Raw genomic sequence first — 144,179 nt, 5'->3', positions numbered from 1 at the left:
TGGGGTGTCTGGCCCATTGCTATGGGCCATTCGATCCCTATACAGGGAGTGCAGAATTATTAGGCAAATGAGTATTTTGTCCACATCATCCTCTTCATGCATGTTGTCTTACTCTAAGCTGTATAGGCTCGAAAGCCTACTACCAATTAAACATATTAGATGATGTTCATCTCTGTAATGAGAAGGGGTGTGGTCTAATGACATCAACACCCTATATCAGGTGTGCATAATGGTAAAATGGTAAATGGCCTGTATTTATATAGCGCTTTACTAGTCCCTAAGGACCCCAAAGCGCTTTACACATCCAGTCATCCACCCATTCACGCACACATTCACACACTGGTGATGGCAAGCTACATAGAATTATTAGGCAACTTCCTTTCCTTTGGCAAAATGGGTCAAAAGAAGGACTTGACAGGCTCAGAAAAGTCAAAAATAGTGAGATATCTTGCAGAGGGATGCAGCAGTCTCAAAATTGCAAAGCTTCTGAAGCGTGATCATCGAACAATCAAGCGTTTCATTCAAAATAGTCAACAGGGTCGCAAGAAGCGTGTGGAAAAACCAAGGCGCCAAATAACTGCCCATGAACTGAGAAAAGTCAAGCGTGCAGCTGCCAAAATGCCACTTGCCACCAGTTTGGCCATATTTCAGAGCTGCAACGTTACTGGAGTGCCCAAAAGCACAAGGTGTGCAATACTCAGAGACATGGCCAAGGTAAGAAAGGCTGAAAGACGACCACCACTGAACAAGACACACAAGCTGAAACGTCAAGACCGGGCCAAGAAATAGCTCAAGACTAGTTTTTCTAAGGTTTTATGGACTGATGAAATGAGAGTGAGTCTTGATGGGCCAGATGGATGGGCCCGTGGCTGGATTGGTAAAGGGCAGAGAGCTCCAGTCCGACTCAGACGCCAGCAAGGTGGAGATGGAGTACTGGTTTGGGCTGGTATCATCAAAGATGAGCTTGTGGGGCCTTTTCGGGTTGAGGATGGAGTCAAGCTCAACTCCCAGTCCTACTGCCAGTTTCTGGAAGACACCTTCTTCAAGCAGTGGTACAGGAAGAAGTCTGCATCCTTCAAGAAAAACATGATTTTCATGCAGGACAATGCTCCATCACACGCGTCCAAATACTCCACAGCGTGGCTGGCAAGAAAGGGTATAAAAGAAGAAAAACTAATGACATGGCCTCCTTGTTCACCTGATCTGGACCCCATTGAGAACCTGTGGTCCATCATCAAATATGAGATTTACAAGGAGGGAAAACAGTACACCTCTCTGAACAGTGTCTGGGAGGCTGTGGTTGCTGCTGCACGCAATGTTGATGGTGAACAGATCAAAACACTGACAGGATCCATGGATGGCAGGCTTTTGAGTGTCCTTGCAAAGAAAGGTGGCTATATTGGTCACTGATTTGTTTTTGTTTTGTTTTTGAATGTTAGAAATGTATATTTGTGAATGTGGAGATGTTATATTGGTTTCACTGGTAAAAATAAATGATTGAAATGGGTATATATTTGTTTTTTGTTAAGTTGCCTAATAATTATGCACAGTAATAGTCACCTGCACACACAGATATCCCCCTAAAATAGCTAAAACTAAAAACAAACTAAAAACTACTTCCAAAAACATTCAGCTTTGATATTAATGAGTTTTTTGGGTTCATTGAGAACATGGTTGTTGTTCAATAATAAAATTATTCCTCAAAAATACAACTTGCCTAATAATTCTGCACTCCCTGTACAACCGTTGCAAGAGCTTGGTTTGCATTGCCGGCAATAAGTCGGACTCGTTCCCGGTGGGTGATGGGCTCCGCCAGGGCTGCCCTTTGTCACCGATTCTGTTCATAATTTTTATGGACAGGATTTCTAGGCGCAGCCAAGTGGTGAAGGGCTTTCACTTCGGTGGCCTCAGAATCTTATCTCTGCTTTTCGCGGATGATGTGGTTTTGTTGGCTTCATCGGGTGATGGCCTCCGGCTCGCACTGGAATGGTTCGGAGCCGAGTGGGAATGAGGATCAACACCTCCAAATCTGAGGCCATGGTTCTCAGCCGGAAAAAGGGTGGAGTGCCCACTTCGGGTCGGGGATGAGTTCCTGCCCCAAGTGGAGGAGTTCAAGTATCTTGGGATGTTGTTCGCGAGTGATGGGAGAAGGGAGCCGAAGATCGACAGGCGGATGGGTGCTTGCCTCTCCCTTAAAGATAGGGTGAGAAGTTCAGCCATCCGGGAGGGGCTCAGAGTAGAGCCGCTGCTCCTCCACATCGAAAGGAGCCAGCTGAGGTGGTTCGGGCATCTGACAAGGATGCCTCCTGGGCGCCTCCTGGGTGAGAGGTTCCGGGCATGTCCTACCGGGAGGAGGCCCTGGGGCAGACCCAGGACACACTGGAGAGATTATATCTCTCGGCTGGTCTGGGAACGCCTTGGTGTTCCCCCGGATAAGCTAGAGGAGGTCTGGGCTTCTCTGCTTAGGCTGCTGCCCCCGTGACCCGGCCCCGGATAAATCAGAATCAGAATCAGAATCAGAATACTTTATTGATCCCTGGGGGAAATTATTTTTTGTTACAGTGCTCCATTTTAAACCAACATTAAGACAAGACAGACAATACACTAACTAAGAATAGTACAATATATACATATATATACATACATACATACATAAGTCACTTATAAATAAATATTTGGAAAAGAAACATGTGTAGTTGTAGCAGCAAACAGTGTGTTAAGTGGATGCGTTGTACAGGGAGATGGCCACAGGCAGGAATGATTTCCTGTGTCGTTCAGTGGTGCTGTAGTAAAGCAGAAGAAGATGGATGGATGGATGGATTTGAGAAATAATGTGGCTCACTGTCCATCTGGATCCAACCAATCAGAAGTTTTACCAGTTTGGTGTCTATCTCGCAGCCGATAACTTACCTTTCTACCTTCTCGACTAACCATCATTGCTGGGGTGCTTTAGAAACATTACATATCCATTTAAGAGTTGACAGGTGCATTGTAATTGCAATCAAGCCTGTTTGTTTGTTGTTATTTACAAATGTAGAAATTATATTGGTTGCTGGCAAGTCCATGTGGCTTGCTGCTTTGTCACAATCACCTACACTATTAGATCAGTCTCATCTTTTTCCCTTAAATTGCTATGTGTTTCTGACTGAGAGCAGAGCTGTGTACTTCAGAAGATGAAGTAGCATGATCAAAAACTGCTGTTTGAAACTGCAGTCCAGCGATAATGAATCTTTCTACATGTAAGGGAAACAACAGAAAAGCAAGAAGGCTAGGAAAAATGCACTGGAAATGGAAACATGGGTTTGCTTGGAAGCGGGCTGTATGTACATATTTGTGTTTATGTACATGTGTGTATTTGAGTAAGTGATTGCATGCCCTAATGCTGTGCTGGCATCATGCTCCTCTCCAGTGTATACACCCTGTTCTTTCCATCTTCTCCGTGGTGTGTTGGCTGCTTTCTCAACTGGTGCCTTTCCAAAACGAACAGTTTCCAGTGTTAGTGTGCACACAAATCTATCTGTCTGTCCATATGATTCTTAGACAAAATAACAAAATAACAACAAAGTAGCTGTCTGGTAAAACTAACATTGGCGTGTGTGCAGACAGTTTCAGTTTTAGCAACTTTTTTCCCAACTTTTTGGAGTAAAGGGAAATAAATACAGCACTGTCCTGATATCGAAGGTAGTGCCAAATTTATTGCAAGATCTTTCAGTGCAAGGACAAACCTGTCACCGTCTGTGTAACATCTGTACTTGTGTTATTCCCGGTCCTGCCCTGCATATAGAGCCAGGGTTACAGTTTGCAATCCTCATGCAATGTTCCTAAATATCTGAATATGAAGCTGAATAATATGGATGGCAATTGGGTGTCATGAAATTTGGATGCTTTTGTCCGGTGAAGGTTGTAATGTATGCTGTGGCTGAGTTTTCGTCCAGAAAATGAGCATCCAAATCATTTGTGCAAGCCTGTGATACTATTACTTAAAAATGAAACAATCTTAGATGAGGGCCTGCAAAAATTGTTCTGGTGTCAGATGTTGCCATTGCTCATTTGATTGAGCAGGTGACCAATGTACTGGGTCTTTGCTTCAGTGTTTCCTCCCCAGACATATCTCTGCATGTCTCCCCTATCCTCTCTTCACCTTTCTATTCAAGAGAAAAGTTTATTTTAGAAACAGTGCTCAATGCTAGAAACCTAGCAAATGGTGTTATCTAACATTCAGTCAGTTCAGTTTTATTTCCGTAGCACACAACAACAGTCACTTCATGGCATTTTATGTCATTGATTGATCACACACACTCAGCAGGCTAAGCCTAAAGTTTTAAGCCTAATCGTGAAAGTAGAGAGGGTCTCTGTCTCCCAAATTCAAACTGGGAGTTGGTTCCACAGAGGAGGGGCCTGGAAGCTGAAGGCTCTGCCTCCCATCCTGCTTTTAAATACTAGCAGAAGAAAGCCAGCAGTATGGAAGCGAAGACAATAATGCGACCTGATTATTCAAGACCTTGTGAGGAGAAGGACTTTAAATTCAATTCAGAATTTAACAAGGAAACAATGAAGAGAAGCTAATATGGGAGAAATATGGTTTCCAGGTTTTAGTCGCAGTTATTACTCTCGCTGTAGTGCTCTGGATCAACTAGAGGCCTTTCAGGGAGCTTTTAGAGCAATCTGCTAATTAGGGCTGGGCGATATGACCCAAAATTCATATCTCGATATTTTTTAGCTGGATGGCGATATAAGATATATATCTCGATTTTTTTTTTTTTTAAGCCATAAGTTAAGAACAAAAAGAGAGTTCTTAGTCACACTGTGTCCCAGATGTCACACGGGCACTTTTATTTACATACAGCGTAGATATTACTCAAAAATAAATTATCAGCATATATTAAATAATCATGGTCCATAAATAAAAGAAAACAATGTTGTTTTTGTGCATAACAAAAAGCTCACAATTGTGCAGTCAAAATGTAAACTAATAGACGCTGAGCATAATAACAAAGAGACAGATTTCACAGCTGCACCACGTCTCTGAACAGGTGCCATTTGTGGTCCTTATACACACACACAGTACGTATCACTCCGCGAGGCTCCTCCTCTGTAGCCGTAATTCTCCGACAATCCATCAAGCGGTGCAGCTCCGTAGCTTAGCAAAGTCATATTAAAACATTTTTTGACAGATTGCTGAGCGCTGTGTACCACATAAAATCGGTTCGCGGTCAGTAAGCACAACCAGAATTCATACATAAGGCGCACTGTCGATTTTTGAGAAAAGGAAAGGATTTTAGGCCGTGCAGCCCCTCTGGGCTGCATGTCGTTAGCGCGGTTAGCTCGCTAACACGTTGACGCCATCCAGCCCCACGCACGGTAACTCGCTAACGGAGATTTTCCGCTTTCATCTTGTCATTGCCTGCAGGTGAAGCTATGGGGGAGTTGTGTTCAGTGCAGGAGAGGCGAGGCCGAGTAACGTTGCGTAGAGACAAAAGTGGACGAAAGAGAGGCAAACCTGCGGCTCCACAAGTATAATTATAACGTAACATAGACTATATCGATATAAACGATATTGTCACATCTTATATCTCGTATGAAAATATATCGATATTTTTTAAAAACTCGATATATCGCCCAGCCCTACTGCTAATTATGAATTACATTAGTCCAGCCTAGAAGTAATAAATGCATGAACTAGCTTGTGTTTAACATTGTAAAAGGATTTGTTTTTAACCCAAACCAAAGAGAATAACTGCGTTCACTGATAAGATTCTGTTGTCCAACAATCAATAACTTAATGAGTACTCATGAGAGCGCGCTGGTATTCTGTTTGTTTTCATATTGCTTAATACAGAGCATATTGTTTAAGATTTGCAACTGAGTGGAGTGCTACTTTTCATTTTGGCTATTTCAGGCCAAGTCGTGATATACTCTTAAACTTGTCTTCTGCCATTTCATCCAGGCAGAAGACTGATTCATAAGATTTGCTGCTCCACGACTCAGACTTTAATCAAACTTACACAAAAATGATCACCTAATGGGTTTTCACCCAAATTGTGCTTAAGGTCAAGATCACCTTTGTTGTTTTATGGACAATATCCATAAGAACTGTGATGGACTGTGAGCTGAATGAGCTACTACGTCGTTGACAGAATTAAATATTGCTATTGGCTTCTCTCAGCCAATAGTTTCTCTAAGCACTGTATTCCTGTGAGTTTCAAATTGACGATCACAGTTATGTTCATTTTTTTTCCTTTTATACATTGTGTTGTTTCATGTGTGTGATTCTTTATTCACTTTTCTCTTGTTTCAGGTCCATCTATCTCTACCTTCCTGTTCCTTCACAAGCTCATGTGCATCTAATTGTCTGTGCTTTGTAGTTAAGTGTTTAGCCTTAGTTCTCAGCTATATTACTATATTGTCAGTAGTTGTTGTAGCATTCTCGTCTTACTTTCCAAGTGGTTTTGAGTTCCTTCGTTTTTCCTCAAGTTAGCGTTTTTCACTGATTACCGAGCTAAATCTTTCTCAGTTATAGCCTTTGAATTGCTCTTTGTCCTTGGAGTTGTGCTTTTGAGTCTTTAGTTGAGTATGCCTTCACTTACCATCTAAATACCAATCAGGTGGTTATTTAAAGTGGCATTTTTGACAACTATACTAGGATGGTGTATATCACAGGTATTAACCATGGATGGCAGTGTTTATCTATCCCAAATGCAATGCCACAATAAATGTGCTAAGGGCTGAAGCTGCTTTGCAACTTCATGACACAATACAGCCTGTGTTGTAATGGCACATCTGACAGAACATTTGCATGGATAGTGCCATCCAAGATATTAACAACAAGCAGAGCAATAACTGACACACCTGTGTGGGACGCCTGTATGAATGAGGCCATTTTACGGTTCTGAATGAGGTTCTGCGCTAATTACTGTACTTTTACATTTGTGTTATAACTGTCTTATTTGTCTAGTTTTGTGTTTCCAGGGTTTTCCTGTATTACGTGGGGTGAGAGTTTGCTAATCAGACTGTGCTGGGATTGGTGTGTCAAGGCTACAGCTACAAATTATTGCTGGAGCCAAGATGGCTGCCATGCTTCCTTTTCACTCAACCAGTCATACCAGTGTTTCTGTAACCTGAAGTGTGATGTGATGTGTGTTTAGCACGAGTGAGGTATGAGCTGCCATTTCTTTTTCTAACCTTTTTCTCGTGTCATTTTTGTCTAGTGAGGAAGAGTATCTTGTGTTTTGGTTCGTTACTTCCAGGCAGAATATCTGAGCTCTTGTATTGTTAGATAGTTCTGTTTGTTTCTTATTCTGGCCTTAGCTCACCCTGATGTAATTTTTATTTTATACTTTTTTTGTGAATGGGCTGAACAGTTAATACAATATAAATTTTATACTTGGAAGGTTATTTCCTTGACTGCTTGGGACTTGGGGAAGTGTATCGGCTCCTTAGATTGGATGTAACAATTCGAATAAACCTTAATTTTTCAGTTGTAAAGATTTTTTTTGACATGTGGCGTAATCAAATATGGCAATCAAATACAGTGGGGCAAAAAAGTATTTAGTCAGCCACCGATTGTGCAAGTTCCCCCACTTAAAATGATGACAGAGGTCAGTAATTTGCACCAGAGGTACACTTCAACTGTGAGAGACAGAATGTGAAAAAAAAATCCATGAATTCACATGGTAGGATTTGTAAAGAATTTATTCGTAAATTAGGGTGGAAAATAAGTATTTGGTCACCTCAAACAAGGAAAATCTCTGGCTCTCACAGACCTGTAACGTCTTCTGTAAGAAGCTTTTCTGTCCCCCACTCGTTACCTGTATGAATGGCACCTGTTTGAACTCATCATCTGTATAAAAGACACCTGTCCACAGCCTCAAACAGTCAGACTTCAAACTCCGCCATGGCCAAGACCAAAGAGCTTTCGAAGGACACCAGGAAAAGTATTGTAGACCTGCACCAGACTGGGAAGAGTGAATCTACAACAGGCAAGCAGCTTGGTGTGAAAAAATCAACTGTGGGAGCAATCATCAGAAAATGGAAGACATACAAGACCACTGATAATCTCCCTCGATCTGGGGCTCCACGCAAGATCTCATCCCGTGGGGTCAAAATGATCATGAGAACGGTGAGCAAAGATCCCAGAACCACACGGGGGGACCTGGTGAATGACCTGCAGAGAGCTGGGACCAAAGTAACAAAGGTCACCATCAGTAACACACTACAATGGCAGGGAATCAAATCCCGCAGTGCCAGACGTGTTCCGCTGCTGAAGCCAGTGCACGTCCAGGCCCGTCTGAAGTTTGCCAGAGAGCACATGGATGATACAGCAGAGGATTGGGAGAATGTCATGTGGTCAGATGAAACCAAAGTAGAACTTTTTGGTATAAACTCAACTCGTCGTGTTTGGAGGAAGAAGAATACTGAGTTGCATCCCAAGAACACCATACCTACTGTGAAGCATGGGGGTGGAAACATCATGCTATGGGGCTGTTTTTCTGCCAAGGGGACAGGACGACTGATCCGTGTTAAGGACAGAATGAATGGGGCCATGTATCGTGAGATTTTGAGCCAAAACCTCCTTCCATCAGTGAGAACTTTGAAGATGAAACGAGGCTGGGTCTTCCAACATGACAATGATCCAAAACACACCGCCCGGGCAACAAAGGAGTGGCTCCGTAAGAAGCATTTGAAAGTCCTGGAGTGGCCTAGCCAGTCTCCAGACCTCAACCCCATAGAAAATCTGTGGCGGGAGTTGAAAGTCCGTGTTGCTCGTGTAACCCGTTCATGTGTTACGCCTGTTGTTCTGCGTTGTGTTCTGGCGTGAAAGTAAGAGGCAGGAGACAGTGCTGGGTCTTTGGCTCTTTACTGCACATCTGCAACACAGAAATATGCGTTCGATCTGTGTGTGTCATGCGACTGCCAGTACACCTCTCCTCCGGCCATGCTGAAAGGAGCTGTGTCTGCAGCTTCATTAATGTACATTAATGTAATGAATCAAATACAACAAATTGTTTTAAAACATTAACTTAAGCTCTCAAAAACAAAAAGCACAAAATAAATAATATGTCACTGAAAAAACATCAAAACAACTTATAAGAACAATAAATGAAAGACTGCATCTCCAAAACATAAGAACATCTCCATACCTGCAACACAGAAATATGCGTTCGATCTGTGTGTGTCATGCGACTGCCAGTACACCTCTCCTGACGAAGGAAAAAAGAGTGCATGCTGTTAAAAAAAGAGAGACTGCCGCGAGTACGCTCTCAAGCCGCTAGCGATCAGGCTAACTTAGCATGCTAGCATTTTAGCTGCGTTCTCGACTAAAACTCATTATAAGTGTATATTAGTGAACTCCGCCCTCCACAAAACTTATCCCGAATGAGTCTCTTAATGACAAACAAAAACGCGGCGGTTCGGCTGTATTCACACTGCAGCTTGGGATCCGAACAAACTTTAATTAGCTGAGAGCAACGTGGCAGTGACTTACCTCCGGCCATGCTGAAAGGAGCTGTGACCGGGGCACACATGCACGCGCCTACGTCACCACGCAGCGCACACATGCACATGAACGCACACAGACTCAGATCACACAGGTAGGAGAGTGAGATGCAAAAATGACATATTTAATCCAAAAAAAGAAAGTGTTTTGGGTGAAATTCACAAGTATTTAACACATATGTTACACTCGGCGACAGCCCCAAAACATCACTGCTCTCGAGAAGATCTGCATGGAGGAATGGGCCAAAATACCAGCTACTGTGTGTGCAAACCTGGTAAAGACCTATAGTAAACGTTTGACCTCTGTTATTGCCAACAAAGGTTATGTTACAAAGTATTGAGTTGTATTTTTGTTATTGACCAAATACTTATTTTCCACCCTGATTTACGAATAAATTCTTTACAAATCCTACCATGTGGATTCATGGATTTTTTTTTCACATTCTGTCTCTCACAGTTGAAGTGTACCTCTGGTGCAAATTACTGACCTCTGTCATCATTTTAGGTGGGGGAACTTGCACAATCGGTGGCTGACTAAATACTTTTTTGCCCCACTGTATGTGGAGCCATCCACTCTGGTGACCCTTCTTAACCCTCTCAAGGCAGGCGTTTCCGATTTGCAACAGTTAAAAACTAACAACCTGATTACCCCACATACATATTTTACTTTTTTTTTTTAGTACCACTGCAGGACTTGGTTGTGCATTAGCAAATAAAACTTAATTTGAGCCTGAGAGGGTTAATGCATGCTGATGAAACTAAGATTAGCACTGTGGCTGAATGGGTGATTGTTCTTCTTCTTCTTCAAAAAAAAAACAAAAACCCTGATGTTTAAGCTCGTCAAAACTTATGACATCAGGGTCCTGTTTGACCTCAGGCAGGTGAATTAACTCAATAAACACCACCTAGTATTACAGCCGTTCCCTGTAATACCAGATTCTTATAACACTAGCACACTTTAGTTTCACTGGAAATAGTGAAAATCATGTATTAAACTGATTTGATTTTGAGTATTAATATAGCTCTTTTGTTTTTTTTTATTTCATGTTTAATATTGTTGCAGTTTTATGCCTTGTCAGCAAGTTCAGTCCTTGGTAAACCAAGAGAACCTGTTAGAGAATATCAGATCCTGGAAACTGAGGAAGTTGCCCCCTGAATGGAGATGGGAAAACAATCATCTGACCAAATGTAGATTCCCATGCTGTACATGTGAAGTCTAATAATAGGGGACTGACCAACATGATAGCAAACACAAAACTGGTGTTGTAGTTTCCATACAACAATGCTCACTGTGAAAGATGCTTTTTTCCCCTCCAGTTAGGAAGATTCACACAGATTGCTGAAAACATCTTAACACTGACACTCGACAGCCCTATTGCATTGGAAGATAAATACACACCCTTGCTGTGTAATTGCACCAACAGACAGGCAGCTCCAGATGGCTAAGAGGGAGGCTCATGAGTACAATCAGCAGCACATTTGTCAGTGTTGAATAATTGTGTTAATATATAATTCATTGTGTTGCAAATTCATAGACAGTAATCTTCTGTAATTTTCTATGATTTCATGGATTTTTTTTTCCAGGGGTTGGTATAACTGGGGATCCAAACTTTTTTGTTTTTTACTGACAGGATCAATAAGTTGTGCATTTAGCAATACTCTGCTGCATACCCTGACGACTGCCGCTCACTGGATATTTTCTCTCTCCCCCCTCCCTCTTTTCCCTCTCTAAACCCTAGAGATGGTTGTGTGGGAAAACCCCAGTAGATCAGCAGTTTCTGAGATACTCAAACCAGCCCATCTGGCACAAACAACCTTGCAGTGTTCAAAGGCATTTAAATCGCCTTTCTGTTTCCATTCTGATACTCAACTTAACCTTTAGTAATTCCTCTTGACCATGACTACATGTGTAGTCAGCCATATGATTGGCTGATTAGATGTTTGCATTAACTTAATTAAAAAGGGTATACCTAATGAAGTGACTGTGAGTAAGTGTTATAACCTGTGACATTTTAATATCTATAGGCATGTACTTGAAATGTTTCTTCTTTTCCTCTTTTCCACTTTTCTTGTGTTTGATAGAAAAACCAGCTGGCAGACACTCTAAGAACCAGCAATGTGCTATTGTCAGAAGCAAAGAAATCTTCACGATAATCACTGCCGCTTTTATCTCTTTTTAAACTTTTTTTTTCTGCACAACAAATAAACAAGTTAAAAAATATCCATGTTAAGTAAATTGCCTTCAGATACTGTAACCTTTTTCTGTTATACACTTTAACTTTCTTTTACCTTGTCTTATTATCCTGCTTAATGTAATTGAATTTTATAGTTTACATTACATATATGTCCATATCACATCCCTTGCTGGAATAATAAGACAAGCCATCGCTGATATCAGACATAGCAAAGCCTACTTTAATGCAGAACATCCCCCTGTTAAACTATGCCAAAACCTCCCTTAGTCCCTGTCCAATAGTCTCAATACTGTACTCTTGGGGGGGAAATGTGGTTTGCAGAGCTGTCATTGTTAAATCACTACTGATAGAATGAACTGTAAGACCGGTAAAAAGGTCTCTTATAGCAAAATGTTCAGCTTTCTTCAAATCCATTGGAATTCTACCTCCTAAATTGGTATACCGAACAGACAGCACAGCTTTTCAGAAACAATTCCAAGAGGGGATTATATAACATTTGTTAAGGGTATTAATCATTTTCTTTAAACCCCTGTTGTGCGTGGCAATGATGGGAACCCTATCTTTTGGCAAGTAATAAGTGATGGCCTCTGTGCTCTGTGTGTGTCTTGGAGTTTCACAGCCCCAGAGGTACATTACAGTTTCTCTTCTACTGCCTTTGTAAAAATACGAAGATGACCTTTAAAGGAAGAGGGTTTTTTTCAGTTTCGTTTATGAACCTAAATTCTAAAGGGTGTATGTATATTGTTTAGTGTGAATGTTAATTCTAGCAACATGCAGGCAACATGATTGGATGTAAGAAGAAGAGTGTTTCAGAGATCAGCGTGGAGGCTTTCACAACTTTGTGACAGTTCACACAGGCACACAGCTTAATAATTCAACAATATTTTTAAAAAAATGCAATGAAAACACAGGATTTCATCATGTACATACATGGCATCATAAGAAGAATCAAGGAAATCTCTGTAAGCAAGGGACAAGGCTCAAAAGCAACACTGGCTTTAACTGATCTCAAGGCCCTCAGGCAGCACAACCTTAAAAACTGACAAGAATCTACTGTAAGGAAACACTTTTAAACACCACTGTCAGTGAACATGTTTTGTTGCTGTAGAGAGATAATTTTTTCTGGTTGGATCTCAGTAAAACAAAGTATGCTGTAATTTTCAGTGAGCTTGTATTGTTTGAAAAACATTTTCTCTGGGAAAACATCTACATTTTCTTTGTGTTGTTTTCATTTAAATGTAGGGTTTAAATGAGCCGCAAATCAGAAAAATATCTTTTTTATCTACATTATACACAGAATCACTGCTAGGAAAAGAAAGAGCTCCTGCAAAGACTCTGTATGGGTTCACACCAAACTGGGGATGACGATGAAAAAATAGATGCACTCAACACAGCCTGGCAGATTATTAGTGTTAGACAAGTTACTTGAACACTGTAATCAATTACTCAAGGAACTTGAAACAACACCCACACAACACATCTTTATTTAGGAATAGATACTGCACATTACATTTTAACGGACAGAAAATCCTGCAATTTCATATAAATTACTAATATTCCTAAACTAGATTATTCTGTGATAACATGCAAGCACTGAGTTCATCAGACACACACTCCACAACTCACATGAATATGAATGCATTCATTTATTTAATTAATATTTGCCAGATCATCTATACAGTAGACTGCTCTATCCACTCAACAAAGAATGACCAAACTGATGTCAGCACTACATCAAATTCCCAACAGGACAGAGATCAAGGCAACCCCCAAATGTCAAACAGAGAGTTAGTGGGATGTAATTGTAATTGTAACAAAGCCACAGCAGACCTGGGTGCACGTTCATGCTTCGCAGCATACATTAATACTTTGACGGTTGCTGTACATCTACACACAGAGCTGCAGCTCTCCCGCTGTCAGCTCAACATAACAACAACCACTATCACAGGACCCGGTGCAATACTTAAGTCGGCGGGCTGTGCAGGTGCGTCCGCCTTCTCTGCATGCCACCGCAGGCCACGCCCCACCACAGTAATACTATTACAACACAGTATTATTAAATGTCTTACTGCCCAACAGTTGCGCCAATACCATTTAGTCACACTTTGTTGTCTCCGTGTGAGGATGGAGCAGAGGTTGCATTCAACACACAGCACAAGGGAGCAACGCGTGGATTAACATGACCACCAAGCCTTTAACTTTCAAGGTGAAGTGAGGAAGAGGTAAGATAACCATTTTGTGCAATAGATGTGCCACTATATACCCAATTGTATCTACCAGGAGCATATGTAGAAACTAACAGAGCTCTAACAAACACACAATAGAGATGTGCATGACACCAGAGAACCATTCAAGAAAAGCAAAGGAAAACTTCAAAGCTGAAATAGACCTAATCAGGTAAGGGTTCAGTCCTATGTCTGTGATACTATACTTATACTTAAATCTTTAATGGAATCAATGGGAATAACAGCAGACTAGAGCAAAAAGACATCATGCAGTAGCTGACCTGAGCATCGTCGCCTGAAAAAAGCCAGGGTGTTGACCTGATCTTAAAAAAAATCAGCTGATGTTCCAAGCTATGAATAAGAGGTTCAGGCAGGTTAAAGGCACCTTTTGTAATGCCTAAACCGCTTATGTGGACTAGTAGAGTGCACAGATCACTTACTCACTTTCTTGCTTTGTCAAAGTCAAAGTTGGCAATAGGCTGTCTTTGAGGAGAACAACTTAAGGGAAAACTTTAATGAGATCATATGGCTCACAACAGTGAGACCTGAGCACCTCATGGAACTCCCACTGGAGGCCAGAAGGTTGAACAGTTCTTTCACATGCAGAAATCATTTATAGAAGGGGATGACTGAACAATGGCCTCTGACCAAAACCGCAATGGCTGAAAGAAAACGCTGATAGGTATGCCTTATAGATAGAAAGTGACAGGCCTCTATCGGTAAAAGCTGGATGAAAGACAATGTTTTTTTTCGAGAATGCATAAATAACCTTAAAGGTAGACATGAGTGCTGTATATTTCTATAGCACACTTTTTTGCACTCTTTAGCTTTCATTATTTAATTTACATTTATGCTCAACTAAACAGACAGTATATCTGAAATAAATCTTTTTCCATTAGGACAATGTCCATCCATCCATCCAGTTTACTGCTTATCCAATACTGGGTTGCAGTGCAGCCTATGACAGTCTGTCACAGGGCACAAGAGAAATCCAATCATTCCACTCACATTCATATCTATGGTCAATTTAGAATTACCCAGCATGCATATCTCCGGGAGGAACCCACAGTAGCAAGAGAGAACCCACACAGACATGGGGAGAGCACAGTGATTCCACACAGAAAAGTAGCAGGAAGTCAGCGGACTCAAATCCTGTGAGGTGACAGTGATTCACTGTGCCACACTTGGACATAGCTTTTAAATTCTTAAAATATGAAGAAAGATCATTTCTTGTGTGAAAATGGTTCTTAAAATTGAATAATAATACTGTCTTAGATATATTTGCATATGAAGGGACAGTCCTCTTGGAAAATATACACAAAATCTAAGCTGAGCACGTATAGCCACTGTTTTCTTGGTGTTCGCATTTACAAAATAGCAGTATATTTGTTTTTTTTTGTTTTTTTTAATTACTATTATCTATGATTAAGTTCTACTTTATGTGGGTACTCATGCTTTAACATGTCAGAAATGTATTGAAAAAATACTATATTTGTACATTTTTATTAATTTATTGGGATTCTTGCTGCAAAAGAGGAATATTCTATAAAACGACAGTATGGTCAACTGTATTAAAGGATAAATTGCAGTGTTAATAACCAGAAAATCGATACATAGAGTATGTATTGATCCTAATAAGGAGCAAAAGAAGTCATTACATATAATTGAAGTGCAATGATGATATGATAAACTTATACTAAACTCTTTTTCAGTGTTTAAGAGTCTCTTAAAATGTATCAATTTATTAAGTTTATAATGTCATTATTAACAAATATATAATCTGCCAACAGAGTGTATTGCTTTGGCTCTCACAGGGGCTTTATTACATGTTAAAAAATATGCAAAAAGATTAACATAAATTACTATCCAATATGAGTAGTAAAAAGTAAATACAGATTAATATATGGGGGTTTCTTTATGTTTAAGTTCAAAATGAGGATGTGCAATAAATCTTTTGTTGCAATTATGTGTCTGTGAAATACTGACAGCCTAGGATGTAGGTGGTATGCTGGAAGTTTATCACCAGTGCACCTTAAGCTGAAATGAATGAAATCCCTCAGTTGTGGCCTGAAGGCCTGAAAAACAATCTGGACCTCAGAGGTGACAGCCCATGGATAAATAATGTAAATACTGGGAGACAACCTGTTATTGAAGTTTTTCGTGTGAGGTGACTAAGAATGACTACAGTGAGCATCCCACTGCCATGGGATGCAGTGCTGTCACGGCACAGTGCGAAGGGCCTCGAGTGACATTTGTCACTGAGACTGACTAGCATTCCAAATGAAGCATATAACCTTTGTGAAATGATAATCAATCATGCTTCATCAACTTTTCCCAACACCAAACCACAAAGTAACACTGCGTAAACAGATGATTTATTCTAGTAAAGTCATAGCCGTCATCTTGGTTAACTTTGGGTTGTGTTCCATTACTTCGCCTTGAAGCTGCTGTGAGCTAATCTGCTGAATCTAGAATCAATATTGGATGCATTCTTATTATTTATGTGACATACACGTGCACGTCTGTGAACGGTACTTAGGAGAGACATCTAAAAATTCAAATTTTGCTCAAGCTAAAGATTGCTGAAGATTTGCAAAAGATTAATAGAGCAAAAACTTTTTTTTCCAAACATTTACAAATGTTGACGCACAAGTACGAGCTAGAAAAGAACAACACTTTAAAACAACTGTGACTGTCATCGGTGCTTGATTTCACAGTAAGTAACCTCTGCTAGTGCATTCACTTTGTGGGCGTCCACTGACTGCTTGTGGCACACTTTTTAAAAGATTTATGAGAGAATAGCTGCGCCTGTAGCACAAATACTGCAGCGACTAAGGACAAAAGCCACCTAGTTGGAAGTTTCTCTTTTGATGAAGTCTAAAGAAAATATTATTTCGCAACCACTGACTATGAAAACAAAACAGAATTATGTGTGATTCAAACGTTGCAGTGTTCCAAGTACATCGTTTCAGTATATAATTTGATATATGATTGGATATGTATATTGTTTTTAATGGTGGCTGTTAGTCTTCAGACAGTGCACGAGTACAAATTACAATGAATATCTGACTGACATTCTAAAATCAGGTTAAGTTTTAAGATAAAGTGAGTTTTAAAAATGCCACAGAGCTAAATCTGTTATTGGAAGTGAAATTATTGTTTCAGTCAAGATAAATCTAGTCAGATCTATTCCAGATCCGCATATTTAACCATATTTAAACAATGATCCACTATGAAAGAAGAGCCACTTATAATTCCTTGCATGGCAGCTTGGCATGTTGCTTTGTACAGCTACTCTGACGTATTATTTTTCATTCAGAATTTATCAACACGTCAGTCTTTTATCTTCTTTCAGAAGGGCCGATAAACACACCAACACAACATATAACAATTTTGCATCAAATGCATCTATAGACACATGTCATAAAAACATGACCAGTTTGATTAAGGAGCTTTGCCAGCCTCTGTGATTAACTATAAAATAACCAACTTAACTTACTACTACCACAAATAAGAAGCCTGGTGTACTGATTGTTACTTTTTAGTCTCATCATTAGGACACAGCTAAACCATATCATTTCCCGTGAGTCTAATCAGAGTCCATTCTCTCATTTTCTCTAGATGTTGCTGAACAAAAGCTTCAGAAGACACAGGTTCAAACAAGAAAGAACGTACCATTCTACCGCAGTTTATTATTGCCTATTCACACATCAATCCTGGAAGTCACCTTCAATACTTCAAAAAGGCCTCTAGTGAAAATGACGCTGTGCACAATTGAAAAAAAGAGATATATGCATATGTGTATCATAAAAAAATACTAAAGAATAATGAATGAAGCATCTGACTTGATAAATTGGCTTTGGCGAATTCCTCCCCAAGTAATTATTCTGGAACGCTTATTGTTATACAGACTTGTTGAATAGGGATCTGGGCTCGCCTCTGGAGAGATCCCTGATTTAATTGAACTGCATTCAGTGGCTCTTTTTCATTTTTACTTTTTAGTCTGAGGTTATTCTGATGCTAGTTCATATGTGGTCATTTTGCCTTTTTTGTAATGTAATACAATGAGAAGTAATCACGATTCAAGTGTATTCAGGTGTACGCAGAACTTCAATGTGACTGATTTTATAGCTCAAGGCTAGCATGCAGGTTAAATAATTCATGAACTTAATTTGCAGGCTGGAAATGCTCACACACACTAATAACATCAGCCTTGTTTACAGAGTTATGAATCACTTTCTGGTTTTTTTGTTTGTTTGTTTTTTACAGTCAGACACAGTGTTTTTTTCCCAGCAATTTTTCACTGCTTAAATGCAGCATGCTAACATGCATAATTTGAAAACACTAAAATTTAATCTCTCGCCACAATTTTAAAGTGGCACAAAAAAACAGAAAGTGTAAAATAGTTATTTTATTTTATTTTTTGTATTTCAGTTCCAAATGCAGAATCAATCTATCTATCTATCTATCTATCTATCTATCTATCTATCTATCTATCTATCTATCTATCTATCTATCTATCTATCTATCTATCTATCTATCTATCTATCTACCTACCTACCTACCTACCTACCTAAAGTATTTAGTCAGCCACCGATTGTGCAAGTTCCCCCACCTAAAATGATGATAGAGGTCAGTAATTTGCACCAGAGGTACACTTCAACTGTGAGAGACAGAATGTGAAAAAAAAAATCCATGAAATCACATGGTAGGATTTGTAAAGAATTTATTCGTAAATCAGGGTGGAAAATAAGTATTTATATATATATATAAGTATCTTGTGCAATGCCAATTGCCAAAAAAACCCCCCAAAAAAGATATAACAAATATGCTACAAGCATAAAATAATGATTGGAAAGAGAATACATTTTTACTTACTGCCTAGCCAGCAGATGCATTTAAAGCAGCATAAACAATCAACATCTATTCTTTCCAAATCAGGAGCATCAGTAAGCCAGCGTGCATCGATCTTACTTGATTGAATTTCATTTAATTGCTGTAAATTAGTAGAAGTGATTCTTGGAGTATCGGTTGTCCACATCTGCTGTACTGTTCCTTCAGATTATTAGATTCCTGCAGCCCCTGAGTGCCATGCCTAAGTGCCGTGCCATTATGCATGGGTATCCATCGTGTTTACATTTTTGTAAATCACATGGAAATAACTTTAAGCTGCAACAAAGTAACCCCATTGAACTTGTACGTTATGACTCAGTACTTTCTGATGTAGGAAAATGATGGATTACAAAGGATCACCTATCCAGAATCTCACTGGTGTTCTGTCACATTTTACTGCCTGATATTACTATTTGTGAAGAAAGCTGCAGTGGAAATAAAACTGACACAGCTCGCCTTGGTGCAATCATGCACCAAGCTTAATCAGATCTGTTCTTATATATTTCAGTCACAATGGTACAAATAGGAACACATGGCATCTGCCGAATCTGCAGATCAGAGGTGTTTTATAAACAGGCGATTCAACATTTAAGCGATGACAGGGTACTTTACATGCTACATTTTGTAATGTACAGCTGTAATCATGGTTTCATGATTGAGATAGATGTTTTAACTAGCTAATGTCAGTGCCGCAACTAGCTAATAGGGAATTTACCCATCACCATATCCTAAAATTACTCCAAAGACTAAAATTGACACATTCTGCAAAAATTCTAAACACTTTTTTGTGAATCTATTTTAATGTATGGTAAAATATTCAATAAATGTACCAACAAAAAAAAAACATGAAAATGACTTAGTAGGTCAGTTGTTAAGATTGTTGCTCAATTTAGCTCATGCTAGATTGTATTAGCCTATTCCTTATTTGAAAGTTTTTGTTTTACAGCTTTTCACCTGTTGTAAAACACATACATTTTACTGTTAATCCATAATGCAGTAAAAGTTTTCATAAAGTATACAGTAATTAGCTAAAGTATTTTTGAGGGATAAACGATGTACATAGCTACCATGAGATCATAGATTGGGTTTTGAACTCTGATGTGAAGCCTCGAGATTAGCATTTATCATCTAACAACCAACAACTTTTCAAGCACAAGTTATTATCCAGTCAGCATACATGCTATGATTTTATCTTTCATTAAATATAACCTAAAATGAGTAAACTCATAAACTTAGGTGATAAAGGTGAGCTATACTTTTGTTAGTATAAACACTATTCTTTTTCCCATCTGAAGCGTCCATCTAAACATCACTAAAATCGTATCTTTCTCCTAACCATCTCCTCTAATCTAGCACAAATAATCCTTTGCAGTTTAAGAATAACATTAGAAGGAAACGCGGAGCTAAAATAGGGCTAAGGCTGTGATCACTGTGATCAAATCTATTTCAGGCCTGTTTATAAGCTAATCTAGTTTTTAGTGGGATTTTACTGTTATCACGAACTGAATAGGAGATAAAAATGAGCATTATAAAACACTGAATTGGGGTCATTAAAAAACTATAAGACTATTTATCACCAGAGATGGGCAGTAATGCGTTACTTGTAATGCGTTACTGTAATCTGATTACTTTTTTCAAGTATGGCAAAGTGAGTATGGCAAAATGGTCAAAATCTCAACCTGATGTTGCATTTAGATTAGTGTAGGGGATGTGTCTGAACTGGCATGTTCTCATCAGCTCAGTTTTGTTACTGTGGTAAATCAATAGGTATTTAACCTCTGCAGTGGTTGATTGTATTTATGCCATTTGCTTTTGTGTACTGCTCAGAGATACTTTGCTTCAAAGCCTTCAGATGTTCAAACACTGACTGCATCATGAGAGCCAAAGGACACGATCACATGCAGCATGAATTTGACCCCAGGTAATTTTAGAATCTTTTATGATTTTTATAGAAAGGAGTGAGAAGAAACAAGAGAACAACTGTAAGTCATTCAGGTGACAGAGTAGTCACAGAATGATTGAAGATCTTTACTACTGATAGGTTTCTTGAAGATAATGAAAATAGGAGGAACATAAGTTCTGATTACTTGAACAGTCAAAAAAGACTATGAAAATCAACCCGGATTACATTGTCCAAATATTCCCAAATTTAACTGTATAGGCATTTTATTTCATAAATGCAGTTTTCCTGCATTTATGAATACCACCTCTGAATACCACCAGCCAGCCCACACCTGTCCAAAAGCTTTTGAGTAAACTCTTCTGAAAATATGCGTACATGTAATAAGCTTCATGCTTTCTACTCTCTGTGGTGTCTGGTTACATTTTGCAAATGTGTTTTTTTCTTTCTGACAGTAGCTATCCTAGCTACATTGTTAAATTAGGTTGTCAAATACTGTGTTGTCTCCTAATGAAACACACATAACACTAGTTTCACTTTTGTTCTCTGTGTTCCTACGACACTTACAGCTGTGCTTAGCTTATGATAAAGAAGAGTCACATCTAATCTAGTGTTTACTTGCTTATGGTTGTGGTAAATTGCCGGAATAATCACATTGGTACTACACAGATAGAGCTGCAGTACACGTTAACTGTTCTTGGTCTGACATTACAGAATAACATTATAGGCATCAGTGCCAATTTTCAAACCTGGACTCAGTTATAACTGGTCACATACTGCTGCTTAGTCAGGACCTGCATGCATCACATTGCAAACACTGTGTACCCCTTTAGCACCATTTTACAATGCATAGGTCAGAGAGACTTAAATACAGTGCAATCAGCATTTAAAATCATTACAACGATAGTAGAGGCAAATGTGGTACGCTAGCACTATCACGGTCATGTAGAAAGTGTAGTTGCCTTGGATTAGGCGCTTAACTTTGAGGTTTGGATGAAAATACAAACCTTCACAATCTATTTGTAAATCTAACTGAGTGGTTTTGGTTAAAACCAAACAGCAGCAGAACAAGGAAAGTAATAAAAAAAAAATTAAACTCTAAAATTACTCTGTGTGTCTCTGTAACACTCCTGTCTCTTGGCTGGAAGCACTATGACTGTGACACTGGAAATGCACTAATACAGTACTCCCTATATTTAGACAGAGACTGAGTATTTGAATTCAATAAACGTCACATTTATTGACAATGTCATTCATACAAGTGCTTGAAAAAAGGCTTTATGGAGCTTGGGTGGCAGCAGGTGACAGGTTTCTAGAAAACAGAAATAAAGAGGTAAATAATATTGTCATGTCAAAAAGTTAAACCAGACAGACGGCAGGGTATGCAATAAGCCTTATCTGTCATTTTTGTCCTTTATTTTTCACATAAAGATTTTAAACTTCCAAAAAGTAGAGCTCTTTCATGGATGTCTACTTGGGTCTGTATGACTATATTAGAGTTTGATTTATTAAACATCAAATTTGTTATTGAAAAACAGTACATTTAACATAATTCTTGAAAAACTAGTAACTTTTATAATTCACGTGTGTTTTTCTGAAGCTTTTGTTGCTTTCTCCTTCTGGTGATTGAAAGATTGCATTGAAAACAGGAACATTAAAAATAAAATGGAGTCAGCTAAATGTAAGTCTTTTTTATTAAACCAATTATAATTTAATTATTTTAGGAATTATGCATGATTAAAAATTTTTTAAATTAAGATTAAAACCTGAAGTAACCACTGCCGTATCCCCAGGGGCTATTTCTACACGCGTTTCAGAAACACTGCACTCTGTGCAAGACTTGCTGATAAACTTTAGGCAACAAACAATTATGACAGCAGAGGAACTTCAGAATGATGGATAGGCAGCATAGAAACAATGTGCCTTCTTCAATACAATATAAATGATTTGTACTGTACCATAATGAGAGAGAGCTCTGGCACACCAGAGGCCAAATAGTTTGGATTAAATGGAATCTAAAATAGGTCAGCTTTTGCCTCCGTGGTCAGATTTAATCAGAGTTAAACTTTTCATAAGATAGAGTGTAATGCCACCTTCAAAATCTATCTAATTTAAAGGAATTACTCATCAGGCCCTGGTCAATTATTTGCTTTTATCAATATCCGCTATCTAAGTTATACTGCATCAGCTTATTTGAATTTCATAACCAAACACTAATATTCTCCCTCATAAGATCATATGAATATTATGTAAAAGGCTTCAGGGAGATCGCACTGCAATGTGAGTTGCTTTCTCTGAAATGGCAGAACGCTCTGAAGGTGCTAATTTTCTTTCCCCAGAGGTGTAGAGGCCAGCAATCCTTTACCTTCATTATAGAGCCGATGCAATGATGAACTCTTTGTCTTGGAGGCAAGTCATTTAACCTCGTCTTACCCCAACCATTCAGTTTGTCACTGCACACTCATGCCATGGAAATGCCAGAGGAGTGGTGGCGCAATGAATGTCATATGAAAGTCAGGGGACTGAGAGAAATTAAGTTGTCAGTTCAAGATACATTTTCCATAATGGAGTTTGTGATTAGAAGGTATTACACAAAGCGCACGACCACTGGGGACTTAATCATATGGAAATACAGTAGAAGATAATGAAGACAAAGTAGCAGAGGACAGAACAAAAAAAGAACAAGAAGATTCCTGGCTAATAATGACATAATGTTGAACACTGGCAAATGCTGAAAGGCTTTTTTTTATTCCATTGTATCTTTAGCAATCTTTGTTATTCACAAAGTAGTAACTGAAAAATATGGGCGGACACAAATAATACCCCGAGTAATGTTACAGCTACAGCTCTGATCTTACCTCTGAACAGGAAAAAGGTACGTCAAAAATAGATCAATAAAATTATTAATGTGACATGAAATATAAAATCGCACTGAAGTGTTTTTGTGTGAATTACTACTTAAAAGTTTATCTGTAATAATAGCCGCAGTTCCCACTCGTGCAAAATTCAACAGATTTTCCAGAAAATCTAGCCGCAAGATTAACTGGCGAGGTCAAGAGACCGAAGGGTTAAGCAGTCACCATGGTAACTTGGTCCGCTGAGTCAAGAGAATGGTTGCAGCAACTGATAAAAAAAAAAAGGTGTTACTTCCTGCAGTGCCCCACAGTGGCCAAATAATACCTTCCTTGATGATGTGACTTCTGGGACGATCTCAGGAAGGAGTACGTGCTAAGTCTATACACAAAAAGGTTGCTAATATATTCTGTGACTACACGTCTTGCTTGTCTGATGATACTTTTGAAATTCTGTGGCGCCAGATTTGGAGATGATTGAAAAATATTCATGTTTTAACAGCATTTTTCCAAATATCAGCTGGAACCCTGGAGCTCATAACTTGGCTAACACATTTTTGAGAGCTCAACCATCCCCTAGTTGTCAAAAACTTTTTGAACTTCTTCAAAATGGGCACCTGAACTCAGGTGCGAAGATATGACTTACTTATGACTCACTACTTGGCAACCTCCCTGCTGAACACTTTCAGAAATCAAAAACCGGCTAGAAAGTGAATCTTAGTCATCTGTTAATTCTGGTAAAGACTGGAAAAAAAAATCACGTCCACTGAAAAATGTTCTGTGTTGTGTTTAAAACATCCCAGTGGAAAATAATGATGAGTTGCACTGAACTCAGGCGTGTGGTTCAAAAGTTATGCACATAAAAGCACCTATATATAACCTTCACCCACTGGTGGCCCTTATACACGTAAACGAAACTTAGTTGAGAAAGAATTAGACTTTCATAGCATATGGTTGTCTCAGGGCTGCCAACGAAGAAGATAAAGAAAGAAATTAGGAAGAAAAAATGGAAATATGGCCGCTTAAGCTGTTTCACGCTTGACCTCCAATGGATGCATGTTTCCATCCACTTGTATAATGTGAATATAACGAGTTGGCTGCACTGACATAATGAACTGTAAGCAATAAATCTCTATTTTTCTATTGCTGAAACCTTAGCAGAAGATGAAGGCACTGTGAAATTTATTTGTGTTATTTCAGCTATTGTTTGAATATTTTGAGTTTTTTTTGTGTGAATTGATGATTTCACAAGGGTATGGCTCCAGGTTATAAATATTTACATTTTTTGTCCGTGTAAGCACTTATTTTTCTATTAGCATTGCAAACAAAGAGGTCCTCACCTGCTGTCCTCTTTGTTGTATCAAATGAACTGCATCAACATTAAGAAAAAAATATGTTCCATTAATTTTACTATTTTTTCATTTTGAGTTGCATTCTGCAGACAAATCTCAGTTGATGATTATCGCTTCCTTTTTGTTATAAATTTAAAGGGTTTTATACAAAGGTAAAATAGGGCAAAGGCAAAAACACAGGAGCCTTTTTATTCCAAATAGAAGACACATTTTAAAATCTTGAGCACATTTAACACGTTTCTTTCCTTTTCTTCTTTTTTTTTAATACACCAAAGTCCTTTTGTCATTTAGATTGGCCATCTTAACATTTTCAGATTTTAGAAGGGTGGTATCAGCAACAAGCATTTATCAGTCTACTCAGAGTAGATGTGAGAGAATGAACACATTAATCATTGTTATCATGACTGCTACTAGTATCAGTCCACTACAGTATGTGGGCTGCATAAATGTGAGGAGGTGTAAAAAGAGATGCGCAGTGTAGCCTATTAAATAACCAGGTTCACAAGAGAAAAGCTGCAGCTTTGTAGGTGTGTATTACCAGGTTATTCCATTATCACGAAATAATGTGTGCGAGAACAAAAGAGGGAAAAAAAGAGAGTTCATGGAGGTTATTATAAAAAATATAAATTGTCACGTTATTTGCCTTGATGATAGAGATGCGAGAGGGTTAGTCTGAAAACACTGCAAAGGAAAAAACAGCCTTGCTGAGCATCTCAGTCTTTTCAACTCGCATGCTGAAATATACTTGCAAGGCAACTGGAATGAGATCAGCACTTACCCGAAAGAGTTAAAGCGGCGCCTGAGGCTATCCTTCTAAGAGAAGCTGAAGTGTTGTTTGAAGTCATTCCAAATAAGAATTGTCTCTAATTTAATGTCTTCAAATCTTTTTATTTTGTCATCGTCCACTTTGCATCAGTATTCTGTTTTTTACACAAAATGTAAAATCTTACACAAAAAGATGTGTGCTATTTTCACTTGTTTTTGTTTTTGTTTTTGTTTTTTTAATCTCTGGAACATGGCCCTGTCAAACTTGCCAAGGTGAATCCTTAATCCAGCATTTTTAATGAAATATCAACAACTTCACCCAAAAAAAAAACGACAACAAATTGCTGGTTTTCTCATCTAAAATGTAGCAAAGAAAACAAACTTGCTTTTGCTTGTTAGACGTTCTGCTTCGCATCAATTACTTGCACCACAGCCAAGATAACCTTTGTAAATCTTAATTTGAAGATCATGCTTGAGCACTGCTACACATTGTGTTAGGATGCACCTCACAGAGGTTGATTCTGTACCTCTGTATCTGTTTGAATGTTGGTCTGTATGTTTTATTGTCAGCTTGATGGTCAGCTTGATGTCTTGCAGGTACAGTGGTGAACTCTTTTAATCAATTCAGATGTGACTAGAAAACTGGAGAATGAGGGCATTCTGGTGAAGACTAGATGCTGGAATTGGTCCTTAAAATAAAGTAGGTACAGAGTGTGACTGCTGAAGAGGCAAGTTCAAACCCTCCTTGAAGAAGAGCAATGTTAGTAAGCTAATAAAGGCTAATAACACTGACAAAAGCACCAGTGCTTTTTAAAATTAATTTATTATTGAAAAACAACAAAATCATAATACACAATATGATGACATTATTTTTCAGAAAAACATGTAAACCTGTTTCAACTCATGACTACGTCATGATAATGAACAACGTGCAATGTTCTTCTTCTTTTAGCTGCTCCCCCCACATCTGATTATGCACCCACTGTCTCCATCTCACTCTATCCCTATTGAGGATGCTGGGGATAGAGTCAGGATAGGATAGAGTTTCTGTCACACCAACACTCTGCATGTCCTCCTTCACTTCATCCATGAATCCACTCTGCAGTCTTCCTCTTTTCCTTCTGCATGGCAGCTCCATCCAAATTCCTCCTTTTCACTGATTCCTAACACACCTTTTCCCTTTCTTCTTCCTTTCCAGCCAAACACAGAACAATCTCTACCAGCCCCCTGTTGGCCAACAGAACCAAAGGGCATTGTTATTAACCCAGGTAACAACAGGTTTGCAGTATGGAAATCCCATTCTTTATAATCAACATGTTTGTTTTGGCTAATATTTTATGCTGTTCCTCTCCATTTATACTAGGAGTACACTGGCTCGTGGCCCGCCGTAGCTGTGATGAACAATGTGGAACATGCACTCTGTTTATTCATTCACAAAAGAGACTAGAGGAACAAAATCGGCCTGAGACTTCACACCTTGATCAAGGCTACAAATTCCCACCATGCCATGCATGAACCAGGTTTCCTGCATCCTGTAGGTTCTTGTAGATTAGTTTGTGACATATTTTTTTGTTTAGGTATGATGTTGACTGTCCAATTATGACTTGCAGTCATACAGAATCATTCAAGGTAAGCCCTAATGTGTGGGAAAATGTTCATGTACATCTGATTTTTTGAGTAATCCTGCTAACAAACATTCAAAAAAAAAAAAAAAAAACCAAAAGGAATACTGAATATATTTCAAGGGCAATTATTAAGGGAAGCTCAAAAAACTATAACAAATTCCAAGTTACACTATGAACACAAAAGTAGATCTTATATTCAAAGTAGTACATGGATAAAAGCACATGGATGAAAAATTAAAATACTCGTGGGTGAATTTAATTTATCTGCTTCAGTGTGTTTATGTGCATGTTAACATGTCACACACATTTCAAGTTTTCTTAGAAACATGTCAAAACAGGAGCAGTTGTGTTATTAGTGATGCAGTCTCTGATTTTATTGATGTGACAAGCCAAAATGTGTGGTATGAAAAAAAAAATCTACACAGGTCTTATATTAGAGAGACGACTCAATAAAAGTTACATTTTAGATTAAAATCCAAAGTGCAGTTGATGGATTTTCAAAAAAACAGGAAACATTCAATCACTTTAATTATACAAATGCTTTACGTGTAGATCAATATTATACAAACCTCCAGGCTGTAGCTGTCATGCCAAATCCATCATCTGGTAGATGTCACTAAGCCGAAACAAATGCTATAAAAAAGCATATGAGCATGGTGAAAAGTAAAAATGTAAAAATGCTCCGTGCACAGCATTTCTCATTTCTTATGAATGAGCAGAAACCTGATTTGTAATGGTAACCAGAGTAAAACAGGTTGCATGTTAAAATTCCCTCATTTTGTCTTTGAAAAGCCAAGTTTCCCAAGATGCACAAAAAGCGCTTTGAATATTAAGTGATTCATGTGTAATAAACACAAGCAATATCAATATAAATCTTATCAAGTCTGCTGAATAAGAAATGTGTTGTTTGCAAAATGTATTCATTAGGACTTGTGCTGCCTAAAGTGCTTAATGTAGCAGGCATGATGGCAAAAGCCTAGCATGGCTTAGGACACAATTTCAGCATTTATTGCGTCATTAAAATTTACTTGCTCGGGGCAAGGTCAGTCCTTTTTAAAAATATTCTGGAGAGGTCATGAAAAAATAGTTAGGGTCATTAAAATTTAATCAGGTCTCCATTCCCACAGGTATTGCAAAAGTTTTATGAACAACCCCGTGCTATCAGATGTGCTATATATCACAAATAGCCTGAGGAAATATGACGCTGTGATGTGCCTCATTCAAAACATACACCAACCAGCCACATTTTAAAAACCACTGAGAGGTCTAGTATGTGGGAATAACATTGATTAGCTTACTAGAGTGGAAGCTACCAATTTTGGGGTTGCATTAGGCAACAAGTGAACAGTTGAAGTTAATTTTTTAGAAGGTAGAAAAATGGGCAAATGTGTTAAGTGTAATCATGGCTAGAGAACTCTGTCAGAGCAAATTCAAAACTGATTGATACTGTGATGTGGGTTGTATTCAGTAGTTGAGAGGAGGTGGCAGAAACACTCAAAACCACACTGGTACTGGGACACACTCTTCGCCAACCTTACAAAGAACGGTTGAACAGCTGCTGCCTTAGCATGCGAGTAGTGTTCATACAACCTGTAACGTTACTTTGAGTTAGGGAGGTAAAGATATCTCAGTCCATGCGTCATTGTGCAATCACATTTCTCCCACACTCTACAGAGGGCAGTGGGGCCTACTTGTGACATCACTAAACATTAACTTAGGTTGTCTTAAAGAGACAGTACACAATACCGACTATTACAGTACCTTACAAAAGTGGTCCAAAGAACCACAAAGCATGAACTGGTGAAATAATAATGGGCACCAAAGTCCTGTGTTATGCAGCTGAAGAGCAAAACCTGGCTGCTGTGGTCGATTTCCTGAAATCCTTAATGTTGGCAATGGTATAAAGATGGCCGAACAAACATACCAGTGCAGGATGTTGCACAGAGGGCTACATAGCCACTGCTGAAAATACCTACACATGAATGTCAGAACTGAAGCATGGAGCAATGCAAGAAGGTGTCTGTGTAATAAATCATGTTTTCTTCATGTGCATCATTTACCTCAGAAAGACAAAGAAGCAGATTCCACATAGAGAAAGTATGAGATCTGCAATGTTCTGCTAGAAAACCTGTCCATTGATCTTGATACTACATAAACACAGATTATACACAGCCCTTTATGGGAACAGTATTCCCTGATGACTGTGGCCACGGTAATGCGCTGTACTACACTGCAAAACAGTTTGAGGAACAAAGAAATCAAAGTGTTGATGTCCTTCAAATTTCTCAGAATTCAGACTGAGCTCCTGCATGAAGCAGGGACAAAAAAGAAACCAACTAAAATGATCTGCTTATAATGTCTTAGAGCGTTATAACACAGAACACCAAGGGCACCAATAGCTCATTCTAATAGTTTTAATTAATACTTGACATATTAACTATTTCAACATTTGTACAGGAATAATGTAAATGTAAATATAAAAATGTAACTGATAGAGAAGAGTACATGCCGCATGGATATATAGCCATAATCTGCTACAGTATGTTATGTTAGTATGTTTTGTGCTGTTCTGTAGAATAGGACGAACATGTTCAGTATCGTATGCTAATCACTGTTTAAAAACGATGTGCAAGTGATGCTTAACTTTACTTTTGTATGCTTGTTGCTCAAGTCTAATTGGGTGAAATAATCTCACTGCAGATCCAGGGCATAATAAGATTAAACATTACCATCAGAAGTGGACTTTTCCAGACTATCAAATTTACACTCCAGTCCCATGCGACCTGTTTATTTTCAATTAGGTTTTGAAAATGAAAAATGTTCTGGCAGAGTGTGGGGGTGGAACAACACCTCTCTGAAAGTCTGCCATGGCCTGCTGCTCATGTTCACACTCATCCTCTGTAGGAACTCCCACTTCCCGAATACAAGCACACACACCAACTACATATTCTGGATTTGCATTTAATTTTATGAAAGACAGCAGTGAGATATGTACAGTCTACATACAGAAATAAACAGCATATACTTCAGCTAAGCTTGAGGTGGTATAGCTGATGTGGATGAGAGGTTAAAGGTGAGTGAATGAATATTTAACACTCTAAACACTAAATAAAAAAAACTCTGAATCTGCCAAAGAACAAGGATGCCTGCAATCAAGTTAAATGTCTTAACATTTGCTGTCTGAACCGAAACATTAGCAGCAAAGTAAAGTACTTCACCAGAGTCGGATAAATGAGTATTATCAACTTGGCAATGTTTGCCACGTCACACAAAGATAAACTGATGTGACGTCTGTGGTGTCTGAACAAGAAAAAAAAAGAAAATCGTTTATCATTTCACAGTGTTGCTCCTCTTGCTGTGGGCATGATCAGTTGAATTACTTGACTGACTCGATATAATTTAGAACTTGAAATACACTATACTACCAAAAAATATTTGCTCATCTGCCTTCACACGTATGTGAATTTCAGTGACATCCCATTCTTCATCCATGCAACAGCTTCAACTCTTCTGAGAAGGTTTTCCACAAAGTTTAGGAGTGTTTATGGGAATTTTTGAGCATTCTTCCATAGGCACATTTGTGAGGTCAGACACTGATGTTGGACAAAAAGGTCTGCCTCACAGTGTCCGCTCTAACTCATCCCAAAGGTGTTCTGTCAGGTTGAGGTCAGGACTCTGTGCAGGGCAGTCAATTTCTTCTGCACCAAACTCACTCATCCATGTCTTTATGGGCCTTGCTTTGTGCTCAGGTGTGTAGTCATGTTGGAACAGGAAGGGACCATCCCCAAACTGTTTCCTATGTTGAAGCATTAAGAGTTGCTTTCATTGGAGCTAAGGCTACGTTCACACTGCAGGTCTTAATGCTCAATTCAGATTTTTTGATCAAATCCGATTTTTTATCTGCTTGTTCACACTACAAATAAAATGTGACAGCAAACGCGCTCTAGTGTGAACCCTCAAAGCGGCCCGCATGCGCAAAAGAAGACGTCACACACAACGCGTTCTGTTTAGACCAAGACCAAACAGTATCGTTTGACTGATGGCCCTTAATATAAAGACTTGTTTCGGACTTTATAACTTAAAGCAAAATTGGGAAACGTAAAGTTCTTTTGTTATTTACAGATGGCCTAATAATTATCGTTATTGCTGTTTTAGAGGAGTGGTGCTTCAAAGGATAGTTGCAGATTTCTGTAAGAATCTGCAGATTATACAGTAAAAATAAAATGTTCACGTTTCTCCAACGTTGTCTTCCCAACAGTTTCCCTGGATGGCCAAGAAGGTTCGCGATGTCTTCTCCGGCGCTGATAATTGGTGTCTGTTTTGTGTCAGTGACGTAGAAGACAGATTTAATGTGACATGACCATTCAAACAGCAGTCGCTTTCTGAAACATCAGATATGTATCGGATTCAGTACTACATACAAAAGTGACCCAGATTGGATTTGAAAATATTGGATTTGTGCCGTTCACACTGTCATACCAAAAAAATCGGATTTGATGCACTTTCGCCTGCAGTGTGAACATAGCCTAAGGGTTCAAGCCTAACTCTTGAAGAATAGCCCCATACCATAATCCATTCCTCCACCAAACTTCACACCTGGCTAGAGATGGGCAGTAATGCGTTACTTGTAACGCGTTACTGTAATCTGATTACTTTTTTCAAGTAACGAGTAAAGTAAGGGATTACTATTGCAAAAACGGTAATTAGATTACCGTTACTTTCCCGTAGGAACGCTGCGTTACTGCGTTACTAAAACCGTGATTTTTTGCGAGAATGTCTCACGACAGTGACGGAAGCGAGTGCGCTGTTAGTGACAACAGCTGTGTGCAGATCAACAATGGATCACATATCGATTGTGGGAGAGAGTATGAGCGTGCAGCGTTTAAAGCGTGGAAGTACTGACCTTACTTTGAGTTTGATTCCATAAAAAGTGACAAAAACATTAGCGTCCATCGTGCGTGGGAAGAAAACTTCTTTTTTACAGCGAAAAAAATCCCTAAACTTCCAAGCAAGCACCGAGTGCGCAACGACGTAATGGGAAACTCACAGAGAAACTCGCGGATTCTTCCACTGACCGCGGCACACCTGCACCAGGGTAAACCTCTGCCTGCCCTACTCCTGCTTTACAGGTGAAAATAGAGCAACAGGACTGCTGAGTCTTTGACTTTATTTATTTTCTGCTGTGTTTTACTTGCATCTATTTGAAAGAGTGAGTGTAAACACAAAAAATATTTTATTTTATGTGCTGGAATGTGCAGAAAATAGGTTTAAATGTTAAACTAATTTATTCAAGTCAGAAAATGTTGCATATAATTAAATTTTTGCTTGATGCATAAAGTTAAAAGATTAAAACTGATAAAACAAGTTAAAAAAAAGAGACTTTTCCATTTGATTACATTTTGTATGATGGATTATGTAGAAAAAGTAGAATTGGGCTGAAAGATCTATCGCTTTATCACCTCTTCAGGTTGTAAATCGTGTTTTTTTAAAAGTAACTAAGTAACTAAGTAATTAATTACTTTTGAAAATAAGTAATCAGTAAAGTAACGGGATAACTTTTGGGGGGAAGTAATCAGTAATTAGTTACTGATTACTTTTTTCAAGTAACTTGACCAACACTGCACCTGGCACATTAGAGCCAGAGAAGTGCTCTTGGCAACCACCAAACCCAGACTCATCTATTGGATTGCCAGATGGGGAAGCATGATTCACCACTCCATGATTCACCACTTTGTGTCTGAGTTGCTGTCCATCCCAGTCACTTCCACTTTGTTAAAAATACCATAAACAGTTGACTGTGGAATATCTAATAGTGTGGAAAATTCACAACTAGACTTGAACAGGTAGGATTTTATCACAGTACCACGATGGAATTCACTGATTCCTGAGAGCAACCAAACCTTTCACAGATGTTTGTAAGAAACAGACTGCGTGCCTAGGTACTTGATTTTATATATCTGTGGCTGTGGATGTGACTGTAACACCTGACTTCAATGATTTGGATGGTTGACTGAATACATTTGGCAATATATTAGCAATATGAGCTAAACTGAAGAACTCTAGCTATGCGGTTGCTGAAATGTTCTATCTATGGTCTGTTTGGTATCCTAGTAAAATCAAGATTGTTGTATGTAACTGTATGTATGTCACTGACTGGGCTTGATCAGTTGCCAGTGAAGGATCTCCATTTCTGTCGGAAAAGCTAGACCACAGGAGGTTACTGCAGCAAACAAAAAATGGCCTCTAGGCATGTAAGAAAAGCTTAGTGGCCATTTGCTGCAGTTTAGTTTTGTATAGCTCATTCAGTTCTCATCGCTAAATGACTCGCATCAGAAATATCCAACATGACTGCAATAATTGTGTTTACTCAGGAAGAATTGTATCAGGGGAGCTAGGTAGGACTACTTAGAGCTGATTAGTGAACAGCTTCTGGTAGTATTCATTACATATTCTGAAATACCTTGACTGACTTCATGTTAGCAACATGCCCAACTGGTCAGGAAGGTATGATACACATTTCCTCTCCTTGTTTTTTGAGAGCGAGCTTAAATCATTTCAATTGACGTAATTATTGAAACAAACTATTATAGCGGACTGAATTAATGTGAACCACTGGAGGGTGTTTCAGATACCCTTTGGCAGCAGAGCAATGAAGTAGTTTCAGTTCAGTTTCAATTAAAAGTTTGTGTTGTGTTGAAGCAAAGGATGAAAATAGTTCATAGGCAGATGGAAAATAACCAAAAAAATCAAAAGAAAACTAGAGAAATTAATGTATTTGGCGATTAGACTCCTATGACCAAGACTGAAACCACGCAGTGAGGAAGCTGATTGGCCTAAAGAAGTTGGGTAAGAAGATGATTGAACTACAATAATGATGACAGTATTGAGATTGACAGCGTGGGAAAGTGGTAGTGATGTAAAGAAGAGAAAAGCAGCCTAACACCCAGGAAAGCAGGCAGATGAGTGATTACAGATCGTCCTTATTGAACTTGTCCATAAGCTTCATATAGTTCAAGTGTATAGTGTAAGTCTATATAGGTCTGACGTAAATAAGAACTAGCAAGTGTTATGCCTTATTCCCACTTTAGCTATTCATTTGATATCTATCCACTAGGGGTGGAGCAGAACCCGAATACGGTATTCGGGAAGGCACAAATAACGTGTTTATTTTTTAAAAAATACTTATTTTGAACAAATACTTTAAAAAATATTTGTATTCGTGAACAAGAAAAACTTAATATCAAAAAGTTGAGTTTCCTTATGAGACTGCAATACATGACCGGATGAGTGAGTGACGTGTGAAAGAGGTGAGTGACACAGGCTGCTCCACACAGCAACAGAGACGGCTCAGCTGAGCACAAAAGACTGAACTCCATCACTATTTTTGTTGAATAGGTTTTTTTTGTACGTTAACAATGATGAAGCAGTTTATAACTTTAGCGAAGATCAGGATATTATTCCATTACGCTGCATTATTGACGTCTGCCGTTGGGTGCTCTAATGTTCGTTCTGTTTACATAGGTCTGTTAGCTCGGTCATTTAGACAATAGGCTGTTGACAGAGTAACGTTAATGTTCAGTTTAAAAGGTTAAAACAATGCTTTTGTAGTTGTGGTGAGTTATAACTTGTGGGAGTTATATGGTACGTTTAAGTTACTCTGTCTTTTGCAGATAGGAAGATGTAGACTATTTCCTAGTTAACCTTAGCAGAGCTTCCCATCACTCATTAACTTAGCTGACACTCCCCACATGGATTTGGGCAACCAAACAGAAAAGAGCGTTGCTGCTGCTGAGCCACCTCTTGGTCCTCCACCAGCCAAAAAACTTCTCAAGTTCTGTGTGGAAGCATTTCACAGTCAGTGCTGCAGATGAAACCAAAGTGATATGTAATGTCTTCAAAAGTCAAATCAGCAGAGGCAGAGATATCAAACATCTGTCAACATCTGCTATGCATAATCACATGCACTTAAAGCATCCTCTCCTGGTACTGTCTGCCAACTCCCCCCACAAACACCAACCTCCCCACCAGCACCAATTCATAATCACAACCATGTTCTGCCCCTGCAAGTCAGTTTCGCTGTCTGTTCAGCGTTCTCCAACAAGGACGAGTGGTGGTGGGGTTCATAATGTTCACAATGGTTGGTTTCAACCATGGATGAGGCAATGGCTGTTATGTTATTTTCTTTTCAATGACCTTCCTTGTTACATGTTAATTGCTGGATTTATGGAAAAACATCAACTAATACTGCATATCCATAATTATTATAATGGATATAATTAAAGAATACTTACACTATAACGTTAATTAGAAGTGTAAAGTAAAAAAAAAAGGATTTTTAAGCCTATTTTGAATTTTACTCGAATACAAATACAAATACAAATACTTTTCCCCCCTCAAGAAATACAAACACAGATACAAATACCAGCTGCTTTGCACATCTCTACTATCCACTTATGTTAGCTAATTACAGACAGTCGTTGCATGTCAGCGTGTAAATGTTTGTTCATGCTGGAAGCGAAAAATAAATTCCTGATGTGCATGTGTCTCTCTCTCCCTCATGCACTATTTTTCTGTGTTTGGGCCACACATTATAGAATAGAATAGCCCTTTATTGTCATTTTACATTGACAATGGAATTTATGTGTACAACAAAATTTATGGAATAAAATAAATTAAATTATGGAGGGTGGATAACCTCCTCTGCCGCCAGATGGCGATGCTATTGTTCATCAGGGGGATGATAGGATAGTTGGCCTATAGAACAAATTGCTCAACCCTAATGTAGTCAATCATCTGTTCATTGGGCAGACAGATAAAAAAAAATCACCAACATGCCCTTTTCCTAGGGTGTAGGCATGTAACCTAAGGCTCATATTATATGCTGATAAATACAGTATGGAACAATTCTTCTGAGGTCATGCTGCAGAGTAAAGCAAAAGTAATGTAACTAGTAGTGTAACAAATGACCTCACTTAATGAGCAGTACTTTTAAAACACTAAATTTAAAAAAAAAGAAATTTAGATATTAATCAAAACTACACATGAATATTGAATAGGATACACATTATTATATAGTATCAATATAGTATTGATGTCCTTGCTTCCTCTAGTCGACACACAGCTTCACACAGCGCCTGCAGACAACACTTTAGCAGGAAATTCAGAGGTCAGTAAAGCTACCGTTTCAACAACACTTAAGTCTTGAACACTTTTCATAAACGTTAATCTAGCTAATCTTAACATTAGCTGTTAGCAATTACCTAGTAGCCACATTGGTAATCTGTTAGCATTAACACAGTGGCTAGAAGACTGTAGCTAGATAACAAATGAATAATTACGAAATACTGAGCTGTGACAGAGCGAATTACAGATACACCGAGGACTGGTTGGGTTGCTGTACTAAGCAGCAGGGGAATCAAAGTTGAACTGAGCAGAGTATCCAGAGTGTGGAGAACTAATCTGAGCAAATAAAGAGTGAAACGCGGAGCAGAGCAGCTGAAAAGGGTGGATTTCATGCCTGAGGGGCAGAGTTGAGGAGATAAAGAGCTGCAGACTGAGGCTGAGCAGTGGGAATGATGGATGAGAGAGAGGCTGCAGACAGACGCGGACAAGATGATCAACTTTAACTATTCTGCTCTTACAATAATTTATTCAAATGTGTTTCTTATTTTGTTGTAGCCAGCTGTGTGGTCAGTTTAAAATGCAGGCGGTGTTCAGTTTAGTCTTACAGTATTTTTTTATACCACACTTAATCCAAAATTAATGTTTAACTTGTTCATAATGCTGTTCTTCTTCACTAATTCAATTATTTAGATGTATTAGATATTAGATTGGGTATTTAGATGTATTGTGTTGTCTTTTTTACCCTTTGTTTAGGTTCCAATAGAAACACTTCTCCAAAAATATAAAGTAATGTCAGTGGTCGAGGTGTTCCTGCAGGTGATCAGGTTCCAAGGTGCCGGGCAGAGCGCACAAAAGGATGCCGAGCCATCCTTAACTTCATTAACACCAAAGCACCCAAAACTGATTAACAACCCTGTTCTACCAAACTAATGACATCAGTACCCTAAAAGATTAATTGACTTCCTTGGTATCAGTATCATGTTTGAAATTTAGTATCGTGACAACTCTACTCACATGTCCAGTTTCAAAACACCACAATGGCAAAAACAGCCATATTTTAGATATAGATTCTGTTTTATTCTGGACTGAAAATTCTGGCAAGTTTAGTTTACTTCACTAACAAAATGACTGTATGTTGTAAAATGAGCATGTTTTTAAGTGCTTTTTTTAAAAAAAGGGAAAAAAAGATGTGAACACTTTAATTTGTTCATCTAAGAGGTCTGAGACATCGCTAGACAAACGTATCAGTGTGCCTCAATTCCTGCATGCTCATGCAACCAAATCCACGTGAAAGTGAAAATCTCACTGAAAGAGCAATGCTTGGCCTCTCTCAGCCTCTATTGATCTGTTCCCTAGATGAGGGCAAGGTGAAGGACACAGCCCTCAATTGGATACAAGGAAGAAGGCAGAAAGAGGAAGAGGACGATGACAGATAGAGGTAAAGTGCTGCAGGAGAAAGAGAAGCAAGCAGAATGGGGAAGAGCTGTGGAGGTGGAGGAGAGAGAGAGAGAAAGGATCTGCAGGGGGCTGACTAACAATGGATGTGCAGCAAGGAATTTAGCGTAAAACAGACAGTGTGATGTACTTAAACTGGATTCAGTTTGCAGATTTAAGTAATGTTTCGTCTCTGCACCGCTTTATTCAATTCTGTACACGTCTTGTCTCACACACTGATCTACTAGTACGTCTACACCAACAAAAGTGTGTTTTATTGATGGCAAAAGCTCATCTCTACACTCTAGAGTGTCAGGGCATCAATGAAAATACATCACAGAGAGGAAGCAGTCAACTTCAGCCTCCACACTGACAATAAATCTGAGGGTGAGAGGGCCTTGTAGGATATGTGGGAAAAAAAACCTCATTCTCGCTGATGAGAAAGGTATGTGACGCAAAAGGACACTCCATCTAAAATGGGCTTCTGTCAGCACAGAAATGAAGGAGTTGGAGCGACAGTAGAAAGGAGAGAGGGAGATTAGCAGTGGATATGAGAAGGACAACAGATGAGCGGTTGTCTCCGCAGCTGAATCACATTCTCCGAGCCTATCAACAAGACACTTGGAGAATACAGTCGAGTCCAGTCTGGGGATTAAAAAAAGAAGGGGGTTGAACAACTGAGAAATAGACCGAGGTGTAAAAAGGAGAAATGTTGAAGAGGAAAATAACAGCTTCCATTGCAGACGGAGGGAGAAGGAGAGCACTGAAAATCAGCTGGAAGATGAATTTCTGTTGGCCTTGAGTTCCGCAGGCAATCCAACCCTGAGCCGACCTCTGCGTGTCTTACCATTTTACTTACCTGTTTTATTTGTGGTAACAATTTATGCATTTTCTGTTGTGGCCCATTTTCTGTTTCTCTGCTTCAAAGCAGTTAAACTGTCTCCAATGTAAACTGAAGAGTCAAACACCATTATTTTAGCACGTCCGACAGACAGATTTGATTTAGCTTCCTTAAATGAATATATCAAAAAAAATGATTAAAAGTAGAGGTAATATTGTGCACCCTGCAATTTCTGGACGAAGGAAGAAAAAAAGATGCTTTTAGCTGTTGTGCTGTTTAAATGTGTTGACTGCTGTATGCTTGCTGGGAATGAAGCATATTTTCACAAGTTTTGGTCTAATGTGGTGACACTATTTAATTTTATTCAGGTGCTACATGGACCTGGAACTGTCCAAGCCTGGAATTGCAAATGACTTCAAGCCTTTTTATCCAGTGCATGGCTGACTGAAAGGAACAGGATTACAGGTTTATAAAAGTGTAGAGAATGTGTTCCTTCTTTTCAGTCTAAAGAGTTTCGGATGTATGCACGTGTCACCAGAAATTGTTGGTGTACAAGGTCTCTTTTCAAACATTTACACTTTTAAACTGAAAAGCAAATAATGGATCATTCAGTTTGTGGAATTTATAAACATAACTTTGGGTGCTGTCTGCTCTTGGGTTTTTCAACAATACAAACATACGAACATATAAAACCAACAATTTCACATTATTTGGTCTGGTTCTTAACTATCCAACATTTTGTTTAGTTTTCTTAAATTATATTATTATGATTATATTGGACAGCACCTTGTAGAGTCTGCAGGTTCTCCCCGTGTCTACGTGGGTTCTATGGGTACTCCACCTTCCTCCCACAGTCCAAAGACATGCAATTAGTGGGGTTAGGCCAATTAATGATTCTAAATTGCCCACAGGTGTGAACCATCTGTCCAGGGTGTCTCGCCCTATGGCATCCTGGATTGGCTCCAGCCCTCCCACAACTCTTGAATTGGGTCAGCAGAAGAGGATGGATGAATAGTATTCCAGGAACTCGTCTTTATCAAAGCGTTGAGAGTAGGGACACACTGCTGGCGCCAGTAGCAGTTTTTGATACGGGCGACACGAGCGGTTGCCCAGGGCATGAGTACAAGCAATAAAAAACACTGCTCGTACTCATGCTGCCCCGACGTCAGCCAGCGCATATTGGGAATGGCATAGGCACCGATCGGTTTTCTATCGCCCATTTGCTGGGAGTAAGGGTGCCCTCCGTTTGCGAGGTGCGCCTGCTGCTTGCAGCACAGGGAGGAGAGGGCGGGGCAGCGGGGGATTCTCTGGCAGGCTGGAGCGGCATCTAATAACCAACTCGCAAAATAAAAAAAAAATAAAAACAAATAAAAACAAACCAACAAACACGAAAACACCAGACATTATGATACAAACTTATAATCTGCACCAATGTTTTTTCGAAATTCTATACGCAAAAAGTGAGCGCCTGCTCGCTGCTTAAGTCAAAGTAAACTTTATTGTCATCTCCGCTACATACAGTCCAGTATATAGAGAGACGAGACAACGAAGCTCAAGTTACAGCAGTGCAAGTAAACAAACAATAAATATAAGAAGAGTAAGAAAATATACACTTTAGGACTAGGGGTAAAGGGATCAATAACAATTTAAAATTTATAATTTACAGTTTGATGATTTAAAGTCTCACACACAACCCGTCGACAGGGGAGGATGGCCGGCTGCTTCCAAGTAGAGCACATTTCATTTATAATGTTGTAAATCCAAGCCCATTATGTATTCATGATCAGAATCCTGGGTTGTTCGAAATCCCAGAAATAAGATAAGATAAGATAAGATAAGATAACCTTTATTAGTCCCACACGTGGGAAATTTGTTTTGTCACAGCAGGAAGTGGACAGTGCAAAAGTTATGACGCAAAAATTAGAATACAATAAGAATAAATACAGTACACAGCTGTACAGAATAGAATAAAATAATATACTATATACAGTAGAATAAAATAGAATAAAAATATACAATAAGATAAAAATAGAATACGAATGCTATATACATCTGAGTAAAAATACAACGATGCCAGAAAAGATTATTGTACTTAGTGTTATTGCACATGTGTGGATGTGTGTGTTTGTTCAGTTAAAGTCTTTGTTGTGGAGTCTGACAGCAGTGGGGAGGAAAGACCTGCGAAATCTCTCCGTCCCACACCGTGGGTGCCGCAGTCTCCCACTGAAGGAGCTGCTCAGTGCTGTCACAGTCTGCTGCATGGGGTGGGAGACGTTGTCCAACAGGGATGACAGCTTAGCCGCCATTCTCCTGTCACTCACCACCTCCACTGGGTCCAGAGGGCATCCTAGAACAGAGCTGGCCCTTCGGATCACCCTGTTCAGTCTCTTCCTGTCCCCAGCAGAGATGCTGCCGTCCCAGCAGACCACACCATAAAAGATAGCAGAAGCCACCACAGAGTCATAGAAGGTCTTCAGGAGTGGGCCCTCCACCCCAAACGACCTGAGTCTCCGCAGCAGGTACAGCCTGCTCTGCCCTTTCCTGTAGAGGGCGTCTGAGTTATGAGTCCAGTCCAGTCTGTTGTTCAGATGAACACCAAGGTACCTGTAGCTGTCCACAGCCTCAATGTCCATACCCTGGATGTTCAGTGGTTGCAGTGGAGAATGCTTGTGCCTGCGGAAGTCTACCACCAGCTCCTTGGTTTTACTGGCGTTGATCTGGAGGTAGTTCAGCTGGCACCAGTCCACAAAGTCTTGAGTCAGTCCTCTGTACTCCTTGTCGTCCCCATCAGTGATGAGGCCGACTATTACAGAGTCATCAGAGAACTTCTGCAGGAAGCACTGGGTGGAATTGTGGGAGAAGTCTGCAGTGTAGATGGTGAAGAGGAACGGAGCCAGAACCGTTCCCTGTGGGGCCCCCGTACTGCAGACGACCCTGTCCGACACGCAGCCCTGAGTCCTCACATACTGTGGTCGGTCGGTGAGGTAGTCCAAAATCCAGGTAGTGAGGTGATGGTCCACTCCAGAGTTCTCCAGCTTGTCCTTCAGAACCGAGGGAAGAATAGTGTTGAAGGCACTGGAGAAATCAAAGAACATGATTCTCACAGTGCTTCCAGCGGTCTCCAGGTGAGCGAGGGAACGATGTAGGAGGTGAATGACGGCATCATCCGCTCCAATGCCAGGCTGGTAGGCAAACTGACGTGGGTCCAGTGATGAGCTTGTTAGGCGCCGAAGCTGAGCCAGGACCAACCGCTCCAGGGTCTTCATCAGGTGGGATGTCAGAGCCACCGGCCTGTAGCTGTTGAGGTCCTTGGGGCGTGAAGTCTTTGGCACTGGTACAACACAGGAGGTTTTCCAGAGCTGTGGGACTCTTCCCAACCTCAGGCTCAGGTTGAAGAGGTGCTCCATCACCCCACACAGTTGGTCCGCGCAGGACCTGACGACCCTCGAGCTGATGCCATCTGGGCCCGCTGCCTTCTTGCCATTAATCCTCCTCAGTTCCCTCCTAACCTGGGTGGTTGAGAGAGACAGGCTGGAGCCTTGTGTTGAGTGTGTATTGGATGCTGTTGTTGGGGGTGGGGGGGAGTGAGCAGGGTGAATAGAGGAGGTGTGAAGTGTCTGAGGTGGAACAGCAGCAGTGGGGGTGGGTGAGTCTGCAGCCGATGTTGTAGACTGTCTCATGGTTGAATCAAATCTGTTGAAGAAATGATTCAGTTCATTTGCCCATCTCACATCCCTCCCAGGCAGAGAGTTCTGCTGTTTGTGGCCTGAGATGGTTCTGAGGCCTCTCCAGACTTCACCAACGTTGTTTTGCTGAAGCTGGTTCTCCATCTTCTGCCTGTAGCTGTCCTTCCCATTCCTTATCAGTCCCCTCAACTCTCTCTGCACCCTTTTCAACTCCTCTTTGTCTTTGGATTTGAAGGCCCTCCTCTTCTGCTTGAGGACAGCTTTAATTTCTGGGGTAATCCAAGGTTTGTTGTTGGAGAAACACCGTACAGTCCTGGTAGGTACGGTGTTATCCACACAGAAATTAATATAGTCAGTAATGCATGTAGTAAGGCTGTCGATGTCCTCTCCATGGTCGTCACAGATCACCTCCCACACAGTCGACTCAAAACAGTCCTTAAGAGCCTCCCCGCTCTCCTCTGACCATCTCTGCACTGTGCGGGTGGCTGGTGGCACCCTGCGCACTAAGGGCTCATACACAGGGACAAGGTGCACCAGGTTGTGGTCAGATTTGCCCAGTGGAGGGAGAGGTGATGAACTGTATGCCTCTTCAGCATTGGCATACAGTAAGTCCAGTGTTTTATTGTCTCTGGTTGAGCAGGTCACATACTGGGTGAAGGTGGGCAGTGTGGAGTCCAAAGAGGCATGATTGAAGTCCCCTGATATTATGAGAAGGGCTCTCGGAGATTGTGTTTGCAGTCTGCTGACCACTGAGTGGAGAGTGTCACAGGCTGCATCCGCGTTGGCCGAGGGGGGGACATACGCTGTTATTGCGATAACATGCGAGAATTCCCGGGGCAGATAGTACGGACGCATGCTAACGGCTAACAGCTCAATGTCTCTGCTGCAGAGTTGTTCTTTCACAGTGATGTGCCCAGGGTTACACCATCTGTCATTCACAAAAACTGCCAGTCCCCCTCCTTTCCTCTTACCGCTCTCTCTCGTCCTGTCCGCTCGCAGCATCTGAAATCCCGGTAGTGTCACGCTTGTGTCCGGAGTTAGCGGTGTTAGCCACGACTCCGTTAGCATCATGATGCTACATTGCCGGTACTCCCTCTGTGACCAGGTTAGCGACGTGAGCTCATCCATCTTATTGGGCAAAGATCTTACGTTTCCAATGATTACAGAAGGAAGAGATGGTCGATAACGTCTCCTTCTCGGGCGACGGCGCTCCTTCCCAGCACGACACCCCCGTCTTTTCCTCCTCAGCTCACTGGGAATGTCGGGTCTGTCCGCCGGCAGTACCGCTGCGGGACGCAGCGCTAACAGCTGATCCTTACTGTAAACAAAGGATCCCTGCTCTGGGTCCCCAGACACGCGTGAAAAAAGTAGAAATAAACTAAGAAAAACGACCAGAACTAGCACAAAACGGTAGAACATGGTTGCAGAGTCTAATTACTGATACGTTAGTTATAAAAAATTACGAGAAGAAAAGATAAGAAAGAAAGAAACTCAGAATGAGCAGAGCTGCTGTAACAGGCTGCCGCACACGGGGGGCGCCAGAAGTCACATTAGGTTATGTTGTGGTGATCCTCGGGGTGGGGGATGGGTGTTCATACTGAAGTGCAAAATCAAAACCAATGGAAGATGGACAAGAAAAGTTCAAAGCCATCAGGTGCTCAGTTTAGAAAAAAATAGAAAAGAAGAGGAGGAGAAACGAGCAAAAGATACAGGTAAGCAGATGTGTCATTGGGGGGGCGCCAGAGGGAGTGTTTGCCCAGGGCACCAAACAGGCTAGGACCGCCACTGGCTGGCGCTCTGACATGATGGAAAATATCTGAGATCCTCAAGACCCATTTGGACATTACAACTGAATGCACAGTGCATAAACGTTCATGCTACTGTTTGAGGTTATGATGTAATGCATAAACAATGGAAACTCCAGAAGAAAATCACTTAAGTTTGGTGTGTGTTGAAGTTGCTATGTCTTCTGCTAACTTACTAGCACACTGTTCCAATAATTTCTTCCCCTTTATTCAGTTGAATCTACAACAAAAAAGCCAACAATAAAACAGTTTGAAATAAAATAGTATTTTTGCACCAAAAAGGTGATCCGAAAAGATCTATTAGCAGAAAACCTGGCATTTTTCAGGAGATGAACAGCATCTGAAAGAAATGAAAAGTCCTTAAAAAATAGGAAAACATCCAGCAAAAACCTGACACGGGACCTGAGAGATCCAATTGGCCCTTCACTTGATCCATCTACTATTCACTAAAGCCTCATCAGAAATGAGCTCAGTGGAAGCGTGGCTGTCATTCTTAAGGAAGGGAAACAGGAAGAAAAGGCTGAGCTATGCCAACAAAAAAAGAAGAGTGGCAACAGGTGATGAATCCAAATCTGAAATTCCTCACAGAGAACCGAGCCAACATCCAAAGAAGAGCTTTGAATTTCCTCCAAGAAGGAGAACTATTGCTGATGCCTACTTAACAGAATTAGAAGAAAGCTTTAAAAACAGAGTTTAGGGTGCGTTGAAAAACAAAGGTGGTCAGACCAAATACAGCTCCTTAGAGCTGTGTTTCTTTTTAGCCTTATATAATGTATTTCTATTCATACTGTTTCAATAAACTGCCGCTCGTTGCTTTTCCTGGCAAATCTAAAGAAATATTTGGAGAGTTGGATGAAGATTTTATGCGCAGCCACTTACCTCAGATGAACTGCTTGGTAGTAAACATGTGAAAAGATGTTCATTTAAGGCAGCTCAGATAAAATTATTACACAATATAGTACAAGTGAAAAGGTGTTGCTTTATTAAAAGCCCTTCTTTCAGATCAGGCCTGCTAACTATAGTGCCAGAATATTACAACATATTAACATTCTCATTTAAGCCGTGTCCAATTTAATTACATCAGAGCAAAGAACCTGAGAAGTGAAGTCCATAAATTAGACTCAAAACTTAAAACCATTTAAAAGCATTTCTTTTCCACCAAAGCAAGAAAAAGGAGTTGGCGAGCTGATCCTGTGCCTTAAACCATTTTACAGCAGCCATGTCACAAAGCTCCCTTGGCACACGGTGATTTGTAATTTGTAATTACAAGAATTGATTAAAATGACCTCACTGGGTTACAATTTTTTTTTTTTTTAAATCCAATTATTTAGACCGCTGAGGCCTTCAGTTGACAGATTGCAAATCTGCATTGCATATCTGGGAGAAGGGACACGCATACAGCCATCTCTTTGCAGGGGTCAAATGCTACAGAAATACTGTCTCCCTTGTAGCAAACTGTCTCATCTCCATGCATGTCTGAAACCAGCTTTGACTTCCTCATATTCACTCATGATACCTGCCAAATAAGGTATCGCCGTCCTTCTCCAAAGCCTCTCTTTAATATTCTATTCCTATCAAACAAAAAAGAGACCGGATAAAAAATTGATTCAGGCTGAACATAAAGGCAGAGGTGAGGGAGCTGTATCCATCACTGGCAGCCATTACATTTGTCACCAATTACTAATAGCTCTCAAAATGTCACTCTCCTTTGGTTTTAATCACATCCTGGAGTAACGCTACTCAATTTGTTTCTTAGTTTGTTGCCACAGACTCTCAGTTTGTCGACAGGCTGGCACGCTGTGAGTTATGTGACCCCATTTCAGAGCTGCGATAACTAATAGACTTGCATCAAAATTCATATCTCTTCTAAGGGCCTAAATTATTTGTGTAGCTTTTACCACGCAAATTAAATCTTACAAAGATGTGTGTTTGCTGCGTGGCTCCATCTATCTTAGTCCGCAGCAGTAATTAGATTATCACTCAGTTGATGAGCTTCTATCACACGGCCACCCATTTAGTCAACTACAGTACACACACACACACACACACACACACACACACACACACACACACACACACACACACACACACACACACACACACACAGTTATAAACACAAACAAAAATCCCACTCAGGCCCGTGTTTAGATGATGAATAGTGAATCATATACATGTATGTGCCCAAGTTTTGTCTCCAAAAAGAAACAATTGAGATGTTGATTTGTAGCTTATGTTCTTTAATTAATTTGATCATTACCCAAAACCTAACTCAGGAAAGCCCTGAGCTGTGCACAATGTGCGACATGCACAGTATAATATGCATGAATTGAACTGTGCCCAGCGGTCGAGAGGGAAAAGAGAAAAGCAGATTGCAAGGGCGAGAGAAAAGTAAATGACAGAAATGAAGAGGAGGTGGCATAGTTAGAGAAGTTATTGATGAATGTGGCTATTGATGAGTCACTCTGTTTCCAACCAGTCCGGCCATCCTTCAGACCGATTTTAATCACACTAAGCTTAATTGATAATCAAAACAGCAGCAAAGAGTAAGAGACCGTTTAAGTCCCGCTGTGTCATATTTTCAGGAACGCGGAATAATTGGGTAAAATTAAAGTTTAGGCAGCTCATTATAACTATTGCAATTCTTCAGCACCATGAAAAAAAAAAGAAAATCCTACTTCTGTGAATTCAAAAGCCTGTTTGGAAGGGAAATCGTGTTCGCAAATGTCAGTTTCCCTTTTATTTGATTGTATCAGAAGATTATCTAAAGCTTCCATAAGCAAAAGGAATATTCAGCAAAGACTTCACATTTGTGCCACATTAATATCTGAAAACACTCTGAAGACACAGTGTAGGTCAACACCGGGGATAATGAATAACAGAAATGTAACAAGGAAAAGAAAAAAAGATCTGCAGTTGAAAGGTTAGCGCTTGCAGATAAAACTTTAAAGTAAGATTTTATTCCGAGCAAAAGAAAGTAAAGAGCACTCAATGCCCCCCACCCCCCAAAAAACCCTCCTCTAATCTAATCTACTTGGAAGCAAAAGAAGACGAAGGCTTGGATCACATCTTTCAGACAAGCACTGGGGTCTGATCTGAGTATGTAACTTATTCACGGCGTCATCCCTGTTTCACAGCTGGCTTACAAAACAATCTATCTTCAAACACTGGACAATCTGCCTCGCCTTTTCATGCTGTTCTGTACACACGAGCGAAGAGAAATGCAGGGGTGGGGATGGAGGGGGTGGAGGGGGTGACACATTAGAGGAAGAGATTAGAATGATGTTATCTATATCTGTGCATAGCCCTATCCAAACTATTAATCAAAGATTCATTTTCCTCCTTCATCATGAGGACTGTTAAATCCTTTAGGAGATGAGAGAATTACTACATCTTTACCTCTGTAAGCTCTTCAATTCTGCAGATTTAAAACAGCATAGTGTCAAAGCTTGCAACCGACCAACAGCCTCACTTGGTTCTAAAAGCATTAGTCTCTTAATCTCTCCCTTCTTTTTGTGTGTGTGGCAACAGGAGTGTTGAAACTAAGCCACGACTACTCGCAAAGTTAAAATCGTGAATAAATCATATCCACTCAAGCAGCTTAGAGCCACTGCAAGATTGCAGCGGGCGCCATATGCGAAAGAGTCCACTTCATCTTGTTTATCAAATGTATGAAAGGATCCGGTTTTATGGATATTTTGCATAATGTTGTGAATAGCCAAAACACCTACTGATCACCAGGTTGTTAGAGTGATGGTAAAGCTTCCTATACACAAGACAAACAAGTGCTGCTGCCTTCCTGATTCCTGTGAGGCTGTTTTTATAGCAATTGTTGAACCAGTCTTAGCTGGAATAAGTCCATAAATGTAGCTGCGCTGTTTCATGCAGCAGTTTGTTAATAATGTTTGCAACAGTCTGTGTAGCCGAACCAATAATTGCCAATTGGAATATGTTGGTTGGGATCACCTTGAAAGTGATTGTTTTAGTCACAAACTGTGATATGACTCTGTTAACATGTCAGCGCTACACACAAGGACAATTATTTCTATTGGCCATGCACATATGGGGTAGTTAGTCAGCCAATTACGAGCGGGCGCCTCTGTCCTAGATCTTGAAGGATAATAGAGGCAGTAATTATGATGTGTTCATTTTAATGTGGTTTTATTGACAAGCATGGTAGCAGCGCTGCCTTCGCCCCCAATTGCAGCTGCTTGTGAAAACAGCTTTGAGTCAAATACAATGTCATATCTAATTGAGTTGCAAACAGACACAGGTGTAAAAAAAGTGCAGAGGTATGCCGAAATGCAATTCAGCTGTATCAAATAAACTGTAATGGAGATGTTAAAAAGGCGCAGTAATACGATAAACAAATCAAATATCACACGCATACATTAGAAAAACACTTTTTTTATGACCCTGGCAGACGCGAAAGAAAGAAGATGAAGGATCAAAGCTCCTTAGAACAGAATTCACCCATTTATTTTTTTAAAAGCTGGTTTTCAAACGGTGTCCGTTATTTTGCCTTTTGATTTATTCACTTGTTTAAAATATTCAGTAGAAAGGGCCTTTAAGGTCAAATGGTCATATTCTGGTCGTGTTCGTTTCAAAACAATGTAAGTAAACCAAAAAAGAAATGAAAGATGTGCTCTCAACTGTCTTTTCAGTCACCGTTTTCCCTCTCCTTCCTTATGCTTCCTATTAACATCTTTATAGACACTATGATCAGTCTGACACTCTCTTTATCACTGCACTTCACTCTGGACAGTACGCCTTTAACATCCTTTTATATCACACGTCTTCATTTCCGTCCTTTTCTTGTCCCTTAAATCTTTTTATATCCATTCCTCCAGCTTCCTGACCCCCCCTCTCCACTTCCTCCTTTTGTTTTTCCCCTCCCTCCCCCCCCCCCGAGACATTAAGGTCACGGTCAACCATTTATAACCATGTGCTTTAAATGCTGCTAAGTCTTATCTCTGAATGCTTTATGGACGCTTCATGACTGACGGCATAAAGCCACAGTACTCTACTGCCAGAGCTACAGCTCTTTATATCTCTCCTTCTCTGTCGTCCTTTCTGTCTGTCTGTCTGTCTGTCTGTGCGACTGTGTCTTTCATTCTCTCTCTGAATGGTACTTGTGGTACGCAGTGCATCATGCATCAACCCCACTTCTCAGCACACAGGTAGGCGCGTTACAGCCGAGGCTCTGACAAATAGAGATAGGGATGGCCGATCACATGATTCGGCCAGCCCACATCCCATGTGCTCCCTTTCGAAGGACACTGACGTCATGGGCAGAGTCAGAGCTGGTGCAATGGCTGTGTCAATGTCACCTTATGTTCTGCTTAGCTGTTAGCGTAGTGTGGTGGGAGCCGCCGTTGCTGTCGTTACTGGCCTGGCAGCCTTGAATGTAGCGCGGTGGAAGCAGCAGAGTGAGTGACAAGTCATCCTAAACTGCCACTTTAAAACCTGCTGTGGCTAATGATGTGTATCTACAAGTGATACGTGTGCGTGAGTCTGTGTGTGTGTGTCTGCACATGTTAAGTGCTTGTGCACCATTACATCTACGGGTATCACTTTTAATGTGTTTTCATTTAGTTTAGCAATAAAGACATTGTCCATTAACCTCCTAATATAAATTTAATCTATTTTAACCCTTTGGTAAAGGTCAAACCACAAGAATAATCTAAATAATGACCACATAATGTTGTTTTGCCTGCAATTCTTCTTCCATTTCATGAGGATGCCATCCATTTATAATATATATTATAGTAGAGTACATGGTCATGCTGAACAAATATGTTTTTTAGCCTCAAGGAGTGAGTGTTTAGTTACCCATAAAAACTCGATCGTCTGATTACGAACTGACAAAAGTAGTAAGAAAAAGAAATAGGTGATCTCCATCCTGTGTGTTTTGAATTACAGGTACTGTTTTTTCTTATAAAGTGTAACACTCTTTCTATATAGTATGTATTCATTCATTTTTTTGCGTGCATCTCTTGTATAGTAATGTGGAAGCATATGTGTTTTAAGAACAAAAACAAAGGGTATCGTGTGAAGCCTAATTGCATCATTATCATTAGCAGTAGTACTAGTAGTAGCAGTATTATTACTATTATTAATAATGCTATTGTCAGGGACACACTCAACATCAAAAAGAAAGCAATCGATAGACGAGTACAGCATCTCTTTATGTCTGTGTGCATACGTGCGCCATGTGTTGGTAAGATGCGAAGATATATGGGCAGCACATGCACATTCATATACGCCTGTGCATCTGTGTGGTGGGAATACTAAATAACTGTAGCGAAAAGCCCTCGAGCCACTGTCAAAATTATCTTCTGTAGCAAGTCCCTGTAGCGCTGCTTGGCTCTATCAAGGGCCTGTGGGTTGGACTCACAGTTGTGCCTCTGCTTGAAACTTGGACAATCTCACCCATAAACTTACCGCATCCATTGCAGGCAAAACAAATAAGTAGATCAACAGTCCTGAAGTCAAATTTAACAAATCAGTTATGGCAGCTTGTATGGGCCTGTTTCTCCCTGTCTCTTTCTATTTCTGCTTCGCCATACCCAGTTGCCAGGATACCACTGTGTAATGCACAGTCCTAATTGTTTTGACTGAATAACAAGCTGTTTAATAAAGGCACCTTGTACAATGTTGTGATTCACGTCATGCACAAGCTCAGTGGATTAATTTGAGGAAGGAGTGTAGGTGCTAGTTGGTGGAGTCTCTATATGTTCCTCTAAGTCAGAACAGCTATACGCAAGAGACCATCTTACGATAGGCTTACAGCAGCAGCAATGCCAATGAGCTGTCGGACCACGCTCATCATCAGGCACACACTTGTAAAGTTGTGTGACTGTGTAACCCTTTCCACACACACACACGTACACACTGCAACCTTGAACTTTTCACAATGCTACATGAGAATGCAAATGTCCAAATCAGGGGGGACATCTTATAGATTTTACCCTACGAGTTCCCTTAAACAAAGTCGGCACAATGTCAGATCATTCCCAGGTGAAAGTAGCACAGGTAACTGTCCCATGAATTTACAGTGAGCAGTGGGCATCATGTGGGCTGTCTCATGTAAACTCTTCACACACACGCAGCTCTCTTGTCTAAAGAAAGCACACTATCCTCAGTAGTGAGAATATATCTAAGGTGGAGAATCCTCTGGTGTGTGCTACGTGTGGGAAAGGGCAAATGCTGACAATGTCCTGACTTGATTCTCCTGACATTGTCCCAAGATCGTGTTTGAAGCAGTATTTTCTTTTTGCTGCTGTGTTGCTATTTTCTGTGTGTGTCCATGGACAGACAGACAGACCTATGACCACCTGCTAAAGTAATATTTCTGGGATATCTCCTTTGTGGTTCTTCCCACAGCAGACACACTGTTTTTTCACTCACAAGGTGAAAATAATGCCAGTCTCACTGCTGTGGCTGTTAATAAAAAGGCACGTCTGTTATGTTAGTCATCTCAAACCCAACATGAGTGCAGAACACTCCTAATGTGCACACATGCACTCTCTCATCTGTTCCACTTTTTGACTCGTCCTTTGTAAAGACATTGTCTCAAGCATTGTCTTATCTCATCTTATCCTATCTTATGCAAAAACAGTCACCTCGAGGCACTTTATGTTGTAAGGTAAAGACTCTAATGATACAGAGAAACAACAATCAAACGACCAACTGGGAGGAAGCACTCGGCGACAGTGGGGAGGAAAAATTCCCTTTTAACAAGAAGAAACCTCCAGGGAATCAGACTCAGGGAGGAGCAGCTATCTGGTCCTTAAAGCATTTTCCAATTAAAAACAACATTACATTTCTAGGAAACAAAAATCTATATGTTTAGTCCATATGTTGATAGTTTACATAGGTTTACTACAAAATTTCTACATTTTTAGACATTGGACTTCATAAGTTATACCTTGCTAGTACCAGGTTAGACCCCTTTTTTCAGATGACAGTATTACCAGGCCCTAAACTAGATAAACTAGCCTAAATATTAAAGTACCACAGGTTGGAAGTAAATAAGGCCAGCCCACTTATAGCCCAGGGAGGAAAGTGGTGAGCTGTCCTATGAAGGACAGGTCCCTTCTATTATTAAGATGTCATTAGCAGATGATAGCAGACCTTGGCTGCCAGTTGAAGTTCTCCAGAGAGACCACCATAACGTCACTGGGTCCAGATCATGTTCTAGTACATGGTCATCATTATGACATATATTTAAAAATGCAAAGATGAGAAACTCTATTCTTGTTTATAATTAAAACCTGCTGTTGCTGTTGTCCTAGAAGATCATGTGTTTCTATTGTTTCTATGCAGTAATAAAAATTCTTATGATTAATTACAATTGCTTTCCTTTTTGTGGTGAATTGGGTCTCAGTGGTCTAAACATGCAAATACAACTTATGTATCATATGAAATCAAAGGGCATGAGGAAAGCCACTACTAGCCTTTCTTATTTTGTTGATGAAGAGCCAGCTAGCACAAGACAATGTGCATCCAGGTGTATTTATAAAACATTAAACGTTTTCACACAAAGGGTTACACAGGCTAATTGTTAAGTTTCTCAATTTTACCAAATTATTGTGGCAGCAGGATAAAAGCATCTATAAAAATGTTCCTTTTTTCTTCAATTTTTGTCAAAATAAATAAATAAAGCACAGATGCTGACACATTTTACTGAATCATTCATTATTTTTACTCTTTCCAATTGCTAATGGAAATAATAGTCTTTGGTGTAATTTTTAATCACTGTCTTCTTAGAGAAAAAGTTTAAACTTTTTTTTAGAAGAGCACCATAAACAATGTGCATATTTATGTCTTTAATAAATAATGTAACCTTGTATTTAGAACACCATATGATTAAATTATAAAATAAGTGTAGTTGATTCACCCACTGGCAATTAACAGTGTGAAGTGACAAGAGCAGAGGCATTAACCGTTGTCACTGCACTTATAATATGTCATCATTTTATAAAAAGCCTAATTAATTTGTCACATGAAAATTAAAACAAGTTTACATGGCAACACTGAAATGTGACATGTTTATATAAGCACATGCTATGTCACAACATTGGGTTGAGCAGGATGCTCCCTCAATAATAAGTAATAACTTAACCCTTCTAACCCTGTAACATTGTTTGTGAAAACAAAAACAATAAACAAATGTGCGACTTAACAGTAACCTAATGAATAAGTCACACTGAAATTTCAGCATAAAGCTACTGAACATAGCACTGGCATTTTGAGCAGCAGCGAGCAGCAGTGTAATCCAGAGCAACAGGATCGAAATCTGCAAACAGTTGATTACATCTACACAAAATGCACAACAATTAATAAGTTCAACAAATCTAAATGATATACCATTATAGACTCACACAGACAAAATTAAGGACATTTGCCCTACAGTAAGTCTTTATATTTCAGAGACCCTATTAAGAATTAAATGGGTGTACAGGATAACCTTACTCGTGAGAAAATACAGAACTGAGGCTGTTGAGAGAATCACCATCCATACGTCCATCCAGCCATTCATTCATTCTTTGTCTTGTGGTTCTTTGAAGTTTATTAATAGTGGCAGCAGGTTAAACAGGGAATTCCAGATGTCCTTCTACCAAGCAGCATTACAAAGTCCTCTTGGAACTTTGTAATGCTGCTTTCTGATGTGTTCCAGTTCCAAATAAGATATAAAATCTCTCCCAAGGTCTCCCCCTTGTTGGGCGTGTCCGGAAAACCTCCAAGTGGGCCTGGAGGCTTTCTGAGATCCAAACCACCTCGTGGCTCTACTCCTAGCTCCCTCTGTATGTCTGGGCACATCCTGTCTCTAAACTCAAATGAAAGGGAATCACCACTGTGATGTGTAAGAACTTTTGTCATGTTCATTCATACATAAAGATGGAAAAGGGGATGGAGGGTAGAATTTATTACCAATACCAAGGATTATGATGTCACTATTTTATATGAATCATCCCTAAAAGCACATGTCTGAATAAGCAAGGATCCAAATTTCTGGTACCAGAAATGTCCTGGTTTCTTTTTTGCATAGTTGTTACAATTGACCAATGAGAAGGAGTCATCTGACTGAAGAAAAATGGTGTATATGGAGTGCAAAAAAGGGAGCATGTTTGATAAAATGATATTGTAAAATTATCCCACTTTACTTGAGTAGTTAACCCTTAATTATACTTCATAAATGTGTTTTTATGATGTGGGATTGAGGATACTGTATGAGGCATTACCTTGCTGGGCATTTACACCAATAAAAGTACAATGCTTTAAATATTTAATGCACTACATAAAGTAGTGCATTAAACTGCACTTGCTAATGGTGCTCAGTGTAGTGTGCTACTTAAAGACAGAGCCACTGAAGAGATTGAAGTAAATCTGTATAGTGTTGCGCCAATGGAAAATTACTTCCTGTTTATATATGTCAGTAAGTTTGAGGCTGCAGATGCAAGTGTAAGTGCTGCATGCAAATGACCAGGGTGCCTCTGCCTGGGCTCCATGAGGGATGCTAATGTGAGCATCAAGCTTTCTTTAGAATGCAAGTCAGACTCAATTGACGTGCACGCAAACATGAACTTATACCTGAAGAGGGTAAAGCTGTTATTCAGATGAATCTGAACCAATCAGCATGTGACGGGATTGCAGACTTTGCCCTTGCAGAGTCAGGTGCTTCCTATGGCAGCTTTAGAAAAAACTGCAATTTTCTAACTTGTCACTTTAAATTCAGCTTCTTTGTATTTATTATATTTGCAGAAGAGCAGTTTTTGTTCATTAGAGCCGTGAGCAATAAATTCTTAAACCCTCTTACACTGGCATCAATTTGAAAGTATATACATATATATATATATATATATATATATATATAGATAGATAGATAGATAGATAGATAGATAGATAGATAGATAGATAGATAGATAGATAGATAGATAGATAGATAGATAGATAGATAGATAGATAGATAGATAGATAGATATGAGACTCGAGAAGAATTACCAATGTGATTCTCTTGTTAAACAGACTAGAGTCTTCTTTATATATAATGCAATAGTGGCAATGTAAAGTTCATGACAGGTAGTTCTGCAGCCATAGTTAATGTAGCCTTGGTGCTTTGACAGAATGTGTTTCTATTAGATACTCCAGGGATTTTCAGTATCCTCTCTTTCTAATGAAATGTCTCGAAATGTTGAAGTCATAGTTTGTGAATCACTCCTCCACTCACAGTCGCACACTCACATTACATGGACTGTGGGACTGTACTGGAAGTAGCTACTGAGGCACTGCAGCACATTTTCTTCTTCTTTTTTTTGTCTATGCTTTGTCTTTGTCTATGTTTTTTTGTTACGATGCCATAAGGAAAGTGACTGAAATTATTTCACGTTTTGCATTTTGTTGTTGCATTCACATTCACAGCAACAATTCTAGGATCTGAAAACTTAAAACAAAAAAAAAAAACACTACTTGTGGAAATTTTATGATTTTTTGCAAGAATGGGAAAAATAGATGCAAGCTTAAATATCTCTCCATCATTGTTCGGAATGCTAAAACGGACTTTCATTCTACCTCAGGTACACACAGACACAGAAACATGCACATCTGTGTAGCCACGCCAGAACTAGAGCCACTGTTTCACTGCTCTACTAAAATAGTTAAAAACTGTTTCTGTAACCTTACTGATGCAGAATTCTTTACATCTTTGGTTTATTAAATTGTAACCAATAAAGGTTTTGCTGAGTGTAATTTTCACACTGCTATATTTTTAAGATATATTTAAAAACTCAGAATATAAATTAATAATTAAATCAGGGATGCATCTGCTTTTACAATGTTAGAAATTCTGTTTTTACTAATAAAAACAATATTTATGATTTAAAGTCTGGGATCAAGGTGTGTTCTTTTGTGCTACAGTCACCAAAGTGAGAGCAGTGGTTGGGAACCAGGTCTGCATTCACTCATGATCAGGAGCTGTGTTTATAGCAACTTGCATCGTGCATCGTGACAGGGATGGAATAGCAATAAGATGGGGTCTGTCTGCCATCAATCTGCTACATTCATTAACTGTGTTTAACTGTAATAAAACTGTAAAAACTGTGAAACTGCTGCTTCACATTTAACAGAAATTCACATGAATTTAAGTCCAACTAGACTCTCATGGATTTGAAACAGAAATGTCTTCATAAAAAGCAAAAAGCTACTATTATAAGTATTTCCAGTTGGTCTGTTGGTCTGACAGCAGAAGGACTGATATGACCAAAGAACCAATTCTGATGTACATGATACATTTTTAAAATGTTTTTATGATCAAAAAGGTTTTGGGTAAGTTGTAGCCTTTTGGGTAAAGTATTGTTTTTTTTCCCTAAACAGTTTTGGCACATTTATTTACCGAGAATAACTAAATATTATCACGTATCACAGTGAATAGTGTTTATCTCAGTTGCTTTGGCATATTTATTTGAACATTTTTGAAGTTCTGAAGATACATTTCCCAAAACAGCTCATTCATGCAGCGAAACACTAGACATAAAAAATACATTTTTGCATCAGCGAATGCTTTTACTAACAAAATAACAAATTTCCTTGAACGCTGTGTAAACTATAGTGGTCAAAATGTTTATGCATTCTGACAGAAAGAGTCGACTCTAGAAGTGTCCTCATCTTATTAAAATTTTCCAAATATCTTTTCCTGCATATTCTCTCTGACACTTTTTTCTTCAGCAAAACTATAATTACTGATTTTGCGTATCAAAGTGATTACTTTGAAGGGTAGAAGGTTTTAAATTCTACTTTGATTCTTGCTCATTTCTTTTGTCTTTCTCTTGCTGCACTGCCACACATCCTTACTCCTCTTCCTCTTCGTGGGCAAACGTTTGGCCACATAAAATGTTCATCTCAGCAGGCTGCTCTATGTTCCAATTTGTTAGAACTCTGTTGCACTCAAGTTCAATAAATATGTTTAACTACTATGGCTTATACTTTTTACTTCACTTCATGAGTTTAATGATTACATGGGCTATTGATATGTTGATATTGGCATATGATAACTGATTTGCACATGATAAATATAAATTAATAAACTGAAGGCATAGAAACTAACATTTGATCAAGCTGTAGACGGTTGTTCTTAGTCATTTGCCCAAATGGAACAACATAAAGAATAAACTGAGAAAACTTTTGGGGTTTTTTAATGCAAGTTTGAGCTGTTTGGGGGAATCTGTTTAGAACATTAACCATGTTGCATCAAAGCAAGTGAAAGAAACTTGAGGCTTAATCTCTGACCTTTAAACATTTAACGGAGGAACCACTTCACATCTATATGTGCATTACACAAGAATGATGATGATGCACTGTGCATTATGCATCGCTGTGTGTAACACAGCACTTTGAAAGCAAAAATAGTCTAAGCTGAAGCGCATTCCTCTAATGTGCATATAAAAATATCTCTGCAACACTGCAGGATGGATTTAGTGGCCCATTATAGTGCAGTGGATCCACAAAAGTCAAAATATCAAAACAGTGGGGAAAAAACTCACAAAATACACATGAATCAAGTCTTAACCAAGATCAAACTCTTTTAGGGCTTCAATTCCATAACAGGAAAAAAATATATAACAACTTATTTCCTAGAGATTCTTTTTCCTAGATAACAATAGCCAAACGAGCTGATCTAAGAGCAGCAAAGCCAATATTGTCACAGTCATGGATAACCTATATTGAAGTTCTCAATAAGTCCTCTATTGATTTTTATTCTGTTCTCTGAAGATCTCAGAGTATCATGTGTCAGCCTGCACACTGAAAAGACAGCGAGACAATTTCTGTTCAGTTATTGCAGAGACGAAGGATAAAACCAAAGTTACCACAAGTACAAACAATGAATCACAACCCAACATGTACAAAATACCTGACAATGGCAGTAATTCTGTTTAAAAGCACAGGTAATCCAATAAGGGCCCAGGTGGGCTAAAAGGCATCTTTGCAGGAGTGTGCCTTTGCTTTGACAGAGAGACAAGGATTACAGCAGTCCAAACACCTGGCCTTTCAGTCCTGGAAGAGAAGCTATAAATCAAGTGAGGTCACCATTTACTCTGCTCTCTTGTTTTCATCCCTGTCATATATACCCATTCACTTTAGATTGGTGTACTGAGTTTGCACTTGTACTGAACCTGTTAAGTACGTACTGGGACTAAGGAGGGTATGCTTTTGTGATCTATCTATCTATCTATCTATCTATCTATCTATCTATCTATCTATCTATCTATCTATCTATCTATCTATCTATCTATCTATCTATCTATCTATCTATCTATCAGCCTTCTGCTGCTGTAACGCATCAGCTTCAGGGTTTGAAATATTATGCATCCATAGATGCTCTTAAGTTTGTTGTAACAAATGTGTTTTTGAGTTATTGCTATCTTCCTATCAAGCAGTCTGTCCATTCTATTCTCTTTGTATCAACAAAGCATTTTCACCCAGAGAACTGCTGCTCACAGGATATTTTCTCTTTTTTTGAACCATTCTCTGTAAACCCTAGTGGTGGTTGTGTGGGGAAAACCACAGCAGATCAGCAGTTTCTGAAATATTGAGACTAGTGCATCTGGCACTGACCAGCACACCACGTTCAAAGTCTCTTAAATCATCTTTCGAATTCTTGGTTTGAACTTAAACAGCTGCTTGATGACGTCTGAGATATTTGCATTAAGGAGAAATTGATCAGGTGTATCTAATTAAGTGGTTGGTGAGTGTGTTTGCTTAAATGTTTGTTTGTTTGTTTCTTCCTTTTTCTGTGGGTTGAATCTATTAAAATTTGATACAAGTCGTAATTTAGTTTACAAAGGTGAGCTATTTTTGTTTATCTCAGTCACTTTGCAAATGTACACACTATGATAACAATAATAGCCATCTGTGCAGAGTGCACCTGAATATGTGTTCAAAAGCATCTTTGGTGTCTCTCTTGTAACCAGCAGGAAACCTTTAAACAAATAATTGCATCTTATTTGCTTTTTAAAGTCATTTTTGAATAAATTATTGCTGGATTTTTATAAAGCAGATAAATTCTTCCACATAAATATTTTATGCTTTACCTTACTGTTTAGACAGTAGAAGCTGCTTTTTTAATTTTCTATTTTGTTTGGACTTGTATGTTAGAAATTAGAAATGTTCATTTTGAATAGAAGGATGATTCAAAGAGACTTTGAATCATCCTTCTATTCAATAAAATTACACAAGCTTTGCAGACAGGGATTCTGAAAGACTGACTCACTCTAATGGAAGGCGGCCTTTAATGAGAAGTACTAGTGATTGTAGGTGGTAATATAAGGAAAGACAAAGGAGGATTGAAGAGTCAAGGGTCACACGTGCTCACCTCTTTGGCTTCTATTTTTTATTAATACAGTGGTGTGCTGTGCTCTGGGAGCTATTTGCATTATGCTCCTGCATCAGAGAAGAGACTCATTTTCTGCCTCTTTTACGCAAGACCTGGGGAAACAGATGCTGAAGGGCTGCATCATGCGCATGTATTTTTGAGGACCGAGTTGGGAGTGTAAAGGATGATGCTGTCGAGGGATAATGTGTGTTTTCGGTTGCTAAGGAACTGTCTGGCAGACCGTCAGAATAAGAGAGAAAGATCAATATTTTTAAAAACAAAACATTTTTAGGATTTAAAAAGAGAAAGAAAAAATTCAGTAAAATCGATGATGATGACTCATTAGACTCCTCACAAAAGAATCTCAAATGAAAGACGGAAGTGAGACTGCGCTCTCTGCTTTTGAATTTTCTGGTTTAAATCCCTTTTCATCAGTGTTCTCGTAAAAACAATGCTATTATTTCTAGTTTGAGTAGAGCTGGAGAACTGTACACATCATACATTAGTGATTACAAATTCTACCTGTTACAGACGTCCTGTATTCTCAGTTTCTTTCTTTACACTTATTTGTTTTCTTAAGTTTTTTGTTGTTTTGATGTTGAGGCTTAGTGCTCCAGTGTCCATTTAAAACACTGGACATAATGTATGTACACTACAATAGGATATATTATTAAAGTAAGAAAGAGCTATATGAAGAAAGGGCTCTTCTACTTTAAGTGTTTTGATGACATTTTAAAAAAGCTGTCTGTAATGTAACAGACAAAAGCACATAAACATTGCTCCTACAGATTGTGACAACTGAATGAATAAATGAATGAATGAGCTTTGTTATTATTATTATACATAGATTATACATAGTACAATGAAACTTGGTTTGGCTTCTCCCAGGATAAAAAATAGTAAATAAATAAAATGAATAAATAAAGAGAATAATTAAAAATAGGTAAGTAATTAGAGGTAAAAATAAACTTAAACTTGGCAGCAAATCTAAAAGAAAGAAGAGACTTAAGCAGCAAACTTAACAAGCATCAACAACAGAGGAGAAAAACAGCATCACTGTATATGATTTGGATGATGTAAAGTGGCACATCAAAAGAAAGAAAAGAAAGGCGGCGGGAGAAGAAGGTGCAATTAAAAAATAACACTTCGTTAAATTTGCATTGGGTAAGTTTTTATTATTCTAATCCTTATTAAACAGCACTTAACTGCACAATGTAGGTGCCTATAGAATTATCGCTTAGATGGTTTACCTACAAGAATACAACGCAAACACAACCAAAACAGGAAGATGTGTTTGTTCTCCACATGTAGCTTAGACAGTGACAAGAAAAAGTCCCAGTGTCAAAAGAGGGAAAGAGGGCAAAAAGAGAAAGTGACAGAAACCTTGAGTAAAACAACAGAAAACTGTGGGGGGCATTCACCCAGTAGACAGAGCTCCAAGGTTTGAGATAGCTCAAAGTTCAGCATTATTTCCATGTGATGAATAAATAACAAAATCTGCCCACTTATTAGTCTAATATACAAAAAAAAAAAAAAAACTGAAATCAAGCCAATCTTTGCAGTTGCACTGGCAAGGGTGTGCAGGTGAAGCTGTGAGTTGCCAAAATCAGCACACTAAACCATCAATATTTAGGTGGTGAAGTCCTTTTACTTTCACTGTTGTGTATCAAAATGCATATCATGCACCTTTAAGGGTAAAAAAAAAAGATCATTTCCTGACAGAATGACAAATCCAGTGCATCTCAATAAGAGAAAGGGAGTTTGACACCCAGTGTTCGGTAATCACATGTAAATTATTTTTTAACAACACATCAGAAATATAACAAAACACTGCCAAAATGTCCTATAGGAGATCTGAATTGTCTCAGTGGTTCTGTTAATGAGTTTCTGTGCCATTCAACATTACTGATCATTTCCACCATCTTTTTAGCTAAATAACAAGGGTATAACTGGCTCAGTTAAGCAAATAAAATATATAAGGTTAGAGTGAATGTGCTAAAAAAAAAAAGTGGCCATGATCAAAAACAAAATCACATGGTCTCATATTTTTACAGTAATTCTGCCCATTGAATTATTCTGACCACCTTTTTATGAGCATGTGGGAGGCTCAAATAAGGAGGTCACTGGTGTCTTTAGTTTAGTTTTTTTTTTTTTTTTAAACAAGAGATGTGGTTTGTCACTAAAATGTAAAAGCAGGTAGTTTAAAATGTTTGATTCCTTAGTTTTTAAAAAAGAGAGAGAAAGTTAATAGCGTCATCCTGACATAGACACAAGGACAAGACAGGAGGCGGAATACCTGAATCCTGGCAAACGGAAACCACAACAACTAACGAGGCTGTGCTGAAAACAGCAGAACTGAGAGGGGTAATTTCTGGCAGAGGGAGGCGTGAAAAGTGAACTAAAGACTCAGCAAACAGGAAACACTAACAGCCTGGCAACAAGTGAATTCAGTGATTAGACATGATAAGTTATTGGCTGGAACCTCCAGCTGACTGCAGCCTTCACGCTGGCTTGGGCAAAGGAGAAAGAGAGAGAGAGCGCACAGCAAGAGCCACCTGTGAGCAAGATCAGCACCATGGAGAGAGCTAGAGTGCAGCGTGTTGACATGAGGTCTCTGTCTAAACTGGCTATGAAACTTCAAAGCGAAGACACACAGCAGCATATCACAGTAGCTCTTAAAGTTTCAAAAATAAAAACTGATAAAGACCTATACAGTTTGGTGTTTCATGTTTTGGTGTCATTCAATTTTATGGGAAGTCTCCTTATCAAAAGCATCTGTCCTGATTCATAATATACATATAGGAAAAATAAACTACTCTGCAGTATTCAAAACCTTGTCTGTGAACAGAACCCAGCATCCCCATTAGGTTTGCCATACTTTCCTAAATTAATTTCTCGGAGTTACGGCTGTGTTTTCGACAAATAAGCTACCTAGGCCTCCAAAAATTTGCAAATTCAGTTTTTTTTCAGTCTACATGTTTCCCTGCTTTCTCTCTTTGCCTTTTATCTCCTACCCTCTCCATGTGTGTGTCCATAATAAGACCCCAAAAAATATCACGCTGTGATTTCATGCCTCCTTCTTCCTTTTGTACTAGCAGAAGACTACAATTACATGCAGTGTCCTTAAATTGCCATGTTTACTCATGCTTCTAGCGTGGCCCTCATCAGAGGTCTTAGAGGACTAGAGATGGAAAAAAAAATGGTAGACTGGAAGAGAGAAATGAAAGGGGCACAGAAAAAGTAGTCAGTTCATCCAAATACATGTTGTGAGTTTGAACCACTTATACGTGTTGCTTTCTTATTCATCTTCTATGTTTTACAACACAGTCTTTCATATAGGATCTTTTTTCCAGTTTTTGTAGCCATGTTTGCTTGTTAATAATTTTTAGTAGGAATAATTTCTAATATTATATTATATTTCTTATTCATTTAACTCAACAATATACATACTTTAAAAACTGACTGCACCAACATAGAGCAGTCAGATTCTTATATCAAGGAACTGTAATGCAAAAATCTGAAAAGTATTTGAATAAGAAGTAATTGCTGTTACTCAAATGTCAAATTATTTTTACAGTGTTGAGTTTTTAACATTTGGCAGTGAAAATGGACTTAAACGTGACAGCTATACCAAAGAGAAACGGCAGTGAGGCGCTGGTTTTACAAGATCCCAGAAAGATTCAATATTTAATCTGCTGAAGTTCAGTCTGCTGCTACCAATCCTGCGCTCAAAGAAACACAACCAAATTATAAGTCGGACCTTCCAAAAATGGAATTAGTTTTAAACAAACATCCCCATCTTCATGAGCAACACAAACCAGAAAATGTCTGCTAATCATGGAAGGAGAGTGCCGTGGCATGTGCGCAGAAAAGCTGGTTATGTGCATTGATGTCTTTGATGGTCTGGAGATGGGTTCGTGACTTTTAGAAGAAAGGCTTATTAGCAGTCTCTAAATACCCCGGCAAATGGGTTCATCTATTATATAAACATGGAGTACTGGCAATTTCTAACAGGTAAAGGGGGATTTAAAAAGGACACATTTGAAGATAAATGCCTGAACACACTGGAAGTGAATTCATAATTTACTTGACATTCAGAATTCTTTATTATCTGGCTAATTAGCTCTAGTTTTTTCTTAATCACAGCACTTATCTGCAAGGCATGACGATAGTGTACCAGAATAGACAATTTAATTCATTTTCTGAGATCCTATTTTATCTGCTGATATACATTATGGTAGCGCAGCTCATAATAACATACACTCACTGGTGACCTTGTTCGTAACAAGTGAAATGTAAAGCAAAGTACAGCAACAGTCTTTTCGTGGCAGTTTTGCTTGATGGGTGATATTAAGCCGGGAGTGCTTATGTTTTATTGAGGTCAAATTCTCTGCAGTGTGGGGTGAAATTGTTCCTAATATTTTGACCAAAGGCAAAATAGAGAATGTGGTTGTGTTATTAAAGGTCTTCTAAATAAAGTGGCTGTCAGTGAAGCAGCGCAGCACTCATGTGTATTCATGCAGCGGGACACAAGAGGCTCAGAAAGGCTCTTCGAGGCTTACCACTAGATGGTGTTAATGTGTTTGCCTTTCCGCTCCTCTCAGCAGATGGATGTTCCATCTCTAATACTTGGGCCGTTAATGTTAAAGATGCAAATGAAACAGAATTGTTTAAAATGTCTGTAGTGAATGTGATGAAGGACGGAGAGAAAAGACTTGACGGGGCTGTGTGAGCTGTGTGCATCTTCTGCATCCACAAAAGGAGGTAATGTGCGGTTGCCATAGACAACCAGATATTAAAGTAAAGGTGCAAAGTATAGAGTGCTTTGTTTTGTTTTTTTCAGCTGATGAGGACTGTGTGGATGCTGAAAACACGGGGAATGGATAATGAAAACAACATAAATTGAATCATTGTAAATAAGCTATTATTACTCAGTCCATTCATCTTAGGCGAGTGCGAGCAGCTCTGGTTCAGTAAATCACTAAGATGCTTGTGGGGAATGCACTGAATGTAAGCACCGCAGTTGATGCTAGTTTGTGTGTGAAACATCACATTTAAGTAGCACCTGTAGGCTCTTTATGAAGTCAAAAGGTTGTCTCCTGCTGTTGTTTACAGTTACTGATGATGAACACAACCCATATGCATACTTCAAGGCCTTGAGAGTGTACAAAGACTTGCAGCAGTTCAGAGGGAATCAGGTGGTGCACTTTAACTTGAGCGTGATGCACATCTAAGCGCGAGCGCCGCGCTGCTCCATCAGGGATGGGCAGCAATCTTTGTTTTGCTTTCAGGCCCTTTGATATCTCCTGGTGGGAAGGTGGAGGGGCAGGCGTTTGCAAGTAGAAGACAGAGGGGGGAAAAACACACGCACACACAAGTGAGAGATGGGAAGGGAGACAAGGCGGTGGGGGCTGGTATCACATCTTGCTTAACACAAAGCAAAAAAAAGCCTCCTGTTTTGCCTTTGCTGTCCAGGATCATAGCACAGAGCCACAGTGGAATACTCAGTACAAGTGTTAGCTTGCTGTTATTTATATACTGTGGAGAGTGAGATGATGAATGTAAAAAAGATGCAGTCTTGTAAACTCGGGTACTGTACGTATAAAACATTTGACTCTGATACCAGTGAAGCCACGTTATGAGCCTTAATGCAACTTTGCTTTTCCTCTGTTTATGGAACATTTCAACATATTTCAATCCTAAACTGCATCGAAAACACATGTAACACCACCCATGGGTTTATGTGGTTCCATACTGAAGCCATCATTCTAGGATTATGACATGTTTTGGCCCGGTGCATGGATGACTAAGTTAGCAATCAGCAAGGAGCATCCATAACCTTTACGGTTGAAGCACACTTTGACTCACAGAAACTGGAAAACAGACTCCTTGGGCATTCGATATTGTCAGATATTTGCATTAAAAATGGCATGAAAGCCACCGCTGTCACCAACACGGTCGAGAAGTCACAATCAGTGACTTGCTTTAGAAGACAGACGGCAGCTACACCTTTAATCACTACCTGTGCAGTTGTACCAGGCTGTCAGCTGTTGTTCTGCTGTAACATTGGACCTTTTAACATGGGACTCTATGGAGACTAACTCTCCACTGAAGCCTACCCCAAGTGGCCATTTCAGGAACTGTCTTATCTCTCACTTTATTTACTTTTTCAGGATAATTTTTAACAACTATGACCCTTAAGACAAAATCAAAAAATATTTAAAAATTGAAATGAATGATAACACTGCTTTGGATTTGTGGGGTATCCTATTAAGCAGATGTTTGCTAAACCAGCTGGCCTTTTGTATTTGAAATGGGAGAAAACATAAGTCTTCCTCTTTCTACTGCTGTCCCACATCACCTACAATGCTCCAGGTTATATTTGAAATCAGTAAAACTGCCTCAATGATGTATTAAAAAATCAAATCAAACCACAAAGAAAAAAAAATACCAAAAAAACTTATTTTGTAGCTTCTATTTGATAAACATAAAGCTTTACCTATTTAAATTGTAAAAATGGTGAATACCTTTTCAGAGTGACTTGAGAATTCATTCTTTCAGCTGCTGTATATGCAATGAACTCCCTCCTGATTCCTCTTGAGAGCAAGGCAGCTTGATGTGTTGAAGGAACCAAGCTGAGTCACTCTGCATTAATCTCCATACAAGTTCACTGACAATAAAAAAAAAGAGGTTCCAGAAACATTTCAAAGGTCTGCAGAGCTTATCACTGACTCCACACTGCAGTGTCACCCCATCACCTTTAATAGTTGAGGGGGAGGTTACTCTATATGGGTGTTTGTCTGTGTGTCGAGCCACTGACATGCAAGCTGACCGAAGTGACTGCGGACCAGATGGACCCTGATGTGGATGGCTTGATCAAGTGGAGCATTATCAGACCACCCACTCCGGCTGACATAAGCTGTGAGGGATAAGCGTATTAGGAGGCAGGGGGTCCACGGGGACTATGGAGACACTTCAGAGTAATAAACTCATCAGGAGAGAGACAGATACACCTGTTCACTACAGGGTGACTGAGACAGAGGTCGCAGAGAGGGAAGCAGAAGTAGGAGTGGTCGCTGTAGTGCGCAGACAGGGGGAAAAAAAGGAAGAAGCAAGAAGTAGCAGTTGAGACAGCGATAAAAAGGAAGAGACAGACATTCTTAGCTACAGAGGGTGATACTGTGAACATCCCTAGAGTCAAAATCGCCTTAGACAAGACAAATTGAGCTGGCCCAGTTGAGTCCAAGTCAAGCCAAACACCAAAGAGGAAATCTCAAATCCTGCCTGCAAATCCCCAATGTGTTAAAATCAAAATGACAGCGCTACCCAGAAGTGGTGTTGAGTAAAATAGCACAATTAAGATATCTGGGCTTAATTCTGAGATCAGTCATTTGATATCCAGCATGATTAATAGTCACTGCACCTGAAACTGCTTGGTTGACACCAAAACCGTGAGCCATTAAAATGTGCTTCTTTTTCTTAAATGAAAAGTTACGGCAGTAATGCCGCAGCTCTGCTTTGACAGGCATGGGCAGCTACACATACTGGCAGGCATGTAACAGCGAGAGAGAACAAAGATGATCAAGTCCAGATATGGTGAGATGAAACGTGAAATAGAGGGAGAGACAAATCCTCTCCCTCACGCCAATACAGTAAACCCTATTCACGACAAATATAGACACTCTACTGGGTCACCTATATAAAATTGGTTGGTAATTTTCAACAATCCTACAACACTTGTTCTGTCTGAATTTCCAGAAATAATGCAGTGACCCACATGATTCTATCTCGGCAGTAGAAAATCACTTTGACCTATTTTGATGTAAAGTAGTCCATGTTCTTATTTCTGTCCTTTACAATATAAATTAGATTAAGCGGATGAAACGGAGGAACAAGTCTGGGTATATTCTTGAACAGTATAGACATTATTCAGTGTCACTGAGAAACACGTCTCCCTGCAAGCAAGAATCTAAGGAAACAACACCATCTGAAATTAGTATTATCTTAGACTGAGATAAGATGGTAAGATTGAGCATTAAACATATAAAGCTGTGCTGGCAAGTTTTTTTTTAACACTGGCAGAAGTATCAGCATCAGTATATCAAATGATCTAGTTTATTGTTTCAGCACAGTGTATGAGTCAAGTGATAAAAAACAGTCCATTTGTGCTGTGTGTGTATATATATTCCTGAAATACTTATGGTTCTTGAATGCACTCAAAGTCAGACTGAGAAAGTATAGTAACAGTCATTTTTCAACAGTGCTTGACATGATATGTGATACTAAGCTTGAAGTTTTTAAACTTTTTTTGACTGATAGAGTCCTTTTAATGGCTCTATGGACTAAAATACAAAACTAAAACATGCATATTTTTGACTTTTTTAATGTGTTGCATTTAAGAGCAAGAAAGATAATAGGTTGAAAAAATAGTCAGGAATTTCAGATCTGTATCCAACATCAATTTGTGCCTTTAAACAGCTTTAATTATAGACTACACAGTATCACTTTCTTAAGGCCATTTTATGCATTATTTGCCAGAAGCATCATTAGTGCGAACATTCGAATTGCTATCATTTGAATATCACCATCTTTATTGTGATGTCCTTGCTGTTGTGAAACAAACATGTGCGAATGATGGTTTATTAGAGTGAGCAGTTTGAAATTGTCAGCATTCCAGAAAAGAAAAGGAAAAAAAAAAAACCTCAGTCCTGCTAATAAGTGTTGATGAAACGCTTTTGCCTGTGACTTGTTTCTCATGGGGCTACTCTATCACATCAGTAAGCCCTTTATGCCATCTAATAAACACACGATTGTTGCTTTAATTAATCTCTGCTAATATTAATAAGCAAAACCACAGCTTCCCAAGGTTGGAAGCTGTAAGTGGTTGTATCGGTTGTTTTGTTATGTATTCAACAGATTTTCTTTTCACTTTGAAGTGAATAAAAGTCATTGTGCAGGCGTGTGTATATAGGATCAAAGGTATATGCTGGGAGTAACTAGCTACATGTAGCATATACAAGCAAAATAAACTGTAATTGGTTGAAAACATATTAATTTGGGTTAGTAGTCCAAATACTCTGTTTGAAACTGTTTAATATGAGTGTAACAGGGTCATAAATCACATCTTGTTATAATTACACAAACCATTCCTTTTATTCCCGACTTTTAGGACCTCTAAGCCTGTAGTTATGTTCATTATCAGTTAGAGCCCCTCCTCATTATTTTCTTCTTCTTCTTTGGTGCAACCCTATAAATACAGTGTACCCATTTGGCTTCTCCCCTTTTCTACAATTCCCCTGTGAGAGAGGTGGGTGTCATTTCTTCCCAACACTTTAAAACACACATATAATTCATATGTAGCCACCCAGATGTTTCTGATTGCGATTTTAGTTCAATTATTGTCATTATTAAGCCTGTTTTTTTGTTAGATGTTATAAGTGTGTAGTATGTGTGTATCATAAATGTGTTTTAGGCGCCATAAATGCTAGCATGAATATATACCCCTTGCTAGCTTGGAAGTTGTGGTGGGTTGAGCTAACCCTCTTCCCCACTGCTTGTATTTGGTTGTAGGAGCTGGAGTGGGCAAATTATTTACTTGGAGGCCTTTCTTTCTGTTACCTTTTTTATCAGGTATGTCGGATTTCATGTTGTTTTTGTTTTATCTTATGTCAAATATCTTACGTGTAAATTCATACTTTATGTTTAATGTAAAAATAAATGCCAGCCCTTTTCTACAATTCCCCTGTGGGAGAGGAGCTGGAGTGGGCAAATGATTTACTTGGAGGCCTTTCTTTCTTTTACCTTTTTTAACAGACACAACGCAGAATCACACCGGTTACATGAGCATCCACCACTGTAACAGTATACATGGAGAGAGTCCGTTTGAATGTCTGTGTTGTGCAAATTTTGCCTTTGTGATCTTTAGCTTTTTTGTATGTTTGCCTCTACAGGCATGATATTTGAGCAAGAAAGGAGCTCGGCAAGGAAAACATGTTACGAGAATCATTTCTTCCACACATCTTGCTGCTAACCAGAAGCTTTCTCTGCGTCTAGACAGGCCCCATTCACTGCCGGAGATTGCATCTTTTGTTAAACTTGACTCGACTTTTCTCGGATAGTCAAATCTTTTTTCTTCTGTACAGGACTCCTACATTTCTGCCCGATTAAAGCCCGCCTGGCAAAACAGAAATGCTCAAAATTGAACTTGAGGAAACGTCAACAGGAGGAGGACATTTTGACTTTCTTACCCACATCCAAATACTTGTTAGACAAAATTAGGAAAATGAATCAAATGTACCCAGTTATTTGATGAATTCATTGAAATAGTTGCAATGAAGATTACTCATTAGAGTAACCCTGTTCAAATTCATAATAAGCACACCAAGGTCTAAAACTGTGGCCATTATTTTCATTAAGTCCTGTCCAAACAATGAGCGTTGATTTTAGGAATCTATATTTTTAAAAAATCACATGTTCTGACAAACATTATTCCAATAAAACAATGGTTATAGCTGTAAAATTACAGAGCATCCGTGTTATTTTCCTATCAGAGAAAAACTAACAAAAAACCACCTGAGAACTCGTTGTTTTTCAAGCTGCTTCACAAGTGAGAATCTCAAAACAAACAAAAAAGCTTCTTCACTGATAAGGCAGAATCATTTAAGAGCATTGATCAGGAAATATTTCTCGACCCGTACAAACACTGAACATTTGGTCGACAAACACATTAAACCAAAGAGAAAACAGGCACACAAACAGATTCAGATTGTGCTCAACCACAGTAAAAGAAGCGTTTGTTACACACGGCCCATTTACTGATGAATTAGAAATCAGTAATTAGAAATTCACTATTTTTGTCTATGATCTCGTTTGCATAAATCACTGCTTTGCTTCAGGTTTGATGATACTCCGGGTCGGGGAGCTGCTCTTGCAAGGTGAACACACAGAAACAGTGCTTCCTGTGGCCCAAGCATTACAGAAGTGAGTTAAGCCCACATTGTCCATCTTGCTGAATGGATCAATGGTATCTGACACTGCCGTCCCGCTCTGCTCATGACACGGTTGTAGAACTTGGGTTCTACAGCTTTGATATCTAAAATGAACTTCTTACATCAGGGCTGTGCTTTAAATTACATTTATTAAGACTCAGTGTCTCACTATGAATTTAAAAATGTTATCTCCTTTTCAAAATTCATGGTGTCCTTTTCTTTGACTTTTTCACCCTGCTTTTCAATACGGCCACAATTTACCTTAAAAATAACAACGTGTTTCATTTGAAGCATACACACACTTTACCTTTAGATACTAAGGTATTGAGAAAGAACTGCAAGTAAACAGAGAATAAAAAGACAAAAACAAATGAAGCTGAAAGGGTATTATTTTATGTTGCGCATTTTTTTTATAGTTTTTTTGCTGTTCAATTTGAGGATATGTTGTGCCGTTAAAGTGCAGAGAGCTACCGCTTCAACAGCCTCTTTTAGACACTCAGGGATTAACTTGTAAAATATACAGTATTTGGGGTCAAATGCAGGTTGAACTAACTTTCAGTAAAGCGGATCTCATGCAAGCGACCTGTTGGAAAGAGATTAATATTTATAGAGCAGCAAGACTGGGTGGGTGCTGTAGCTAATGTACAGTGCCGAAGGCTTATCTCTTTGAAAAACAAAGGAGACACATTTCCTTAAAAAACATCATCAGTGTGAAGCTCTAAGCTTTCATACCGTCATGTGAGTAAAAACAAAGCCTTACTGATACATCGTTCACCCAATATGGCCATACAGTGGGCTGATAGATACACAGGAAACCAGCTTTTCTCTCCTGCTGAACCCCAGCAAAGTCATGTAAACACCCCCTCTCCTTATATGTGGCAAACCAGATGAACAGCGTAAAGAAGAAAAAGAAGAAGAGAGACATAGATACAGATGGCAACATGGCAAGAATTTATGTGGGAGACAAACAACAGCCGAGTAAAAAGTAGTGGTGACAGAGGTGACAGTTTGCTGCTGGAAAAAACTCTCCATGTGTAAAAGTCAGCTCTGATTTTTTTTCTCCATTCTTCTTCTGACAGAGGTAGCAGAGAAAAAGAACAAACTCTGGCTTCGTATGGTTTAAATTTCTTTGTACTGGCAGGAATGTTAAACTTTTCATTGTTGGGGGGGGGGGGGGGGGGGGGAATCAGACTATAGGAAAAGGAGGAAAAGGGAATTAAAAAAAATGTGTTAAACAGTGTGGCAGGAAGAGGCCTTCTTCCTCTTATTATCACCTGAAGAAAGGCTATTGCCATTAGATTGAAATTTAATTTACAAAATAGGGTTTTAATGCAGCTGTTCACCAGCAGCCCATTCCAAATACGGTTTCTGTCAGTGCATTTCCTGAGGGCCATTTAATTGGGCTAATGAAGAAAGCTGCTAATGGCTGGGTTTATCTCTGGCAGCACTGGCGACATTTCATCAAGGCAGGTGATTTTCCAGACATTGTTCGAGCTCACTACGTAGCATTTCATAGCTGAAAAGCAAAATAAAGCAATCATTTTATTTAGGAAAATTATGAAAAACCCAACGGTGAAGACAATGCGGTCTTGAGGAAAACAACTAATTCGACTTCAGTTCAAGAGCAGGCTGAATTATGTAGAAATTATTTCAGAGAATGCTGCTAATCAATCGACTTTAAAGAAGAAGAAGAAAAAAACTGGCTTGGTACAAGTCCACCACGTCAACTCTTAATTCTGTGAACACCCACATGAGAAAGTTTAAAGAAGGCCACAGTGAGGGAGTGGAAATATGCACCACAGATCCACACAAACACACACAGCGCACAGATAGAGACAATGATGTGACATTTACCTTCATCAGTTATCAACATCTTGACATTAGTACATCAAACCTGCTGTTTAATAATGAGCTTTGGTCGCCATCTGACTGAACGTATCTGACACTTTTGTCATTCCCCCTGTCAGGGAGAAAGGTCAGCGGGAAAGTCAAAGAGGTTGAGACCCATGTATATACATGATTATATTGAGCAAAGCTGACGTGTTGAAATAGCAACACCAAATGAAAGGTTTAGTAAAGCCCTGGCGAAGCAGAAGCTCTGCTGGCGCTGAAGTGATGATGAAGCGATAGTTGAGCCAAAAGTACCACTGAAAATTCTTGACCTGTAATCTGCCGTTTTTGCAGATACACACCAGTTACTAACCGTGGGACGGATGATGACGAGCAACAGTGTGACACAGTGGGTTGATTGGAAAACTTTTTATTACTTTTTTCTAATCAGTTTTTCTGAATGCATGTCCTGACCCAGCTAAGGTGGAAGTGTCTCTGAGTTAGCTTGCAGTTAAAAGCTAATTGTATTATTAATATTGTTGAATCTGAATATTGCCTGAGTTAGTTGTCTGCGATGCTGCTAGGGAGAAAGGCTTTAAAAAATAATAATAATGCACATCACATTTTCCTAAAGTCTGAAATGCTTTATTTAAATTCCTTATTTTGTCTAGCACACATTTAAAAGCACAGATAGTCAACATACTCTTACTTATGACTGAACAGCTTAGCCCTTGTTCCACTGCTTAGGGGACATTTACTGCTAATTGTTCTCGTTTGAAACAGCCATGACAGTTCACTGTCACTATCGAATAGGCTGCCTGCTGCAGTCCTTAATTCAAAATGTATCATAAATTCCCATCATACAGTTGCCTAGACATTTAGCAGCTTTAATTACATAGGAAATGATTAACGCAATCTCTGCTGCTTCTCAGGTGGCACGGCAAATAAAGCCTCTAGCTAGAACTTTAAATAAAAACCGCGAAAGGAGACCGGTAATTGCGAAGTGTAATAAGTAGCTCCTAAAACGTGCACTTCCCAAACACTCACAATCCCTCTTAAGAAAACTAAGACAGTTGTGCACCAAAGAACTAAACTGGCGCTTTTACGTCGGGATCAGGGAGGTCTCTGCTCTCTGTACCAGAGAAATTTACTTCCACTGGATTCAAATCTGTCGTCTTGTTATTTTTTGATGCTCTAACGGACACTTCCAACCACTTCATCCTGGCCCCAGTGCATATGTCGGCGAGCCTGCCCCCCCTCCCCAACGCACCGTTTCCTTTATTGTAAACAACAATGAAGTGCGGTTTGAAAAAAAACTCATCCGCCACCGGTGAACTGCAAGCCACCAATCATTTGTAGTCAGTACCCACAGCGGCTTTTGAATCCCCTCCTTCTCTTCCCACCTCTTCAAATTCATTGGCTGCCAGAGGAGTAGCGACAATGTTTAATGCACCATGCGGTGTCCGGAGTTCAGTCAGTGAGAGGAAGCGCTCCGTGGGCTTAGGGCTGTGCTGCGTGTGCGAAATAGTAAATAACGACTGTGCGTGCGTGCTGAAGGAAATCACACATTTCCTGACAGATATAGGGGAGACTTGTGCCGGAATGCGGCGTTGTTGTTGACCACCTCAGCAGCTGTCTCTCTGTGTATCTGTGTGTATATATATAAATATATGTGTGTGTGTGTGCATGTGTGTGTGCGTGGACTTTGACGGGGACGACGGGCAAGGACAAAAATGCCACTACGGGAATCAGTAACTCTGTGCTGTCTCGAACGGCGGAAAAAACACTGACTGCCTTTCAAATATTCACTTTGGATCTACCTTACCACACATCTGGATTTTTCCCCTCCTTTCTTCGTAGAGTATTTCTCAGTTTTCCTTCCTGAAGAACGGTGACTCACTGCAGGCAGAAGGCGAGCCGCTGCATCCTAATCAGACAGCGGAGAGGACTTCAGCTCATTGACATTACAGTCATACTTTTCTGGAGCACTTTTTTTTTTATTTCCACTGCGCTGCACTGTAGCCTGCGTGTGCATTGGAGGCTTGTGGCTTTCCCCCCTCTCTCCCTCTTCACAAAGAGGAGAAGGAGGATACGGGTGGCACCTACCGAAGTGGGCTAAGGAGACGAAACTCTCCCTAAACCCTGCTGGAACTGACTGTTTTTAATTTTTGTCTTTCTCCTTTTGTTGTTATTTTCTTTTTTTCTTTTTTTGTACAGTTCTATCCTTGGACTATTTGCGCAGTTTCTTTTGGTAAGTTATATATTTGTAATCATTTGACATCTCTTCTCTTATTTTCCCGCTGTCTGTTGCTCGTTTCCAAACCTTATCTCGCAACCATCCCCATGCATGCGGATGCAACAGCTTCTTCGTCTTCTTCCAAGGAGCGATGAATCTCTCTCACAGAAAGAGGGAGAAAGAGAGGCAGAGAGCACGAGTGGAGAGAATTACACGGCTGTGCTGAGATGTTGGCAGCTCATTTCTGAATTTTTATAAGGCTCATTTTAAATATCCGGATTATGCGGATTTGTTAATGCGTGTAAGAGGCTCATTTTATACACACTTATTCAAATAGCCACCACAATAGGCCGTGTTCAGTTGTACGCCTGCAGTGATACCACATTATTGAAGTTGTCCTATTCCAGTTTGAGTTCTCCTAATGTGTGAATGGGCCATTATCGCGCTCGGGTCAGGTAGTCCATTGTACATTAGAGATAGATTGAAAAAACATGCACTGAGGATGTGGTATTTATGGAGTAAATAAGCTACAAGGAGAATCATTATTTGCCCATATATTTTATGCTGCGTGGAGTGTCTTCCCAAGGTTAACTAATTGACAAGCTTCCTCCGTAAATGTGGAGATGAATTACACATGAGCTTTGTTTCATTTTTGGCTCAGAGGTGGATCTGATTTCTTACTGGCAGAATGGCCAGTGCGGCTCAGTGTCTTTTCATTTGAGTGGCTAATTGATTCATGTATATTATAACATCTATATCTTGTTTCTGTTTTCCTTCTTAGGTGGTTTTGAACACTTTGCAGTGACTATTCTGTTTGGAGACTGGATCCCGATTATTGCTCAGATGAGTCTGGATGCTCAGCTGAATATAAATTAGGTGCTCAGCGCCACCGATTGCTCGCAGAGGAAGAGAGCGACAGAGCAAAAACAATCCACAAAGACAAATGTCAAGGCCTCGCATGATGAACAGAACTCTTTATTTTGTCCTGGATAACAGAAATACCACATTTGAGCAAAATATCAACAGTTAAAAGGAGGGGCTAATCTCAACACAGATCATAGCAGCTTTTAACTGAGTGGAGATGTATCTTTCTATTTTCTTTTTCCTGCTCTTGTGGGCTCAAGCCCTGACATTGAAAAACTTGAATTACTCTGTCCCAGAGGAGCAGGGTCCGGGTACAGTGATTGGGAACATTGCCAAAGATGCCAGACTTGGAATTGAACAGACTGGGCAGGGAGGACAGGGTAAGAAAGCCAACTTCAGAGTGCTGGAGAACTCAGCCCCGCATCTCATCGACGTGGACCCACAAAGCGGATTGCTGTATACGAAACAGCGCATCGACAGGGAAACATTGTGTAAGAGAAACCCCAAGTGCCAGCTCTCAATGGAAGTGTTTGCCAACGACAAGGAGATATGCATGATCAAGATAGATATTCAGGACATCAATGACAACTCACCTATGTTTCCTTCGGATCAGATTGATATTGACATTTCTGAAAATGCAGTCCCAGGGACACGCTTTCCCCTGACCAGCGCACATGACCCAGATGCAGGGGAAAACGGCCTGAAAACCTATCAAATAACACGCGATGACTACAATCTCTTTTCTTTGGAGGTAAAATCCCGTGGTGACGGGACTAAATTCCCAGAATTAGTTATTCAACGACCACTGGACCGGGAAGAAAGAAGCCATCACACCCTTATATTGTCAGCCACTGATGGGGGCGAATATCCTAGGTCAGGCACCATGCAGATAAATGTTAAAGTTATTGATTCCAATGATAACAGCCCTGTGTTTGATCAGCCCTCGTATGTTGTGGAAATTCCTGAAAATTCACCTCCTGGAAAAGTCTTGATTGATCTAAATGCCACCGATCCTGATGAGGGGAACAATGGACAAGTAGTCTATTCCTTTAGTGGCTATGCTCCAGAGAGAATCCGAGAGCTTTTCTCCATAGATTCAAGAACAGGAGTCATAAAGATTCAGGGTGAAATTGACTATGAAGAAAGCCCAGTTATTGAGATTGACGTCCAGGCAAAGGATCTAGGTCCCAATCCAATCCCAGGCCATTGTAAAGTGACCGTTAAAGTGCTTGACAGGAATGATAACTGGCCATCTATAGGCTTTGTGTCTGTGAGACAGGGGGCCATCAGTGAGGCAGCTCCTCCAGGCACTGTCATTGCTCTTGTCCGTGTCACAGACAAGGACTCAGGCAGGAATGGGCAGCTTCAATGCAGAGTCCTAGGTAATGTACCTTTTAAACTCGAAGAGAACTATGACAACTTTTACACAGTGGTGACAGACAGGCCCTTGGATAGGGAGATGCAGGACGAGTACAATGTCACCATTGTGGCCAAAGACAACGGCATACCTCCTCTGAACTCCACAAAATCCTTCACAGTAAAGATCCTGGATGAGAATGACAATACCCCTCGCTTTACCAAGTCAGTCTACCTTCTTCAGATTCCTGAGAACAATATACCTGGGGAATACCTGGGGTCAGTTCTGGCACATGACCCAGACCTTGGGCAAAATGGCACCGTGTACTACAGCATAATTAACTCCAATGTTAGTGGGGGTGATGTCAACACCTATGTTAATGTAAATGCTGCTAATGGAGCCATCTATGCTGTTCGATCTTTTAACTATGAGCAAATAAAATATTTTGACTTCAAGGTTCTGGCTAAGGATGCAGGATCTCCGCACTTGGAGAGCAATGCTACAGTGCGCATCAGTGTTCTGGATGTCAATGACAACATCCCTGTCATAGTTTTGCCGCTTCTTCAGAATGATACCGCTGAAATCCACGTGCCACGTAATGTTGGCGTTGGCTACATTGTCACCACAGTGAGGGCGGTAGACAATGACTACGGTGAAAGTGGGCGGCTTACCTATGAGATATCAGATGGCAATGAGGAACATCTCTTTGAGATTGATCCAGTGACCGGCGAGGTACGAACGGCTCACCCATTCTGGGACGACGTGAGCCCCATTGTTGAGCTGATCATTCGAGTATCGGACCACGGCAAGCCGACTCTGACCGCTGCCGCCAGGCTCATCATCAAGGCCTCCAATGGACGACCTCCTGATGGACTGCCGCACATGAAGGACAATCAGAACTGGGACATGTCTTTGCCTCTTATTGTAACTCTTAGCATCATATCTATCATGCTTTTGGCTGCCATGGTGACCATAGCTATCAAGTGCAAGCGGGAAAACAAGGAGATTCGCACTTACAATTGTCGCATTGCAGAGTACTCGCACCCGCAGCTGGGGAAAGGGAAGAAGAAGAAGATTAACAAGAACGACATCATGCTGGTGCAGAGCGAGGTGGAGGAGCGGGATGCCATGAATGTGATGAATGTGGTAAGCAGCCCTTCCTTGGCCACCTCTCCCATGTACTTTGACTACCAGACACGTCTGCCACTCAGCTCACCAAGGTCAGAGGTCATGTACCTCAAACCCACTGCCAATAACCTCAGCGTGCCCCAAGGCCACGTGGGATGCCACACCAGCTTCACAGGCCCAGTCACCAGCACCACAGACACACCTACTAACCGCATGTCCATCATACAGGTAAGAGAAATTGCACTCCTTCACTGTTGTGCCACCATTTTTACGTCACAGGACTCACAAAGGTCCCACTTCCTGTATTGGCCCCCCACCCCTTGTTTTATAAAATGAAAGAAAAAAAAAAAGGACAAGGACAGGCAGAGAGGCCCAGAAGCACTGAGACAAAGACAAGAAAGGAGGGGGTGGGTGGGGGGGTGAGCATTAGAAGGATTAAACAGTCATTCTGGTGCTCTCATAGAACAGAGCCAGTGACATCAACACAAATCGGTTGTGCTTGGAATATGTCACGGCAGGCTTTTGAAATCAGTTTTCGGTCGCTGTCATCTCATTGCTGTGGAGTCAAGAGCTTAGCGTGTGTTATAAGCAGGTATATATCCTATTTTGGACCATTGTCATAATTCCAAAGAAATGTTCTTGCTTTAATCCAAAAAATTACATCTAGATCAGTTTTGTTTAAATGATTTTTACCTGAATATTTTCTAAATTTAAACATATACAGAGTGACAGCAACAGATGTCTTAGTGATAGTGAAGCTCCTCCAAGTAATGACTGATGCTTTTTCTTTTTTTCTTTTCTCCCTTTTCTTTTGGTGAGACATGAAATTCTATAGCTATATGAGGTTTATTCTAGTGGGTTTTAATTCCTAGAGATTAGGAGATTGTACCTATTTTCACAGCTACTTCATAAGTCTTTGAGCGGAGTACTGGGTGTATAAGCCTCTAATGTGATAACTTCTCTGTGTCTTTGGCCTTAAGCCCATTAAAAGTCTGTCGTGTCAGACAAGGATTAGAGCCTGCTTAAGACATTGGTATGTAATGCTGGGGATAATGGGCAGTCGTGGCACAGTTTACCCTTATTACGATATTTACCCGTTATTCTGGCCAAAGCGGCCGCCCACCCTGATTCTGGTTCTGTAAGTTTCTTCCTGCTAAAAGAACCTCCATCTTCTTCCCCACTCTCTCCAAGTGCTTGTTGGTTTTTCATCTGACAATGCTATGAGAGAACATATACCTTGAGAGAACATATGCTATGATTTGGCACTGAATTTTATATCATAGTCTTATACTGCTTGACACTGTTAGGGCATGACATTTTTGCCAGTTGCACTTTATTAATTTTTAGCTTTTTTCTTTTTTTCTTTTTTCTGTTTTACATTTTTTGCTTCCCCACTGCTTTCAGTGGATGAGGACTTGATCGTGACGGTGATCAGATGTGACATATTCCCACCAGGGAGGAAGACCACTGTCTGTTGTTCTCACTCTCAGCCTCATCCCTGCTTCTATTATGAACCAGCTGCACAGGGCAAGGGGTCAGCAAAAAGATCGTTAAGGCTTCCTAATCAGAGAGAGAGAATAATTGCTGGGCCTTTCTGCAGGCTGTTTCTCTGTTAATGTAGTGATGATGAATTGGACAACACAAGGCTGTCTCACACACAGACACACACACACACATACAGTTTGAGAGCTTCCTTTTCGCTCTTTATTCAGACTGTCAAAGGGGAAACTAGCAGGAAAGGCAACAACACATTCCTTGGTGTCTTGTTTACAGACGGTCCCCTTCGACGCATCAGGCGTTCAGGGTGCTCTGTTGTATTATTCAACAGAAACCTGTGTAGAGGGAGATGGCCTGAGGCATTAAGTTTCTTCAGAGGCTTTACAGAAGCGTATCTCATTCCTCCCTCCTCCCTACTCCATCCTCGCTTCTCCCTGCGCGTGGACAGTAAGTAACCTGAGTCGGCTAGCGTGGCTATGGGAAAAATGTCAGGAAACAAAGACAGAATTCCCCTTCTATCGATCCCAAGGCCTCTCAGCCCATCTGTCACTACAGTTGTCACAAAGGAGAGGCTATATGGGAAAAAAATAAATAAGGAGATGGATAAACTTGGTGAGCATATCGCATGGTCAATCACTTTCACAAGGGCACCTCAGTGCCGCTGTCTTCATCTGTACATACAGGTTTACCAAACTTGTTCCAAGTAGAGCCGCTGTAGTTGTCTTCAACTTCCAGTCTTTCTCCATACTCCGGCCTCTAATGATGTTTTATAGCAGTGAGCTGGCAGAAAGGCTAGGGTTGGTTTCTAGCTGGGAGAAGGGAATAATACGAATACATCAGCAGAGCTCTGCTGCCCTTATCATTGTCACCACAGTGCCAGATTCATTTGTAGAGAGAATTCCTGGAATAAGAAGATGGATGATAAGTAATGATGCCTAATTTTGCTTAAGGCGTTGAAGGGAATTACTTAGCGTAGAATCAAGGTTAAGACCAGTCTGCAGCAAATTGTCTCAGTGTTCGGGAAGAAGGAATTACTTTTCATCACTTCACACTTAAGTCCAATCTGTCACGAGCATGCTTTAGGCAGCCATGTGCACCTAGTATGCACCTTCCTCTTTTTTTCCATTTCTTTTACTTTTGTGAACAGCTGACATCATCACTGTAACCAAACAGTTAGAGACACCTTGTGTCATGGCGTTCAAACGGCCCATATTTTATCATATTGATTCGTTTTGTTTCTAATTAGATTCACCACAAAACTCTAATTAAGCAGATTCTCGTCTTAGTGGGAGACCGTTCGCGTTAATAAGGTGCAAGTAATACAAAGGCAAAAAAAAAGAAATGAAAAGGGGGTGTGAGGAAGGCTATAAGAGCTGCCTTTAGGTGGCGGCATTCTGCCTTGTGTGGGGTGACGGGGAGGAACGGGGCTCCAGTCTCTGCTGACTTGACACTGTCACTTGTCATTTGCAAAGAAGACTCCCTGCTGCTCTAATGAGAAATGCCAGACATTCATACACATGAAATATAGCATTTTCTTTTTCTTGTGGATTTGCCAGGCGAGCAGCCGCACTTCTTTGAGTGACAATATCTGAATTTATGGAATTTTGGGATTGAGTTCACACACAATAAAAAGATCCAAAATCCTATTCGGTGAATTAAATATTCCTGGAATAAAAACAAACGTCAAGTGTGGTGACTGTGATCATTTGAAAAGCGTACTTACTAAGAAGAAGAAACAAACAAAATAAAAAATCACTGTTTAGACTGAGCACATACCTGCCAGCAATGTAGCCGGAGCAGATGTTGAAAATTGATGCTTCGAGGAATGGTCTTACTCTGCATAATTTAGGGAGATTGTGTGAGTGTGTGTGGATGTGTGTAGGTTTAACGTCATTGTGTATTCCAGGCGTGTGATTTAAGCCTTTAGCTGGCAGGCTCCGTGACAGAGCCCCTACTCTTTTATGAGCGTGACAATCTTGTATTTGTCCGAACGTTGAAACGCCCTTCCTCCAAGAAACGCGCGCGCTCGTGCACCCAAACACACAGATGCACGTGTGAAGACTGTTTTTGAGGATTCCGCTGAAAAGTCTTATCAAAGCCTCCGCTGTGCATTGTATTGAAATTGCTCCCACACCTCAGTGGCCACTGAGGCAGTGAATAGAAAAGCACTCTTTATTTCATTTCTCTCCCTTCATCTTTAGATAACTACTTTCCTCCAGAGCTTTCTGTTGGAACAAGTTTGGTAAACCTGTACACACTGAAACCTTGATCGACAGCATAGCAACTGGATGCGCAGGCAGTCATTTCAGGAATGGGAGACAGTTAAAAAAAAAACAACAAAAAAAAACTTTTTGGAATTTGTGTGCATTTGTCCCCCAGTTGAGGCTCTGAGTCACTGGGCAAGATTAATTTTATTTGAGCTTGCCAGTCCTTAAAAAATATCAGCTTACCTCAGGGTATATCTATATATTTCCTCAAATAAACCTGCTGCTGCTGTACATAACGCTACACACTAAAAATCTGAATTATTAATAAGCGCTTTTATTTTTTTCTTTATCTCCCCAAAGCTCATATGATAGATACCAGTAGAGCGTTGCCTGAGGGAAGTGCTGTAAATTAGGACATCTCTCTTAAGCCAAAACACAGAAACGCTGTTGTTTATTAGTTGCCATTATTGGCATTTTCATCTGTGGTGCTCGCAAAGGTGCGCACTTCAACAGCGTTGCTGTAGCAGCTCTTGTAATGCACAGAACAGCAGCTATGTTTGCATCCTCTTTCATTAATAAATCATTTAACAAATCAGAGGAAAGCGGAAGATGTCACGATAAGCATCGATGGTCTCTGGCTACGTATTTGTGGAAATGGGCGGAAGACGGTGGGCAAGAACGCCGGCCAAGATGGAAACAGAAGACGCAGACTCTCTGACAGAAGCAGAATTTGAGCGTTCGTTCGCTTCGTTCCTGTCCTTAGGGTGCGTTTCGTTTTCCCCTCTGCTTGTGGGGCTGTGACGCTTTTAGATTTTTAGAAAAGTTACCTGAAAGACTTTAGAAAAGTCCGGTGTGGTAGTAACGCACACATCTGTTGTCTTTGTCTTCCTCGCTCACTGTTAATGTTTTCTTTAGACACAGAAAACATCACACAGGCTCACAGGCATAAAACTTCCATTCGTGCAATTAACAGTTCATTGCAAATACAGATGCTACGAGTATCCGGTGAATTTGCTTGAGATTTCACTGCAGCTGTAGAAGTCAATGTTTTATTTATTGCAAGTTTTCAAAAATCCAAGTAACCCTGCAGAATAATTGAAATGTTGGCCCCTGACTATATGCTCACCGCTACACACTCGCACTCCTTCTCTGTAACTTAAACTCAAGTCAAATCAAACTGTGGATCAAACTGAAACGGATATAGAAGAGACAAAAACAACGTGCTGTATGTATAGAGTGCCACGTTTTGGTGTTATTTAGATGTCCTTTTAGCGAGCTGCCGTGCCTGTGCGCTGCGTAATTTCATTATTTTTAACAGACCCACCGGGGTGACAGTGCAAGGCAATGGAAGAATTGTATTCTCTTTTTTTTTTTTGCGAGGGTAGAGAAAGAAACAGGATATGAAAACACAAGTTGAGCTCTGTGATAGCCAAATTGGCCGGACACATTAAACCAATTTGCTTGGTTCAGTAGGAAGCAGCCTATTGGAGATGACATGGGCATGATAATAAGACTGTGGCCTGTCAGTAGACATCCACTCCTTAGTTATTGTGTGTTTGTGTGTGCCTCTATGCGTGTTTGTGTGTAATAGAGGTGGAGTGGATGAGCAGCACTCTTCTGCCTAATTCCCTGACACCAGAGCTTCATCTTATCATGTCATTCCATTGAGCAGCAAGTGCCGTTGATTAGCTTGGTTTACTTTTCATATGCGGGCTGGCGAGTCCTTTGCGACTTATTAATTACTCTGCTGTTCTGTAATTACAAGGCTGCTGAGACCATGAGCTGATGTTGGCTGCCGTTGTGTCTTATTTTCCTGACCACGCTGACACTGGCAGGTGCACGCCTACACCGTCGATGCTGTCACTTTACAACCATTCTACTGTAAGGTGTTCTTTTTTATAGAGAATACCCTCCGACGTGTCATATTTCATAAAAGGAGGAGGAGAAAAAAAAGGAAGACGGATGATTGCGATAAATAAACATTTGTGCATGTCCCTAGTTACGTTGTTGCTGCTGGCATTGTGCTCAAACAAGTCAGGCACAAGGAGCCAACCAGGCATTAACAGAGCTCCCAAACAAACGAGAACACAACATAAAGCATAACCTTCACAGTGGAGGAATCTAGCATTCAACTACCATGTGTCTACCTGTGTTTGTGGGGGGGTTTGTGTGCGTGCACACACATACCCTCAGAGCTACCACCAGCTGTGCTCTGAAGCACCGGTCTTGCTGGTTCCCTCAGATTGGAATGGGCTTCCCTGTAGTGGCCGCCTGCCCCCTGAAGACTCTTAGATCCCTCCTGGGGTCTTTAGACTTAACGTTTTAGGCAGCGGGGAGTCGCAGCCGCAGCAATAGATGGGTATAGATAAAAGTGACCACACAGTAATGCGCGCTAACATACACAAGCACACCGACGGCTGCGTGCTGCACACGGCGTGGCAATGCATTCTTTGAGCTGCCAGCAGCTGGGTCTCCTTGCTGTAAATCAAACACTTTCAAAGTCAAACAAAGTAGAACTCGCTCGCTCCGCTGTGTCTTGGCGCCGGTCCAACCGGAGAGAGCTTTTATTTCTGCCACATCTTCCTTCACCGTGCCCCCTAGGCATGTGCTGCAGAAACAACACGCAGCCGAAAGAATGAGTTATGCGAATCTGTTCTCACCTTCTATCTCATTAGTATTAGAGGAGTGATTTATCCCGCTCGCCTCTCTCCTTCTCTCTCACTCTCTCCCCATGTCCTTGCCTTTTACAGTTCAGCACTTCCACAGCTACATTAGTAATGAGATTAATTGATTGGAGGGATACACAATGAGTACCGTTTTATGTCCTCTAAATTCACCTAACTGCGTGTCAAAAACAGTCTGTTTCCGAACAACTTCTTTCCCTTTACGCAATCACTACCGATTGGGAGAGTACACTCTCTCCTTACACTCTTCCCAATCAGGAAATTACAATTTGCTGCAATATGAGGAGCATCTTTTTTTTTGTTTTTTTGTTTCCTCACTCTGCCAGTCTCTGTTTTTTGCGTGCACGTGCTGTGAATGTCTCTGCGAACGTCTGACGCTCTAATAAGAGCGATCCAGAGATCCCACTGTCTCTTCTGTTCCAGCTTATCTGTAGCGCAGTTTGAAATCTGACTCCCATGTCTAAAGCCCTGCGCGCGTCTGAAGGGAATTGACAGCCGCTGTGTTTTGCAGTGGCTGTTATGTGTTTGTGGCAACAGAGGCGAATGAGTCGGCGCTCTCAGATGTTATTGTCTAAACAAAAGGCCCTTTAAGTGGTGGGCACACAAGATTTGTTGTCAGACGTCGCCTCTGCCTGCTCTTCGGGGTAGCGACGGCGATGCAGAGTGCTAATGGTGTATTGAAAATGGGATATTTGGCCGGTCTCATCTTTTTCTATTGTACTACACAGATGTACTCAATTGGCCCCCCTCTCTGGGTTTATGTCTTAGAAAGAAATCTTTTTGGGGCCTTTAGCATACAGATCAATTGCTGGTTTGCTCCATTTCTTATTGATTTTTGCTCTGTTTGGTACTGAAATACTGTTTTTCATTATCTATCGCTCTGAGCATTGTTTAGTAAAAGAAGAACTCGCGCTCGCTCGCTCTTCCCTGGCTTTCCCGTGCTTTCTTTCTCTCCCCATTTTAGGGTTCCCTTTCTTTCTGCTCTTGTCATCTCTGATAAGCGTCGCGATTGCTCATGTTACTGACGACCCAAGCCAAATTCATAATGATGAGATTATCTTGTCAACAGTACAGGGTGTATATGTCTGGCGTATTGATCTGCGCACTGTCCTAATAAATGAAGTACCACGATGGAAGCGTTGGCTCAGTGATGACTCTGAATGCGTCTTGCTTTTTATACACTCTCAACGCTGCTGAGATGATGAATGGAACTTTGTCTCCTTTTCTCCTGTTTCCTCTCTTCTCCCTCTCCCCTCGTCTCTACTCCCTGGATTGATGGGGTAAAATGTCTCTCTTCACACACACACACACACACACATGCACATACACACTGTCTAAAAATGCGTCCTCTTCTGAGGTCACGTTGACATGCTGAGTCGATGTACTCCCAGGTGGAGAGACATGGGTGCAGCCGTGGGAGAAACCAATCAGGTAGTCTGCAAGGGAGGGTGAGAGTGGGGAGGAAACAAATTACCAGCGCTGGTGCCAGGGCCTGTGAGAGTGTGTGTGCGTGTGTGTGTGCGCTTGCCTCTGCGTGTGTCTTTAAATGACTGTGGTTTGAAGGGGAGTTCATCTATGCATTTGAAGAGAAGGTCACCGGGGTTTAGAGCGCGAGATTATGTGCGATTGTTTCTTCTGTGGGCTCGTTGATTAATACTAAAGCTGCTCTGACAGATTCTTAATGCACCATAGACACACTTAAAAGAGAGCGAGAGAAACCAGCGTCCGGAACTTTGACAACGGAGCATTATCCTAAAGCCTTTCCTGTCAGCCTTTACCCAGGTGCACGGACAGTATCCTTTCTGTCTTCCATTCCTTCCTTGGCTAAGCTGCCTCACCCCCGCTGACCCGATACATGTACAGTAGATAGGTCACCTTGAAGTGAAACATAGTCCATCTGCAGCAGACGGGGAGAACCCAGGTGTGTGTATGTGCACTTGTGCATGTATTGATATTAGACATATGCACGCATTCTGTGCCTTTTTTTCTGTGTGTGTGTATTTATGTATCTGCGTCTGGCCTTGGTTTGGTGCTTTGGGGAAATATCTAAAATCCTTTCATCCACAGAATGGCTCTTCCTCCATCAATTCAAACGGAATAATTTGCTCTTTAATGATTTTGTTCACAAGCGCTCAGCTTCTGTCTTGTTAACCCACAAACAAGACCACAATTTGTGATGGCTTGTTTTAGCACTAAATTACAAAAAAAGCTTTTTCTTTCTTTCTTTTTTTTCCTAAATAAAAATAGAATACATGTTGGATAAGTACACGATGAGAGGGTTTAATAATTAGTTGGAAAATGTGAACATAAGCTGAAGTCAAATACTAGCTTATTACAAATGACTCCAAAAGCTGAAGGATACAGACTTGGTGAGTTTATTTTATGAATGTCTTTTATGTATTCTTGAGTGTTTGCCCTACTCTGCAGATATTTCTAGTTACTTGTGTAAATCCCCATTATTTAATTAGATATTAAAGAAGAATTATTTTCTTCCCCATTTAGAATGAACTTTGCATAATAATTGCAGCAGTTCCTGACAATATTACCAAAATATTAGCTTGAGCCTCATTTTGACTGTGTGCCATATACAAGTATTTTAACTAGGTGTAGGTGATATGCCTAAAAGAAACTGCTTTTGTCATTGTCGTATGAAACATGCAGGTGAGGGTGGGGCTATCCTGGGGCAGTTTACAGTTTCAATGTAGTCACTTTAAACATAAACACATGGAGATGGTAACTTACATAGCCTTTGTCTCTGGCTGTTGCTATTTGCTAACTATTTCTTGCTATAGCAAACAGACTGTTTGCTTAACTTAGCTTAACAACTGTGCTTGGCTGGACTGGCTCTGTGCATCCCTTTCAATGTTATCACCCCTTTAATAGTTATTATCAGTAATCATACACTCACCAGCAAACTTTTTAGGCACACTTTGGTAGTACCGGGTTGGGGACAATTTTGCCTTCAGGCCTGCCTTAAATTCGTTATGGCACAGATTCAAAAAAGTGCTAGAAGCACACCTCAGAGAGATTTCTGTTCATATTGACGTGCTGCAGATTTGTCAGCTGCACATCCATGATATCAATCTCCTGTTCCACCACATCCCAAAGGCGCTCTATTGGATTGGGATCTGATGACTATGGAGGCAATTTGAGTGCAGTGAACTCATTGTCATGTTCAGGAAACCAGTTTGAGATGATTTGAGCTTTGTGATATTTTGTGTTATGCTGTTTGAAGCATCCATCTGAAGACTGGTCCACTGTGGTTATAGTGGGATGGACTAAACCACCAACAATGCTCATTTGGTACTAAGGGACCCAAAGTGTAGCAAAAAAACCAAAACCAAAACAATCCCTGCAAACATTGCACAACCAACACCAATCTGAACGGCTGCAGGTTAGATCCATGCTTTCATGCTCTTTACACCAAATCCACACGTCTGTTGTCTAATTCTGGTGAGCTGGTGTGGTCTTTTGCTGCCGAGACTCATTTGCTTCAAGTTTTAACATGTTGTGTTTTCAGAGATGCTTTTCTGCACATCTTGGTTATATCAAGTGGATTTTGGAGTTAATGTTGCCTTCCTATCACCTCCAAGCAGCCTGGCTATTCTCCTCTGATCTCTGGCATCAACAAGGCGTTTTCACCCAGAGAACAGTTGCTCACAGGATATTTTCTCTTTTCACTACCTTTTTCTTCAAAGCCAAGAGATGGTGGTGTGGAGAAAGTCTCAGTAGATCAGCAGTTTCTCAGATACTCAGACCAGCCATATCCAGAATTGCTTAAATCACCTTTCTTCCCCATTCTGATGCTCAAGACCAGAGTGCAGGCCTAAATGCACTGAATTGCCGTGATTGGTTGATTCGATAGCTGAACATTCAAGTCTTGTTGTCACCATAAAGTTCATATTTAGTGAACAGACATTAGGGGGCTGTCAGTCTTCTGAACCAAAACAAACAAGCATATTTATCAAGCTGTCAGACTTTTTACTTCAAATTGAAAAGTGCTTAGTGCTCAAATACTATATTCCTGCTCCTTCCTACACTTAGATATGAACAGTGTGTTAGCTCTGCTTTAGATTTTCGGGCTGACTTGGCATTGGAATAATGAGTTAAGGAAGGTCAAAGCTGACTCATGACTTCAGTTAACTGCAGAGCTTTTGTAACTATTGATGAGCAAGTACTGAATGATTAGTATCTAGTGCATCAAGATCATCATACACTACACACCTTTTCTTTTTTTCATGCTTTCCCCTCAGTTTCAAAGGTGTATAAATAATGTAGCTTTAGCTAAAGTCCTCTATCTCCCAATCCTCATTCACTTTTCTTTTACCCCAAGTTCACATATTTTCTTTTATCAATAATACTAAGACTGGTCCCAGCTGTAAGCTTCCCAGACCAGCTGGTTAGTCTACATAAAATGTCTCAAGCATTGAGGGAAAACAACACTGCTATTTTAGAAAGCTGGCAAACTGCTGCGTTAAGGGTTTTTGTGTGTTGGAATAAATATGTATGCCAAAAGCCACATTTATCATTTACTCCTGAGGCTAAACTGCCACAGATGTGGATTGTGTTGATAGAAGAACAAACATGCCGTGTTGTGATGCCCCTCCTCTTCAGAAAAGTTTTCTGCGAGCTGGCTGCAGAGATGGCAGCTAAGACTGGGCCGTATCATACCGTTAACGGTAATACTGGTATAATGTTGGGCAACGATAAGAACATGAAATATCGCGATAGAATATGGGTAAAACACACATGCGCAGTGTCTTTGTTTTCATACGCACATGGCGAAAAAGGCACGGTGGCGACGGAGAATGACAAGGGCGAAAGCGGATCGTTGAATGAAACGGATGAACCAGAATTGGTTTGTAAAAATGCTGCAACTTCAGTGGTGTGAAACTGGTTTAGCTTTCGTCCATCAGATACACAACAGAGCACTATTTTTGGTAGAGCATGCCAGCGGGCCGTCGTTATTACCGTGTTTTTTTGGAAAATACGGCACACTTAAAATCAATCATTTGATTTTTCTGAAAATTGACAGTGCCCCTTATAGTCCCGTGTGCCTTATGCATGAATTCTGGTTGTGTTTACTGACCTCAAAATGATTTTATGTCGTACACGGCGCTCAAAAATCTGTCAAATGTTTTAGTACGACTTTGCTTAGCTACGAACCCGCGCCGCTTGATGGATTGACGGAGCATTACGGCTATCGTAGGCAGGAGCCTCGCGGAGTGATACGTACTGTGCTTCAACATAATATTACCGTATTGTGTGTATAAACTCTTTTTAAGTTTTGTGGATATTATACTTGGGTATGCTGAGGATATGTCGGCCAATTTCCACTGGAAATGCCTTTTGGTTAAACTGTCAGCAAGAAGGAATTTGCATTTGTAGTGTTACATTTTTATATAAATTTAATGCAAAAAAACAGCTGCTTGTTTAAGTGAAAATACATTGATGGGTTTTTTTGCACTAATAAAATTGTGGAGTTGTGGAGTATTTTGTCTAGTGTCAATTATCGTCAGTTATATCGTTATTGCAAATTTTCAAATCTATATCGTGATGAATATTTTTGTCATATCGCCCTGCTCTAAACGGCAGTGCTGGTAGGAACTCCATCCATACAGTAATACTGCAGAAGATGACTGCAAATTTAACAAGGCCTTTAATTTTTGAGTAAGATTAGAACAAGGCGTACTTTTTGGAAAATAGAGATATGGTCACAACATGTTCCAGTCTGCCTCTTTTTTTTTTAGGAGGCTGTAATTTAGGGCAATTTTATTTAATTTGCAGGTCCTATATAATTATTTTTGGCTTGGTATTTGAGTGCCAACTACCGAACAGGCTGCCTCATTATACTGCTCTGCACATAACTGCTACTGCACTTCATTATTCTGGCTCCAGAACAGTATATGAATATATACTCGTCTCAGTCACCACTTCATTCACATACGTTCACTGCACACTTTATTAGGGGAACCTGTTGAGCTCCTCGTTAATGCAAATATCTAATCAGCCAATCACATTATAGCCACTGAGCATCAGAATGGGGAAGAAAGGTGATTTAAGAGACTCTGAACCTGCCTGGTATTAACAGGTGTGCTGGTCTGAGTATTTCACAAACTGCTGATCTACTGGGATTTTCCTGCACAGCCATCTCTAGGTTTTACAGAGGATGGTCTAAAAAACGATAAAATATTACAGAGCTGATACAAATGCAGCATTAACTCAAATAACCACTCAATACAACCACGGTGTGCAGAAGAGCATCTCGATACAGAAGACCGCACTTAGTGCCACTCATGTCAGCTAAGGCCGGGAAAACTGAGGCTACAGGTCATAGTGGCTCGCCAAAAACGTCCTATTATTTTATCTTTTCCACGGCAAAATACAGTAAAGACTATAAAAACTGAGATGAGAAAACAATTTAATCTCAAACCTCCTCCCGCCTACCCTTAGAACACCAGAACAAGGATATAAACATACTTAGAAATGACTGATATGTTTTCTCAGTAATATATAAAAATAAGCAGTCATTTTATCTAACACATCGAGTACACTAATAACTTTGGGGTTATGTGTTAATAAGCTGCCATACTTTTAACAAAAGATATGAAGGGTTGCTAGGTAGCATAGCATAGAATTTCCCAACAGATCCTCTAATGGTGTATCTGATCTTTTGAAAGAGCTTTTGAAATGACACATTATTTATCTGATCAGATGAATGAACTATTGTCGGTGCTGAGTCTCAGTTTCTGCAGTTTTCTTCATTTGGATGGCACGTTTTAGAATTTGGTGTCAGCTTAATCACTCTGTGCACCCATCTTCTTATGGGCTCACATCAGGCAATGACGGCAACTAAATCAGGAGGAATCGTGGCAGTTCAGAAGAAAAAATTGGGTTTATCCCAGTATGAGCAAGATGTGCCTAATTCCTAACTGTTTATGATATGATATGATAAAGCAATTAAATAAACATGTTGAAAATTGGTGAGTTTGGTTTTGGAATGACATCACTAAAGGCACACTTACTGGCTAATAAATATATTCCTTCACTGGATCCACACACACACACACACACACACATTTACTCCATTTACACACATTTTCCCACGGTGGGACATTTATACTGACTTAGATTCTTTTTTGGCAGACCTACCCTACTCGCCTAATCATAACTTCTGTGGCCCTTTGAGACACAGTGTGCCAGCAACACCACTGAGCTCTGAAACCAATAATTTTAAATGGCTTAAGCGACACCTCAACAGTTTGTTGCTGTGTTGACCAAAGCACACCTGCAGTAAGCGCTGTCATGAGTTTGTGGACTCACAATGGTCAAAGCTCACATTGCTTGAACTTTGACCTCTGTTCATGGTGTCCAATACTTCAGGGCCATTTAAAACAATAGCAAAAATGGAGTAAAGGCTGATATGAAATCCTTCAGTCATGAGTTTGTGTTTATATCAAAACACTGGCAGGAAAATCCAAGTTTCAGTCCATGTGGGCATATCAAGCAAACACAGTCTATTGGCTAGTAACAGCTTGGATTTATTATATAGTTTATAATACAATGATCTACCTATATAGGTCTGAGTTTCTCAACTTGAGTTAAATATATGCAGTTTTCATGGACTATGCTATTGAATTTGTTACTTAGGTGCCCTAGAACTTGTAAAGTACAGCCTTAAACTGAGTTTTGCCCTTTAAACATGAATTCATTTAAGTTAAGTTTATGCTAACCTGCTTTTGTCCCCAAAAGATCTGTAGGTACTCATAATGTGGCTGTGTAAACAGTGTTATTTCCTCACAACATGGATAATACAATGACACACACATGCACAGATGAACACATACACTGATACCCTGACACATGTAGAGACCAATTCCCCGGTCTGGTAGAAGAGGATTATGGCAGACTTCTCACTCCATTCCAAAACCCCACGGTCAGTCATAGGAATTCACTCAATTTGAATTTAGTTTGCAGCTTGTTAGGATGTGAATTGTGCCAATGCCACCCTTATGAAACTGGAATTAATTTTACTGCTTGAATATCCCACTTGCATGGCATTTCAGCAATCCCACATTTGGTTTGCCTAAAGACAAATGTACAGCAGCTGGTGAGCAGGCAGTGCAATTTTACAATATTGCATTCTTAGGGTTTCTTTTTTGTTTCTTATGTTTGAAAAATATGTCTAGAATGATTCTATTTTTGGGGGATGTTATAGGTAAACGAAAAAAAAAAAAGATTAAAAAAATGACAAAACTGTCATACCTCTGATTGGCAGTATTCGCTAATGCCTAATGGAGTAACTACCCCACATGGTATTATAGTACTACTAGTATCGCACTACTGGCTTTTAAGGTATGCACCTGTATACACAAAACCTCCAGTGTCTGGATTTCAAGATTTCTAACATGTATAGGAAGAGGATGCTTTTATTAACATTAAATATTTATTAAGAGTCATTTGCATTTCCCTCATTGATGGTCTGATCAGATCAATCTTCTTTATGAATGGAGCATTTTCATACCACAGATGCATCATAAAGTGGGTCACATTCATTTTGTTTACTTTCATTTAGGAAAAGGAATGAAAAAAAAAAAGAGACACTGACAGTTTGCCATAGTACATAGCATGTGTTGTGTGTTGCCAGTGTGGCAGATAATTGTAATCTTTCCCCAAGGGGATGTTGGTCAGCATTATTGTTGTTTATGAAATGTTGTTCGTTTTAGTTAGATAAGGATGATTCGCTCAGTACGGGCTTAATCAGCCAATTAATAAAACAATTACTTGCAAAGGAGTTAAAAACTGGTAATTATATTTATATATATGTATTATAATTTTGCGGTAAACAGATTGTTCTCTATCACTGCGTATTAAGACACAAGCCGTCTGTGGCGTTTTGTTTATGCAGGATGTAGTTTACCCCATCGTTTGATTTTTCATGCATTATAAAACAGGCTAGGTTGTCAGATCTCCTGTACCTGTGAGAGTGTGTGTGTGAAGTTTGTGTGTAAGTGCAAGCCAGGGAAACAAGTTCAAGGATATGCACTCTCTCCAGAGGTTTGCATTTTCTTATTGTGCGTGAGTTGATTCTCAAGATGATAATGACAGGCTTAAGAATAAGATTTTAACAATGCTTTGTTGACCATCTCTTAGACTCAGGCTGCGTTTATCCCCCAGAGTGTTCTTTTCATGCTCTCCAAGTAATTTAGTCTGGAAAATTAAACGACAAACATTATTACAAATAGATGAATGTGCTTTACAAAAGCAGCTCTTAGAACTGATAGACTCTTTCATAGCTGTTACTCTTAAAGGCAGATGCAGCAATCCCAGTTGCACATAAAGATCCTACCTTAGAAATGCTACCAAAGTAGTCATTTGTAGACAGAAGAGAAAATTATATATATTATGCACTTGCTGAGGCTCTTCTTCAAATGGAATGATATATCATCAGTAATCACACAGGCTGTCTTTCTATTTTTCTTCTCACCTATCGTTGATTTTAGTCTTTTATACTATGGTGTGGTTTGAATAACAATTCATCTCTTTCTTTTCTGTTTTCTGATTTCTTTTCAGTGCAGCGTTTCTTAAATAAAGACTAAGAATAATAATTTTAAAAAAGCCCTTGTGCCAGTTGGGCGACTCCATGCACTCTGCTGGGCCCCTAATAGTTTCTCTAATGCTGCTGTATGGTCAACCAAAAATAATAGACAATCAATCAGAGTGGTTGCATACAAATTATGAATATTGTGTGTTTGCTGGCGAGGAATGAATATGCAATGGAGAGGTCACGCTGTTTATGCGACTATACATAAAAGCCTCTAAAGTGCTACTTAGCCCTATCTAATGAAGAAAAGCCCCCACTCCCACTAAATGAATATGAACAATAAATATAAAAATTTATAAATGATAAGAATAAAAAGAAATGCATTTGTTATGAATAATGAATTGCGGCAAACCATGATTAACAAGATGAGACTATTGAGTTGGATTAGAGCTGTCTGAGTCACCAGCTACATAATAAACCAGCAATTTTACAAAAAGCCCTGTAGTAGTTTTAATAAAACACAGTATTTCAAGGCAGTGGCACCTTTAACACAGTGGCCAAGTTTATTCAGCCCGAGTTTATTAGATTCATGGTACCGAAGTGGAGTTCAGTACAAGAGATTGGAAGGCTGTCGGTAAAGATGCTTTAAATGACAAATCACTACAAGTGGGACAAATAATCAATATATTCTGAGATAAGCCCCACTGATATGTTTTTGTTGTGCTGCCACTGATTTCACAAGATGTACTCTGCTTTCTTCTCTTCCTTTAGAATTTCTGAAAAAACAAATCAAATAAAATGAACCCTCTTTCATAATGCATGGACAAAAGGATGCAGCATTGTGAATGCAGGAAATACATATAGTAATGTTCAAAATTCTTCAGTCAACCTTCATTTCCTTATGATTTGATAGAAAAATGGGAAATAGCTGCTGTGATTTATTGAAATACACGCAAACATAGATGTTAATACAGCATATAAGACAAAAACAGAGCTTGTACAATTGTAACGACTTGTAATGCTTGACAGTCAATATTTGGTGTGACCACATTTATTCTTCAACACAGCCTGAACTCTCTTAGGTATGCTTTCTTGTAATTTCTATAAGTAGTCTTCAGGAATAGTTAGTAGTAGTAGTACTTTTTTGCATTCATATTTGTCAATCCAGCCATCCAGTGGTCCAACACCACTGGTTGAAATGCAGCCCCAAACCAGTCTCCACCATGTTTTACAGATACCCGTAGATGCTTACTGTTGATCTCTTCTGTGCATATTGTTTAAACTGAAAACTTTAAATTTGGATTCGGCCTCCATAAGACTTGTTGCCACTGATTCTCAGACCAGTTCTTGTGTAATTTGTGTACCTCAGCCTTCTATCAGTTGCTTCTTGACACTCCCCTCCCAATGAGACAATTTCTGATGAGACTTTTTTGAAAGAGTAGGTGGATAAACTGAAGGGCCAGATGCATTTCTCAGGTCCCGAGTCAGGTCTAGGGCTGTGCGATATGACTAAAATCTCATATCCCAATATAAGACGTTTCTCATCCCGATAACGATACATCTCAAAATAGTGCATTTTTGTTCCTTCTCATCTGTAAACTCTCTCCATACGCTTTCACGTGATTCTTGTTTAGGTGGTTGAAGAGGTTTGTCGTGTTTGAACTTGTGGTGGGGATCAGTTTGTGGCATAATTTGCATAGTACAGTTTTCTGTCCATGTCAGACTTTTCAAAACCAAACCATGTCCATGCTGCAGAGGTAGCCGCTCATGTAGGAATAAGGTCCTCGATTTTTTGTGACTGGTCCTTCTGTTTGGAGCTACCTGGTTCTGCCTCATCTTCACTGTCCATGCTGGTTTTCTCTGTGCCTGCATCCACGTGGTGACCATCTAAACGATGAAAAAATATTGCGTTGTGTTCAGTGAAGGAGAGGCGAGGCCGAGTAACGTTGCGTAGAGACAAAAGTGGACGAAAGAGAGGCAAACCTGCGGCTCCACAAGTATAATTATAACGTAACATAGACTATATCGATATAAACGATATTGTCACATCTTATATCTCGTATGAAAATATATCGATATTTTTAAAAAACTCGATATATCGCCCAGCCCTACCATGAAACAAACAATAGTGTATAATACGAAACGATAGATATTTTCATTTTGTCATCCGATATATTTCGTCATATCGCACAGCCCTAGTCAGGTCTAGTCAGGCTCCGATTTTCAGATACTATTCATCTGCTGTGCGTAGTTTTCAGGGTCACCACTTCTTCTTTTGTCTTTCACTGCTCCACTTTTCTCAAATGCACACCATAATGAGACATTATGATGTGCATATGGTTTTTAGCTAATAGCTTTTTGAGAATTACCTTGTTGGAGCAGAAATAGTCTTTTATGTCTGTGACACTGTGTTATCTTTGGCTTTTTTTAAAATAGATTTTTATCAAGTCAACTAAACAAATTGCCTTTTCGCAACATTTCTACTGGTAACAAAGTGGCTAAAGATACATTTAAAACTGTATTTTTGCTAATGTGTCTGCTTTATGTAGACAAAACACTGATTCTTTTCTCCACTTAGGTGCCCTTTTTTGTACTTGAATGATTCATAGGTCAGTGTTGTGGCTCAAACAAAACGGTCAGTTACAAGGACTGAGCTGAAGTTAGTGAAAAAGCAGCCAGTGTCAAAAGAAATAACTTTGAAAAGACCTTCAGAAAGTCTTTAAAATTTTGGCTCATTGGAAGCAAAATATCAAACCTGCTTCCCAATATGTTCTTATAATCGATGTGTTTTTGTTTTCATAAGAAAAGACAACCACAGGGTTTCTTTTCATGTGTACACATAATCAGCATATCTGTAAAATTAAAGTAGCTGAATTCAAAGGTTGCTGTACTAGAGGTGTGGCAAAATAAACAACAACAGGCCAGGTGTGAATGCCCCTTCCTGATGATTCACAGCACTGCATAAAGAAACCTTTTTTTAGCCTTTTCTCTGCTTTATACAGAGGGCTGCTGAGCACGCATGCTTGATTTTAGCTGTGCCTCGTGTCATTTATACAGCTGCACTCGCTCACACATGGGAGACACCAGTTTAACTACTGCTTTGAACTTCTGTCAACAGCACGGCTCACCCGGGCACCTTAGAATTATGCTAGAGGTTGTATTTAAGTGTTTGAGTGCCGCTGACGTGTGGTAGAAATGCAACCAGCGGAGAAATTTACAGAGTTTTTTCCTTTTTGCTTGTCATTCTGAGTAGAGCGACTTCAAAATAATTGCAAAGGATTTTTCTTTTGTCCCTGCATACATGAGATGATTTGAGACCTCCATATAAGTGTGATTTCCCCCCCACAAAAGAACTAAATCAATGGCACATATTTTTAATTTGATACAATTTAATTAATAATTACATTATTACAGTTACGTTTTTTAGGTCAGAAGGTTCAATAAAATCTCAGGTTTCCCCCCAAAATGTGAACTTTCTAGCAATTATTTCATGGTTGAGGCTTTACAGGGCTAAATCAAAGCCAAACTAAAAGCACTTACATTTAAAAAAAGATATAGAGTTGAAGAGTGGAGTCAGATAGGTCCGTGTGCAACATACCATAAAACGTTGCAAAAAGATGTTTTCCCTTAGAGAAAGCCTTCATAGTCCTATCGAAAGGCATATTTTCAGCCTGCGTATCGTGCCTGCGCCACATATGTCTAAAGAATGCCATGTCACCTTGAAATCCAAAATTGTCTTAATGTGAAAAATTCTTCTTTCAAAGACTATTTTATGATGATGTTTATACATTAGAGCAGCCCATTACCAGGGGGGAGGGAGGGTATGGCATTTTGCGTAGTAATGTGTAAAACTATAAGAAGCTTCTCTGTATAACTGAAGGAGTGCTATTAGTAAAGATTTAATCGTTCTGACTATATTAATGAGGGCGGTTTTGTAGATGACTGTATCTGCATACAAAATGCATCTCGTTTCATCTGAAATTGTAATTTTTTACTGAAATTTTTTTTGAATGCAGTGCCTCATTTCTTCAGACATAATGCTGTAAATGACTTTAAAGCACCAAACTCTGGAGACAAAGCCCCTCTGTGCCTCTGGCTGAGGGACTGTCATTATTGCTTCCTTATTCAGGAGTGAAGCTATTTCCTCCTCCACTGCCAGTCTCTGTGGTGTCGAGGGAAGAGCGGCACGTGGAATGCTGTCGAAAAAGGTGGAAGCTTTGTGGCAGAGTTGTAATGCGTAGCACTCGCACAACGTGCTCGTGGAAGGGGGATGCTGCAGATACGCACCCCTCTCTGATGCTGCGAGCGCTGCTTCTTCTGTCTGTGGTGGAGAAACCTGAAACCTGAACTCTAGTGTAAAATAACCTGAGTCTGATATGGTGAAAGGCTCTGCCATCGTTGGTGTATTATGATTGTTTTTATTCTCTCTTGTTCCTTGTTCATTAGACTATGTACACACAGAGCCTGCAGGTCACTCACCATTACCTGTGTGCTTGGTAGTTAAAAAACAAATAAAAAAAATGTATCAAAAAACCTTTAAATTTGCAGTGTTATATCGGACGACCTTCTCTTTGAGATTAGTCACAGAAAGTAACAGTCCAGTGGGGGGTTTTTTTTGTATCACATAGCAAAAAGAGGCCTTTCTTTACACTAAACATCCATTTGCACAAATCACCAGTTTGTTGCTGAAACAATGTTAAAGTAGTATCTAGACTCACACGGGCTAACTGTGGTTGTTGAGTTGTCATTGGTTTACTTGTTTGGACTGGACCCCTTTTAGGTTATTTAGAAGTTAAGTAAGAGCCTTACTTAACTGACGACTGATTGATTGATTGATTGATTGATTGGTTGATTGTCTCTAGGAAGATATTTGGATGTTAAGTTGATCTGATCCCTTGTGCATCTGAGCCAGTTGATTATCATTGCAGTGTAATTATTGTCTCCACCCCTTTCTTAAGATGTTTTTCCCTTTGCTTTTATGCCTTTCGTTTTCAGTTTTTATGGGCGAGGCGTCCACCGTCTGCCTGTTCCTGTCACTTTACCTCCTGGGTAAAGTTAAGATGTTGGTGAAACTTGCACACAATGATCAACTAATTAGCCTTTATTAATCAAGGTTGCATTTGTTGCTTCACAGGAATCACTGCTCCCCTACAGGATTGGTCAGATTTTAGTGAAACGAGATAAGTTTGTTGTGGACATTGCTGTTTGCCAGCCTCCTTGACTTCTCGCTGGATTTTAGTTCTTATTGGTGGGCGCAATAGAGCCAAAAGACAACAAAACCTGTAACTCTGTGTTTGCACTTTGCACATTACAATAACCTCTAAATTGTGATGAGGCATGAACAGAAAGAGCTACTATGTTACTGACGTTCTGTTTTGTTTTTTTTTGTGTGTGTTTTGTTTTCATGTATTTCCAGCTTCCACTGCACAAAAATGATCGGTTCCTTTAATTTTCTCTGTTTTACATGTTTTTTTTTTTCTGTATAGCTTTAGCTAATCCGCTCTAAGTTTTCCAGTAGGAATGATGTCACTCAGATACATAGCAACGCATAATAACAGAGGGTTTATCTTTTAGCTTACAGAGAAGGGGTTGAGTAGGAGCCACTCGCACTGCCTGATGTGAAGAAACGCATGTGCTCACAAGCATACACTGAATGAGAATAATGTGTGTTTGTGTGTGCGTGTGTGTTTTCCTGGCAGACAGTAAAGGACAAATGCATGTATCATACCTAACAGGGTAGGTGGAGGGAGGGGGTGTACTCTTGTTCCTGTGAATAAAAGAGAGCAATCCATTGATGTGTGAAAGAGAATCTGCAATTTGTCCTCGTTCACCATTCCTACCTAAGATATCAAATACACACGCAAACACACACAGGCTGATATGCACAAATATAGCCCCATAGAAATGAAGAGTGCCCCAAAATGCACCAGCATGCCCTGAGAATAGAATAGCACTCCAATATGCTCGTCCCATTTGTCTCAATCGGCCGGCTGTCTGAGCGGTCAGTCTTGGGACCTGAATGGGAATACAGAATAGAGTGCAGCTTTTTACACTTACTCAGCCTCACTGTACTCAGTATCTTTCTGACCTCTGTGGCCTTGCTACATGGAGCAGATACAACGCATCATTCACTTCAAATCGACAACATGCTTTTGCAATTTTCATCCACGCTACCAAACAACCTAACCTCTGATCATATCTGCACAAAGTAGATCGACCCAGAACTACTGAATTCATCTCGCGTTAAATGGGTTCAGTGCTTCTCTGAGCCTTTAAGGTCTAAAACTCATATTTTAGGCCAGTAAATGAGTCAGATTTTTAACCATCATAGGCCAAATATACAGATACTGCAGTTTTGGTCAGTTTAGTTCCACTCAATTTACTTAGATTTTCTTTTTCTTTTTATTCAGATCACTTTCATGAGGTTTCACATTTGGGAAACACGCAGTATGAAACAGTCAGCTGCACTTTTAATGTTAAACTAATTAATTAACTCTTTGATACAGCGTTTAATAATACTACTAGAAATCATAACAGTAAGATAACAGACATGATCCACTTTTTATCACCTTCCCTCAGATTATCCTGTATTCATTGCGGGCGCTGACCGGCTCAGTACAAAGCATCTCGTGCCGGCTATTATCGACCCATTAATTGGAAAGGGGCCCATTGTAGTGAAAGGGTTGGGCAGTACAGACAGGCAGGAAGAGATGGAGCCTTAAGATCAGCCTGGAATAGTTGGCAGGAAACAGGGTCCTATGAAGTGGCTTAATGTGCTTTTTATTGGCTCGTGCGAGGTGGAGCATGTAATTTAGGTGTGAAATGTCTCTTTTCCCTTTTTGATAACAAACCAAACAAAATACCATCGTATTTACCGTGCAATGGGGATGTGCATTTCCATTCATCGTGCTAATCAAAGCAAATTTAATGCTAATGTACAACAGACCGTTGACATTTCAAGGTTTTTTGGTCCATGTGGATGACAAAAAATAACTTTTTGAGTCTGTTGTAATAATGAAAAAGTAAAAGTTCTGTTCACAAGGATATTATTTGTTTTGTGTGCACAGGTGTGGAAAATAAATTAAACCATATAACCGGCAGGAAAACTATTTTCTGTTAATGTCCTTTCCTCCTGCTCAGTGCTAACAGAGCTGAGTTGATTGAAAAATATGCCCAAGGTTGATACCCTGGTCATAAAAGTACAGAAGGGGCACATCAATATAAAAACTCCCAACTCTCTTTTCCAAAAAGAAGAAAAAAAAAAACGCAGGCTGTTATCATTTCAATGCCAAACGATTTCATTCATTCTTCTCCTTACTTCGTGGTCAGATTCCAGTCTTTGACATAATCTGTGGGTGTTTTCTTTTAGTATTGGTTGAAGGCTGAGGCAGAATAAAGTGTTTAGGTAGAGATAAAGGTGCTGGTGAAAGCATGGAAGGTCAAAGAACTGAGGTGGCCCGCCTGACCTTCACACACCCTTTTTCATACCGAGCCACCGCTGCGCACGGATGACATTGAAATACTCTATCGACTGTGAGTCAAGCTGTGCATGTGAAAAACTCTGGCACAAGTAGACATTACTCACTAAACATGACATTTAACCGCCACGAATTCAAGACACAGAGAGTTGTGCACAACACAGGGTAATTATTTGTGTTGCTGTGATGAATACTGCTACAACACTATGAAAGCTATATCTCTCAAAGACATTTGTTTCCGCCATTCCTCCCTACCTGAGCATGACTTGGTTTATATCCTCGCAATAATTTCGCCTAAATATAAGCATATAACTTTCCCTCTCCCTGTGTTTTTGCTGAGAAGTCTATATATCTTGCAAGTTTTTTTCATTTTTTGTAACTTTAGCTATTTCTGGAAATTCTGAAGATTTTCCTTTAACATGATCAAAACCACAACACTGATCTACCCTGTAAAACTTCAAGTCATACAGTGCTTTATCCTGTTTATGCAGTAGGGCTTCTACCAGTATTTCATTATACTGCTATGCTTTATCACAGACGTCATTCTGTTTCTTTGCATCCATGTGCATGTGTTTTAGTTTCCTATCGATTCACGTTAGTAGAAGGCCCCTGTGTGCGATCGGGTTACCCATATGAAATAAAGCACCACAGGGTCCAGCACATGCAAGATGCGCTTCCTCACAAACAATTTATTTTTGTGCACAAAAATAGAAAGGACAAAAAAAAGTGCAGGATATTCTTAGAGTGTCAGCAGATTCCCGTGGAGATGTTGTTAAAGGAACAAGGAGCAAATAGCATTTTAAATTCTGCACAAACAGTCCGACTAGGACTCCAGAACCGTATCGGCAATGTTCTCTATTTTCATCGAGACTGTTGTCCTAGCGCTCATTGATTATATGATGTCTGCCAGATTTGATGTTCAGCTCTGTGGTTTACTCTCAAATGGCTAATTAGCCTGCCTTATGTGGTTAATGAAATGCTCAAATCTTGGCCATGTAGGGCTCCCTTTTTTTAATTTTATAGCTTTTATCACCCCTAATCTGTCCTCTGCCTTATTTTTTTATGCATAATTAATCATATGTCACTAGGAATTCTTGTTTCGCAGCAGGACTCATTTCTTTCGTGCTTACAACATACTTTTGTCTCTCTCTCTTCTCAACAGACGGACAATTTCCCCACGGAGCCTAATTATATGGGTAGCAGACAACAGTTTGTTCAAAGGTAAGGGTTGAGATCTGTGGCCTTGACTAGACATCAGACCCTTGTTTGTTCGTTTTTTTCAGCTTTATTTTATTCCCCACAAACTACTTTAACATTAACTGCGCTGACAATGAACTGTAGTGAGTAATAAAAGGAAGAAGACGGTCGTGTACATTAAATTAGCTTGAAAGTCGGTCACTAAAAATATTCTGTGTTACTAGAACATTATCACACACAGGATTGGACTCAAAGCAGACAGCAAAGCTTGTGCAGTATTTTTAGAAGCATTTTATTACATCCTAAATCCTTAAATCATTATAATAATGTTCCTTGCTTGGCATTCAAGAATGGTGTCTCTAAACTTCCTTGGAGCGTTAAAAAACACCCACTAAGAAATCCTCCACCACACTCAGCACTCACAGTCCTTTTTTTTTATTTGTTTGTTTGTGTAGTAGTTCAACATTCAAAGACCCTGAGCGAGCAAGCCTCAGAGACAGCGGTCATGGTGACAGCGACCAGGCTGACAGTGACCAGGACACCAACAAAGGCTCCTGCTGTGATATGTCTGCAAAAGAAGCCCTCAAGCTGAAGGCTGCAGGCGTGAAACCACCACCCCTGGAGCAAGGTGAGCCCTTACCGGAAAAAAATGTGATTACACGAGAAATAAAGGAGCGTCGTGCAGGCCAACACACTTGAATAAGGGAAAAAGAAAAAAAGGACTCAATTCGTTTTCTGTGCTCAGCTCAAGTTATTTGTATTAATGGTTGAGCTTTTGACTTGCCTGAGCGCTCCCAATCTGAACTTATACTTGGCTACTTTATTTCCCCTACTTTGTTCTCTGCACTTTTCACATTTAAAGTGCATGGGGGTGTGCGGTTGTATCGGAGGGTGTGAGCGAGTGTGCATTCTATACACGTCCTCAGTTTATCAAAGCAGACAAGCCCATTATGTTTTTATAAGCCCAACTACTTCAGCTTCTCCATTTAGTCCCCTTCCTCGAGCACCCATCTCTGAAACTTTGATAATGTAACATGGAAAATGACTTAGTGAGCGGCAGGCGATGTAGCTTTGTACTGCGGTGATTAAATATGAATAATTATTCTAAGCGCTGCGGGTCGGGCAGATTACACATGACATGTGTAGAACAATAACTCCCCAGATATGAGTTGTTGGGGTCCCTCGCACCCCAGCGACCTCACATGATTCGTGCAGGGTCAGGGGAAGGAAGCAGGAAGTCAAGATCACACACGGGTGTGGTGTAAGGTGATAGGGCGGGAAGGTGAAATTCTCCCTGCGGTTTCAGCCAGTCGTGTACATCGGCGTGCATCATTACCTGCTAGGAAAAACACAGATTCCCACAGAGATACAGATTTCCCAAGTCTGGCTGACAGGATGCGGCAGTACAGTCCTGTATCCTGAACATGGATTCTCAATAATGACGCTATTAATCCAGGGAACAGACGGGCTGTTTTTACTTCTTGCGGAAGGACAATGACAATTTGTGCAACACTCTGTGCTGCAATATGCATGTCTCACTGGATAGCGTTTTTTTTTTTTTCCTTTTCACTGGTTTTTAGAATGGGAAAAAAAGCCCACACATGTTGGCAAGAGAAATTGGACAATTAAAAAGCTCCATATGTTTCTCATTTTGAAAATGTTCTCATTTAATTGTCCAAGAGGGAGTAAATGGATCGCATTTCTACACACAAGACACATGACAAAGGGAGACGAGAGAGTTTGGGGCATTAGTCGGCGTGCAAAAGCTGTTGCTGGTGGTGTCGGACGAATGCGTGCTGACCCCGTCGGCCTTTGCGCCAGCTGCGACCCGTCCTTCCGCCCTTCCTGCGTGTTGCTTCGATCAGGAATGTCTTGTTCTCGTACAAAAGATCGCATCAATACGCACATATACGCGCGAAGGCCAGCGGTGCTGGAAGCTCAGTGAAGGGCTATAAACTGCCTGTTCTCGCTCACTTTATTCTCACCCTATGCTCTGTTTTCAGCCCCGCTCCATGACTTTCGTTACACTTCTCTACCGCTCCTTGTTTGGGGAAATCGATTGATGTGAGATTAGACAGTTAACTGGCTGCAGCTGGCTGTGTTTTGCCAATAACATGCAGGCTTAGCTAGGCCTGTGGGGGAGGGCTGGAGCAGGAGGCCAAACCCTGGTGCTGGAGTGGTAGTGAGAAGTGAGGTGTGGTACACATCGCTCTGGCGGTGTTCCAGCTTGTCTTTATTAACTTGCAAAAATACCAGTTGAATGCTGAAAGGCCTCGCTGTGAGTTAAACCACACCTAAATATTACACGATGCAGTCATGGTCAGTCACTCTTAGTGCTACTGTTGTCTTTATTGGTACTGAATCATTTTATGCCTAATTGATGAGACTTTCTTTTAAAAAAATAACCAAAAATCAAAGAATAAATGCAATAGAGGAAACTCAAACGTGAACTATTAAAAGGGAATATGATGTGGCCACAGTCAGGTTCTGCCTAATATTTAAATAAAACTCTGTGTGTGTGTGTGTGTGTGTGTGTGTGTGTGTGTGTGTGTGTGTGTGTGTGTGTGTGTGTGTGTGTGTGTGTGTGTGTGTGTGTGTGCGCGCGCGCACTCTCGTGCTCCACATGGAAGGACGCAGGTCTGTCTATTATCAGATGGGAGAAAAAAAGGAGAAAGAAAAGGGAGATTGTCATTGGTCACTGTCTCTGGGGTCGTATTCCTGCAGGCTTATTTTCTTCAGATCTCAGCACTTAGCATCTCCTTCATAGGTCTCTCTCTCTCCCTCTCTGCCCCCCTCCTCTCCTTCCCTCGTTCATCCCATCTTAAGTCCTCTGTTTCCCTCTAAGCGTAGCCCTCCCAATTACTCTCTGTAGCTCTCTCTGCTTTCCTGCCAGAACACTGCGGCCTCATTCACTGGCTCCGTATAAACAGAACTACAAGTGCACAAAGCATGTAGTTCAAGTCCCAATCAATTCCCAACCCTGTTTTAGTCATAGCCCCTATACTTGCTAGGTTGTAGCCTACAGCGTATCTACAACTGTGTCTTTGTTTTTTATTTTAATTTCTATTTTTAACATTCTCGTTGGCTTTTTTCCTCCTTTCTCCTCTTTTTCAGTAACTGCCACGAGTAACATACATTAACCTCGTACCGTCCGTGCAATCCATCGCCTCCTCTGATGCCCAGTGTTCAGCAGTATCCTGCTAGACAACATCATCTGGACATCTTCGCACCACAGATCACTCTCAAATTGATTAATTAGCTCCGCAAAAGTGGTAGCAATGTATTAATTAAGCTTATATTGAGCTTATAATTAAGCGTATATCAAATGCATTTTTTTGCCAGTTTTAAACGCCGATTAATTGATGCTCCAGCGTGCCTGCTGCAGCAGACATTAATGCGGGCTTGTCTGGCTCTAGCGGAGTGGCTGGCAGCACATCGCTCGCCTCTGTGGAGATGACTGCCACAGTCGCTATCACGAACAGACAGGCGGCAGTGGTGTTGGGAGATGTTACCCACTGATATAGCTGTCCGAGCAAATGGAGAAAGAGAGAGAGAGAGAGCTGATGATTGAGGAAGAGCAGAAAGAATAGAAGGGGCCGGATGCTGTTTAACTGTACCAGCTGACCTATCCTAATTAGCTGCGACTGGATTATGATAATCAAAACGCCTCTTGCCTTGTTTTAAAGAGAGATACTCGAGTGTGACAGAAGAGGAGGGGGTGGGGGGCAGGGGGAGGATATGATACTACAAGGACAGTGTGGGTACAGTGAGGGAAGACAGCGAGAGACGTGTTTCTGTGACGGCATGGTAGAAAGTGATGAAATGTACTTTCCTCTGTTATTTGTTGAGGGGTGATAAAAAATCCCCACCCCCACAGCATCCCACAGCTCGTGAATGTCTCAGAATAAGGGGAAATGTCAGACTTTTGTCAATTTTTCGCACGCACACAAACTCCTGGCACAAATATGACTAAACAGTGATGTAAGTGCACGCACAGATCTGCTACATAAATAAATGATGATGCCGTATTTAGCTCTTTGTTTCCAAGATGGTTGTCTTCTCTGTAGGTGTTCAGCAATTTATGGTGATGAGAAGAGAGTGAGTCCTGGGAGCTGGGAGGCGAACAGTTTATATGTATAAATATATAAATAATGGGTACATTTTATGAAATTGGATTGCCTCCCTGGTGGATTTTAAACATTTTCCTTGCCTAAAAAGTTGGTAAGGGATCAAGAACGTTACAATTAGAACCCAAGAAATTTGAAGTTGGTCAGCATTGGCTTCAGATTGACTTCATCTTTATTGTCAGTACTCATACTATGCCTTGGTCAAGGTATTTGCTGCTACAGTGGCTTAGTAGGTGGCTAAATGAATGAATGAATGAATGAATGAATGAATGAATGCTTTATTGGCCATATGCAGGTTGCCCCACAGAGGAATAGGACACCCCCCCCCCCCCCCCCCCCCCCCCCGACTTACACACACAACAACAAGACAACACAAGGGAATACATCTATTCAAATAGACAGTTGAATAGCTAAAAACATACTCTGTTATGTTATGTGAACATAATGTGGGGAATATCTGCAATTTCAGTATAAAAGTATATAATGAATTCCTTACTTTTATACGTATAGGATATCATAGAGTCCTCACTATGGCCTTGCAACACTTTGGAGATAAAAAATAAAAGAGGGCATGACTTTACATTTTTACATCCGAAACAATCAGGAGGAAATTAAGTCTTTTAAAAGTTATGTTGTTGAATAATAAGCTTTCTCTTCCATTGCACACTGGAAACAAACTAGCTATTCAGACTTCAATCCATCTTAAATATTCACCCATCTTCCCCCCGTGGCAGCCTTAATCTTAAGACTCCTGCGTTACTGTATTTTTTCAAAGGGTCTTGATTCCCCACAATTTCCTTCTTTTTTTTTCCTTTTTATTCGGAGCAATTAATTTTGAATCGCGAGTGAACCTTTTGATAAAAGAAAATGCAATTCCAAGATTAATTGACTGGTCAGAAGTCTGATCAGATGCCCTTTTCACACTTGTAGCCATGGCAACCTCTATCCTTCTCACTCTGGCCTTCAATAAACCTTTATCTGACTTGTGGAAAAGGCCGTTCCATTCAGCATCATTCATATTTCATGGACAGATAAATGCAGACACGTTTTTCATAGGGTGGGTAGATGTGTATTACATCTCTAATTTGAATCCTTCTGAAATTGTATTCAGAATGCAGCTCAGTAAGTACACTGTCTGTTCGCTATGTGCACGTACATTATTGATACAAATAGTGAATTTTGGCCAGTAAACGGTGCCTATTGTGCTTAATCATGATCACAGTGTTTATGTCATTTGAAGATATTCATATTTAGCCTTTTTTGTGGCCAACTAATTCTACAAGGAACAAAAACACTGCACACACATATTACTGAGATATCATTGTTTTCTTGGTTGTATTTGTTAGCGCAAAGTTTTATTATAAATAGTTATGGTGAATTACAGTTTGTCACAGTCTGATGGATGAGTTCATGCCACTCTTTTTTTAAATACTAATTCTTTTGTGGGTTTCCTTTTAGGGATGAATTGTTGCTTAGAATAAAAGTAAAGTTTTCAGTCAAAGTGAGTGAAAGACGGAGCAATCAGAAAGAAAAAAAAAAGTCATAAAAAAAAAGTCAAACTGCTGAAAGACAAGCTGCTTGAAGATGCATCCTTCTCCTTGAAACATTTCTGCCGGGCATTGAATCCAAATTGGAGTCTTGATGAAATTACGGCACAGCCAGAACGTGACTCCGATTTATCGGATGAAACTAAAAAGCAACAGCGACGAAGGAGCTGAAAAATGATGACTCAGTATCAGAAAACGTGGTTAATGGTTCACATTCCTATTACTAGATCCTCCATACCTGTGATAGTTCTACACAGTGTAGCCTGCACCTAACTTAACCCCTGCCCAGTACTCTGTTTGTCCTGCATGAGCTGCTCATTAAAAGGTTTAACAGGCAAAGGCAAAAATGAATATTACAATTGGATATACTCACAAAGGGCAGCTGCAATCCTTCTGGCCTGTCAAATAGTGGGCTGCTTAGGTGTGAAGGGTTTGAGCTTTAGAACTCGCTGGTTTTCAAATCTGCTCTTAATATCACAGCTTAATGTGCATCAAATTTTTCTGCAGATTCATCTTCATACCTCTTATAAATCTTAACGTGCAGTTAGAACATTTGTACATAATCAGCTACGACAAATGCAGCATAATAGTTTCAGTACTGTGCAGAAGCACTGAACTTTCTGCACAGTACTGCTACTACTGAGCCTTTCATGTATGTTTCATTTTTTCTGCCTTTTAACTCATTTTCCGTCCAGTTCTTGTATCTGACCTTTCTTTAAAGCAATTACCACCGAGCTATAAATCATTTTGAATAAAAAAAGCACCTAATTCAATGAATGAACTAGTGTTGTGTCTATATAAAATAGACAACTTAGATGGAACCAATTTTAAATTGTATCTTTAGGCACATTGTTACCATCAGCATGTCACAAAAGCACATATTTTCCTCCCATGTCTTTAGCTGAATGAAAAATGCCAGTTTGACAGGCACAAAATAGCATTTGTGAACCAACAAGGTGATTCCCAAAGAGCTATTAGCTGGAAACTTGGCATATCTCAGCGTGGTGTCCAGTGTGTCATAAGAAATTGAGAAAACTGGACCAGTGGAGGATGAAAAAAAAAGTAGTGGAAGGCCTAAAAAATATCTTCCACATTCGATCAGTACCTAAAAACCAGAAGAAACAGGGAAAAAAGTCACCAAGGACCTGACATAGGACCTCAGAGATGCAAATGGCCTTTCACTCGATCCATTTAGTACTGTTTAGTGAAGCCTCATCAGATTGTCTCAGTACAAGTTTGGTAGTCAACAAACCATTCTTAGGAAAACAGAGAGAAAAGGCTGAGGTGTGACAAGTTACACAAGAACTGGACTAAAGTGATGAATCTAAATTAGAAGCCTTTGATTCAAATCATCATATGTTTGTACGATGGAGGTCAGGAGAGATACAGCAGTGACTGTTGGGAGCTGCATTATAGCCAGTGGTGCTGGAGATCTTGTCAAAATTGATGAAATTGCAGATGCAGAAAAGTACCATCAGATTTTGATCCACCATGCAATACCATCTGGAAAGCATCTGATCAGCAACGGCTTCATTTTTAAGCATGGCAGTGATCCCAAACACACTGCAAGTGCAGTAAAAAACATATGTGACTAGAAAAATACACAATTGAACACCATCAGTGATGGACTGGCCTCCCCACAACCAACATTATAGAAACAGTTTGGCTTTTGTAGGCTTTAAGAAGCATGAAGAATACTCCTGAAGACTGATTTTGCATCATATTCTGTATTTCAATGTATGTTTGCACATATATGTGTTTCAGTAAATGAAAATGGAAACGCATATATATATATATATATATATATATATATATATAGATAGATAGATAGATAGATAGATAGATAGATAGATAGATAGATAGATAGATAGATAGATAGATAGATAGATAGATAGATAGATAGATAGATAGATAGATAGATAGATAGATAGATAGATAGATAGATAGATAGATAGATAGATAAAGCAAAACTTTAGTGTGCACCCTGAGAGAAGGGGCATTGTTAATATGTTATTCTTCACACGATGTTAAAGTCTTTTTTTCCTGCAGGTTAATGGACAAACATCTGCTGAGAGAGAGGCTTCGTCAGAGACTGTTGTAATTAGTCAGTTTGCAAACATTACTCCAAACAGGTAGCATATGGAGGAGTCATAGTTTCGTGTGATGCCGTCACATCTGTCTTTTTAAACATGATTAATTGAGGCCATCGAGGTATGTTTACACCCAGTGCTTTGTGTCTACACCAGCAGAGACATGCATGTGCATGGTTCTGATGAACTCTTGCAGCGTGAGCGTCTTTTTTATGCCTGTTGGCTCTTTTCGTGAGTAATCAGTAATTTAAAAAATAACAACAACAAAAAAACAAGCAGAGTTTTAGTTTCTCCTTATTAAGTATCTGTCCTGTCTTAGTATCAGACCACTAGAGAATCCATTTATAAGTGTGTAGCATGGCCTTGGGTAGTAGATTAGAAAATCGACCGTCATCTGAAAACAGCAGATGCTCGTGTTTCTTCTTACTGTTTGTGCAAGCCATTGAGAAGCGAGGATTTGTCTTTCATCTTCTCGTGCTCCTCGTCTTCTCAGCTTTCTGTGTCCTGTCCCTGACTGGGCTGATAGTCTGATTCATGGCAGCATCACCAACCACTTCCCTTGTGGGGAAAATGAGAACCATCAGCAATCTGGACTTCTCACTCAAAGTCAAATAAGATTTGTGAGTGTTTGTGTGCTCATACACATGTGCCAGATCCTGTGTTCACCCCGTTCTTAGAGGATGTGGCGGTATCGCACACAGTGAGGCGATTTGCAGCTAAGCTAGTGGAATCCTGTTGAAAGCCTAAAATCTTGTGGGGTGAAGGGAGGGGAAATATCACAGTCTTAGGATTTCTTCTCTCTCATTACGGGAGATTGAAAGGGATTATTCTATTTTCCTCAATACACAAAGTTTTATTAAATTCCACTGTTATGATTGCAGTTCACGAAGGGTAATGTCCGTTCTTGTGTCCTTCCTCTCGAGCTGCAGCTGATGAGCTTGGCTGCAGGAGTGCGAGTTCCACCTCTAAACCTGGGCCCGACTGCATGGCGCATCACCCCCTGATCCTCATTCAGCTAGTGAAGCCTCTCTCAAGCACTGTGGCACCACAGTGTTGGAGAGGATTGATGAATATCTCAGACTCTTACCACTCGGGCCGTAAATCTCTGACATTATCCCTTTCCCCTGGTAGCCGCAATGAATAATTACGGCATGTTTATGGAAGCAGTGAGTAAAAATATGTCTTATTTCATTCTAAGCACCATTATAACCTCTCGACATAGCATGATTGGACTTCTGATCTTAAAAACTCTGCAGGAAAAAAAGAAAAGAAAAGAAAAACAACACAGGGAATGCGTTTCTCCCGCTGAACCTGAATGCTTACAGGTGCCCCGGCCCCTCTCTCCTCGCACCGCTGTGTAATGAGAACATGACAGGGCATTAATCCAAGTGTGTGCCCGCTCATAATACATCGAGAGGACACACAAAGCCGTTAAACACTGTGAGAATGTTACTGGAAGCTTGATGAAAAAAATGTAGGTGCCCTAAGTATAGGGATTAGAGTCATGGAGATTTAAACATAATCACACTTCAACCATATTGTTAGGGCTTCATCCACTGTCAGGCCAACTGCAAAACCTCAGGGACGATACCGAGTATTAAAACACTCTGTAACATTCAACTGTTAACCCAGAACTGCTTCTATCTTCTTTGTTTTGTATCAGACGCCACACCTGGCAGATGAATTTGTATGCGTTTGTTTTACTGCCTCATTTGAGCGTAATAGAGCTCAGAAAGCTGGGCTGGGCGGTTTGAATAGTTTGCATGTTTCATATTTACAGTTTATACACGCACACAGTCTTGCTTGCTGTAAACACACTAGTAGCTCATATCATCATCGTCGTGTTCATCATCCAGGGAGCGTAGGCTTTCATTCTGCAAACGTAACAAAAAAATAACTGCCACACGTGTTTGCGCTCTACACACCATCACTCACCCTGCGTGCGTGCACGAGAGAGAGAGACACAATCCAGTTATTTATCAGTTCCATCATCGTGACAGACGTGTCTCCTCTCCTAGTTGTTCTCGTTGTAATCACATGAACAACAACCTTGTAGATGTAGTGTCTGTACTGTAAATTAAATTAACATTGTGTGCCTGAGCCCCATGGCTGTGCAGCTCTTTTCTTTTTTCTTTTTTTTTTCCAGGCGATAACCTCTCCCTGGAAATTAAATTTGCGATTACAACAAACACAATTAGGGTATTATCTTTTCTAACTTTTGATTCAAAGATATTTTAAGATAGAAGATCTCGCACGCTAAATTCCCGGGGTTCTGGGGTTTTTTCAGCTCCTGGGTGGCACGTGGAGTATTCGTTTAGCGAAAAACATCCGACAGGCTTAAACGGTTATTCGGAAGTGGTGTGTGTCTGTTAGATGCACAGACTGAAGGGCAGCAATAACTCCTGTCACCCTGGTTTGCAAAAGGCTGATTTAGTGGGTTTTAGAGCGGGCAGTGTATTACAGTCAGACCGTCCTTGTGGCTTTCTTTTTCTGCATTAAAAACAAAATCATCAATCATTGTGTGACACTGAATTGTGGGCTGCAAAATGATCATTTTTTCCCTCCACACCCCCAACTATCCAAAAGTTAAACAAAAGAACAGTTACGAGGCAAGTTTGTTGTCACAGCGCCACTCTTGGAGTATGTGCTGCAGAGCAGCAGCAGAATTGTTCCAGTATCTGCTCTCAGTGGGTGAAACATGTTGTCCAGCACAGCAGTAGGGAGGATACTACGGAGCAGATTATAATGATACAGAACATCGTCACTCCCTGGACCAGAGCCACTCCGCGGCCATCTGTCCTCTTTTCATGGACAGCCGGGCATTTGTGCTTTTGTGTGTGTGTGCGTGTGTGTGTGTTAGAGAGTTTCCGATGTAATTCTAGACATTAACCAAGCTCTTTTACATATGCTTTGATAGCCTCTGCTTCCCCCCTATCATTTTTCAGCCGTATACATGACCATTCTCATCTCTCTCTCTCTCTCAGCGCTCTCTCGCGTACACCTCTGGGTTTCCAGTTTTGAGGCACGCTAGGGTTTTACAAAGTAAAAATATCTAACTTGTACTGTTAATGAGCAAGGCGCTGCTTGTTTTGCTGCTCTTCAAATCATTATACATTAGATTCAAATGGAAATTAATTAACTGACTAATTGACGGTTGTCATTCTTTGCAGTGCTTACAGGCAAAAGATGAGTTTGTTAGTGGGGGAAAAACAGTCCTTGAAGGTTTACTGCTGTTGCAGATATCTGTTGCTATCTTGGCACTCAGAGCAGTGCTGGCCTCGGGAGTTTTTGCCTTTTTGTTTTTGTGGTAATTTATGACCTACTTCCACTTTGGAAACATTTTTACACCGGTGAAATATCCAGATTTGATTTGATTTATTTTTTATTTTTTGAGGCCAAAGTTAAATCTTTTATATGCCATCTTACAATAGCTTCCTTTAACTCTTTCCAAGTCAGCAAGCACCTGCAAAGAAGAAAAAAACAAACAAACAGTTATTTATGAAAGTAAATCTGACCTTACCTGTCATTAAAGAAAGCTCCTAGACTTCAGGAACATCCTCTATAACTAGTATTAACCCTACATGCTGTTACCTGCCAGCCGTTATGCTCTTAAATGCACTGCACACGAACTTAATGATAGGGCTTAATATAATTTCTACTGTGCTGTTCCTTTGCTATGGACAACACGAGGTGAAAGTAAAAACTCGCTCTCTGCAGCTGCGGCATGGCCAGGCAGTGAGTCGCAAACACCAAATGAAAAGCAGTTGTTTGCACGGAGATAATGATAATGTCCAGAGCTGTTATAAAAAAATACAGTTGAAGGCCTCAGCGGAGTACAGTGGAACCCCGACTTAAAAAAGTAATTTGTTCCCGAGGGTCTTTCGTAAGTCGAAAATTTTCGCAAGTCAAAGCACCCATCGCGCCTTTTGAGTGAACGATAGGCTATAAGCTAATTGCTGACTGCAACAACAGCGAAGCGCAAGTCACATGATTCGAAAGGTATTGTGGGCATTCTGGGCTCAGCCAATCAGAGCCAGCGGATTTCGTTACGCGGGCATTTTGCCGTAACACGTAGGGCTGTGCGATATGACCAAAATCTCATATCCCGATATAAGAATTCTATCGTCCCGATAACGATATAAATCACAAAAATTGAACATTTTCTGTAAATTCTGTGAATCTCGGGCAGCTCGACTTGAGTGAAGTGTTTCCAGCTGCGCGTCGTGTACCTGGAGTCGAGTTTTTTAACAGATGCATGAAACTATACATTTTTAGACATAAGTTGTAACGGCCGCCGTTTTCTTTGTATTTATTACACGGCGTGCTGCGGGGAAAAGCCTGTTCTAACGTTTGAGTCTAAGGTTTATTTTTTTAGCACCTGACGGCTTTTTTACTTCTCATCCGTAAACAATCTGCTCTTTCACGTGATTCAGTTTATTTTGAAAAGTCTCAACAGGATTTTGAGCTTTATTGTGAAAGGTTTATGTGGAATATAAACAAGCGGACACGCAAAGGTGTTACCGTTGCTGTTGCTAACGACAACGCATAAAAACAGGCGCTTGTCTGTCCGTAGTGTGGTTATATTACATATAAGAGAAAGAGAGAACTTTAAGAAATGAATATAGCCACTACAGTGACCATCAGAACGATGAAAAAATATTGCCGTAAACAGTTTATTTTGCGACACCACGAAACAAACGCTAAACGTAAAATAAAACGATAGTTGTTTTTATATCGTCATCCGATATATATTGTTTTATCAAACAGCCCTAGTAACACGGGCAGAAATATTGCCGTTAAGTGCCTTCGTAACTTTAATTTTTTGTTAAATGGGGTATTTGTAAGTCGGGGTTCCACTGTATATGTGAGTAGAATATGATAGTGAGTGACAAAGTGAAGGTTATGTTTTTACTTTAAGTTAACACCTATCAGACTGCTTAAAAAGAATACTGATTTGATTAAACTCCCACCTCCAGCGAGCGTGATCGCTTTCAAATCACGAGAAGCTAAAGAGCCGAGAGGATAAAGGCTATAAAATGAAGGTCACAGGAAGTGACATGTGACAGTTCATGTTTTAGTTTTTACGATCATATAATTGTATTTACATGCTGTGTTTTTGCACTTTTTTTTTTGTCTTCAGTAAAATACTAGAAATTGGAAGTTGTGCCTTTGACAGCAAGAGTTGCCTGTTCTGGGTACAGTTCGTATTTTTAATGGGCTGAGGATTATTCTATGCTTTACTTTAGCCCAACTTTATGCTATGGCTTTAAATGAAGCACATATAACATCTGCCTTCGTTACAGAGTGACTGACGGAAAGACACAGCTTTTACCTTTAAGCGGGGCCGTGTTACATATGTCAGATTCACACCTCTAGACAGTTCACACAATTAGAGATGCCCGTTCTCTTGTCAGCTTTAACAATATCGTGGGAGGTAAAGCTATGGGTTGCAGAGATCTTTCTTTTTTTCCACATGACTTTGTTTCTGATCTCACCATCCTGCTATCTCTTAATGAATTCTTGTCTCATTTAAGGCAGAAGCTCCGGTGCTGGATTCGGAGACTGCAGATATTGGTGCATTTTTTTTCTTCTGCAGTGATATCTGCTTTTACTGACAATAATAGTCTGAACACTGAATCCCTCGTTTCTAACAGGTGCATAGTTTATTTGAGGTTCCAGGTCTGAGTTGGTGTATGTTTTGCATGTTTCATGTCCTCTGAAACGTAAACATTACACCGGATATCTTTTCTTCTGAAAGTATTTAACTTAAAAACACAGACCCGGCTTAAAGAGGGCATCTCAACATGATGTTATAATACCAGTGGTTTTGTGCGTGTGCGATTTAATTGGGTGGTCACAATCAGTTGACTAAAATGTTTTGTGAGATTTGGATGCCACAATGCTGTATAGTTGGACTTGTATTGTGCTCAGTTATACAATATTGAGTGAAGTACCAATATAAATTATAAAAACAACAAACGACAGATTGTTTGATCAATTCTGTGCAGTCGGCTACAAAGTGGGCGAATTACTCCGCTTTGATTATGTGAAAATTCCTGCAGTGAATTCTGCACATCTTCCTCTGAATCACTGAGATGCGAGTGCGAGTGCCCCTCTGTCTGGGCTATTTTCTTGGCTGATGTAAATGAATATCTGTGGTGCCCTGGGGCATTGTTTCCCCATGTTACACAGCATCAGGAACCAGGGAGATAAATGGGCTTGGCCTGTCCAAGGCATCGGGACTTCTTCTCTGCTCAACCATAACTAGTAATGTCCTTTCATCCTCTGCCTGCAGTGCTATAGATAATGGAGTATTTGAAGAAGAGGAAATGCTAAAACAAAGAGACGAGATGTGGTTTATGTGATGGCAGTGGATGGGATAATCAAAAATGTCAGAGGAGAAGCAAATGTGATATAATATAGAGAAATAGCAGTGGGGTTTGAATGCATGAAATATATATATAGACAAATATAAATGGATTAAAATATAGGAAATCTAAGAAACAGTTGCCGAAAAGGAAGGAAGAATATCTCAGGCAGTTGTAAATAATCAGAGGATGAGAAAATCTCATGGGTGGTTGGATGGAAAGATGGATGAAGAGGGGCGGGACAGCAGGCAGGCTCCATGGGAGATTGGCTTAAGTAGCATGGTGCCTGGCTCCCCTGCAGTCACTGAGCCTCAAGTTCAAATTCAAAAGAAAGAAAACCTGTCAAAGCAAACACATGCCCTTCTAACACACGCCTAAACCCAATCACATGCACACAAAATCAGGAAGTTCTTTGGTGTCACTGCAGCAGCATAAAAAGAAAGAGCCCTGATAAATGTGGGATGAACCATTTGTAACATAAATGTAACTTTGTGCTGTTTGCCCTAGTAGCCGCAAGAATTTCATCAAACATCTTTTTCACATGCTTGATGGCGCACTATAGCTTTCCCTTACCGAAGGAGATCGAGAGCATGTGTATATGTGTCTCTTTGCGAGCATGTGAGGATGGCGACTGGGAGTGTTTTTCTCCGATAACCTCAGTTTGTTACTTTTTGATCCTGCTAAATTAAGATAAGGGGCTTGGTTAATTAAACTGTCACATGGCAATACCTTGAGGAATTGCCAGGCCAACACAGATTTAATTGGGTGGCTGCAAATGTCCCCGCGTTGCCTCTCTTTTTCGCGAAGCAGCCCCACAGATGGGGAGAAACACCCTCATGGCTACTGGCAAAAGACTCACGAATGACAGACATGAACATTTTAATAAAGAGGGGTGGAGCCAACGAAAGGTTGATCTGATTACTAATGTGCTACTGTAAATGCTGTTCCCATAGCTTCCTGCTTTACAGGGTTAACGCTAGGTTAGACTTAACGGGACAGATTTTAATTGCTACTTGAGTATGCGCGAGTGAGATTTGTGTAATTCTTCTGTACATTGCAGGCGTCTCCTAAGTGCATTAGCTGCAAGGGTCTCCAAAGCCCGGTGGACAATGTCAGCAAGCTTAAGATGCATCTGTAATCACCAGCAGCCAATTAACAAGCTGACCTCACCTTCCCACCTCAAACCACAACAAAGATCTATTATGGAGATTTGGAAGGCTTGCAGTGTAAACAACTAAGTGCGATGGATCTTCCTACAGTGCTTATGGGTGTTTGCATACATGTGCTTCATTGAAATTCAGAGCCACAGTGAGGTAGACGGATTGATGTTTTGCTGATGTGTAGGTTTTTCTGTAACAGGTTTAAAGAAAGCATTTGATCAAAGCACATATCCCCCAGATCCATTCAAGTTTTGCTTTTACTTTAGGAAGCTAAAAGTATTTACCAGAGTGTCCTATCACGCATAAACACTCAATGTTACTCATTTTAAAGGGAAGTGGCAGCAATTTGCGGACACACAATGAATGACGTTAATTGAAATGTTTTAATCTGATGCCGTTTTTAGAAAATCAGCACCGCTGAGATTAGTGTAGGCTCTTTAGCGGCGTTGTGGGGTTAGTGTTGCTGGAGGACATTTCCTTGATAGCGTAGCGCCCATTCAGTGGTGATTTTTTGAAAACAGTTGTCCATCTGCCCCTAGAGGTGATCAAAATCTGCCTTGATTAACAAGTGGGAAATCTCGGTAATGGTCCCTTGTGCTGACTCTCATCCCCTCCCAAGTGGGGATCAAAGAGGATGAAGTTTTGAGCCCAGGGATAATCTAGTTCCCTAGATTGTGATAATGCTGCTCGGGATGATCGTGTGGATCAGAGCGGGTTGGGGCGTGCTCGTGCCTGTGGGTTTTATGCTTGCATGTACTTGTGCGCCAATGTGTTGGTGCTTAAAAGAGAAGAGGCAGACAATAGCAGAGTGAGCCACTGGAATAGTACACATAGCCTGATGGAAAATAGGATGTTGCTGTATCTAGGCAACCACATCAGAATTCAAGACATATCAAACAACAGGTGATCGCCACCATCTTCCTTTTTAATTTTAGGCGGATTAATTGTGATCAGATATTAATTGATGGTTTGCAACAATGCAGCTGTTTACAAACAAATTGCAGTTTGACATATTTAGACAGGCAGACATACGTGGGTACTGCTCTTTGATACAGCACCTACAGATGAAGGTGAAGGACGTGTACTCATGAGACTACAAGGACGGTTATCATTTTTTCATTTATTCCACAAAGTTTCAATAGATGATGTGTTACTATGTGGATACAATTAATAGATCCTTTTCGAAGAAATTACCCCTTTAAAACATTTTTCACAAGTCTCTACAAGTCTCTGACATTGACTGTGCTTCACTTGTGAGATGTTAGCAGGTGCTGCCTCTTCAAAAGCATTTAATTAGAATTGATAACTTGGCCATTCATAGCCAGCTTACGATTCAACAAAGGATGACCCCGGGTTAAATTTAGCACTCATAACATAATTTCTAGTTGAATCAAATGACTGCAAGTTTTAAAAGTCTGTGACACTGCCTGTGCAAAGATTCAGAGTTGGTTTAAAGCGGCTCAATTTTGACAAAAAACTATTGTGATCAGTATCTTCATCTTGATTTTTTCACATGATTATTCATTTACCTAACAAGCAATATGGGGTTACTAAACTTTAAAGTATGCATTTTCATGTGCTTCATTTCCTCCTAACTTTTAACTTAACTGAAGTGCACGAATGAAAAAAAAAAGGTTCACGTTATATCGAGTTTAACACCTGCCAAGCACTCATTGCCCCCTGCAACTATCTTTGATTCATCTGTCCAGAACACATTATTGTAAAAACGCCTGGTTTGCATTATTCCAATCTGTAATTTAGCTCTAATGGGTTTTTTTGGCCAACAAAGGCCATTTTTGTGGCACATGTCCCAAATACATCAGATTTGCCAAATTTTGTTCTGACTTTAGACTTGTGTGCCTTGACATCATCGACTAAAAGAGTTAGCAGCAGATCCAATCGTTTGAATTTTGAGGGATTCTTATGAGCTTCTTGGATCGTCACATGGTCTTGGAGTTTCAGCGTCTCTCCAGTAGAGCTGAATAACAAAGTCTTAGCTGTGCTTTGGCTGGTTGGTTGGTTTGTTGGTCTTGTTGAATTTGGAGAGGGGACCAATACCGGATCAGATTGGCAGATATTTGAAATCTTAAGGATCACAAACTTTTGAAGATCTTAGTGATTATTTGAAGTGTTTGGGATTAGACTGGATGACTGAATCGTCATCAGGTTCTCTGGCTATTCTAGTTACGACTGCAGCAAGTTCAGTATTTAAACCGATTTAGCAAAAAACATAGATTTTAATTTGAAATGATGGAAAGCTGCTAGTGCTAGCAAACACTCACTTTGCAAACCAATCTGTTGTTGTGTGAAGCTTTAAATTGTGCTCAATTTTATTTTGAGTTTTCGGAGTGTTTTCTCAGTTTTACATTCGATTTTTTTTTCTTTTCCTTTCTTAGGAAATAAGTTGGCAGGAAAATCACTAAAACAGAGAGCTCTTCTTCTTCTGCCACGATGGCACCACATGCTTTAAACCAAAAGAGATTTAAAGCACCGAGGCTGTATCTGTCAGATCCTAAGGAGCTATTTATTAGTTGCCCTAATATGAAACACATAATTGTAATCTTTATGGCTTTAAAGGTATCCAAAATTTATATCAATTAATTTTTAACAATTTATTTAAATAATGAAGATGGTGCCATTTGCTCAGGAGCATCACTGTTATTTCTTGCCATTGTTTTAAAAAAGTTGCAGTGTTTGGTTGTTCAAGTCTGTTGAAAAATTCAACAGTTTATGAGATGTTATGTTCATCCAGTGCACCTCTTTTGGTAGAAAAAACCCCCAACATTTGCAGTGTGAAACAGCAACAAACTGGGACTTTGTTTATGAGTTTGTTTGGTTTTTTTGCATTTCTTTGCGACTTACAGTTTGCAAAATGACAGTAAGCTTAAGCTCTGCTGAATCTCATTTAGGTCTTAACTTCCCTGTTGTTCTGCATGGTCTCCTCCCACCCTGATCTGTGTCTGGTGTTGGCGTCCAGCTGTTCCATCAGCACGACAAGTGGTTCAGGAAACTCCCTCATTGTTCACTGACCAATCGCAAACACACCAGAATGCTGTCAACGAGCATTTTCCACCCAGTGGTTTGCATTTGCCTGCACCTGTGGTTTCGGCCCAGAGGGCATGGGATGCATGAAGGGGGTGGGGGGCAAAAAAGGAAGAGGCTGGGCACTGGCGTGAAAAGGAAGTCAGATTTCGGATTAGACTGTCTTTCTGTCTGTCGAGATTAAACGTAATAGATTCATTCTGAGTTTCCCTCTTTTTGTTATGTTTTCCTCAAAATGGATCAGAGGCCAGCTAAGCCTTACTACCCACCCGTATTTGCATTTTCGCAATTTGCATGAACTCATTGGAGCTCGGAGGCAACTTACGGTTGTGTGTGCACATGTGCAGGCATGCGTGCGTTCCTGGCATGTGCTTTGTACTTTGACAAGCAAAATAAAGAACTAGTCCAAACAATCTAATAAACGTGGCCGCATTCCCTGGGTTCTTGGCCCCAAATCACCTGGAAATACAAAGCGTTTATTTTCCAACATTTACTGGAATGTTAAGAAATTACATTCACCGCCCCTCGCTGACTTATCACATGTTGTTACACTGTATCACACTGCAGCTGAGAGCCTACTGAGGAGAGTTACTAGGATAGATGCTCAGTCTGCACTGCAGTGCTTTGCTAGCCTGGGTTGTGAATCTTATCAGGCAGAGTTGTGGTAGTGGATTGTGTGTGTGTGTGTGTGTGTGTGTGTGTGTGTGTGTGTGTGTGTGTGTGTGTGTGTGTGTGTGTGTGTGTGTGTGTTTGTGAGTTTGTGTGCCTGCGTGTGTGTGTCCAGGCCCCTCTGGAGTCCATTAATCCCAAATCTAACAGACTTACTGCAGAGGCAGCCTTTGATGTGTGCTGAATCCCTCTCTGGAATATTGGATGCTGCTTCCATAATACCCACTTCCCTCTCTCTTGTCAGGAATACATTGTTTTGTTTTTCCCCCCACGACGCTGATATTGTCCGGCAGGACAGGTGGCTGCTGTGTTATGAGTTTGTTTACAATTCAGGTGTGTTTTTAGTGGTTCTGTGATCTGTAATTTTACATCTCTGAGCTCCTTTAATCCCATTCTTATCTTGTGTAAGCCTTCTAATCTTTGACCCTAATCTTAAAGCGTCACATAGAATGGGGCAGTGCAGATTGACAAGAGTTGTTTTTCTCACCTTCAAATTCAATGCATACATTTGTCAGCGAGAGCTGGGGTCCTCCAGCCTTGGGGTTTTCTGTCTTATGAGTTGAGTCTGAAAGGTATTTATTGTTATATATTTCTATTTATTTGTGTTTTATTGCAGTGGCCTGGACTTGAACCCAGCCTATTTTAAAGCCTCGCGCTTATAACCCTCTAGTCTCAGGAGTGAAACAGATGGAGAGGCAAAGAAAGTATAAATTAGATAGTGAGATGGAAAACACATTTCTATTTGAAATGATTATCCTCCCCGACGGCTATACTAATAGACTGTTATTGCATTTCCGTCAGTTTCTTTTAATCTAATCATGCTTATAAACAGATGAGTGAGAGTGTTAGTGTTTGCGTATATTCATCCATACAGAGACATAAGCAACCAGTGTCTAGACGGCAAACACCAATTTGGCTGGCGCATGGAGGAACATCAATGCTAAAGCAATGCTGCTGAAACACTAGGCATGTTCTTCTGCATGGAGAGGAGATTGCAGTGACAGACAGAGAGCGATAGGAGGAGGAGGAGGTGGCGCAGCAGAAATAGAGAGGCTGGCAGAGCTCGCTGTTGCTAATACATCCAAAGTGTGTCAGTTAGCTCTCTAAATGTGTTAGGCCCCGGGGCTGAGAAAGCCAACACCATCGACTCAACCTACCGCACTTCACCTCTCCACTTAGCCTCTGTTCAACACCCGCCAATATCCTTGGAGGGGGTGGGTGGGGTGGGATGGTTGGGGGTGTGGGGGTTTTTCCAGTGCTGCTCATTGGCACGACTGATCAGATGACTCGGTGCTAAAGTGTACAGTTTTCCTATTATACATATTAGTCTCATGAGTACACGTCCTGAAGTGCTGAATTTAGAGAAGGTAGGTGGTATGCAGCGTGGCAGGTAGCTTTACAGTTGGTGTGCTTTCACACTTACTTCCCTCCTTTGGCAGCTTCGCTCCAGTGTTCAGCAGGCAGTCGGGGTGTGGGTGATCCCAGTTTATGACAGTAAGTCATCATACTATTTTTTATATGACAGATCATGCACACAGAAGAAGTCATTTTAACTTGAATATATGCCATTTATTGTGTAGCTAGTATTAACTTGTGCCATAATATTTAAAAATACATGTAAATGGTGTACATTCCTGTAAAGAAATTACATATATATATATATATATATATATATATATATATATATATATATATATATATATATATATATATATATATGTAGTGCATATATATATATATAGTGCATATATATTGTGCATGATCTCATATTCTCGTGTTGCTGTTCTTCCTACGCCATCATAGTAATGTTAGTTAAGCATCAACATCGCAAATGACCAATGATGTTGTTAACCAGGAAGTTATCAAAAGCAAACCCAGCATTTACTGCATTTTATTAATGAATAAAGCAAAAGCTTAAAGTGTGCATCATTTCTTCTAAAAGATTTCTTATATAAATGAGGGCCTTTTTCTCTATGACATCAGAACAACATGACTAATGTTGGTCCTGAACCAACATTATTATGATGATGCAGGAACAACAACGACAACACGGCGATATCAGATACTCCGTATGATGTAACAGCTGATCCATCCCTTATTTATTTCATCATTTACTCCAACATTTTTGCACTCTGGACCTTTGCGCATATAAATAGACAATAACAATATGTAGAGCATATGTCACGCTGATACTGTCCGTATCCGGAGGCAAGTTCCCTGTATGTGTGCGTGTACTTTGCCAGTAAAGCCGATTCTGATTAAAGGAATTGTGATTACACTCGATTAATGTAGACAGACTGACTTTCTGTGCTCCAGTGAGTCAAAGTGGAAGAAAAATGAAAATATTATGCACACTCTAACAAGCAGGCTTGGTCTGTCAGATTAGTCTGTTTGAAAACATCTGAGTGGTGTCATGTCAGGTACGTGATTAAATTCACAATTATTTATTTTTTTTTTTTTTGTGGGGGGATTTTCACCCAGGGGATGCTTTTAGTTCAGCCGAAGTAATGTAAGAGAAATACACATTTTTAAAAGTGTCACTAAGAAATGCGAAATGCTCTGGTTGGTTGGTTTTTCAATTCTGTAGAATTTAGTCTGAGAAAAACGAATGTCATAGCAAATCACAAGGGTTTGTCCTCCATCGTCATCTAGTAATATTTAAGGCTTCTTGCAAAAATTACGATTAAAAAAATTGTGATTTGCAACACCGATACTGATACTTGGTAATTGAAAAATCTGATAGATTGCACAAGATTTTCTTCTTTCACACACATTAAACAAATTTCCAAAATATTTATCAAGTATAATTATTTATGAGTTCTTGCTATGACAACATAACAATGCGGTTCAGCTAATATATAATATGTATTGCTGATATTATTGATCAGGCTCTGCTGTTTTACTTGCTAAGGAAACAGTATTGCTAGTAGCAACAACCTGTCGAATATCCACAAGGCTTGCAGAATTTTCCATTTGCCCTTCTTTTGTATGATAATGCATTTTATCTCAGACTTCGGTTGCAAAGCAGAATAGTGCTATCATTTGATATGAGGGAGAACCATGTCCTAATGCAATAGTAAGGTTAGTACTATTCTGCTTTATGCTGTGTGTGTAAGTGTTGTATTACAGTGATGGTTCTGTGGAGACAGAGCGTCAGAAGCACTTTCCCTAATCCTGCTAAAGCAGCACACATGGGAATGATTACTTGCACAAAGCCATGACACTCTGAGTTGTTCAAATCCTTTTGTTCAAAAGAGAGCGACAAACAGAGGGGCAGACAGAGAGCGGGAGACAATAAAAGAAAGTGATTTAATTCAGTAAATGTGACATCATTTTATGTCTAGTTGATCTTCTTGTTGTATGGGTTGCCCGAATGAAGCCTCCACAGTTCTTCGTGTTGTTTTGGGTCGGCTATCAGGACAGGGCCGCGGCGCTTTATTTTTAGGCAACAAATCGAGTCAGTTTAAGAAAAGATCCCCCAATTCTAGAGCAATGGAAGTGGATCATTAACGCAGCATGGCTAAAATGTAAAAATTTGTCGGAGGGAAGCACTTCAAAAGACAACCCTATGTGAATTAGAAACAAAAGGTTTCCTTTCATTCTTTCTTTAATAGGGTGTTTTAAACCTGTTTTCTCCTTGGATAGAAACAGGATTTCTGTAATGAGCTGGTGAGTCACTGATTCTCTCGGCTTAATTTTTTTTTTTAATTCCCTGCCTCCTCCCTCTTTTTTTTCTCTTTCTCGCTCTCACTTTATTTCTTGTGCTCACTGTCTCTCTAAATGGGCCAAGGCAACTTTCTTTGCCGTCTACTGGGGGAAGGAAGTAGATTAAGGCTGTTAACAGGCAGAAGGATGCTGATCAGCCTTTCTGGTCTCTGCTCTAATGCTCGGTCCATACTGTGCTCTCCTCCTCCTGAGGATCCTGGGCTATAGGCTCCCTTTGAACACATTGCGTTTGTTTTGAACTGGCATGCGGTGGAAGAAGTGCTGTTTAACTGAAAAGCCCATTTGATTCGCACAAATATACCCCAAAACGATTTAAAAGTGTCATGCAGAGACGAAGACAAAAGAAGAGAAAAAATAGAGTGCACTGTCTTCACATCTGCAAACAGTAAGTAGTAGTGAGTAGAAATAAAGCATTGTGCAGGCCTGCTGTGTCTATTTGTGTTGCTTATGAGTGAACATGCTGTGATGCGCACACTCTAAAGACAAGGCACACACAAGTACGCTATATTTAGATGACAAACTGCCATAAACCCAGGCTAAAGGGGGAAGAAATAAACAAAAGAGAGAGGGGGGGAGAGAAGCAAGGCGGTCCAGAAGCATCCCCTGTCACGGTGCAATCCCCCATGTCCTAATTACACAGGCTTAGAGGAAACGGAGGATTAGCCACTGATTCACCACGCTTCTCGCCTCATCTTCTAATAAGTTCCTTTCTTGTCTCCTTGCCACCCTTTGTGCCACCCTCCATGTCTTTCTCTCCAGGTAAAGGTAGCAAGATACTATTGACTTGCGGCTTTCTCTCTTTCTTTGTTACATCTTGTCGGCATGCCAGGCTCAGAGAGCATGAGCATGTTTTACTTTCAAACACGTCGCCATAAAGAGTCTTAAAGAGGTGTTTGAAAATATTACTCACCTGTGGATCTGTTTTTGAACATTTATGTAGTTCTACATGCTTTCAATATAAGAAAAAACATTTAAAGATTATTTATAGTACAATTTCTATATTTATTTTTACAGATATTTAAAATATTTTTTGTAATCCTGTATTTATATGACTTTATATGGCTTATGCCAAATGCATATTGATAACCCATTGCAGGATGTTTGTGAGGAATTGTCTTTAAAGTCCTCTGGACTCTGGCAACATTAAGATTTTGTTAAATTAACTTATGATAAACACATTGCATTGGAGCTGATTAGTGCAGAGTTGTTGTAGAGTTAGCTTGTATAAACAATGGCTAATGTTCTTCAATGCTATAGATTTTTCAGATTTATTGTTTGCTAGGTATAAATAGCTTAATGACAGTAGGATAGATGTCTGAGGGCTGTTCCTCTCAGACATCTATATCTAATAGCTTCCCTGTGGCTACTCTCCTGAAATTGCTCCACCATTAAAACACTTACAGGGTGAAAGAAAGAGGAGCGATCTATTGCCAGAGGAAATGTGAATTATACAAGGTCTTAAGTCACAGGTTGGAAAGGAAGACTTTTTTTTCGGGGGGTTGGGAGGATTGTCCGTGGAAAGAATCTGTCTTGACTGACCATACAATATTTAGTGAGCGTCTCTGACTGCCGTGAACACAGAATACTCAGAGCTGCTGCATGCTCGATAATATATATTTTTTCTTTGTTTATTCTGCGGTTAGCCTTCTTTTCCTTTGTTTCTGTGTCTCCAGCATTGAAAATCTCTTATTGAAGAACACGCAGAACTTGGCTGAGCGGGTTTCTCAAACACAACAGTGGGAACTTTGTCACATGTCGAAGATGTGGTTACAGATAAACAACAGTTTGTCTGTTCTCAGCTCTTTTTTGGCTTTGAATAGGTTCCCGTGGCCGTTTATTACTGTGGAACCTGTTCTTCTAGTCTGAGATTTGCCTGTCAACAAACAGAGAAATGCTGACATTCACCTCTTTTTTATCGCACTTGTGCGTAGGCTGACCTTTGCTAACAATTAAGCGGGTGGAAATCTTCTGTAATTGATATTTTTGTCAGGGAGCTCATGGATTGTGTGTGAATTGCAAGTCTAAAACATGTTCTCAAAATGCACTAAATTCAGGGAAGTCTATTCATGTTCGAACTGGGTATATTAATCGAGGTTCATTAAAAACCAATCGATATGTCCTCAAGTTGCCTGCACACTGGCACGGGAAAACTGTAAGTGGTCACTCCGCAAGGACGTCAACAGGCACACACATGTGCGCTCACAAGCAGCAGCGGTTATAAAACCACGTAAATCATTTGCAAACACATTTGTATTTATAAGGACTGCATCCCACATTTTACTGCCCTCATTTCTGCTTTGTGTTAAAGGAAAAGTGCTGTTTGAGCACACCGTGTCATTTAAGCTAAGGAGCATCCGCCTGCCCTCATCTACACAACCCACAGACCCTTCTTGCCACCCACTGCACACAGCAGTGCTTGCTCATCATTGATTGGGCTTTGTGTGTTTGTTTTTGTTTGAATATGAGCTTATGCTCCTCTTCCTCTTCCTCTTGAGTTTTTATCCCTCTCTCTCCTATGCACAAAGACTCTTTCCCCAAGGTGTTCTTTGAACAACTTAGCCAGGCATTAGCTGACGGAGGGACTTGTAGCTCATGAGGGAACGCCTGAAGAGAGGACGTGTTTGATCCTAAGATATCTGCCCTTGATTCTGTCTCTTCTGTGCCAGCCACCCAGTGCTCCCCACCGCCGCTGCCAAGCATTTCTGCCTATAAGTCGGCATTCTTATGCCTCCAACTGAGATAAAATCTATCACGCTGGAGAGGACTACCCTTCTCATTGTGCAAAGTCACCCACTGCACATGAAAAATAAAATCTACTCACTCAACATCTCTAAGGTATGCTTTACATCGACTCCACAATTTAGCAGGAACATAAGTTAAAGAGGAGCAAAAAAGTCTATTTAAACATTCAGCTTGCTCCAAATTACCAATTTATATCACATCACAGGCAAAATTTAGTGTTGTTTTTGGTTTCAAGCGGAGCAGTAGACCGGCGTAAAATGCTGGTCCCCTAGCAAACTGTGATGAGTACACCAAAGCAGCAGTTTCATGGAAATACTATTGTTTTCCAGCCTCTTGAAATTAAGTTGGCAAAATATACTGGCCAACTGTAGAGAACAGCCAACGTTCCCAGCACAGCTTTGTTTTAGATTCATAACAGTATCGGATGCAGTAATTCACTTGAGTAATGTCCTCATTTTCAACACAGCAAAACTGTGCTGCTAAAAAGAAATATAGACTGACTTTAATCTGGAAGAAACTAAAGCATAACAGGTCTGTCAACAACTTAAATGACAGAGGCAGCATAAAACCACTTCCATAGATTTTAAATGCATTTACATTAAAATCTATTTCATTAATAATCATTAATTAATACTGCTTTCTTTTATATATAATTTATTTTCTTGTGTAGCCCCTCCAGTCTACCTTGACAACTGAATTCTTGACAAGATAATGTAGCACAGTCGGCTCACTAAGGCCCAAAGTCTGAAATACTCTATTTAAGTACTGTTTTTGGTCGACCGGCGACCTGAGAAGTCAGATATTTAGCAAACATTAGGCTCAGTCAGAGTGGAGACTCTCTCATCTGTGCAGTCCAAATATTTAGTTACCCTGATTGGCTGAGAATGTGGGAATGTGTGTGCGTGTGGGGTGGGTGGGTGTATACGGATGGATCAGCTGGGCTAGATAGAACTAGGTGAGGAGATTAAAAGGAAAATGACACACACACATGCACACCTAAACCCACACTGCGAGCTCCCCCAGGTGAACAGGTGCAGTCATGGTCTGTCACAGATGCTCTGCGCGATTCGTCAGCTGCCATTCCTCCTGTCCACCTTGGGTGGTATGGGAGAAATTCACCACAACACAACCGCAAATATACACAAATGCACTGACTGATTTTTTTTTTTTTTAGCCTCATAGCCTTCTGTAGCTTATAGAGCTGTCTAAAGACTCCCCAGGTGTGACTGTGAGGAAAACGACTGATGAAATTTATGATTTGTAACTTTTTAACAAGTTCTTGAACTTAGGGAGCACTCTAACATGCTATGGATTTTCCCAGTGTTATGTTTTTGCTAGCCGCAGCCTTTGAGTACACCTCCCTCTTGGTTCACCCCTCCCTTCTCAGGAACCACAGTGTGTGACAGTGGGACATTAATCACAGGGCTGGGTAATAAAGCGAGGAGGGATGGGCATGTAGGGCCAGGGGGGCAGGCGTCTGGAGGGAGAAAAGGCTGTTTAGGGAAATCACACCATGCTTTATGACACACACTGATACACAGGCACACTTTTACACTCACAGGTTTCGTTGCACACCCTGTGCACATCATATTGAAAGCGTCCAGCCTAAAACTTTGAAAAATTAGTTGAAGAGGAGAGAAAAAAAACAACTCATTATTTAGAGAGATGTGACCATTACCTCTCTATTAGTCACTGCTTTGCCTGCTTGTGTCATGTCATGTGGTCCGGTCCTTGTTAATGAAGTGTTAATTTAGAAAGACTTTCTTTTTGTCAGCAAATGAGAGGGAGGTTTTTGGTTTTTTTGCAATTTAGAAAGACTCAATAGGTGTTTGCGGCTCATTAAAGAATAACACCTTAACTGCTGCTGTGCTGCTGAGGTGAATGGAAATTTCTGTTAAGCTGAAAATGTGAAACAGTAAAAGAGTGTGAATGCATGTGATCACTTACTAAACGATAGCACGACACAGTTCTTTAATCTACTGGTTGTGTAACTTTTCAGCCTCTTTTTTTTTTGGTAACATCATCTTCATTCTTTCTTGGCTTTTCACTCTGGAAACTCGATTGTTATTCATGTAGTAGGTTTATGAAAGGTTCCCGATTATAGATCCTACACTTCTGTGAAACACAGCTTCAGCCCGGTAGATCCTTAAGATCGACCTATTGAACTGACTGAAAGCAGAAAAAAATGTAAACCAAACTTTTGGACTATGTAAAGACTCTAATTCAACCATTACTAATAAATCAGCTTTAAATCTTCCTCAAAAGACGTGTTTTTTGCGATAATTCTTAAATTCTTAAAACTTATTTACAGTACATGGATTTCCTTGGAAAACAAGGCCAAGGACAACATCACAGAGGAATTCAAATTGGTGTTAATAAGTATTAATCATATACAAAATGTTCTGTTCTAAATTTGATCAAATGTAGCATAACAAAAAAGGGTAATGGCTAGCTTTCAGTTTAGCTAGCTCTCAGAGAGATTTAGGCTACGTTCACACTGCAGGCGAAAGCGCATCAAATCCGATTTTTTTGACCCTATGCGACCCATATCCGATCATGCTATGACAGTGTGAACGGCACAAATCCGATATTTTCAAATCCGATCTGGGTCACTTTCGTATGTGGTACTGAATCCGATACATATCCGATGTTTTAGAAAGCGACTGCTGTTTGAACGGTCATGTCGCATTAAATCCGTCTTCTATGTCACCGACACAAGACAGACGCCAATTATCAGCGCCAGAGAAGACATCGAAACTGACAGTGAAACTGTTGGGAAGACAACGTTGGAGAAACGTGAACATTTTATTTGTACTGTATAATCTGCAGATTCTGACAGAAATCTGCAACTATCCTTTGAAGCACCGCTCCTCTCTAAAACAGCAATAAGGATCATTATTAGGTTATTTGCATTATTATGTAAATTTACATTATTATGTAAATAACAAAATAACTTAAAGCAAAAATTGGGAAACGGAAAGTCCAAAGTCTTTATATCAACGGCCATCTGTCAAACAATATTGTTTGCTCTTGGTCTAAACAGAGCGCGTTGTGTGTGATGTCTTCTTTTGCGCATGCGGGCCGCTTTGAGCGTTCACACTAGAGCGTGTTTGCTGTCGCATTTTATTTGTAGTGTGAACGAGCAGACAAAAAAAATCGGATTTGATCAAAAAATCAGAATTGAGCAATAAGACCTGCAGTATGAACGTAGCCTTAATGCTCAATTCCGATTTTTTGATCAAATCCGATTTTTTTTGTCTGCTCGTTCACACTACAAATAAAATGCGACAGCAAACACGCTCTAGTGTGAACGCTCAAAGCGGCCCGCATGCGCAAAAGAAGACATCACACACAACGCGCTCTGTTTAGACCAAGAGCAAACAATATTGTTTGACTGATGGCCGTTGATATAAAGACTTTGGACTTCATGTTTCCCAATTTTTGCTTTGTTATTTTGTTATTTACATAATAATGTAGATAACCTAATAATGATCTTTATTGCTGTTTTAGAGGAGCTGTGCTTCAAAGGATAGTTGCAGATTTCTGTCAGAATCTGCAGGTTATGCAGTACAAATAAAATGTTAACGTTTCTCCAACGTTGTCTTCCCAGCAGTTTCACCGGATGGCCAGGAAGCGTTCGCGATGTCTTGTCGGGTGCTTCTCTGGCGCTGATAATTGCCGTCTGTCTTGTGTCAGTGACGTAAAAGACGGATTTAATGCGACTTGACCGTTCAAACAGCAGTTGCTTTCTAAAACATCGGATATGTATCGGATTCAGTACCACATACGAAAGTGACCCAGATCGGATTTGAAAATATCGGATTTGTGCCGTTCACACTGTCATAGCATGATCGGATATGGGTCGCATAGGGTCAAAAAAATTGGATTTGATGCGCTTTCGCCTGCAGTGTGAACATAGCCTTAATGATGTTGTGGGTTACATGGTGTTACTACTGATCATTAGGTCATTTTAAAGACAATAAAGTTCCTTCATTCAGCGTTTTTTTTTTTTCTTTTCACCAAACGTATTATCTTATTCTGGCTCATCTCACAAAACTGATGTTGACAAATAAAACAGTGAACACGAATCATGTACTTATTTGCTTTCTTTTGAAACATTGTGTCCTTTTGCTATTGCTGAAATATTTCTTAGAGCAGCTTTCTGACTTTTATATCCATTTTAATGTGCTTTTAGCATTGAAGATAACTGGCAGCTACAGAGATGTCCTATCAAAGTCACTGTCGCGCATTCTTGAAATTTTGCCCGTAAGTAAGGCAATTAACCCTGCTAAACGTAGCAGCTCTGTTTCTCTTTAAGAAAGTATTCAGAAGTTTAAAAAAAAAGGTGTGTGTGGAATTAAACCTTTTTGCTGGCAATAGAGGTATAATACATATCTGATTTCAATAAAGGATTCAGGTCAAGAGTCTACGATATGGCTACAAAGATACAAAAATCAACCCTGCCTGACTTTGACTTGGAATTTTGATAAGTGTTACAGTCCCACTTTCCCTTGAAGCTGCAGCTGAATCTTACCTCTTCTTTCTAACGATAAGATGTTCTAGTCATCAATCGCACATTTTTTGCTAAATATGAGTGGATCACCCTCCTGCCTTTCATGGATTCCCATTTATTTCACAGACACTGTACTGGCCTTTTTGAGACTTGAATGTAAGATGAAGTCTAAAAAAAAATATATATCTCTTTATAATGTCAGTGCCTGGTGTTTAGGCCAGTTTTGTAAATGAGTGAACAAAGAAAGATAAAAAAAAATCTCTGTGCATGGTGAAAGTATATATTAATATCTTCATTTTCATCTCAAGGTTTTGATTTTACAACAAATATCTAGAATACCGACTTCAAATTGAAGATGCCAAACGAGTGCAGGTATAAAGCGGTGGAGATATAATGCAGGTAATGTGCTTCCTCGATGATTGGCTAATATAAATAGGAAATATTTATACTGCTGTATCAGTTCAGATGAGCAGATTTTCAGTCAATCGGTGTAGCTTATATTGGACCACATAATCGCAAGAGAGAACCTGCTGAGCATGCCCCTGGTGGCCATATCAACACAGGCAAATGTGTCCTTGATCCAGACATCTACTGCCCATCCCAGAGAGCTGGTGAAGCCTAGGTGAAGAAAGTGAGAGAAGGAGGGAGAGTGCGAGATGAATGTCACCTCTGCTCTCATATGTCATATTGGTAGTCATAGATATGAGGAGAACGCCTCAAGGTTGAACGTGCAGCTGAGACATGAATAATCTATCAGAGGATTCCTCCAACTAAACAGAGGGAAATATGTCAAAATGGATTATTTATAATTTAATTTACACGTGTTGAATGGACAATCACGAGACATTGCTGAGGCCAGATGAATTGTTTGTGTCTGGAATTCACACACTGGTTTGTTAACCAAGCGTGGTTACATGTATTCCCTGTACGCTGTAGCTTGGTGATGGATCACAATAACAGCGCGTTGTCATTAGAAAGTGCATTCAGGTTTGTTTTTTTGTTTTTCATGCACAAGCTTTGGACCGAATCGCTTTGACATGTTGTTTATACTTTCTTACCCAAATCACTTTTTGCACAAAACACAGGCACACACTCTCCCATTTCTCAGTGCGTGCAGACGCATGCACTCACCCCCACACTATTTAAATGTAGTCCGTCTCGTACTGGTCTGGCCTCTGCTTTCCAGCTCACCTTATTTCTTCTTCAGATGACTGCTTCAGCATGGGAAATGTCAAGCTCTCTTTGCCAGCACTGTTTGGCTTCTTCAAACATTTGTGAAGTGTTAAGCTCATCTCTACAGCTTAGGAGGGCAGTCTCTTAGGAATCTAGACTGCTGACCCGCAACACAGCAAAGACAGCCTAGCCAAGTGCACTCAAGCACATCCACTCTGCCTGCTCATTCGCATCAACCAAAGATTGTATTAGTCCCAAGTTTGTGGTCTCTAAAGCAGCACTCTCACCGTGCTGCAGAGGTTCATGCATTGCATAATGGAATTGATGGGGGTAGCGTCGCAGCTCTTAACAGCAATGTTGTCTTTTCACATTTAGTTGGAAACAATAGTGGAATGCTGCACTTAGTAGCCTCATTTTAACTGCAATTAATGTTGCCTTTAAAACAAAGCCAAAGCAAACACTCTCCTTGGTAACAAATTCATCTAAATTCCACCTACCGATTTGCATTTCAAGAGCTGAAACCACAACAGGCTTGTTAGACGAAGATAAATTACGCTGATTTTTAAAATGTGCTTTGGTTCCAAACTTAGTGTGCAACAATGAAGAAATCAAGGTTTAAATCATTAACAGTCAGCCAGAGAGGTGAAAGAGGTGACAAGCTGTAATGAAAATGAGCAAGAGAGATGGCTATGTTCAATTATTTCTGTCTGCCACCTGTTCTGCTCTCACTTTTACTGGGCTACATAAACAGATATGAAAATCCTGTGACTAGAACTGCCTTGCTTCTCTCCCTGGAGACAGCTGCCTTAGTGTTGCATTTCTGCAAGAAATTGGAAATATGGTGTTTACCATATATGGTTCCACAAACAGAAAGAGGCGCATGGCGTATCTCAAAAGTAATATGCAATTAGCTTGAGCTCTTTAGACGTCTGTGCAAATAACCTTTTCTATTATACCGGAGATGGCTGTTAAATTTTCCTGTGTGTTATAACATTTGTGAGATTGCCCCAACCTGTCCCTTTTTAAGTTTATGCGTCTTTAACTAATGGCGTGATAATGTTTTTCTGTCACATTTACAGTATATTTCACGGTCACATCTCATGATGATGGGAAACAAGGACCTATTTGTGTTCATTTTATTTGTGCTCTTGGAACTGTTCAGATATTGTCTTTCTGTGTGTCCTCTTGATTTCGTCCCACCCAGCCAATGTAGAAATTCCATTTAGTATGGGACAACAGATGCTTTTTTTTGGTTGTTTGTTTTGTTTCATTTTTCACATTTTTTTTTCACTTATGCCCAAAAGGAGGGGAAAAAAGTGCTTCTTCTTTTATTATTATTCTTTTTAAAACCAAGTTCTGGATCCGTTTGACACAGGCATGAACACTCCCATAATCAGCCAGAGTGTGCATCCTTCTGCATAGAGATGAAAGCGGGGAACACACACACACACTTATACACACATGCGTGCACACGCCAGCAACAAGAGCACACAAATAAACAGGCACAAACACACAGGGAAGAAGCACAAGCCATTTGGCACAGCCTCTCTGTCTAGGGAGGGCTTCAAAGCCCACTGACATGAATTTATGATAACGGCACTATGCCTTTGCCAAACCTCAACTGTTGTTGTTTTTCCTCTTGCTCCCTCCCCATCCTTTCTGTATGCTTTGCCATCCCCTTGATCAGGGCTTTGGAAATTGCTAGCAGGTGTCCCCCAGTCCCCTTGAAAAGCTATGTGCACGTACTATATGTGCATGTGTTCATGAATATAAGTGTGTGTGCATGCGTGTTTTGATAGGGGGAGCCTGATCGGGCACTTCCTTTTTTGCATCATTTCATTAGGACTGGCTCTAGTTCTAAGACTTAAGGCTCCAACTTCCTGTGCAGCTCAGTTCCATGATACTTCTATGAATCTTCTACCCTCTCCCTGTGTGGTTGTACTCAATTCTGTGCTCACTACTGACATAAAGATCACTTTCTTCTCCGTCCACTCACTCCTTCTCCCTTTTTTTCTCTCTGCAGATGAGGATTGTCTGAACTGTACAGAGGAGTGCCGGGTACTCGGTCATTCTGACCGCTGCTGGATGCCCCAGTTCCCCACTGGAGGAAACCAGGCAGAGGGTATCGACTACCGCAACAATATGTTTGTGCCAGCAGGGATGGAGACTGTGCCAGAGACAGAGACCTACGAGACTGTCAACCCCAATGGCAAGAAAACATTCTGTACTTTTGGCAAGGAGAGACGTGACCACACCGTCCTGGTTGCCAACGTCAAGCCCTACTTGAAGGCGAAACGTGCTCTCAGCCCACTGCTCCAAGAGGTACCCTCAGCCTCCAGCAGTCCTACCAAGGGCTGCTTCACCATGTCTCCTTGCTCCTCAGTCAAAAGCCCCGCCGACGGGGCCGAAGGCAAACCACCTCCGGCCACCTGCTCTGGTCACTATGGTCCTCCTGATGGTCAGTACCTGTCACCCACCAAACAAACCAGAGAACAGGGGGTCTACCCTTCCTTGCCTCCTTCAGACCCAGTGGCCAAGGTGCTCGCAGAGGCTCGCTCTAGGATCAGCCAAGAGGCAGCAGGTGAAATGGAGTGTGTCCTGGAGCAGGTGGAGCCAGATGCAAGCCGTGACGGAATGGACGCTGACCAGGTGGTGAGAGACATCGACAAACTATTGCAGGACTGCAGGGGAAGTGAAGCCACTGGCACACTCAGGAAGTGACACAAAGAACTGCAGCAAAAAGAAGTCAAGACGGTAGAGAGAGGAGTAGGGTGCTATTCCACAAACTCTCATACCAAAACTCTCACCAAAACAAACTGAAAAAAGCTTAAATGGCTCTTATGACAGGAGCTCTTTTCACTGTATTTGTCGTAAGAAAACACTGAACATTTAATATATCAGTCATTCAGCACCAGTTTCGGTGCTGAGATCCCTACCAACAGAAAGGAACTTGGTAACAAACATCTGAATTCTTCTGAATTTATAAACTCTTATGTTTTGGATTCCTAAGCAAATTGCAGAGGTTCTCGCCTCAGGCACCTCGCAAGCTTATTATCTAAGTGCCCACCAGCTCATAAGTGTGTTGTTCATGGTCTTGTGAAATCCTACATATTTAAGTGTGTAGGTGGATTTCTGTTATGTGTGATGGACATGAAAAACGATCGAAAAAGGACTATTTATGGTCAGATGCGACAATCGACGCGGACGCAGAAACAAATTCTAATCGTTTTGGGGCAGTCAAAAGACCGAAATCCACAAGCCGACCTTATCCTTTTTGAATTTAATCTAAGTGTTTGGATCCTGTGTCTGAAAAGATTGGTTAATCAGGGGTGTGTTCGCAGGGGTTTGTTATGAACTGGGGGGTCGGAGTGGCTTCAGTGTCCCGCTGAAGGTGAATTATTACCAGTGTAACCATGCTTCACCTGTCATCTGTAGCTACATGTGTAAGCCGTGTCTGTCTCACACCTCTATTTAAATGTTCACGTTGCTGACCGGTGTAGCTGCACGCACACAAGTTTACACACGTGCACTACACTTTGCGCAAACATACGCTGACACACGCACTGATGCCTCACCACACTCAAACAAACACACACACGCACACATAGACACAAATGCTTAAACACAACTGTCCATCTGTGGAATTGTCCTATACATGTACGTCATCAGCTTTCAGTCCCTTGTGTACGGTGAATTATCATGTGTGTGGCTCTGCCTTAAGGCAAGTTGTAAAAAAAAAAAAGGGACATTTTTCCTCAACTGTGAAAAGATGATATCTATATGATTATATAGATGACTGTATGTATGAATCCATGTATAGTGTCCAAATATTAACAAAAATATTTATACATTTTGTAAGAAAACGAAAAAAAAAAGAAGACGAAATGAGGAAACTAAACGAAATGTGTCCTGGCGTTAAGGTCGAGAGCGGCGTATTAACTGAAAGAACTACAGAGGACACTGCCATTGTTTCGAAGACAAATATCCAAAAATATAAGCGAAGAAGAAAATGTCCCTTCACATTCTCACTATACATAATATCATTATATGTGTAAATGTATCCAATTTAGATGTGTTTACATCAAAAAAATTGACATATTTTTTATTGATTTTACTGCAATTTCTGTGCATTTGAGCCAAATTGTTATGTGTACAAAAGCTATATTGTGTATTTTATTAAATTAATATATAGTTGTGTTGCAATATACTTGGGCTTATATTGTATTTGGCAAAAGTTGCCTTAGTAGCTGTCGAACTCTGTGAGTTTGCTTTAGTTTGGGTTTTATGTTGGTGTTTTCTCTTTTGTTTCGTTTTTTTCCATCTCTATTCTGCATCTTTGCAGGCTGGCTTCAGTGCTTTTGAGATGTCGCCTCTTTTTACCCTGAGATCCAGCTGGATCAGATACAATAACTGTTGAAAGCTTCATGAGCCAGCTGATCTAGAATACGGTTCGAACCAACGACAAAAAGCAACAACCACAAGAAAAAAAACAGTTCAAATATTTTTGCTGAGCAGATTTTTACAGGGCAGCTATTTTCTTTAACTAGTATACGTATTTTCTGTTCATTATGTTTTTACTTTATCTCCAAAAAAAGAAACCTGCCATATGGAAAGTGGAGTGGTTTCCTTGGTGATCATAAAACTGCCTTACTGTCTCTGCAGAGAGCTTGTTGTATCTGTGGAGCTTGTGACTGCTTATAAAGCCCTGGTCCACCAGAATGTGCATTTTCTATAAAGGACCAAACGAGGTTCTTTTTTCAGCAGTCTGTGTTGTTTATGTATGTACTCAATACCTGTTAGAATTATCATAGTTTGCAGAGAAACTTGACATCTAAAATTCTATCTGAAGTTCTCTTTTTTTTCCTTTTTTTTGATGTCTTTGCTGTTTAGGTACATGGTTTTATAGAGCCATGTGACTTCGCATTCAGGCTTTCTTAAGAGGAATAAAAAAGATACAGACATTTATTTTTGAAACAATTTTGGCACATTTCGGCCACTCTCTGAAATAATAGCGGGAGGTGCTTTTTCTAATATTCTCTGGTGGTAAAATACGCAGAACAGTAGGCTACTAGATTAGATGTGTTTTGGAAAAATGTGACCACAATCACCAAATGTATGTGGAGATGCAGCCATGAGAGGGAACAGTGACTTCAGATCCATACGACTCCTGGTACGTTTAACACCGGGAAGAGCTGAATGGGAATCTCAACAGCAGATATAACACCCTCAGTCCTGTGAACACATCACATCCGAGTTCTTTTGCTTCCTTTTTCTTAATTGAGATGCATGTTTGGACATTCTCTTGTCAGTCTGCCATTTTGTTGTACCTACTTGCCATGTTTTTTTACATTTTGTGCATTCTACCCTTCATTTGCTTACTTTTCTCCTCCTAAGCCACTGGCTTTCTCGCCTCTGTGGAGCAAAGTATGCGTTGCCTTTTTCTCCTCTCTTTCATCTGCAGAGTATTTGGTTTCGTCTTACCCTTGCTCTTTTTCCTGGGAGATGGCAGAGGCTGTTTTTAGAGAGGACTTGGAGGATTTTGACAGAGGAAGAAAATATTTATGGCTCTTTTTAAATGAGTTTTTTTCCTCTCTCCTTGTTGTTATCTCTTTCAAATATCTGGATAAATCAAGCAAACCTGACATTCACAACATACAAACAGTTAAAATGTGCTGTTCTACGAGCACGCTACAACTGTGATCCATAAAAAAAGCCTTGTCACACACACATACACAAAAATAACACCAAGGCACTTCAGCTACACACTGCCTTTTATTTAAATGCTAGCCCCTTGGAGGTAAAGGCTCAAAGAGAGGGCAAAACACTACCCAGACAAATGTGACACTTCCACACTTTTCTTCATGCTTTATTTTTCTTTTTATCTCTTTGTGCTCAGTCTTCATGCTCGAACAAGCTTTCTGTGCGTGTGTGTGCGCGTGCAGAATTCACTTTCATGCCTTCATATTTTGACTAAACACTCCTTGATTTCTGTTCCTTCTTTTCGAGAGGTTTAATTCGCCCTTAAATTAAACCGCTTTTGTTGCACTGTCTCTTTCTTTTTTTCTTTTTCTTTTTTTTTTTTACTTTGACATTCACTGAACAACAAAGGTCAGAGGTCATCCCAGGATTCTTGAGCCCTGCTGCTGAAAGTGCTGTCCCCTCTAATGGCGTTCCACAGGCCCAGCCACTGTCTGTACGCTCCCAAACGTGAGGGCAAATGGGGAAATGAGCTGGGTTCAGTGGACAGAAGGTATTCTTTAAAGCCATGGCCCCTCTCTCAGGCTTTTTGCTGTTTAATAAAGCAGAGGCTGCTGCTGAGGTCAACACATAGTGGGAGGTGGAGCACAATGTAAGGCCTTTCATTGTTGTCTAATTACACACTGTTGGCATCATACACTGTTAGCAGTGCATTACTGAACTCTAGAGTGGGTTATTTTTGCCCACTTGAGACTGTTGGTTTTATCAAGTGATTAGGACAGGGCCTTGTTGAATGTGGCTAACCACCTCTGGTCTCTGACTCACACCGACGCAGGTGCACATGGACTCAGACAGCCACTGCTTCACACACACAGACAACATGCCTTTTTTTTTTTTGGTAGTTACAGCAAGCACCCAATGTTTGTCAGTGTTGTCCCCTCACCCTCCAGGCCCGCACTGATAGCATAGGACTCCACGCTACAATGGGCAGCTGGTGAAAAGACCAGAGACATTCATTTGTATGGATTATTTCAACTGCTATTGTCTAAAGGCTGTGTTCATTGTGATCTATCTGAAAAAAAAAATGAAAAAAAAAAGATGAAAAGTTCAAATAAAAAAAGCAATTACTAATAACGTTTGCTCTTGTCCTTTTATGAGCCGGTTGAGGATTGGTTAGTCGCAGCTTTGTTTTGATTTCCCCTTCGTCTCCCGAGCGATAACCTCGCATGTGCGTCCACGGAGCCAATCTTTTTCTTGTCAAATAGAAATGCATTGTTTACTCAGCGAGTGCCAGATTAGTTTGGAACAGATAAAAGACTTCAGAAATATTTCCAATTGTGTTCTTCAATGTTAAATTCACATGCGCAGAGCAAATCCTACCAAAGTACACACACATAGAAACTTGCTGTGGGCAAATGATCCTCGATTCATTACATTAGTTCACATTTTCACCACATAAAGATTACTGCTCATGCCTCATTTTCTTTTTTTTTTTGAATTGCTTAGAGGCAAACAAATTGGCGGTTGAAATTATGTCTACTACTGCTTCTCAAATAAGATTTTGTATTCTACCCTTCAGCTAGATTTTCATTCAGCGGCCAATTTGATGCCTTTTCAATGCTGGTCTGGTTAGATATACCACATTGCTCCCAAATCTGGTTTGCTTAATTCCTAATTTGTTTGTGTGTTACGTTAGAGATGCTCCGAGTGGCAGGTTTGACCTTCTTTTTAGTGTTTAGTGTAGACAAACTTTTTTCTTTCTTTTGAACTGCTGACTGGTGCTTAAAGTATTATTGCTTTGAAATGGGTTTTTAATGTCTTATTTCAGTGTTTCCCAATACAAAATGACAGACCATGGGAGCTAATGATACACCATTACATTTATCTAAGGAAACTATTCCATCATTACTGTTTAATTGCAGAAGTACATATGGCTCTTTGTGTTTGCGACTCCACGGATCCATCAGCGTACTGCTGTCTAAGGATTCGAGTCAGTAATTTTCCAGACTGCGGTCCTTCTAAGCATTCACACGGAGATGTCCTACAACCTGAAAGTGGATCATTTCTCAATGCTGATGTGATAAAATATCACGATTTTTTTTCCCCACATACTTGCGTTTTTTATTCTAAATACGCTAAAATGAATTGTATCAGTAATATCGATCTGTGCAACATTTCAATAACAAAAAGAACAAAAAAAACTTTTTTGAATTGGACTCAAACAAACTCTTTTTATTTTGGCCACAGAGAGAGTGTTTTACTCCAGCCTGGATTTACAGACCATTGGTATGCACCAAAGCTTTTTCTATGTTTTTCATCTAACTAGTTGCCTCGAGGCAGATATTAATTAAAAAGATAGTCGAGGCGCTCACACACAGCTTGTAGGACTGCAGTGGCTGTACACGCATCGCATGGTTGTCTCATTTGGCCCAGTGATAAGAGTTTCCTTTCAACCTAAATTGTACCTTCCTACCTATATTATATGTGCCAATCGTTTCTAATCAGAATTTCTCCGAACTCACACAAGTTGTTATTGAAACTGCAGTAAAGTGCGAAACAGTAATGACGTGATGTAATACGCGATAAGTAGAAGCCACAAGTGCGCAATGTGACTGTAACTGAGGTAAAAGACACCTCTCAGTGTCTGTTAGTACATTGTGTACACTGTATTTCACAGAATGCATGAGTAAAAAAACAAACTGATGTCAAAGAGAGGACAGAATCATAAATTCTATTTATAGCTTCAGTAATAAGAACAGGAACATGGTGTTTCTATTTGTTTGATTGTTTGCTCGTTTTGTTATATATATTGACCGCAGTCACTAAAATGAGTTTGTGATTTAAGCCTAACACAAGATAGCAAACTCATATTTCAGCATTTTAATCAAGGTCCTTGATCCAAATAACTGTGCTGATGGGATTTAATCAAGTGCTGTTCTGTATTGAGCTGGCTAAAAGGGCAAATGGAGAGAAGATCTTTTCAACATGAAGACAAGAAAGTATTCATCATATTCTATTGTTAAAGGACAAGGATCCTCCTTTCATTTGTGGTCAGGAAGGTACTGCAAATTGAAAATATGTGCGTTATGTGTATGGCTGTAACTGTGTGTGTGTGGTTTCATAAAAGAGACGTGAGGGACCCTGGTAATATAAATGTATGCCTCACAACACAACCCTGTCACCTAAAAATGATGTTCCTATACAGTTAAACTGCTTTCCTTTCTTGTGCTTTCCCAGCTTCAGCTTTACTGGAGTCAGCCAGAGAAGGTTGTGTTGGATGGCAGGTTTACAAAGTGCAACACCTTTACGCCTTAAATAACAGTAATTGTGGATTTATTTATTTTTTAAAACCAGATGACCTTTTTCTAACTTTCCTTATTTCCATTATATAACCTAGCGAAAACCAGCGCTACGGGCTGTTTCTGCCCGGCATGCATTAAACTCAGTTACAGCTGAGAAAAAGAAAATGTTTATTTACTAACAATTTGGAAACGTTAGAAATGCAGTAGGAAAGTATAACTCAGGAGAAAAGAAGGAGTGGCAATGGCCCCATTCTGTACGTGTATATCATCGTTAGCTATTTACGCTGATTGTTATACATTTCTTCTCTGTTATTCGGAAGCATCAATGCACCTATAAATCATTAGCCTTAATAGCTTCATTGCCACCAAATTACTACTAAACATGATTTAAACATGACTTCATTTGAATACTTTTGGAACTGCTCACGATTCTTTGACCGTAGCATGCAAATGTCCGGAAAGATTCCCGTCTCTCTGCCGTCTGTTGTGACCGTTTTTCACCCTCAGTTAATGTTAAAAGTTTGGCAGATGAGAAAAATTAAAACTTGCCAATTGTTAAAACTCAACTTTTAAATGAAGTGCAGACTTTCAGTTTTAATTCAAGGGGTTTAACAGAAGTATTGCATTTACATTTTAATTTATTTTGTTCCACTTTCAGAGGCTGAAAAATAATTGGACAAACTAACATCATTTTAAATGTGAACGTTTGTTTTTACCACTTGGATAAAAATCCAATGACTGCCTGACGTCTAGAATCCACAGGTATCACCAAAATCTGCTTTTTCTCCAATTGCTGCCTGCTTGTGTGTCTCGCTGCCTTCGTTTTTGTCTTCAGTAACTGAAAAGCATGCTCTATTGGGTTGAGATTAGTTGGTTGCCTGGGTCACTGAAGAATATTCCATGTCTTTGCCTTGAGAAATTTTTGGGTTGGTTTTTGCAGTATGCTTTGGCTCATTATCCATTTAAGTGCTATTCCACTTTTGTACACTTTAGGAGTCAACCTGTTACTTTTGTTATCAATAAACATTAGTGAGCCGGTTTCCCTGGCAACCATACATGCCTATACCATAACGCTGCCTCCACCATGTTTGACGGTAATGTGGTATGGTTCACATCATGAGCAGAATCTCTCCTTCTTATCAGTCCCAATCATTCTGGTACAAATTATATCAAGTTGATTATTTCCAAATGTTTTTCCAGAACTGAGCAGCCTCTTATTGATCCTTTCTGGCAAAGTCTAATATGGCCTTCCTAATCTTGAGTATAACCAGTTGGTAAACCCTCTTTATCAGCATTCATGGTGAAGTATTCTGATTGGAGAATGATACACCTACCTCCTTGAAAATGCTCTTTCCTTAACCAAAGAAAGATTTCTGTGATTCTCTGCTTTTATTGTTTTCCTTGGTCTTAAAGGCCTCTCAGGCTTGCTGAACTTGTGAATGCATTCCTTCTTTT

The 144,179-nt window shown here is 40.1% G+C and overlaps 1 protein-coding gene and 1 long non-coding RNA gene across 3 annotated transcripts; one reads left to right on the top strand and one right to left on the bottom strand.

Annotated features, from left to right (window-relative positions):
* Positions 1 to 8,763: 8,763 nt before the first annotated feature.
* LOC113019439 (uncharacterized) lies at positions 8,764 to 9,677 on the bottom strand. The gene is made up of 3 exons (XR_003272015.1): positions 9,485 to 9,677; positions 9,141 to 9,200; positions 8,764 to 8,867 (listed from the first exon to the last, which is right to left on the bottom strand). It is a non-coding gene; the product is annotated as an uncharacterized LOC113019439 (long non-coding RNA).
* Positions 9,678 to 73,846: 64,169 nt separating this feature from the next.
* pcdh17 (protocadherin 17) lies at positions 73,847 to 140,884 on the top strand. Of its 2 annotated transcripts, none has more exons than XM_026165275.1 (5): positions 73,847 to 74,627; positions 75,394 to 77,979; positions 102,534 to 102,592; positions 103,024 to 103,196; positions 135,749 to 140,884. In XM_026165275.1, exons 2-5 carry the CDS (start codon positions 75,694 to 75,696, stop codon positions 136,444 to 136,446), a joined length of 3,216 nt encoding a protein of 1,071 aa, XP_026021060.1. In that variant the 5' UTR covers positions 73,847 to 74,627; positions 75,394 to 75,693; the 3' UTR covers positions 136,447 to 140,884. The 2 variants fall into 2 exon arrangements, with proteins under 2 accessions (XP_026021060.1, XP_026021050.1); XM_026165265.1 differs by having other exon boundaries at positions 75,394 to 78,189.
* Positions 140,885 to 144,179: the final 3,295 nt, after the last annotated feature.

The sequence above is a fragment of the Astatotilapia calliptera genome, chromosome 1 (genome assembly GCF_900246225.1).
Source record: "Astatotilapia calliptera chromosome 1, fAstCal1.2, whole genome shotgun sequence".
Taxonomy (NCBI): domain Eukaryota; kingdom Metazoa; phylum Chordata; class Actinopteri; order Cichliformes; family Cichlidae; genus Astatotilapia; species Astatotilapia calliptera.
The sequence above is the reverse complement of the archived record's forward strand: the minus strand, read 5'-3'. Positions and strand labels throughout refer to the sequence as shown.

Coding starts and splice junctions, on each gene's coding strand:
- pcdh17 (XM_026165265.1), top strand. CDS start 75,694: ATGTATCTTTCTATTTTCTTTTTCCTGCTCTTGTGGGCTCAAGCCCTG. Junction 78,190..102,533: donor ACCGCATGTCCATCATACAG/GTAAGAGAAATT, acceptor TCTTCTCAACAG/ACGGACAATTTCCCCACGGA. Junction 102,593..103,023: donor AGACAACAGTTTGTTCAAAG/GTAAGGGTTGAG, acceptor TTGTTTGTGTAG/TAGTTCAACATTCAAAGACC.